This window comes from Diadema antillarum, unplaced genomic scaffold (assembly GCF_040938485.1).
Source record: "Diadema antillarum isolate AM-2024a unplaced genomic scaffold, OU_Dant_1.0 seq00000286_RagTag, whole genome shotgun sequence".
NCBI lineage: Eukaryota > Metazoa > Echinodermata > Echinoidea > Diadematoida > Diadematidae > Diadema > Diadema antillarum.
The window spans coordinates 109,092-240,000 of record NW_027271314.1 but is presented as its reverse complement, the minus strand read 5'-3'; the positions used below and the strand labels follow the sequence as shown (position 1 = coordinate 240,000).

Sequence of the window (130,909 nt, the reverse complement as noted above, 5' to 3'; positions counted from 1 at the left end):
TCTAATAACACACTCATAAAGCTTTCTAATGACTTCCTAACGATGAGGATGGGAGGCAAACTGAAATCTTTATATAAAATCTCAGAGTGAAGTTTTCCAAGTGCCATAGTGTATATACACTGCCTACCATCTCTGGTTTACTAAAGTCAATGTTGATGAGTTTGTATTTAGGTGAATTGAGGTTGGTCTTGAAGGTGAAGACGGTGCCCTCGTTGGTGATGTATTCATACTCCGCATCAAAGTTATCGATCAACTTGACCCACGGTAGAACGCCTGCAGAGGAAACAAACATTAATCGTCTTAAAAGTCCCAATTCACAAAATACCACACTTATGAAATGAATGGCACATAAGCAGATGTTAAGTGGCTAATAGGAGCTCATAACTTTTATACAAACTTTGCAAAGTATTATGTACTTGTACCATAGACCAAAGTATTGACTATTCTTGTTCTTATATCTAAAAGGAATGCATACCACATAAGAATAACCATGATACTGCCCAATCTCTACTTTCAAGAAACACTGAAAACTATTGTCCTCCACTGGGTTGTAATGAACTTGTCCATAGCTTGTACCTGCTATGCTATGTTTCCAAGGCTGCCCCCCAAGGAAAAAAGCAGTAACTGACATTTTTATGAATTTGTACTTTTTTTGGAAAAATGAATAGTTTACCCAATGCTCTTAAATGTGAATAAGTCAGTTTTGAAACTTAAAAAATGAAATTGACCAAAAATGCAATTTTTCACTTTTGCAAAAAGCAGTAACTGCATCCAGTTGATTCAAATTTTCAAGTTTCCCCACGGAAGAAAGCAGTAACCAACAAAACCTACGGAAGAAAGCATTAACTAACAATTTAGTCTAATAATTCAGACTCTGTAGTCCTGCCTGTACATTTTTTCCTATTACTTTATTTTTCAAATTCTATCAATTTTCTAAAACAACATAAACAGCAGTTTCTTCATTAATTTAGGGGAGTAGATATAAAAAGATTGTTTCACCAGTAACTTGACTCTGCCCGCAATTAATCATTACGACAAGTTGTAGAAAAAAGTTTCTTTCTGGAGACTAGCAAAGCTACATACTGAGCGCACTCAGAGTGCAGAATACGCGTACTGCATGCGCGCATAAATTTTGCAGCATGCCTACAACATGTCACACTGCAGTACTAACTGCAGAATTCATCACATCACAGTCTAGACTAGTCATCACTTGCACAGTACAGTACAGTCTGAGTGACAGTGCCAACCGAATGCAGTCACACAGTGACTGAAAATTTTCTGCAGTCCAGGCATGCCTGCAAATCTATCATGAATTGCAGAGGAACCAGAAAATCAAGGTGAGCTGAAAATATGAGTAGAAATTTTGAATGGAGATGAGCACTAGATCTAGTATTAATACACTAGAGGTCTAGTCTAGATCATCTAACGATATAGGTCTACCGCGTACCAGACCATTCACTTCACAATTACCTTAGAAATTTTCTACTGTTGTGTTACACAAAATGCCATTTATTCCTAAATAGAGTAGAAGTGACAAGACCGAGTCTAGGTCTAACGTTAGGTCCTAGATCTCATAAATCTAGACTAACCAGAAAGCAGAACTTTATAAGCTGGTGGTGGTAACAATTCTCCTCACTATGGTCATGTGGCGTGTGCAGTTACTGCTTTTTTCCATGGGGAAAACAGCAGACTCCTGGCCATCTGTAGACCGAGTGCAGTAACTGCTTTTTTCCGTGGGGAAACTACCCAGAATCAAGGGTGAGTCACCGCAGTAACTACATTTTCCTAAATAACATTAAAAAAATAACGGAAACACAATTTTTTTCCTAGGTTTTGTTAGACAACTAGGTATGGTGCATAATCATACCACAAAATTATTTTCGAATGTTTCTGTGTTCTTAAAGAATCTGCAAAAAACACAAAATCGCATTTATCTCAGCTCAGCAGATATGCAGTTACTGCTTTCTTCCGGGGGGGGGGGGGGGGGGGGGGGGGGGGGGGGGGGGGGGGGGAGGGGGAGGGGGGGGGCAGAAGGCTGGCAACGCATCATGATAAACTCCTCCCTTACAAAATCAGCACATGCACTGCAGATTTCACTGTAAAACCAGAAATATTTGCGGCATGAAATATTCCTGATTTGGAGCTAACAGCTTTTTAAGCAGCATGAAATTTGTGCAAATTTCCACTGGCATCTAATAACAAGTGAAAGACAAGACCTTTTGCACACATTTTGAATTCATGAATCTTGGCTCCCTGTAAAATTCAACAAAAATTTCTGGTTTTACTGTACTTTTGCTCCTTTTATCATCTTGTATCACAACAGTGACTAAACAACAGCACAATGTCTTAAAGGGTGTGTACAGTTCTGGTCGAGGTGAGGATTTGGCTTTTAACGTTTTGCGAGATATTCAGAAACCACTCTATGAGATGTCAAAGAGCATGCAATTCTAAGGGGTATCAAAAGTTCATTTGATGAAAATCGGTTTTGAAGTGGCTGAGATATCCCAAAACAGGTGAAACAAACAGATCATAATAAAGTTGTGGCCTGTAGTCTTTTATTATTATCAATTTTTTGGATATCTCAGCCATTTGAAAACCAATTTTCATCAAATAAACGTTGAATCCTTCTTAATATTACATGCTCTTTCATCACCTCATATTTCATGAGAGGTTTCTCATTATCTCACTTAGGAATGTAAAAAACATGAATCCCCACCTCAACCAGTACTGTACAGCCCCTTTAAACCTCAGCCAGAATTGCATAAAAACAAAGTGATAACCACTGTCCCATTCATTTACCATTGATGCCATTCTCCAGTGTCTCTATGTCACAGTAGTACAGTCTGTTGACCGGATCACATCCCTCAGATATCGTTAGGAGGATGTATCGGCCATCGTCACTCACCTCAGCTCCACTGTGCGGAGGAGATCCAATTACATTATTGGTAAATATGCACAGAAGATCAGTGACATCAACAAAGGAAATATAGATAGAATATTATTGTTGAAGCTAGTGATAAATTTCTGTGAGGCAAGTAAGACTGTAAGCAGGTTTTACTACAGGTATCTTAAAGGCATAATTTACCATTTGCAGATGAAACAATAACCCAGCATTAGTGCTTTAAAATAGTTCTAAAATGTGAGTTAGGGATAGAAACCACTGTAAATATTTGAATCGGTAAACTTGATGTTACGTATTGTTAAATATGCCAAATGTGAACAATACTTAAAATAATAAAATTGTTTCCAGACTAAACCATCTACAGTTATGGTGTATTGAGAAAAATACAGACATCTCCTTATATATTAGGCTTTATCGCGAAAAGTTTTATATGATAGGATGTTTTATGGTACAACAGACCTACACATATGCATTAAATGTCATATCTTGATTTTTTTTAAAATCACTGTTCCCAAAACAGGACCTATACGAAAGGATAGGGGTAGAGAGCACAGGTTTAAAAGCCTAGTCTCAGGCAACCTCTTTATGGAAATTGAAACATTTTAATGTAAAATTCATAGCATGTTTCCATTGGGTCCAGCAGAGGTAAATTGTGAGAGGTTTATAGAAGATTTAATTTGAGTGTGAAATCACTTTCTTTATTGTTCACTGTGTGAACGTGTCCTGATGACAGAGAAGTCTGGATAAGAGATGCCCTGGTAATCAAGGTCGGACTGTATTCTGTAAAAAAAGATTTTCGCAGCATGACATTTTTACGAATGGGAGCCGATGGCCTTATTCGCAGCATGAAATTTTCGCGAGTTGCCTCTAACATTCAATGCATAGAGAGTGGACAAGATCTTTAGCATGCATTTTAATTTCCCAAAGCTCGGCTTTCGTGAAATTCGCGAAATTAAAATGCAGGCGAACATTTCTCGTTTTACAGTAATATGCCAGAGCAAACAGTTTCTATAAGATGACAAACTCCAGAGGGCGCCCTGACTCACATGATCCACTTGGGGTTGTCGGGGAACTCGGCACACATGACGTCCTCTGACTGATCAGTGCCCAGTACATGGTAGTAAAGCTTCTGGTTCATGTTGGCCGATGTCTCTGTCCCATCCGCCTTTGAGTCAGAATCTGGGAAACGCTGTGAGGACAGATAATTTTACTCCCAAATTAGATCAGAGTCAGAAACTACCAGCAGCGAGCATTTGGGAACTATGCAAAACTATTTATGAATATGATCACAATTACTAATCTGTTTCAATCATGGAAGTAGCACAAATATTATCATTTAACCAATAGAGAGATTATACTTGGGATTAGGAGTACAATTATCATCGCCATTGTTTATATCATTAGAAGTGTCAGTCTTAGTATTACTACTTGTTGTACTACAGCAATGAAACCTGTTGATGAGAGAGCAAAAAATAAAATAAAATGATTTTCATGAGCAGGAGGTCTTCACAGACAGGGTCATTAACATGTTGTACGCTCTGAAGGAAACAGATTTAGTGATCTTAATGGACACATGGTCTTTATCTACAGACAGATAGTCACTGAAGCAGGTTTGACAGTAGAAGTAGTGGTAAAAGAAACATCATCATTGTTAGGGAGTATCATACTCATCACAATCATCATTCAGATGTTATGAATCACTGGCACCAGGTAAAAAAAAACTGATGAAGGGGAGAAAAAATGCACAGCTGACAGGAGATAGATAGATAGATAGATAGATAGATAGATAGATAGACAGACAGATAGATAGATAGATGAATATTATAGACATAGATAAATAGATAGATAGACAGACAGATAGATAGATAGATGAATATTATAGACATAGATAAATATACATAGATAGACAGACAGACAGATAGATGAACAGATAGACAGACAGATAGAATAGATAGATAGATAGATAGATAGATAGATAGAAAGATAGGTAGATAGGTAGATAGGTAGATAGATAGATATATATAGATAGTATAGATAAATAAATAGATAAATAGATAGATAAATAGATAGATAGACAGATAGATAGATGAATAGATAAACAGATAGATAGAATAGATAGATAGATAGACAGATACATACATACATACATACATACATACATACATACAAACATACATACATACATACATACATACATACATACAACATAGTGAGATAGATAGATAGATAGATAGATATCGAGAGAGATGCCGTCATGCACCACTGGGGATGGAGTGAAGGGCAAACGACACAGGAAGTGTGGAAGCTTGGTAGTCTGTGTGCTTGCTTACACTGTAGAAGAAGCCCTTGTTGTCATGAGTCCAGCCGATGCCACTAAACTTGACCCTCTCCAAGGTGTCTGGCAGCTCTTTGGCGCCCTCTACAGTCATGGCCTGGTCAGGAGCAAAGAAACAAGAACAGGGATGTCAATAGTGTCAAACACAGGGACATTTCAGTGAGATGATAGCTCATTGAAATGTCCCTGTGTTTGACACTATTGACATAAACCTCAATAAGTGACTGTCATTCCCAAAATCATTGAGGCATTCCACATCCTTATGTAGAAATATGTAGCTGTCTTTTTAGGAAGTCTTCTTCAGAATGTTGGAGGCTTGGCAGATCTGCAAGTATTATTCACAAGTCTTTATATTCTGCATTCCCCAAAAGTTCTACAAAGAAAAACCAGAGTCACTCCCAAAGATTCTTCTTTTCTTTAACATTACGTTAAAGATGACTGACAGTTATTTTTGAAGTTAAAAAGCAAAGAACCTACCAAAGGTAATTGTATTACTCAGATGGTCGATACAGATCACAGAAATTGCATTGTTTCACCGCTTTTTGACACTTTCCTTACACTGGACATATACTTTGCCTTCTAAATGTTGTCTCTGTTAAGTCTTAACTTAGTACAGGCCGATACTAAATTTCACTTTTAATATTTTGGCTGCAAATTATGTCCCTAATGACTACTACCTTCCAGTGATAGGATACTGGCCCAAATCTATCACATATTTTATTTTGTTTCTCAAATTCTTTCCAGTCTTTTTAGTACAAATTAGATAACTAAAACATAACAGTCTGTGAGGACTCTAAAATGTATGCTTTTGTGTCACCATTATGAACAGTATAATACTCAAATAAGCCCTGTTTAAGAAAGTATATGATTACATTTACAACATGACAGTGGCTTGATCATGGCCATCCGCTGTTGAGTCATTTTCACAGAAAATGCAGTTATTCATGGTTGAAGTTGCAGTAAGCTTTTTAACTCCTAGCACACTTTGAGTGCTGACTGGCACACAAAACCCCACAGCAATGCATGGTACCCAGGACTGACCTTGATGGTGACCCAGTCAGAGCCACTCTTGCTGAGGCCGTAGGCAAAGAACTGACCGTCCTCGGAGAAGGCCCGGCCCCGCAGAGCTACCGTACCATCGTCGGACAGCTTGTTTGGGTCAAGAAACACCTGGGCCTCCGAGTCTAACGTGTCCTGCACGTACATGACACTGGCAGGGAATTAAATGCAGTAATGAAATCAGAATCATAAGCACCATTCCAGCAAATTATCTGTAGGTATCCAGTGATAAGTGGGTAAAACAATCAATCTTCGAGCACAGTACATTTTTGATGCCAGATTTAACCGGCATGGAAAATGTCAGTTTATGATATCCTTTTTTTTTTTGCTTAATCATTTCAATCTTAATCTCTTCATAAGCAAAAATATTAATTTGCAAAATCAACATATTTTCTTTGCCTCTCATTGTCACCTAGAGAATGACATTTCATTCAGTAAATTGTTTAAATATACATAGTAACAGCTTCATAGCTACTACTTCCAGTGCTTGAAAATTTTTTTTTTCTTCTATTCTGTCTTTCATGTTTGTTTTCAGACATTGTGAATATCAAAAACGTTGGCTGATGATAAGAAGATCACAGAACAGACCCTAACAGACTAATGCAATACCTTAATCTATTAGATTATCTGATGCAGGTTTGTGTCTGGGAAGGAAAAGCTCTGAACAAAACAACCAGCAAAACCCATCCAGCAATTCATGCTTATGACACCACACTGTAATCAATCATCATGCTCATTATACTATTACAGAAAACAGCAAGAAACCTCTTAGTCCATTGATAGTTATCAAATATCATCTTATAATGCAAATCTGTCCTTTCTGGCAACAATACCTTTGGTTCTGCAGCCCTGTATTGTAGAAGTAGAAGTAGCGGGATCCTCGCTTGAAAGGGCAGCCATACTTTGGAAAGTCCCACAGCTCTTTGAGTCTGTGAACAAGTCATGTATCGATGAACAGAAATAAAGAAATGAAGTGTGAAGAATATTTTTTCAGACACATATATACACATTGTGCCCAACAGTGTCATCTCCTGGTTATCTATATCAAACTGTGGGAAAAAAGAAGAAGAAGAAAAGACTAACAAGGACTATCATGTACTATGTCAAATGGGGCCTTTTACAAACAAGCATGGTGTGCTTTAATTGGTCTACACAGTCTTATACTGTTCAACTGTCACTTTTTTGTATACATTTCTATGTTATGTGGCAATAAAAAGTGAAATCTTTCAAACTACAGTAAGCACTGTAGATTTAGACTGTAATTGTTCCGATTGGTTGCAAAGGAGAAAATTGTTCTTTGCAGGAGTCCCGACTGCCTGGTTTGTGATTACCTGTCATGGAATGGTTGCCTTATGTTCAGCTCCTCTAAGTACGGCATGGTTATCTTATTCTGAGCCTCGACGAAGGCCTTAGTCTCCTCGCTGTCTGGATCCTCCAGCCATACATAGGGGTCAGCGACCTGCATGATGTTCAGGAAAAACAAGCTGCCTGAAAATACTCGTCTGCTCAAATCATCTCTGCAAAGCATATCTTTTGTGTTGTGGTATTTTTACACAAGCAATGAAAATGCCATTAATAAAGCAAGCTGCCAATAATTCTACCATTTATTAAATGCCGTCCAAAATTTGACCGCCAGCTACAGTACATGTACGTAGACCCCCTACATGTACGTACATATGATATCACAAGGCCTACAGCTTTTGTGCGTGGTCAAATTTTGGCATGGGAGGTCAAACTTTGGGGCAGGATTTTTACTTATACATACTACACACTGTGTCTTGCACATATACTACTACTAGATCTTCTAGGCTAGAGACTGGCGTGTACTATTACGTTAGTTTGGTTAGAGTTTCTAGACTGAAGTGAAGGTTCTCAATTCTAATTTCTATTCAACAATACAACAATACAACATCTCACACAACCACAACAACTCGTCAACTGTCACAAAATATTCATCGTTTTCCTGTAATGGAAGCAGCTCTTTTGGCATTCGTACAAACAATCATGTCTGTTCACACTTTGACCTATGTTGGTATCATCAACTTAGGAAGGTGATGCAAGTTTGTAGGCCTATAAACATTATACACGATAAGTAAGAAAGTAGCAGTTTACTGTTTAGGCTGCCAGCTGAAGGTAAGGTTTTCTTTCTTTACACAGGCGTGCACGTGTGGGACTATCACAAGAGCAAAAGCGCATTCGGTTATCATTACAGAGCCAACAAATGACTCAAGGAAATTAACACGAAATCACATACCTTTTGACCATGATAATCATCGACTGCAGTTTCGTCTTTGCGGAATGTTTGGTACTTGAACATGTTTAGTTTTCGGTGCCTTACAGTACCTTGCAGTAGTTTTAAGCTGAATTTATTCAGAGTGAGTCAACAGAACTCAGGGCAATTCTAGTACAGACACAGGCCACGCACAGCTAGTCACGCCACTGATCTCTATAAGAAGTATCTGGATGTCTCATTGGACCGCCAGGGCTGTTCACGCTGACGTGTACGAATGAAGCCGCTATACCACCATGTAACCACACAAATTCTATGGGGACGTGCACGCCTTTTCCAGCAAAGCGAGACTGTCACCTACATCACGAGTTGCGTACGCACGAATCTAAGATGGTGTTATAAGGGCTTCAAAGTGATTGACCAATAAGATATCTAGGATTCTTTCTATAGATATCAGTGAGTCACGCGTGTGTGTCGTGTGGCTCGAGCTAGCTACAGTGTAGCTCAGGTGAGCTGGAGCTTCCGTTCGTGGGGCAGTTTTCCGGCATAAAATAAGATACTGTACCGTAGCGTAGGACACTGGTCTTGTACCGGAGACAGTTTAGCAAGTGCATAGGGAGGATCTTAGCAAGTTGATAGGGCCTACATCTTTCCAAGAAATTAACAGAAGATAAAATAGCATTGCGAAGACCTCTTCAACATGTTCGTTTCGTTTTTTGTAGACATATAGCCATGCATAGATCATTATTGTGACTACATGAATCATGTACAGTACTGCCAAAGCTTGATTATTGGTAGGTCTAAATATCAGTCTATCTGCAGGGAACGGTCAGCTTATTGTAACAAAGAAAATATACATTATGCGTTTGATCATTATTGCACCTTTATTGCTGGCGTGGAACAGCTTCAGCAGTTCATGATTTTGCTAGATATAGGGTCCTACTTCTCAGTGTATCGGCCTTGTATGATCGGCACTATGCATTACTCCGAATACTATGGTGTATCAAGATGACATTTAAAAAAAGTATGCAGATAACATTTTATATAGGTCGGTTGATATACTGAAACAAACAATATTTGACAAAAAGAGCACTCCTTAGCTCCCTAAAGAGTGAAAAGTCATTGTGATAACATAAATGACATTATCCAAGTAAAAACTTAACCAAAATATGGGCATCCTTTGAAATGTAAACAAATCTGTAAGATTCCGTGACACCTATTCAATAGACGTGCTCAACATTTTGAAACTGTTGTTTTTATTTCTTCGAGAATGTATTGAACTATTTAAATTTTTCTATTGCAGTACAAAAAACAAAGAAACATATAATCACATTCTTCACGAAAACAACCATTCAGTTTATAAAGTTACGACATATTTTTTTCTTGTGTTTTATTGTACGTTCTTGTGAGGTGCAGAATAAGAACTAATTAAAAACCTTTGGAGCAACGCCGCTACAAGGGCACTACTGCTGTACTACATATTGCCAGGTTAGATTCTAAAGTTGTAGGAATATATTTCCCGGGAAGCGTTTTTTTAAAGACGGCACAGATTGGGGCATGGCGCGTGTTAAACCTATGGGAAAAACGTTGGGTTAGGGTTTTTGGTTATGGTTATGGTTAGGGTTAGGGTTAGGGTTGGGGTTAGGGTTAGGGTTAGGGTTAGGGTTTGATGGTTAGGGTTAGGATTAGGATTAGGGTTAGGTTTAGGGATAGGGTCCCCGATAGATTTTTAGTTTCCCCAATCTGTGCCGTCTAAAAAAAACACGCTCCCGGGAAAGGGGGGGGGGGGCACGGGGGCGTTTTTTTTTTTAAGACGGCACAGATTAAGGCATGGCGCGTGTTAAACCTATGGGAAAAACGTTGGGTTAGGGTTTTTGGTTATGGTTAGGGTTAGGGTTAGGGTCAGGGTTGGGGTTAGGGTTAGGGTTAGGGTTAGGGTTAGGGTTAGGGTTTGATGGTTAGGGTTAGGATTAGGATTAGGGTTAGGTTTAGGGATAGGGTCCCCGATAGATTTTTAGTTTCCCCAATCTGTGCCGTCTAAAAAAAACACGCGCACGGGGGGGGGGGGGGCGGCACGTATAACAATAAAAGTCTATAAGATATATCTTTGAAATGAAGTGGGTGTAAACTTGAATAAATTCCATTCAATAAAGGAACATTGAATTTATTGAATAACCATTAAGTAAACACTCTATATATATTCCTTAGATTGAAAGAGATTGTAGTCAGGGACCAATCCAAAAGTTGGATTGAAGTTTTCAATCTAAAAGAGTTAGAATTCAATCTTATTCGATTGAAACTTTCATCCAATTTTGGATTGGTCCCTGACTACAATCTATTAGACTAACTTTCAATCTACAGAATTTAGAGAGAACACTTTATCTTGTATCGTATCTATCATGAATATTATTGTCATGTATAAATAGTTTGCCTGTTTGTTTTCGAGACCCATCACTTTATCTTTTGGTTTTAAGTGTATGAAGTTATTTGAGTCGTATTTGACCAAATGATCACCTGTTAGAGATATAACTATCGGCATGCCCATGACACTCGAAGTACCATCGGTATGGTCATGTTCTCTGTAATACCCCACGCATACACACACTTTTCAGGTTTCATGTGACAGCGGTAGCTGTTGTTACGGGCAACCTCAATTACTCCCCTGTGCAAAATTTAATATGTGACGATAATGCCTGATAGAAAGCACAAATTAACACGGGCATGTGATCTCAAAATTAATTGAGCTAAGGAAAGTGGTTAATGAGCCAAGCCAGAATACATAGAAGCTGTAATAAGCCGGTAGTGGGCTAATAGGTCAAGAGAGCTCTTTACACTGTGTGTGTGAGCGGGGTTGGGTAGCATGCAAGCAGCTATTGAAGTTCCGCCCGGATTGATTATCACAACTTGTCAATGGGCGCGCAGTTGCTATGGCGCTACCGCTGCTATTGTTTACGTCGCACACACGCGCACTGGACCTATTCAGCACAGCAATGCTAAATCACACGCATCGCATGGTAGGGTAATCTCACTGGAACTTTGCCCCTGTTAAACAGTGTCGCAACGCAACTTTACCCCTACCAACAACTGCAACAGGTGCACAAACCCACTCTATCTTGCAGTTTAGAAGCACGATTTGGAGGTGTGGACAAATAATTGCATCGTGTCAGACGGAAATATCATAAACATGTCAGATCAAGAAAAAGAAGAAGTAAGTAGTTCTTATTCTTTGTCTCTACGCACTTTCTTTTTTTCTTTGTGAAGTTTCAGAGTGTTCGTATGTGGAATAGACTGTCCGCAGTTCTTGTGCTGTGTAGCTTTCTGTTGTAACTTGTATAGGCCCAAAACCACTATTTCGGCACAATTGGACAATCGCAAAACGCGAAAATTAAAGTTTTTAGAATAGGTTTCATTTTTATACCAATCTATGACACAAATATTCAAGTTTGTAGTTGAAAAATATGAACACACAATCTTGCTTTATTTTTGTGGTGTGATAATTTCTTTCATAGGGCGTAGATTTCATCATGTAACATACGTTACCAATGTCATTCTATTTCAAATGCTTTAAGATTGGTGACTACAGTCTATGACTGAGATAATTATGCGTCAGATGTGAAGTATACCATCGGCTGCCATGTTTGTAAATGCTGCCTGCAGATGGGAAGGATGGCAAATGACCTGTATGCTATACTGAACACAGCATGTCCTATTGTGTTAAATCTTATTTCATGTAATGTTCATTTGTTTTCTCGATAATTTGATGTCAGACTTTCTTCAGAAAATATTTTCAACATTTATCAGTCCCAAATTGCCAGCCACTTCTTGAGTATCATCGATGAAACATGTGAATCTATGTGCGCAAAAATATATTCGTCAGATTCCACGTAACGTATGTTTCACGTCAATGTAACGTAAGTTACAAAGATAATACTACTACATGTGCAACTGATTTTGGTACTTTTTCTTTTTGGTTTTGGTATATATTCTTACATTAATTTCTCGTCAACTCTAAGTGAACGTATATTATAACAAGATGTCGCAATATCATGGTGATACAATTCTCAAAAAATTACAATTGAAATAGTTGTAAAACTGCAAGACTTTATAACATGTCCGCGTATAAACTCTGGGGTAGAACATTAATCCGTTACTGTTGATATTTTGAAGACAATTGGCTTCATACTTATGAATTTATGGCATTAAAATGATAAGAGTTGGGAACATGCTTTCACGTGCTTTCACGGACGAAAATATTGTCATGATGTGCGTGTAATATAAAACGAGTGGTGGGTAACGTAGGTTTCATTTCAATTTTATCATAATGGAAGTTTTCGTATGCTTGACGTCTTGTAACGTGTTATCTTAATATTGATGTCTTGTAACTTGTTATCTTCAGCTGTCACTTCATGCTGTTGAAAGATATGTTTCGAATCCATAACTTTACAGACTCCATAACTTTGCTGTCGCAACAGTTATTCTATGTAGGAACAGTTTGAAAATAGCAGTTTCAATACAATAGTATTCACAAAATTTTAACACTTGTACAATGAAACAAGAAACGGCAGAAACGAGATGGTTACTCTATTAAAGTGCTTCATAATGAACAATAACGCCGTATTGCTTGTATTTGAAATTTCTGAACTCGGTAAACAAGAGATATGGACAGAAGGAACCAAGAAATGTTCTTTGTTAATTAAATAAATGACCACTTATACTAAGTTGACTATGGCAAATGAGGTCGATGAAATAACGTCAAATTACATAGTTGCATTAGCACAATACTGGGTAGGATGAATGAAATTGTCATTAGTGAAATGATGTACTCGATTGTCCTTGTTATGTATGCATAAGACAGTATAATCCACAACGATAACAAGAATAACAAGTCTTGCATTAATAATTCTTGCCGTATCTGGAAATTGTCTCCTGCATGGAAAAATGTTTTTGAATCTTTCAAAAGAAAAGTGAAAGGACAAGTTGCTATACGTGCACAACAAAGGTACTGATAATGATTACAGGCAGGCCCGTAAGTAGGATTTTCATGGGGTGGGGGATGTGGTCAGAGTTAGAAAAAGTCGACTACTTCCAGTTTTAATCACCTGACAGGGAGAAAAATAAAAGCTCCCGTGCCATTTTTTCTTTTGTTTAATTTCTTTTACCGGGTTTCATCGACTGGCAAGCAAGAAAAAAAAAGAAAGAAAAGAAAATTGAAGAAATATAAAGAAAGGCTTCAGCTTAATTCTGTGCTGCCAGTACAAGCCAAATTTCATGTTTTTTTATTTGTTTATTTCAAACTGGGGAGGAGGATTCTGCGATTCATTTTTTCTTTTTATTTCCTTTTGTTTATATTTTGACTGCTGGCAAAGGGGCGGGGGACCTCGAACCCCCTCCCCTATAGTTACCCTGGTAGGGTAAATAAAAAAAAAAGATGCGTGACTTTGCTTCTTTTTTTTTGTCAACTACGCGACGGGTACATATTTTTTTTTCTTGAATCTTTGCTTAGAGATATGATTTTTCGCCAATCTGATTGCAGCTTATACGTTCCCTGTGGGGTTTTAATCTTAGCACTGCTCTTCCCCATTGCAACTGCATTAACTTCAACGAGAAGGAAGAACAAAAAAAAATGTTGATGTCTTAAACATATATCTTACTGAAACATACATCACTATAATTATTATTAGCATTATTATTATCATGTAGGCCTGATCTATGATGGTATACTCAGTAATAGTTAAAATTACATTTCTTTAATGCACATGTATTTTTGTTACCTTTTCTTCATTCAAAGTGTGTTTTTCTTAACTTTGAGATCATCAACGATATAACGACACAAATTTGAGTTAATTTTCTCCGTTAAAAATAGTCAGGTTGTAGTAAGTCACCATATTGATTTATGATAACCGAAGATAAATATAATTGAAAAGACTTATTTCCCTATGGAATTCCTTCAACTATAGTTCTAGAACAATTAAATGTTATTTTTATCCACGCACATTCTCTAAAATATCCTTTTTCAATGACATGAATTGATGAAACTTACGTTACCAAAACTAGAAACTTACGTTACTATATTAATGCAGGGACCTGATCCAATAGTTTTGAAGTAGAGATCTGCGTATTCCCTAAGTTTATTAGCTATTCATTGAATTTTCTTAAAACAATGTTAAATTCATTGTTTATACCTGGAATATGACATCATTAAAGCCAAGTTGAACATCAACGCCCATCAAACGATTTTTTTTTCAAAGATACTATGATTATGTCCCCTTTTACTGCATCCTCCTAACAAACAAGAACACACAGCTGTAAATAAATTTGATATGTTTTGACGGAGAAACTCATCAACATCATAACTGCAGCAATTAAATTGTCTCAAATTAAATGGGCTTTTCTGTGGATTGTCTGTTATCAACATGACAACATCTTGAAACTTACGTTACCAAAATTTGAAACATACGTTACGTAATAAATTGAGTGATTTATTTCAAAAGAATAAACCTGTACAGCAAAGCAATAACTTGATTTTTACGGTGGAATCTACTGACTTAATAAAGACACAATAAACAGAAGTAAAGCATGATTCTATGAAAAACAACAACACATTTCCAACAATCAAATACTTGCTCATTTTTTCAACACATCATGTAAAGGTATTTTGCGCGCTGCCAATGCTCAAGATGCCATTGAAAGAAGTTGCTGAGCTATCCCATGACCTCAAATCGATGGCACAGATTCGAGAAATGTACATTTAGGTGGTAATTAATGGTGTAATTAAGCTTTCTGTCATTTGGTGGTAACGTAAGTTACATCACGTATGTTACACTTGTGGATTAAATCGTATAAGTTAGCAACATAATAATGAATCTTTTGCCACCCATGGGTATGACGACAATCTACTCCATTAGTCTCAACTCTGGAACAATCATTCAGAGCCATGCACCTTCATACTTTTTACAAAGATGGTAACGTATGTTACTTCTCTTAAATCTACCTTTTTAAAATCTATATTTGCGAGATTAGCAGTCGCATGTCTTTTGAAGCTGAGTGATGAAATATCTTTTAACATAAACTTACACCCCTTTTGGTCAGAAAAACAATACAATTGTGTAGTACTCACTGTAATAGCATAACCAAGTTGGCAGTACAAAGATGGTAACGTATGTTTCAGCGGATCTGGCGACACATTTCCATCAGTTATTTTGTTGATAAAGAATAGTTTAGTTTAAAAAGTTGTGTTAGGTTTTCATAGAACCTTAAGCCACTTTTCTGAAACCGTGAGTAAGCTTCCTCTTTATGCTCATATTTTCCCACAAAGTTGAGAAAACATTAAAAATCATCGTTGGCGACATGCACTTTTAAGCCTGTTGGCCGAACTTAACCCTCCACCAATGGCTTAGTGGTATAATTTCGCCTTCGAAATAATTTCAGTTTTTGTTTATATGTCCCTTGGCATCACATAAAATCACAGGGGCATTTTGAAAGAGCTTTTTATCTCTCCTAGGTGAGTAGGAACATAAGCGACACGATTTTTGACCAATTGCGCCGAAATAGTGGTTTTGGGCCTATAGTGTATATGTTATGAATGAGTTATCCTGCTCACCAAGTAAACAGAAATATGTGGATGAATTGATGCTTGATTGCAATGATTACTTATCTAATAAAGAAGCTCAAAAGTACATGTACAATTTAATGTATGCCATGTTCTTCTTAACATACAATTGTACATGTATACTGTGTATGTACTATTGTGTAAAATGTCTTGCATGCACCATCACTCATAAAATTAGTGGCCTCACACATGTCCCAAAGTTCAAATACACAATCAACCAGCTCGTCAAATTGATACTTTGCTGGACAAAAAAATAAAAATAAAAAGAATTTTAAAAAATGGTATGGGTTTCACAAGTATTTCTAAAATGACACATGTGTAATTGCTTTACAAATACTGGCATGTACGTGTATACAGCTGTAGGAATACATTGAATATTTTGGATTGAATGCCATTTTCCATACAGTGTGCACGTTTACAATTTGTGCTACATGTACCACACTTCTTTCATTATGAATACAACCTATCATTATTAACTTGCACTTTTGTGTATAGTACAATGTATTGCACATTCTGGTCCCAATTGCATGTTACATACAGTGTACCAGTATAATGTTAACATCACTGAGCATGTTCTGTATTTAGTGATAGGTCTATGTTTAAACAGAAAATGGGTTCAGGCTGAGATACAGTGTACTATGCACTTGTTGAACCCTTAATGCCCAATTGAGGTACTATAGTTTAAAGAGCATGCATCCATTACATACGGAAAGTACACATTTTGAAGCATTACTATTTATAGCGAAGAACCAAGATCATGAAAAAGGTACATTGTAAATTTTGTATCAAAGGCCAATAATAAGAAGGAAAAAAAGTGTGACAATCAATCACAACCTTGTACACTTCAATTCCTAGCATGACATTAAACAAGTGAAGAGCAACCATTACTCCTATTTATATGACAGCTGATCGTACAGTATACTACAGTATTAGTGCCATAATTTCTTCTTCTTTTTCCCCCAAAAAATACTCTTGTATTATAGTTGTACAAATGTACAGTAGGCATCTACATGATGTATATATAGTACATCGTATATCTTGTTTAGTTACATTCCAGCCATTCTAATGCATATCAACCAAGTTAAAAACAGAAGAACTAATTACTTTAAAGGCATAATTTACCATTTACAGATGAAACAAAAACTCAGCATAGTGCTTCAAAATAGTTCTAGAATGTGAGTTTGGGATAGAAACAGCCAGTGTAAACAATTGAACCAGTATAATCAATGTTAAGTATCGTTAGATATACAAAATGTGAACAATAGTTCTAATAAAAATGTTTCCAGCTTAGGCAACAGTTAGGGATTAATAAAAATAGTGATATCTCCATATATTTTAGGCTTTATTGCAAAATTTTATGTTTTGTGATACAACTGACCTACAAATGTTACTGTTGTAATAATGCATCAAAAGTGATATCTTGAACGTTCTTTTAAATCACTGCTCTCAAAGGTAGACAGGGCCTTTAACTGGTAGAATGCATTGCCATAATTGACAAACCATAAAGGGTCCTTTAAGTACGGTATGGGTGAACATTTCTTTGGCAGTACAATCACTCAAGTAACAAAGTGAGAGGTAATGAGCTCGTACAAACTGTTGTCCGCACAGGTGTGAGAGAAGAGTACACTCGGTCATCATGATCTATTATTAAGTAAGCATTTATAATGGGGGCTTGACTATTGTACTTCTGGTATACTCTTTCCAATTGGTTAATTTGCCTATCTACCGACTTCCAGCTGTATCAGCAATTAAAGCTACACGTTGTACATATCTAGACTATGTGTGATCACTCACAAAGGTATGGATTCCCAGGTTAGATATCATCTCTGACACCTGCCCTTTATGAGCGATTAGCAAGATTAACCTCACCTATAGCCGGCGACACACTGTTAGAAATTTGACAATGCTCAACACAGGAAATATTCTGTTGTGGTTTACTGAATGAAAAGCCGACAAGCAATGTTTTGAATATTATACATGTATGTAGGTCTCATAGATTGATTTCAAATGCAAATGAGTCTTTTCAATGCTGGGTATGTATATTTGAACCCACTCACTGCTGTTTTCGCAATATATATGCATCTTTTAATGCATGATATATCCGAAGCGTACGTACATTTTGTACTGAGCAGTCCCAGACCATAATAATGATGCTTTTGTATTGCCACTTGTATGTTTAGAGAAGGTTTATCAGGGGCGGATCCAGGAATTCCGTAAAGAGGGGGAGCGTTTACAAAATTAAAGGGGGGGGGGGGCACACACCCCTCCCCCATTTTTTCTTTTTATTTCTTTTGTTCCAACAAAAAATAAAGGGGGCCTGGTGTGGTCCTCCCTGGATCTGCCACTGCTTATAAATTTTGATTGAATGAGTCACTGTTCATCTTTCCCCACCACTCTCTTCGTCTGCTGTATCCACTGTCTGTCTGTCTGTCTGTCAATCTCATTATATATTTAATGTACATTTTGTAAAGTCTCATTAATTAGCTTTCTTCTGTGGTATTTGACATTTCATGTTTCATTAACCGTCACACTGTATAGGCCATGACCGTGTTTTTAGTACTTAACAAAGTGCTCTCAACTGTAGCGTGCAGTTACCATAACAACAGCAAGACAACAATTGATCAGCTGTGTAGTCTCAGTGAATGCAACATGTATTCATGCACTAAATTAATGCAGAATGTACAATTGTATGATAAAGAATACGACTCTCCACCTGCCCCCCTCTCTCCCTCTCCGCTTGCCCTCCCTCTCCACCCCTCCCCCTCCCCCTCCCCCTCTCTCTGTCTATCTCTGTGTACACTCCTGTACACGGTTGAGTTACCACTATCCTATAAAAAGAAATGTTCAAGTGGGCCAACTGTTTGAAATGAACTCTTTCTATAAAGTACAACTGTATCTTGATACTGTATTGGTACACGTATGTGCGATTGTACAGTCAGTCAGTGTATGTATTTTTCTGACATTATGATTTCAGGTTTCACAAGAACAGCAAGCAGAGGAACAGCCTCCAGCGGAGAAAGAGAAGAAAGATGAGGGGGCAAAAGGTGAATAAATTCTTCATTTAATCACAATGAAACTTGCTCGGTTTTGACGCCACTCTAATAATTTGATAATTTTGGTATGAAATTTCAAAAATTAGATGGAACTGATACAAGTCATTAAATTTGCTCAAAATCGGAAACAAAAGCAAAGATTTGTTGTTTTTTGCAAAAAGATGTTTTTCAATCATCTAGAATGTATTACCAGTCCATGCATCAGTTATGGATGTCAAGATTTTACAGGCTTTGATAGTTCTTCAACTTAGGTAGACAGTGGTATAAGACCAGAATAGAACTCAAATACTGGCAATGAATGGTGGATATCATAATAGACAAAATACAGCATAGAAACACAGATGTGTGGTTTCTTAAGACTTGACAGATTAAAAATGTTTAGCCTTTGACTAACATTTCCATTTGTTTCTGTTTGATCTTAGAATCAGATGAAGCCAGCCCAAGAGACAAGAGGAATAAGGCTTTCATTGCGGCAGAGTTCAACCGTCTCCGTGACAGCCTGGATGTAGAAAAGACAAGGATCAAGCATCCCGAATAGTGAGTCCCTTTAATTCTAATTGCGAGGGTCTAACTCAACAGGTCCTGTGACTTGTTTATCTCTACGCAGGAAAAAAAAAGAACCAGTGCATCTAAAAAAATGAAGAAGAAAAAAGATCCATTATCCATACTGATTTGACACCGCAGCAGATCCAGGAATTCCTAAAGGGCTGAGTGCAAAGCAGTTTATGTTTCTGGTGCCACTAAGCAAAAAAAAGAAAAGAAAAAAAGACCTGAACCGGTATTTTATCATACCACTTCTGGGGTTAATCACCTAACAAGAAAAAAAAAAAGGCTTAAGTGCAATACAATTGGCTGTCCAGAATGGTTTCTTTAAAAAAAACAGAATGCAAAATTATAGGGCCGCATGCTCCCCTTTATTCTATGTCTTTTTATTTCTTTTGTTCAAAAACAAATCTAAAGGGGGGGGGGCACGTATCCGGTGTGCCCCCTCCTGGATCCGCCACTGTTTGACATCTAGTGAGTTGCTTTTGTGTTCAAAGTAAAAGGCTGCCCATCAATCATGTGATTATCTGGTTATGACATTTGACTCTGCTTCTGATTTCTGATACTGAAACAAGTCAGGTGTGGTCATATTCAATGTCAGTGTGATATTTCTCATAATGAAAGATAATCATAGGATATTAGTTACCCTTGAGCGTCACATTAAAATATATTGCCCTGCCGTGGTCCATATTGCAGGAGTTGAGAATGAGTGCAGGAGATTGTCCTAACAAAGGCAATAGAATTCCCGAGTCACCTAATGATAGCCTGCCCATACTAGGTTGATCCTTTTTCTCTTTTTTTTTTTGCTCGATGAATATACTATATTTATTGATATTCTTCTGAGTCTTTAGATTATAGTCCAGAATGCAAACTTTCACAGATGTCCAACATTTTAAGTTTTAAATTTTGTTTTACAGCAAGGAATACACCCCCTTCATCTGGACCAGCTTAGAGCCCTACTACAACACGTACACCGTCAGCTTTCTACTGGATTATGTGAGTAATCTATCAATTCATGAACTGAAACCTTCAAAGGATTTATATCCAAAGACCCAATGCAAGAGCTCATTCAATATGATTATTGACTCCACAGTAGTAGTAACAAACAATATTGGCATGTCAACATAGCAGGAGCATATAACATGTAGTTTTTGGGGGGAGCTTTAGGGGATGTCTTCTTACGTCAGTGGCAGTATAGTTAGAATGAATATACAGCTTTGATTATGTCAATGCTTTGATCTCACTTAATTTTTAAATAATGAAGTTATTCAATAATAATCTTAATAGTTTTAATAATCAAATTAAATTAATTATTAAAAGTATATCAACAGCTTTGAACAGACCTGAAACCACAGAAAATGTTTTTGATTGATATCAAATTAAAAAAAAAAAATGATGCATCACCAGTTTGACTGTACACTCACAATTTGAAGCAAAGTTTTGAGATAGATTATGCTGCCTGCCTGTGTACTTTAGTGCAGTTTGGGCTGGATATCTAATCCATTTGAACTGAAGACTACAAGTGTACCTCAGACCCTCTGTACCAGTATTTTGTCCCTGGGGCGACAAGACCTTGAATCTACAAAATGTCAAATGTTCAGGAGAGCCAAAAAACATGGTGGTCAAAGCACTATACTGAATGGGACAGCCATTCCTTTGACGTGCCATGGTGGCTTCATTTTTGGGGTAACACAGCTAGGATTTGGACAGGACATCACTTAATCGATTATTTGACCATAAATGCAGAACAGTCATTTTCACCAAAATTGCAGATACAAGGTCTTGTCACCCCAGCAACGATTTGCAGTTTCCAGTCTAGCAGTGTGTGGTTGAATTTGGATCACATCAATTTTTATTTTGCTATTATTATTTTTTTTTACTGTTGTTGGGGGTCTGCTAATTGAAATGAGGAAAAGCAATAAATCATCAAAATTATATCACATATCTGAAGGATACAGTTTGTAAGTGCAACACGTCCAATTTTTTTTTGCCTGTTTTCAGCCTGAACATGTTCGCCATGGCTACATCACTAGGAAGACAGCAATTGGTATCGTCGATCCAGAGATATCCCACAATATGGACGAGTGAGTATGATATATAGATACCCTTGCCCATTCTTGAAATCGTTGACACACATGTCTGTGATGGCATACAGAAACCAAAGTGGTACATAGAGTAGAACTTTGGAATAATTTCTTTGTGCATGTTGCATTTGGCTGTTAAAAGTAGCCAGTCACCCAACCCACAATGCTCACCACCACATGCACACAATATAGATGAGGGAAAAATAAAACACTCACTCAAGAAATGTTGTTTACTTTTAACATAGCAACTGTTTACCTTTCTGCTGATTCAGATTCATATTTCATTTGTCTAATCTCTTGAAAACTTATGGACCTTGCCCATGTGTAATGATTTTTACAAAATAGATCTACAATGTTCGAATAACCTAGCTCATTTCAAACTTTTGCACATGAAAGCCATTTTGAAAACTGTATATTTGTTCTCTACGTACCTATTATACAGTCAACTGTGCAGAAGTCTATCTTGATGTGTCTGAGGAAAACAAAGGGAATATATTTCGACTTTTTTGTGAGAGGAATAGCACATGTGATGCTATGAATGTGAATTGTGACTTTTTATTTTCATCGATTTAGCTAGTTATTCAACATAACATGTGCACCATCAATGTATGCGGAGTTGACTGTAGGCCAACTTCTGGTTTGCTAGTCAGTGACATGCAAGCTTTTGCATGTACTTGCTAGGCTTGAGTCACCAGTTGTCATTGATTTCCTTCTCAGGGCTATGCTGCGTTTTTAAAATGGGGGTGGGGGGGGGGTGGGGCAGCTAGTTTATATTTCTTGCACCACTTCCGGATTTTATCAACTGACTAGAGAAAACAGAAAAAAATGCTTAACTGTTGTTTTCTGGTGCCACTACTGGGGGTTAATCAAATAAAAAGCAAAAAAAAAGTTCATCGCACTTTAATCAGCTGACAAGCAGAAAAAATAGAAGAAGCTAAACCGCATTTTTATGGTGCCACTTCCCCGGGTAAAAAAAAAAAAAATTGGGGGGCCCCAAGTGGTAAGACCCTACGTATTCCTAGATATTAGGGGGGAAAAGTGTGGGGGGGGGGCCTGAGCTTGGCCCCGGTTGCTCCAGCCCTGCCCATGATGCTGTAATACATCACAGACACAACTCAGTGCCATCTCCCTATATTGTTCATCAGTAAAATGGGATGGATCATTTGTCATCATACCATTATCTCCATAATAGATGATACTAAATTATGTCCTCTCTGTTGCCATTCTACAGGTCCCTGGATGCAGTACCAGTTTCCACACCCAGGTCTCCCAGGGAGGAACATGCTGTGTAAGTTCCTTGATATACATGGCGGATTGTATGTACAAGTTGATAGGCAGGACTGGTGCATGATGCTTGATAATGATGTCGACAATGATGATGCCAGTGATGAAGATGGTGATGATGATGGTTATGGTGATAATGATGATGGCAATGATTGTGATGATGATGATGATGTTGGATTGTACACAAGTTGATGAGCAGGACTGTTGCTTGGTGTATAATGATAATTATGATAATGATAATGATAATGATGATGATCATGGTGATGATCATGGTGATGATTGTGGTAATGGTTTTGGTGGCACTGTTATTGATAAGGACAAAGATGATAATAAGTATTTATATCTATTGTACCTTAGCTGGGTGCTCAAAGTGCCGTGCCACACAGTTCATATAGTCAAAGTGCAAAAACAAGCCAACATTGAAGAAATGCGTAACATGAAATTAAAACAATTGAAAACAAAGAGGTAGAGCAAAAATATAACCGTTTCACAATTATGATTTCAGATTTGATTTGGAAAAACAAATCAAAGATGGACAACTATGTATGTATGTATGTAGTCAATTCCAAAGATATAATCTGGAATGTCCAATATGCCATACAGCAGCTAGATAACATTACATTTCTGCACTGTCACAGAGAACTAATGCATGACCCCAAATAAATGAATCAAAATATGATATTGTATATATGTTTATGGATGTCTGTGTTCTGATTCTGCTTATAGTCCCAAGATAGTCCGTGGGGAGAAGGCCCGGGAAGCCAAGGGGAGCACCAGGCTGCCCAAGTGGCCAGTAGTCAAGTTCAACCGACCCCAGATGGCGAAGGAAAGGCAGCTGAACTGGGGGGATGTCCCCAAACTCAGGTAAGCCAACTGGGGCCACCATAGAGACAGTCTTGAAAATGTTGATGAGTGGTACTTTCTGTAGAATTTCATTCCCAATAATTTTCAACTATTGAGTCACAATTTGGAACATGGTATTACTTCCTTCAGATCAATTGTAACCCTGAAAGCCAAAGTATTGTTGTAGAGCCAGAAAATGGTTGTCAAGGAATAACAGATTATAGGCACAAAAAGGGAGTATAGGCCTGTCTGATTCAAATTGATAAAATGCTATCCTGTGGAATTCAAAGAAATGTTTGAAATGGACCAGTATATCAATGATTTCATGTATAAAAAGTATTAAAGCCCATGTTTGAATTGTGTTTCTTTAATACTGTGAAGCTTTTTTGTGGGTGTTCAGTTTATTTTATTCATTCATCAGCTGTTACTAAGTAAAAATACAAAACAGTACAAATGTATTTAGTCAGGAACTTTTAAAGTGGAATGAAACAAGAAAAGCATTATTTTCAGGTGATTATCAGATTGATTATGGACAGCCTGATAATCGACAGGTTTTCATAGTGCCAAAATTTTACAGATCTCTTGAAAAGTTTTTACATTGTAGGTCCAGCAACAAAGAGCCATGAAAGAAGAGATTTTGAAGATCTTGATTGGTATTTGACACTTTTGGCCACCATAGGGAGGATCTGCATACAAAATACAGCAGCAATTCCCAGGACAGGCAGAAGTACGACGCCAACCGCACCAAGCACGACTGGTACCGGATGGACCTCGCTCAGCTGAAAGACATCAACGAAGTCAGCCGCGCCCATATGAAGATCACTTGCCACGCCTACCTTGGCACCTCATCAGGCTCCAAGAAAGCCATCTCATCTCTAGCTAAGGTCTTAGAATGACGGACATTCCCTAGCCCAATCAAATATAATGAGAACTGTTCATACCTGTATATTTGACGATTTCCCATCGGTTTCATCCTGTACATAGCAAATGGCAACTTTATATATCGCTTGTTTGTGTAACTATGTTTAAATCTCAATATGAATTCTGTGCTGTGCTCAGAGACAAGTTTTTGGGATGTCTGGCAGTTGCTGATTTTGCCTGAAGAGTGATGTTGCAGCTGATGGGACTACCCTTAATGAGGGTAACTTTGCGTTGCTATGGGATACAGGAGTGGGTGTGGCAGGGGGCATTGAGAGTGACTTTTGTAGCGTTGCTTTGTCACAGATCCGTCCTGGGGTTTCTACTCTCTCTGCCTCCTCCCATGTAATAGGGAGCTTTAGATTTGCGGTGCGGACGTTTGAGACGACACTTGAGCTGGACGTTCTCCTCTTCCCTGAGTCGTATTGAAAAGCAGCTTTAGATTACGCTGAGATGCAACCTACAAAAAATAAAATGGCGCCCCCATGTGATTGGTGCATCAAGTAGCTCTCTACATCGTGAATTGAGCAGATGTAAAAATAGCCAAGAATGCATAGTGAAAACTGAGATGACACAAGCTATCAATAGATCAACTTTGATATGATACTGCGCATGCTCAGAACATGTTTTTTCTCGCTGAACGTCCCCGTCGCAAAAAATCAAAAGCTCCCAAATAGCAAAGCTTCCTATAGATATTGAGAGAGCCATTGTTTTTTGTGCTTGTGTATGTCCCAAAATAAGTGATTGTACACACATCATACCCGATCCACTTTATTTCTCACTCATGCTCTTTTTTTCACCCATTGAGGACGAGTCCCGAATATACTCGGGCAAGCGTCTATGGGAAATGTGTGTTGTAGCAAAATCAAACCGTCCTCAACGGGTAAAGTACAAGGCAAAAATAATGCAAGGATAAAGTAAAAGGAACCCTGAAGATCTTAAAATGATCAGTGGCATCACTCCAGTAGAGTATCAGGCATCCTTTTGACTAATGGTGGAAGGTACCACAAGGAACCGATCCTTGTTGGATTTGTCTTAGAAACCATGTGTGTGATGAGACTTCTGAAACCCACCTTGGATGTAATGTATATCATAAATGTTTGTCAGTTTACAATCCGTTTGTCTGTCCACCCATTTGATGGCGATGTCAGTTGTCTAGGTAACTAAATAAATATTAGATAGACTTTGCAATATAGTATCAGATATGATATGAAGCAGAAATAGTGACAGACATGTTTTTGAAATATGACATGCAAGTTTCTGAAAGGGTAAAGGTGAGACTGTACCATTATAAGGAAGTCAAATTAAAGAATACATAGGAGTTGATATAGTCTGCATACTTATGGACATGGGTTTGTGCCTTTTTTGACCGTAACAGAATCAGATTACTCAAATCTGGTAGTGTATATGCAGAGAAAAAAAAAACATTCACAAATGTCCACACTTTCATAGTATTGTCAACCAGTATTAGATATGTCAAGTTGAAATCAAGAGTAATGTATAACCAGAAGTCATGCAAAATAATTCGGTCTATCAGCCAATCTTCAGAGACATTTTGCAAGTATTGATAGTGATGAAGTCACGGTTTATCTTGCATACAAGAACTGGCTTAAAAAAAAACACAGTAAGCTGTAGAAAGGTACTTACTTTTGAAGATATGCTCTGCATAGCTTACATATCTGTCCTCTTTTATCAGGACAGGCTTGTGTTCGACAATAGCAATAATTGGTCTATGCAGGGTCTACCACCAACAGGAAACATATGCAAAAGTATGAGATCCAATATTTGTCATTTCATATCCCCGAAAGCCGGAGAAATTGAATAGCAGATTATATTTCTATTACTCTTTTCATTTTGTCTTTATGTGTATATCAAAATAAGTGTGGTATGTAATGTTTGCTACTAGTATCAGAAGAGTGACTGTTTGACTTAAGGTGCTTCCCATGTGGTACTGTTTTTGTTATACAAAATTGACATATTTTTGTGGTGTAGTTTGTGTGTACCATATTCCCAGAAAGAGTAGTTAGATACACAGATATTTGCACACAATTACAAATATTAATGGAGTCACTATAATTTTCGAGCTGCAGTTACCATTAATACAAACTTTACAATTGCATCTGAGAATTTTAGTCCAGGATTCTTTTCACAACAGTACATACATATAGATATGATACTTCATGTATACTGTACACAGTAAAAATAAGTTTGTTAATCAAGCTTGTTTTATGTCACTTTTTGCACTTATACAAATTATTAAGTTCCACAGGCTATGTAACTGAACTTTATGAATGAATCAAAAACATAGTGGTATGAAGTGAATTGTGGAGCAAAAAGTTTCATGCAGTTGTTAACATGGCAGAATATTGTAGCTTGACTACAATAATGCTATGTGTTTTCTTTTCCTTTCAAACCTTCCATTATAAGCGTTTGGTGCTTGGTCATAACGTCATACCGTGCTGAATTTCTTTGACTTCCAAAGCAATTATGTTAATACTCGAGCAATATAAAATATCTCAATGCAAAAGGATAAAATATTTACATTGTCAGTCAAAATTAAAAACAAGAAGAAAATGTCAGCACATGCAGTCTTGTGTTGATGCCTTCATGGTTCTGAGTTGATGAACTATAAATTGGATTATTGACCTGTACGGAGTATGATATATCCACTTGAAAGTTACAATGTGAAAACTGATATGTTCTTAGTGGTTTAAAGGTATGATTCTGCATTTAAGTTATTTGGGCATCACTTGTCAAAGGTGATTTGATGTAATTTTCATAATGAATTTCTAGTCATATGAAGGATTGAATACATGACTTCATTTGGTTTATTTCTTTTAAAAAAATGTTTCGTACCTGAAATTAATCCTCAAATTGATATTCTTATTGCATTGCTTCTTTCAAATTCTCTATCATATCAATTTCTCTTGCATTTGGCTCTTTCTAGTTTTTACTAGTTTATTATTACATGATCAACATTGTTTTTAGATAGTGAGTCACATTGTTAGGATTCCTGAATATCAAGTATCAAGGGGATGCGACTATGATGACTATTTATCTTTTGAGTTTGAATTGTATTCCAAAAGTGCATTGGAATCAAATTTTGATACATAGATTGGAGTGATATATGTCTGAGTTGTGCTAATTTTTTACATCAGTACATCATTTCTAAGATTTGATCAGAGTTGGCAACAGGTTGTGGAAAATGGTGGACGTTATAAACATTGATGACAACTTCTGTGAAAAATGATTTTATCACATCCATTATCTTGGTGTTACTGTTACACATAATATACAAATAATGTATCAAGTTAAACACGGACGCAGGTCACAATTCGTACATTTCACTTCTTACTACAATACATAAAGTACTAAGTCTGCAGCTACTCTTTGTTGCAATCACACAAACTTGGGCACCAGCATCCAGTTTTATGTCAGGAAAGTTTTGTGGTGTGTTTTGGGGTTTAACCACCCCAGATTGGAATGCATCAGATCAAGCATTACAACTGGTGGACAGACGTTGTTTGTTTATTATCATGTTTTTGTGCTATGATGTTATACCAAGTTTAAAATCAAATAATTTATGGTTCAGAAGCAGAAAAGCATTTGCCCATGGAATTTTGTACAGTTATTAATGCCTTTCTGGTTTTGAACTTTTTGAAATAAATATTGCCTATATACATTTACTGTATTATGTGTACTATCCCATGTGTATTTACATTGCCCTTGATTGGTCTGTGGCTTGTATCATTTATAAATATGTATACTGTTTTTGAGTGTTAGAAGCTGGATGGAATGGTAAAGCTTCTGACGTAGCACTTGAGAAACATGCAGAAAAGATAAGTCTGCAGAGACTCACATATGTTTACTTTTTTTTTCTTTTAATTTGCATCAAATAGCATAGGCATGGGTAGGGTTTAGATGGAAAAACAAAACAAAAGCATGTCACAATGGAATATTTGACAATTCCACACTAACAATTTTTTAACACGTGTAATATCACACAGTTGAAAAAACCAAGCTCAACACACTCATATTCATGTTGATAGTTTTTAGCCTGCCAGGTCGAAGTATTTAGTGTGTGAAATCAATTTTTCTTTGTAGTTCGCATGGTACAATGAACTTTTCACAGAACAATCATCAATTATGTACTGTAAGACAAAAGACATCACTGCAAATTTACCTTGGCTCGGGAAGGAGAGAAGGAGAGATATTTTGAGGAATAAAGGAAAAGAGAAAAAAAGAAAGAAAAAGAAAGAAACATAGTATATGATTTGTAGATAGAAAGTGAGAGATATGATATTATTGTGATATATAATAATAGAGAGAGAGAGAGTGAGAGGGGAAAGAGAGATGAAGCATGAAAGAGGAAGCAGAGTAATACTACCGTCTCATCTATCTTTCTATATACATGTATCTATCTATCTATCTATCAATCGATCTATCTATCTATCTATCTATCTATCTATCTATCTATCTATCATCTATCTACCTACCTACCTATCTATCCATCTATCTATCTATCTATCTATCTATCTATCTTTCTTTCTTTCTTTCTTTCTTTCTATCCATGTAATTATATGCATATATCTAGATAGATAGATAAATAGGGCCTGGATAGGTAGATAGTATATAGATACATATCAAGAGGAAAAAACACTTTTATGGAGAGAAGAGTTTTAACTGGAGCATGCACTGTATTCTAGTGATTTAATCAGGGAGAAGTCCCATCTCCCTGGTTTAATGAAAGTGAAAATTTCAAACAGAACGCTGTGCTAGAACGAGAGAATGTGAGGATGGAGGGCTGGAGAGAGACAGAAAGAGAGAGAGAAATGGAAAAAGAAGAGAATAGAAATGAGCATATTATGCTATATCAGTCCTCCAACTCTTTTCTCCTCCAGGACTTTCTCCAAAAGAATATCGATTGAATGATAGTGATGACTAAACAAGGCCCGAATAAATCAATTTCGAGCGGACCCCATCCCATTAAATTGTTGACCCCAAATACCATTCAATGCAAATAACTTAAGCTCAGCCAGATAATGTTTGTCTTTTCGTGGAGTGATTTTTAATTTCCTGCACAGTGAGAGATATATTACGTATATCATTATTATCTCACTTTATTCACCTGCGAATATTACGCCGGGCAGCTAATAAACAACATGTCGTCGCTGATAATGTCCGCCCCCATAAATGTGCCCGCCACCGTTCGTCCATTCCGAGTGTCGACGCACCAACAGCTTCGATTATCGACCGTGCACTGCTGTCGCAGCCACAGCTTTCCGTCCGCCTGGCACTTGGGGATGTACCCGCAGCGATCGGGGTCGAGTCCTTCTCGAGTACACGACTGGTTGAAGTTTTCCCGTAAAGCTTCGCAAGAAATTGCCTCTTCCACGGAGGAATCCAATGTGGAATCTGTTGAGGATTTAGAGGGCAATATCATGTTCAAAATCAACTAACAAACGGAAATCTTAAGAAAGAAAGTTAAATCTGACAAATATAATCCACTATTGACTGAAATTTCAACCGAAAATTCGACTCCGGGAAGTCATAAAATTTTGTTTAATAAGAGATATCGGTAGCAATTATAATATAAATGGATGGGCTGATCAAAGAATGAAGTAATCAACTTACTTTCTGCACAATAATGTCATTAAAATCTTGTATCTTTTTTAACAACACCACATTATGCTCTATTTCCCCACAAGCTGCATCACGACAAAGATTTGAAACGAATGAATTTGTTGTTGTTGTTGTTGTTGTTGTTGTCGTTGCTCACATTTATTTCATATCAACAAAGGAAACATAGAAAAAAATTGTGTGTTAGTCAATAGCAAGTTTTCGATTAATTTTGCTATGATTACGCGCCTCCTGGATTGGATGACGGTCGAGCTCGACTGAGAACATCTCTATGGCGCATGCGCAGAACAACTTTTTTTCCCTCTTGGAGGCGCATCGTAAATCGAAAGTTCGCACAATGTGAGACTTTCGAGGAGGCTGAGATTTGCAGCGAATGAAACAACTTCTGTCTCTTGAGGTCATTGCCTCATCTAATTTGCATATGAAGCTGAATCTTCCTTCTTTTACTTCTCCTTCTCCTCCTCCTCCTCCTTCTTCTGTTAGTGATGAAAGTTTGTTTTGTCAGTCTATCTCTTACCTTCGCAGTCTCGTTCGTCTGCAGCCGTCGAGCAGTCTAGCTCCCCGTCACACCGCCAGGCGCCCGGGATACACTGAGACGGCTCGGTGGGAGAGCCGCACCAGATTTCATCGGCGAGGCATGTGTGCACTGGAAAATGGAGAAAAAGCAAGATGTCAGGACAAAGCATGCGCAGTAAAACGGAATCCATAAAACTGTGATGAAGTCTGAATGAAACTTTCGTAGCCAATTTGAATTACCAATCTGAAGAACATTCGTCAGACATTAATATCTCCGGTCTCGCGTTGGATCATAATAATAACGGCCGCTTCCTTTTCAAATATACTCATATCCAAGTGATGAAAGTTAGTACGGTGAGCGTAAATAAACTATTTTCAAAAGAGGTAATCATATGCAATATATGCCTAATGTATTCGAAATAGGTGGAAAATAAAACGAAATGAAACAATACTGAAAGTATCATCTTACTGGTTTCTGTAGAAGACGAGCCGATGGGCACTTCTTGAGCGTTGTGAACTGATATGAAACAATCATGGGCACATTCTTGTCAGGTTTTAATCATCAAATTTGCAGTCGATTCACAATGATTTACTCATATAATTATGTGCCGTGCAATTCTGATAAATTTCTACCATCTTTGTCAAAATTTTGTGAGAACTCGAGGTTCTGCATGACGCTGCCACTCCGAGAAGAGCGCCCTCTAACGTTTGAATAAGTAGACTGCAGTCACTGATTGTAGAGATCGGCGATTACAATAAGTCAATCATTATAATTATTATTCATTTATTTATTCGACCATATAATTGCGGAGTATAGAGAGAAGGTATTCTAGTATAAAAGTCAAGAGAATAATGAGCGCTGCATCTATCTCAGTTGACCTATAGAGAATCAGAACTCTCGGTCAGTTGTAACGCTAACCCCTTCAAAGTATCTTTATTCAATAGAACGATGTCAGACACACACAATCAATGTCATTTTAGAACCTTGGACAAAGCAAGAGAGTTATAAATATTCAACAGTTTGCCATCCGAACGAAGGCATTTTACACTACCATAATACAGTCATAATTTCTTATACAATTTAGTTAAATCATGATGTCACGAACTCTCAGCTCACAGATCAGTTTGTGCACACTACGGGTTGTTAATAAAAAAAAAAAATCACGTTTTTAATGAATTAACAACTATGAACATTTCCCCACTAAAAAAATATAATTGCTACAAGATTATGGGAACGCAGCATTAATTTGACGCAAAGGATAATTTTTTTTTGTGATTATTTTCTATTTTATGTGATAAACAATAGTTAAGTGAGATGTATGTAGGTCACTAAGAGAATTGTGTTTCTATGACATCATCATCTTATCTAAATTCGCATATGTGCGCTTACTACTGCTGTCACTTTTGTTAGAAACTTTGAAATTCAATAACTTTCTTTTGGTTCCTTTTGCAGATTTGTATAAAATCTTATCTTTTCACTAAATCTATCTTGACCATCGTGTGGAACTAAGCTGAAATGATAAAAGAAGAAATGCCCTTCGCTCTCAAACAGAAGGCTAATGAATAAGATTTCGTTCCTGTGAACACTCTGAAATCAGTGTTCTTTCTCACATCTTAACATATAACTTTATGAGGCCATCCCTCCCTACCTGCATGGTAAGTAGCCAAGAAAACAAGTAAGCCGCACATAGCAACAAGGAGAATGACTAGGATGACGACAACGTAGCATCGGTTGAGTCGATTCCCCTTTTTGCATACAGCGACGTCATCATCGTCCTCGTCCTCGTCCTCGTCCTCGGTTTCTTGGCTGTCGACGACCTGGCTTGTGTCGTCATCCTCCCCAGCACCCTGCCGTGCCTTGAGCGATGCGCGCCGCACGTTGTACGACGACCGATTCGAGTTTACCCAATGCATCCAAGACCCCCTGTGTTCAGTCGTCGGTAACTCCACCAATTCGACGCCGAGGCGCTGGGATGAGTCGCTGGCAAACCTCTGCAGGGGCATGTTCTCTGCTTCCTAGTTTCATATCAAACAAGAAATCGAATTTCAGGATCGAGTGGCGTGTTTCAGCTCTCTTTTACGTGACGTCAGTAATAGTCTGCCCATCAATCTCAGTGTATCCCAACAATGGTCAAACACAAAGGCAAGATAATAACAATTATGTCTTCTTGGTTTTTAACGCAGCATCATCATGCATGCATTACTATAAAAGCAATACAGAAGTTACTGTAAGTGAATGTGTTAGCGAGTATATGGCCCTGTTGGTTAGGCGGTAGGAAAATGAAAAAAGAAAGAAAGAAAGGGAACCCGTATAGTTATATCCGGATATCTATAGCATCTGCAGTTCTCATGATCATTACCAATCCACGTGTGACAGATTGACGGTGGTATACCACATCTGGAGTCGCTCCACTGTCCCTTCAGTTAGCAATTATTAACAGGTGACATTAAAAAGGGTCAAATCTGCCTTTTGAAATTTGTCATGCAATAGCAATAAGACCAGATAGAAGGACTGCGTAGCAGACAACAAACCTTATTATTCGGAGAAGCTTCAGCGAGGGTCGAGTTAGCCGGAGCATCTCCCACGTCGATCCGTAACTCGCCCGGTGGCTTGTCCTGCTCGAGCCGCTGCGATGCTCGCTGGACGTCATACGACGACCTCTGCCGTGGGCTGAAAAGTTGCTTCCATGAGGTCCGGTGTTTCGATGTCGGGTCTTCGTGCATCCCGACGTGGAGTTTACCAGGTTCGGGAACAGAGCCCTGCAAAATGCAGAATATTATTGATATCTATTTTAAAGCTAAAATTAATACAGACAGTTGTGCACCATGGACGAAAGTAGCAGTATACAAAACGAGGAGCATTATTATACAGGTATGCCTTTACCTGAAAAATTGAACGGAAACTCTGTATCTACATGTTTGTTAGTGACATTCATTGATAAAGTCTTTTTATTTAACAATTTTTCAGAATTCCTATACCATTTATACTGTATATTTTGCAATGTATGAATTCAGTAACAAAATTTGACTGAAATTTCAAGATATGCGAGGGCAAAAAGAGATCAAAATGAAACACACACACACACACACACACACACACACACCCGGTACACGTATGTACGAACTCATCGCGGCCGGATGGGTCATTTTTACACTGCTCTTATATTTGAGTGACTAAAATAAGTAGAGCTAAAGGTTAAATCTTATGAATTACAACAATAAAAATGTCATAATCATTGATGTGGAAACTCTTGCCCGAGCCAAGTCTTTTCAAACGAATTTGTCTCAACTTCTGGAAATTATCATTTTTTGTAATAACTTCGTCTATAGAATCTTTGGTTGGAAAATTAAGCGTCCTCAACCACCGACTAATAGGTTCGTTACACCCAAGAATAGAGTCAAACCCGGAACCCACCCGCTACCTTAACTTGTCACTCCGAACAGAGGACTGTGTGTCAAAAGTCTGTCTTTAGTCATCAATCAAACTATATGCTTGAATCGTGACTCCGTATAGTCATAATCTACGAGTTCCTATAATATTTGCTCATGTCTGAAGTGCATTTGAGAGAGCTATTTGCTCATAATCTCGTCGACAAACCAAGAGAGGGTAAAATACACATTACTTTTGATGCTACGAAATACCGGCAGCACACAAACATGAGAAGTTCAAGGACCACGCCTTGCCATTCACTATGAATCGGTATTATGGGACTTTTTATATATCACTTTGAATCAACGCGAACATACCTTATGGGAAGTTGTCTTCAGCTCTGTGGAATCCGAGTCCATACTGTTCCAAACCGTCCTATAAACTTCACGCGGTAACAAAGCGGTCGTTTTCTCCTGTCACAAGGAACTGTCGTTCGTATGATACCTCACCATTTGTTGTTGCTATGATTCACTGCCTTATTTATTGAAGTTAAATGGTCAAGCGTTCTTGCAAACCCACGTATAAACTGAACAGCAAGAGGTGTGATATGCAGTGGCGTATCTGGGGGGGGGGGGGGGGGCAAGGGGGGCACGTGCCCCGGGCGCCACTCCTTGGGGGCGCAAAAAACGAAAAAAAAAGAAGAAGAAAAAGAAAAAAAACGAAGAAGAAGAAAAAAGAAAAAAGAAAAGAAGAAGAAGAAGAAGAAGAAGAAAAAAAAACTCGCCCGGAAAAGGGGGGGGGGGGAAGGGAGAATAGTGGGGGGGGGGGGGCAGAAAACTAAATCAAACAAGATAAAAACAAATCATGATGATGACGCGGAAAAAATGACAATGTTTATTGTGTTCACACAAGAATTCCATGTTCTGTCAGCTGAAATACAAAAATTTTCGGCTCGCTCGCTGCGTTCGCTCGCCAAAATTTATATAAATAAAGAAGGTAAGAATAAAACGTGATGATGACGCGGGCAAAATGACAATGTCTATTGTGTTCACACATGTCATTTTATATTTAGCAAGCAAAATGTTTCACGGAGCAGCGGCTGCAATTTCTTTCGTTCTGAAGCGATCGCCAAATGGATCAAAAGAATGCGCCAACGGTTTCGAACATATGAGGGAGAGGGGAGGGGGCGCAAACAAAATCAAGCAAGATCAGAACAAAACGTAATGATGACGAGAAAATATGCAAATTTAGAGTATTTTTTTCAAATCCACAGTTTCTTGGTATAAATCGTTATCTATAAGGCCGTCACTATTATGTTGATTAGGATTGTAAGATTAAATAAGTAAAAAATGACAAGAATTCCATGTTTTGTAAGCTGAAATACAAAAAATTTCGGCTCGCTCGCTGCGCTCGCTCGCCAAAATTTATCAAAAAAAAGAAAAGAAAAGAAGAAGATGTGACGATGACGCGCACAAAATGACAATGTCTATTGTGTTCACACATGTCATTTTATATTAAGCAGGAAAATATTACACGGAGCAGCGGCTGCAATTTCATTCGTTCTGAAGCGATCGCCGATTGGATCAAGAGAGGACGCCAACAGTTTCGAACATAATGGGGGGGGGGGGGCGCAAAAAAAACAAATCAAAAAAGATAAGAACAAAACGTAATGATGACGCGGAAATATGCAAATTTCGGCTCACTCGCCTCGTACTAATTTAGAGTACTAGTATTATAAGTCCTCAGTTTGTTAGTATAAATCGTTATCCATAAGGTCGTCACTATATCTTGATTAGAATTGTAAGATTTAATAAGCAAAAATGACAAGAATTCTATGTTTTGTAACCTGAAATACAAAAATTTTTGGCTCGCTCGCTGCGCTCGCTCGCCAAAATTTATCCAAAAAGAAAAAAAAGAGATAAGAACAAAACGTGATGATGACGTGGAAATATACAAATTTCGGCTAACTCGCGCGTACTAATTTAGAGTACTTTTGAAATTCCTCATGCATTTTGTTGGTATAAATCGTTATCTATAAAGCCGTCACTATAATCTTGATTGCAATTGTAAGATTTGATTAGCAAAAAATGACAAGAATTCCATGTTTTGTATAAGCTGAAATACCAAAATTTTCGGCTCGCTCGCTGCACTCGCTCGCCAAAATTTATCAAAATTCATTACATTTAAATCACCCTCACAAGACCCCTTTAAAGTGCTTGAAAAAGCATATCATGTGGACTTTGTTTAAAGTCCCTACCGGGATGGGGTTGGGGTTGAACACTTTTTCAGAAATTAGGGGCGCAATTTTCGCGCTTGCCCCGGGCGCCGTTTTCCCTAGATACGCCACTGGTGATATGCCTTTAAGTATATTTCAAAGAAGCGCAACACTTCCCACATCCTGTTCTATCCTCCCCTCTCTTTCTTTCCATACTTGTGGCATTTCCCCCCTCTTTCCGCATTGTATATTTTGACACTTTTATAGAAAAGCAGGATGGAACAATAACAGTCTAGTGTCCTGTCGAGAGGCTGCGTATTGTTAACATCCAGATATAGCCTCGCTTCAATATGTCCTTTTATATCTTTGCTGTATAAAAAAAAATAATAATGATAAACCCAATAGCATTCTAATCATATTTTATTCCATCCAGCTGACGTAGACACTCGTTTCAATATCTTCTAAAAAATCATTCTCTTTTGAAGCCCTCAATATGATAACTAAAGCGATCAACATAGTCTGAGGCTGTTGAAATTCGACTCTGAAGCCGACAGCCTACTGGGAATAAGGCTAAGATACTTAAGTAGTTGTGACGAGATCAGAATTGATGAACCCTACCTTTTTTCGAGGAATCTCCAAGCTCTACGCCCTGTCAAAATGTATGCGTGTATAGAATTTTTGTAGAGAAACCATCAAAACAGAATTGACAGACGGCGAACAGACGATAGCGTTTTACGTGGGAAGAGGAGACACTATGTTTGCAAGTTGCACTCGACGTGATTACACTGTAACCAAGGCACTACGGAACAAACAAAATGAACAATATACCACCCTATACAACATACTCGAGCTTTGAATGTACAGATCAACAATTCTCTCGTCATTGTGCGAGTGTCGGCAATGAAATTGACCTGAAACGCTTGATCTGCAATCGATGATGCACATAGTAAGCAGTACGCTGCATTCGTTTTATCTTCAAAATATAGGTTTAATTTGCCACATGTTTGTGCATATCATTTCATCCCTTAGCCTTCAGGGGAAATTCAAAAGTTTCGACCAAGTGTCCTTTCTAACCTTATGAGAAAAATAATCAAACTGGACTAATGCCTGTAATGTGTCTCTTCACAGAAAGTATTTGTAATAAGAAATATTTAAGACCTGAAGACTGTTTCGGAGTCTAGACTTGCCCCCAGATTGGAAACAACAAACAGGCATTTTCAATAGACATCGATGCATTATACAAACACAGAGAAGCGATGATAAAGAGAGCATCGAATAACGTATGTGATGGACAAAATGAAGGTATGATTATGACATCTGTTTCTTTTTATATTAATATCTTTGTTCTTCTTTGGCCATCATTTCACATAGTTTGTTTTTTCATGTGATGACTGCAGATTTATTCATCACATTCATTCTGTAACCAGGACAAGAGCTTTCTCTCCAAACCAACTCCTTCCAATTTAACGGTATAGCGGTGTATCAACTACACTGCAAAAAGTCCGGTGTTAAATAGTGAACACCGAGCTGGTGTTAAATTTTCGATGCTCATTTATGGTGTTAAATTAACACCTTCGGGTGTCATTTCCAAATTTTAAACTGTTTTGAAGAACTGTTTTTTTGAAGAGTTTCTTAGTAACTGCACTTCTTGTTGATTTTTAATTTAAACAAGACGATCAAGAATTTTACATTAAAATACTAGATTTTTGAAAAAATGTGAAAATAAATTTACACCAAAGTAACACCAGCTGGTGTGGTCTCTTATTGAAGCTGGACGGGTGTTAAACCATTGATATTAACACCAACAAATATCAAATCAACACCATGTGGTCTCATTTTTTGAATTAACACCAGTACAGTGTCAAAATAACACCAGGTACAGTGTCAAATTAACACCACGAAGTGTCAGGTGAACACTTTTCAACACCATCACAGTGCATTTTTAACACCTGTGGGTGTGGTCCTTTATTGAAGTTTGATCGGTGTTAGATTTAACACCAGTGGTGTTAAATCTAACACCGATGTTTTTACAGTGTACTAACATCTAAGAGGGTAATAGCGATAAAACCCCAAGACGTGAGTTATAGCAGTGACAAACAATTCACTCCTTGTTCCATTCTCAAAGGGAGATATCATGTCCAGGATGATGTTACAAAGCACGTTGAGTTTCGCGACGCGATGAAAAGGCGGTATATAGAAAATATCTATTGCTGCTATATTCTTTGGACTGGGAAGCCGGACCAATCAATCTCTTGACCATCTGCATGTCGAATTTCAGTTTAATTCCTTCCTTCCTTCGCAAAATCCACTCTTCCTGGTAACTTCCCGCTTTTTTACAGCCAACATGAGTGATCGGTTAACGAATATAAGTTGTTTGTCTGAAAACATGTAGATTTACTGAACAAAGTCCGCACAGTTGAGAACTTCATTGTCTTCAATGATATCGACGCCGGTGAAACTGCCGATGACCGTAAGTCCGCTGTCTGGCTCCACGCACCAGCACGTCAGAAGATCCAGCGTGCACTGAAGCCTCGTCCACAGGACTCCGTCGGGCTGGCAAGTGGGGACGTAGTCGCATCCGTCACACGATTGGTTGAAAGTTCGTTGCCAGGCAACGCAAGGGAGCGATGTATCTGGCGTAGCAGAACCTGTTGAGAAATTAGTATGATCTTGAGATCGTTTTCAGTTTTTGGTTGTCACAACAATAACAAGTTACCTGCGTTGAGTCCAACTTACTACTAGTATTTGCTTGATCAGTGACGCTTGCGAGGCTACATTTACGTTTTCTAGTAAACCTATGCGATATAAGAGCAGAGCATAAGATTATAAACCTTATACCAACACAGTTTACATATCCAATGAACATGTCGCATAGTCATGACATGGTGTTGACATGCATAATTCCCTTAAAAGAAAAAAAAAACAATTTTCTTTTCTATGAAATAATACTCATGTATAGGGAAGAACAAAAACATCTTTTGATGAAAGTCACGATTATGTGTATGGATTTGTGAAGCAAATTGACTTATTACAGAGACAATTTTAACCGATTTCTCAATGGTGTTGAAACCCCAACACTTACCGCCACAATCTGCCTCGTCTGCAGCAGTGGAGCAGTCCGTCTCTCCGTCACACCGCCATTCTCCCGGCACGCACTCGGCGAGATCTTCGGGGGATGCACACCAAAACTCGCCCGGCTGACACTCGTGATTGACCAGCCCGCCCTCTGTTCAGCAGAGGAAAGATTTTGAAAGGGACTATGCGGTGTAAATGTATGTTGACTTGCATCGATCCTTAATACCCTGTTCATCACTTATGGGGCAAAAAAAAAAAACAACAACAACAACAACAACCAACAACAACAACAACAACAACAAAAACAACAACAACAAAATATGCGCTACATATTTTATATCATTTTTTATGAATTTTCTTCAGATTACTTGGATATGCCCACAAAAAAATCCAAGCCAAGATTTTGTCAAATTTTGTCAATAACATCATCTGTCAATCATTGATGAAGTTCTATAACGTGATTGAGAAAAGAGAACAATTCGAACGCCCCTTCCCTAGGCTGAGAAAAACGTGCATGTTTCGCTGCAATGTCTTTTGTTAATCGTATATCAGTAACGTGGAAACACAGACATTCTCTAATGTAAGATTAATTACGAATGTACCGAAATTCAATTTCAGAATTCAATAAATGTTCAAATCAATACGTCTCAAAGTAGCTATGATGCTAATCTAAGAAGAATTTTCTGAAACCAGAACGTAGAGAATACGGGTCTTCAGAAAGACATATTCTCACTTATTACGAAAAATTTAAGAACGCTTTCAGATCTACGCTGACATAGATTATTTTTCTTTTAATGCTTGGCGAAAAGCACTGGTTTACCTGTTGTGCCAAAGGTTGTTATAGGTGCTGTGGATAATGACGATGTTACGGACGGTGGCGATGTTGTCGATGGTGACTGTGTTGTTTTACTAACTGGGGTCGGTTCGCTTGTCGATGTCGAAACTAGGTCGCTTCCTTCAGAGATCACGTTACATCATTGTCGGGGAAAAGTCAAATCAAATGTAATGATAGTATGTAATTGGTGTAATGTATTGTATTGTATTACTCAATAACGCGTAATACAAGGTAATCTAATTGCAAAACTATTCTTATCGGCATAAGCTCAAATTTCTGCAGTCTGTTGCAGACAATCAGAGACACAAAAATGACATTGATGATTTGCGCTGTAATTACACTGGTCTAATTGATGTATCAGTCAGCTGATACTTGCTTTATTTTCTTATCTTTGCTGATAAACATGATAAATGGTCATTGCTGTGATATCATTGCTCGCAAACCTATAAGGTATAGTCGTGAAATATGATTTCAACCGTTTACGACTTAGCAGAATGCCAATGCTTCCCGCTATATCGTTCCGATTATGCACTTGCAGTGATCATTGTCCTTATCATGTTGTACACTGGAATGAAGGCTATACAGCTGCAACAAAGAACGGAAGCCTCCAGATTATCCTCACATAGAAAAAAAAAAAAGGAAATGACAGGGTCAAATCTTTCTATGCTAAATTAATCTAACAGATGTATGTAATATCTTACTAGGCATATTTTGATACAGTATTGGTCTTTTCAGTTCACAGTCTTTTCAATTATAGCTTGTTTCACTATATTAGTTGTTTCGCATAACGAATAATCTAAACCTAATCTATGCTGTCGAAACCAAATAGTTCGTAAGCAAGCACTTCTAGCCGTTCGTTCTCTGCACCGTAACACTCACTCGACAACAAGGACACGAGGAAGAAGCCGCCCGTGCCGAGAAAGGCGACGATCATGAAAACGATCACGATGATCATGCAGCATCGAAGGCAGCGCCCGTCATCACCCGCCGCCGTCGTTTTAACGTCGATCTTCTTCGCGTCGTCGTCTGCGATGTCGCTGGCGAGTATTTCCATGTGCAAGTCGTCCTCCTGTCGCTCCTTCAGCGACGACCTGCGCACGTTGTACGAGGACCTTCTTCGTTTGGACCCCGGTTTCAGGTTGCTCAGTTTTCGACCGGCGCCGTGCCACGATGAGGAGCCACTCTCCACTTTGATCACGACTTCGCTGGGGTTGCTGGTGTACCGTCGCAAGGGGCTGTGCGTTACTTGCACCTGCTTTGACAGGGTTGAGTGATCGCAGAGAGGAAAATATAGTGTGTGAAAGAAAGCGAGAGACATAGGACACTAGAAAACGGGAATTCATTTCTACCGAGAGATTCAGGCTCTTTAAGGCGATTTGGCATTCGCTATATACATAAATGTGAAATAATTCTAAGATGAGTTAATGAAGAGAAAAATTACGAGATCTGTGGAAATGAAAAGTGTAATTATTTCAGGGAATAAACAAAATTGTGTATGAATGGTTAACAAATCAGAATAATAAGTAGAAGCATGTGGAAAATAGTTAATGGTATACTTGCATGTGCTGCACATATTTTTAAAATGCTTATTCTTGTTAGTGTTTTTCAAATAGCCCTACATGTCATTCAAGATATCTTTGAGGTTCAAAACCACAGACCATATCTCTTTTTGTTTTTCTCTTTCATGCTTTGCTAGCAATTACGGAAGTTGTAATGTTTCACTATGACTGCGGTAACAGCCAATTGAAGTGCAGGATTTAGAGCGGTTGCCATGGTAATTACAATCCTAGTGGGTCTTAATCAAACGATTTGCTAAGTGTCTTTGATAAACGTTTATCCAGATAGGCATGATAGGATACAAGCCAAAGAGAATGAAAAATGCAATAAAGACTTATCTTTTATTCATTTGTTTATTATTATTATTATTGTTATTATTATTATTATTATTATTATTATTATTATTATAATTATTATTATTATTATCATTATCATTATTATAATTTAGAAAATCCACCCCTTAAATATTCTCAACAAGCAAAAGATGATAAAGGGTCGTATCATACCATGTCGTCATGCTCTTGCTCTCGATGTTGGTTCTTGCCGTTAAACGTAGAGTCCACCGTTGTATCTTGCTCCATATTGATACAGAGGAAAGTCGCCTCGATCCTTACCAAATACACGTAACACACCAGCACGCTTTTCAGTGACTTGTGTGGCTTAAATTAGGACTTTCACTGACTATAAACGACGTAATATCGAAGTCTGATTTTGTACTTTCCTCGAATCCAAAGATCTTTCCGCCTTCCACATCCGACAGGGAATTTAGGGATTAAAACTATAAACTAAATTCATTGGTCTAGTACATGTCACTTCCTGTCGAATGAACGTCGAACCTTTCGTCAGCAAGAGCTTTTGCTAAACACTGATTTCGTAGATTCCGAATGAGGCATGAAACAGTTGAATCCCAGCATCATGACGCAAAGAACCCCTCCTATATCCGATCTATAAAGTGATCATTTGTCGACTTCTGTGAGCTGCGATCCACAGGAATATGACAAGAATTGTTGGAAAAATCTTTTGCCAAACTTGTCATAATCTGGTCTCCACTACATGCCACATCGCAGGCGATGACTGATGTCATTGGACCTTGCTCGAAGCCTTTCATCTACTGTTGATGACGGAATAATACCACCAAACTTGCCAAGGCAAACAAAGCGTATGTAGGCACAAAAGGCTGGTCTTTCTTTCATTCTTTTCTCATTTTCTTTGAATATTCTCATAATTCTCTCAATATTGACACCGTTTCGCGGCAATATTTGCACAGAACGGATTGATATTTAAGGAGCGATGAATCCAGGGAGCTCGGTGTGGATAGAGCATGGGGCGAAAAAAAAAGAAGAAAACTGAATACTGATGAGGGTTTAAAGTAATCTCGTGTCATAATCATAATCATAATCATAATCATAATCATAATCATAATCATAATCATAATCATAATCATAATCATAATCTTACACAAGGTTCAGTCCCACACCCAGACATAAAAAGAAGCTGCAGAGATATCACGCCTCCATTCCCTCACAATTTTCAGTCATTCTTGGTATCTTTAACATTAACTGGAACTTCCATCGGTATCTCAAGCAAATTCCTCCACTGTGCATGTCTTGTGTAGCGTTTTGACTTTGATGAATGATGAAAGATGACTCATAACATTCGTGTATCTCGGCAGCCAAAAAAAAGAAAGAAAAGAAATAAGAATAAAGAAAAAAAGAACAACATCGCGCGCAAACTTATACATACGTTTCCTGATGCAAATACATTAATTCAAAATGCCAGTGAGAGTGAGAGAATCAGAGCAAATGAGTAAATACCTCAGCTGTTTTAAGCTGTTTAGTCTGTCTGTCTTTCTTTCCTTTGAAAATTGAAGTTCAGAACACAATAGGCATTTTGTGAGGAAAGGCATAATTTCTGATAATAATGATAATAATAATAATAACAATAATAATAATGATAACAATAATAATAATAATAATAATAATAATAGTAATAATAATAACAATAATGATAATAATAATAATAATAATAATAATAGTAATAATAATAATAATATTATTAATAATAATAATAATAATAATAATAATAATAATAATAATAATAATAATAATAATAATGATAATAATAATAATGATAACAATAAAACTTTTCAGTCATCTGTACTTTCCCGTTATTCAGTCACAATTATTTCATTGGGTCGCATCAAGAATGGAGACTTTAGAAATGTTACCACATCAGTGGTTTCAAATTGCCAAGGTGACTGGGAATGCATGGTGTGTACACAAACATTTTCTAAAGGCTGTCTCTTCCATGGAGAGTACTGGCAAAATATCAGTGCACTTCCTTTATAGATGGACACCTACATGAGAAATCACCTTTTAAGGTGGGTTACATACATGTGTATCTCAAAGCCCTAAACATGATGCACTCATATATCACTAATTCAAATCAGTTACATTTAGGACAACTTCACTCAGAAATAAACAAAAGGTAAGACAAAGTTCATTTCATGTTTCAAAACCTTTTTATCTTTTATTAGATTGAAAAGTTCAGACCAAAGCACACATTTAACAATCAAATTGCATGTTTGGTGCAGTATGGTATCTATAAAAAAGAATGTGATATTCACAAGCACATAAACACTGAATATTGTCACATTGTGGTCTATAAGTACTATCATATGAAGATGTTATGGTACCCTTCAGTGAAAAAAAAAAATACCCCAAAACAACCTACAAATGTGTATCCAAGTACACAAAAGTCGAGCATTTAATACCATAGAGGTATAAGCACTTTTCAGAGTACTTCTACAGGATGAATAGGAAAAGAGACTTATGCTGTTTCTGTAAGTACAAGAAGATGTAAGTTTTTTTCTGCTCCAATTGGGGAAAGTTTACATGACTGAACACAAGGTGATGATGTAAAGTATGTATAAACCCTAGGCCAAGAATGCAGCCAATACTGAATAGGCAGTCTCTTTGTCTAAAGAGCAATTCTATGTTTTGCATGATTGCTGAATGCAAACTAGCCTGCAAAGAGAAAAAAAAAACAACCAAAAAACCCCCCCAAAACCCCAAACAATATTCATCATCTAGACATGTTGTCATGAAACTATGCAGAGAATAATGTTGAAAACACTGACATAATAATGTGAGCAAAATTGATTTTAATCCAATAATAAAAATTTTTATTTTTCATTTTAAAGGGATGGTACAGTATTGGTGGAGATGAAAATTGGGCTTTAGCTTTTTTGCGGGATACCACGAAAACACTTATGAAATAGTACAGAGCATACCATTTTAAGAGGAATTCAAAGTTTATTTGATAAAAATCGGGTTTGGAATAGCTGAAACATCCAAAAACAAAGTAAAACAAAACGATTGTGATAAAATGTGGGTCCCACACTTTATCAGGATTGCTATGTTTTGGATATCTCGGCCATTTCAAAACCAATTTTCATCAAATAAACATTGAATCCCTCTTGGAATTGCATGCTCTTTCATATTTCATTAGAGGTTTCTCACTATGTCACCAAAAAATGATAAAAACCTGAAGTTAAGTCTCAACCAGAACTGTATGATCCCTTTAAAAGGAAGTTGATTTGCAATCATTTTCTAATTGCAATGAGTTGCTTCTTATTCTCATTTGAGTTGTCTTTTGAACCGATTCATTGCTGGAATAGAGTGTGGTATATGAATACTATTATGAATTACAATTTCTACGAGCAGCAGGTCTGTATGATCATAAATTTCTGATGTGTAATTGTGGTTCCATAATCCCCATTAAGCATTATTGCAAATGTTCACTGCGATCTGCACACATCTTTGACATCTTTCTGAGGTATAAAGATTCATGAAATACTATTTTCCCCCACATTTCCTCACCAATGTTATGAGCAACTATAGATAGTGCCTGCAGTGTGTGTGTGAGTGTGTAACTGATTGTGTTTTACTTTTTTCTGAGGACCTACCCCTACAAGCATCTGCTTCCTTGTACGTTCCCCTGCACATACTCATCCAATATGAATGTAACATACTTTAGACTGACTTGACATTTTTTTGTCATGTTACAAATACAATACTGTATAATTAGTGTGGACATTTAATAAATGATATGAAATGAAATAAAATTGTGTAAGAACAAATTACTACAAGCAGGTGACTTTTAAGAGTACAGAAAGTGTTCTGAAATTGTAGTCAACAATGACACAATGGGGGTGTTAACTACCATCATTATTGGAGAGAGGTCTTCATGTTCCTTTGCAGAATTCTTGGTGCATATCAAGACTACCAAGTCATCAAAAATATTATTACAATGAAATATAAAAGGGATTAATCAAATGAAAAGATGATTCGATATGCATTCTTGTTTAAGCATTCAACCGTTAACACAGCCTGTCGTATACCTCCTCAGCATATTTCCACCCCATCTTCATTGTACAGTTACAATACCACTGATGTTTTATAACATTATTGCCCTGTATTAGCATTCACATTGGAAATACTGTGGATGCCTAGTGCCAGTTCATTATATTCCACAGGTGAAGCATACACTGAAATAAACAAACATTACATACACAAATGAACATAAACTGACTACTGTACAGTACAGTACAATGGCTGAATAATACAAATCTACAGAAAAATAACATAACACTTGATAATTTGGTATATTCATCGAGTAAAGGCCAATAATGAAAAATACAAGGAAACATAATACAGTGCTCACTGAGCTGGTTGTGTACAGACTCAGCCAGCTTTATGTGGGCTAAATAAAAAAATACAGAAGAAATTAACATAGCAGTGACAAAGTTGAATCTACTCACAAACATAATCATAATACTACGTACACTACATGAGTAAATAGCATGAAAGGGGGCAGTTACCTTAAATTCCCTGAAAGATTTATAAGTACATCAGGTACAGATTGGAGTTTGCTTTTGTTCCTTTTCTAATTCTGTCTTTCTCTTCATACTATATCCCTCATTTAGAGAACTAGGAAATAACACTGAAACAAATGGCAGAGTATTGTCTTATGTTTAGAAATACTACAATCTCTCCCCCAAGAAAACAAGCAAACATGTATTTCACAAAGAATGACATAGAGTTGATTTATGTTGACTGTTGCCATGGCAAAATTTTGAAATAATCCTGAGTAAAAAAAGCCCACAAACAAACAAACAAATCATATCCACTGATATGCAGTAACACAATGACATGAAAAAATGACAAGTATTAAGACACTATAACATATTACATTAAACATATTATACAAAAGCACAGTGACTTCAAATACAGCTTTGATAAGACAACTGACATGTAATAACTTTCCAGTCTAATTGCACTGTGTTTCCTTGGTGGGCCTAAGAGTAGGTGGATTTTTCTTTGTCTCTTTCTTCTTGTCCTTTCCATAATGAATGATAACAACAAATTAATACAATTTGTGAAGTCATCAAGCAAAACTTATAAACGATTGATCATCCTTGCTTCAAATCTAAGCGAAGCAAATTGAGATACGAGAGAGATAGTAATGGTAAAAAGTGATAATGACTATCTTACCAAAAAAAAAGGACCTCTGCATATACTTAGAGTGTCAAAAAAGTTGAACAACCTATGATTACCCCACTGAAACCTAAACTTGGTCTCATGTTAAATTCTATATCAGGTATAAGGTAACCCATCCTGTATGGCTAGATTTTTCTTTTTTTAATGGAGGTAAACGTAACTAAGCGGTGTCAAACATGAAAGAACACATACATTACAGTAGCTATGAATACAAATATTATACTTCCTCCCAAGCAACTTCTAAGTAGCACTGTTTTTTAATAGCACACTGCAGCGAATATAATATCTAATAAATACTGACAAAACAAAATATAGTTATATGAGAGGTAATGTATTTTTTTTTCCAATTCCAGTATGAGGTCCTGTTTACACTTAATGAAAAATCTGGGTAAATATAATGGCCCAAATTCACAAAAGTGGATTTACATTTAGACTATGGTTTAAATTTGAAATTGGTCTATTAAGCGTGAAATAGGTATACCTTTGACATGCGTGTATCGATGCACTTTGGTACTGGACATCTATTGGTGTATGCAGTCTGTCAATTGTATTTACGCAGAAGAAATTTTCATAAACCATGGTCTAAATCTTTAACCATGTTTGTGAATTCAGGTCATTTAGTGCATTTCTGCATTTTGTATCAGCAGGATATGTATGCTTTTACTGCCCCTACACTCATCGCTGAGCATTAGACATGGATATGAGGGGAAAATATCGCAAATTAAAGAGAATAAGCACACAGTTGTCATTAGAGTAATCATGGCCTCTTATAGAAATAGACACATATTCATTTGCAATGAAAAGTGGACAATATGCTATGATATGTACGGAGTGAAAGACAAACCATGTACCAAAACACTGGCAACACTTGAGTCTTGGTATTTCTGTGACCTTTTTACATTGTATGTCAGAAGCACAGCTGAATTCATGTGTCAAATTCAAAACTACATGAGCTGTTTAAGTATATTGCATCGATTCTCCTCAATCTACACAGCACACTGAAGAAATCCACTTTGGTTCCATCACGTGAATTTGATGATGTGGGACCATTGATAATCGTAGGCTTCTATCAGAGGTGTGTCACAAATCCACACAAATATCATCTCTATTCTCATTATTATAAAGCTAGAACAAGAATTTAAAAAAGAGAGAAAAGAAACAGAAATATTTATTCAAATTTTTAGATAACATGGACTATCATTAGTCAGCTCCTTAAAAAAACAACAGACAAAAACAAAAACAAAAATGGGTTTGGAAGTTCGATGAAAGAGGACGCGAATACTAGTTACGTTACGATATATATATTCGACAAAAGATTCAGTTTCATTTTGTTTACTTCCAGGTACCCCTTGCATATCTCAGGTTGTCATGGTAAAAACATGGCTAAACTGTACACAAGTGATGACACAGTGTGTGTTTTATCAGCTAACTTTCTTTACTCGATGTGAGTGGAATATACACATATGTACAGCATTCACAACAATGTCATGATATATACAATCCATCCTCATTTATTGAGATGTCTTTCTTTCTTTCTCGTCAACCAGCTGGGGATAAAAAAAAAATCAATCAGTTTGGAGAGCCTTGCTCGACTCAACAGTTTAAAGAACAGTCGCTTATATGTGAATTTGCGAGTTACATACAAATGTCAAAACTGCAAACATTTGTCAATTTTATTAAGGCAGATACAGCATTGATATGCACTAGTCTAGGTTACACGTACAGTCAAACCTGTCTTAGTGACCACATGTCTATAGTGGTCACCTGCCATATATGGCCACTAAAAACAATTCCCTCCCAGAGAAAAAGCACATTACAGAACCAGTCTATAGCGGCCATCTGTCTATAACGGCCACTTTTTTCATCTCCCTTTTGTGGCCGCTATAGACAGGTTTGACTGTACAATAAAAGTGGTTTCTTCCTCTTACGCTTATACAGAGTCTGGTAAATACTTTTTGGAGTTCACTTGAGTACATAATCATTAGCATCTGGGATGAAATCTTGCAAAGAATATTTACATTCATGAATTACGATGACAATCTTGCAAAATCATACAAAGCCACAACAGGCTTAATAGAAAACCACTGACGTATGGTAATAAAACTTGTATCAAACCACCCACGTTTAGCAGCTCTCCCTCGTAGAAGAATCAATGCCACAGTTCTTCATGAAAAAAATTGTCACAGAAGATTAACTAAAGGTAATAGTTCTTGACATTTCTGGTTATTGTTGTTGTATAGCACAGAAGAGAATGCTGAAAATCTTGGATAGCACACCGACCTTTGTGAGAATACCAGTAATATATCAAAAAAATCATATTATGGTTAATCACGCTTTTGCACTTTCCTTGTCAAAATCAGTATCATACAATGACCAATGGTAAAGACAAATGAAGTACTTATGGACTGTGTTGAGAGAAATGTTCATTACACCCACTTCTTTAGGCACAAAAGAATAATAACTCCGATGATATCACAAGATGTACCTTGTACACTGACAACACTTTAACTAAAATGCACATACCGGCATTGTGACTGCATGAACATATCTGTGCCAATATTCACTACTCTTCTGCTAGCAACAAACATAACACAGAGTTTGTAATGCAAGCAATCTTTTTTTTTTTTCTATTTGTCTTGGTCTTTACATAGTTTTACAGCTTCTGTTTGTGGGGCTAAATATTCCTGATATTAAACCAAAAGAAGTTTTTTCCTTCAGTGCTAATATGAGTTAAGTTATTTGCTGATTCAATGTCACATACATGTACCTGAAGATAAAGTAACCTGTCTCAGGGATGAAAAGTTTCACATGAAAATGAACCTAGAAGGTCACATAAAACTGAAAAGTAGGGCAGTATTTCTTTCTCAACTGCCAATTAAGCTTTTATCAATGTTTACGCCTTCTTTTCCTCAATATGTTGTAGACGATTGTGTATTATGTATACTTTCCTTTGACTGGTTTCAGACCTTGGGGAAGGGGGGGGGGGTACCTTCCAGCTGACTTAAAAACCTACCAACAAACGTTCTAAATAGATTGCTGTAGGCTACGTAGACTGAAAAAAAGTTAAACGATGTAAAATCCACATCCTGATTATGTTATCCCTTCACTGAAGTGATCATCAACACACATAGCACACATATTCAAGTTCCCATGAGTTTAGTCTTGATTCAAGTCAAATATTGTTTGCGAGAACTTCAACCCTTGAATTTAGTCCAGGTTCAAGTCACAGTTTCTTTGCGAGAACTTCAACCCATGAGTATAGTCTGAGTTCAAGTCACAGTTTGTTTGCGAGAACTTCAACCCATGAGTTTAGTCTGGGTTCAAGTCACAGTTTGTTTGCGAGAACTTCAACCCATGAGTTTAGTCTGGGTTCAAGTCACAGTTTGTTTGCGAGAACTTCAACCCATGAGTTTAGTCTGGGTTCAAGTCACAGTTTGTTTGCGAGAACTTCAACTGGACAAAGTAGCAAAATGTGCCAGCAGTCCACCTCTGCCATTTAATCCTTGGCATGATGTTTTGGTGCCTATAAAGTGCAGACTAACAGTTTCAGGGTATGATGTGCCATACAAACTCAAACATGCATTTCATTAACCCGAGTGCATCTTGTCAGAAAGTGGACCCATTAACTGGTGCAGAAACAACACTCTCCCAACAGATGACATTGTGCTAATTCCTACACAGCTTTAAATACTAGATGTCTGTCCCGTTTCACTTGCAGCATGCTGTGTTGTGCGCTAAATCCAAAGCAGCAGTAATACGATTCTGGCTACATGATGACATATTTGGTGATTATAATGATGAAAAATATTATCCCCACCACCACCACTGTCCTTATCAATATGATAATAATATTCATGGTAGTAAAGTTTATAATACTGTTTTCACTTTTCTCTTTTTCTACTCCTTCAAGTCATTAGTTTAATATTAATCCCATAAGCTTAACTGATGTGTTACACCATATTACCCTCCCATGAACAACCTGGCAAAAAAGAATACTAAATAGGAAATACACAATCTAACTTCTTAGAACAAGGCAAATTTTGTTGTGGTTTTCATGGGACATCATAAGATTATGTGAGCAAAGAACGACTATTCACACTTCCTATAGAAATCTAGGAGGTGCTACCAAGGTGACAACAATATCCCGAACATAGCCTAACGAAAATATTCTCTTCCGGTTAAAAATGCGACACATGCATGGCTGTTTCCACTGCTAATCAGATAAAACACACCACACAAACCCTGGAATAGTATGCAGTGTATCCCTTAATACTGCAAAGCTTTTGAGAACAGCTTTGGCAAATCCTTATCTTATTTTACCAAACAAAGTCAACAGAATTGGACTGGCATGTGAGGTTAATTGATTTAAAGAAATGAAGAAACACAGAGAAAATGAGGAGGTAGGGGTAATCTATACAAGAAAATTCCTTCACAATATAATACTTGTAAGTTACAGGTGAACCTAAATGCACACATTGTTAACAAGAAAGCCTTCTATACGACCTTGTGAAGCGTGAAATCCTCTTGTCTTTAGGTGAGTTGTCCTTAGGTGATGGCAGAAACAGACTTCAAGCCATCCATCATATGAGTGCAGCTGCAGTAAGATGTACCTATCTAATCCCTTGATATTCTCTGCGAGTTTCTCTCTCAACAATTCTGTGCAAGCCTCTATTCTCGGCAACATGTTGTAGTCTTGTGAATTTGTAACAGAGTATAAAAACTTTATCCAAGTCTCTCCAAAACACAAGAATCCAGCCAGTAATGTGAGCTGTCCACGGAGAGCTTTCGATGACTGACGACCGCCGAAAATCTGACACGCACACCAGAGGGGGGGTGCTGGATCGGAGGCTACACCGTCAACGCCCGCCGGTGTCACGAGTCGCATGGCAGCTGGGTCGTGCTGCGGAGAAAGATAGGGTCGAGGGTCGCCAGTTTGCTGGCGAGGAAGGCATGGGTGCAGTGGAGGAGTTTTCGCAGGTTGGGACACTCCAGCTCCTAACAGGGTTACAGGGAGAGAAAAGAGAGTGACACAGGAAGTAAATGAGACAAGTTAGGGTCAACAACTGCATCAGAAATCATAACTTACTGTAAACGCCAACTCTGTGTGCGTGCATGGAAGTTTAGAGTCTTTCTCAGAATAGCTTGCATCAAAACATATCTCAAGTTCAGCAAGTCATGATGTACATGTATCTCTTGTATTAGGATTGCAGATCGAGTGCAAAGGATTTCATCAATATTCCTTCCTAATAGCTCTTGACCATAATCACTTAATCTATTATCATCATCATCATCATTCTCATCATGATTATCATCATCTTCAATATCATGATTATCCTCATTGTTATCATGATATCATCATTATTTTTATGATTATCATCATTATCATCATATCATCAAGAATAATAATGATGATGACGATGATAAGTCATTTCTGCTACTATCATCATCATCACCATTACTTGTGTAATCCATACTGTAGTCACTACTTTCTTCCCACATACCTGAGTCTCAAGTTGTCCCGTCGTGGCATTGGTGAACTGCAGCTTGGCCTTGGCATTGCCGTCGTCTGAGGAGTTCTTGAGTTGTGAGAAACGATACCTCCACAGCATGGCCTTGGAACATCAAAAGAAAATAGATTTAGATCAAGGCACACTGTAATGGCAGTCTTCTTCTTCAAACAGTACAATGTGCCTGGTCGATACAGTTTGAAGACTGTTGTTAGTCATCGGGAGGGGGGGGGGGGGGAGAACCACGCAGGGCTAGCATCATTCACCCATTTCTTGGTTTGGGTACCATGGTATATGGGGTGGACCACCTAACTGGGATAGCACCCTGCTCCTTGCAAGGGAGTGAAGTGGGATCTTATACATATGTGAGCTGTGATTCTCTTACACACAGGACCTCCATCTTGTGTCCTATCTAAGGAACAGAGTGCCTTTGCCTCTTACAAGAGGGGACGGTATGATTAAGTGTACATGCAACATTGCTCAGCATGACTCACTAGGAATGGAACCTGAGCCTTTTCATTGCATGGCAGATGCGCCACCGACTGAGAGACATCAAAAGACACTTTTTCAAACTGTAATGTATCTCTACTGTGCATCAGAAACAACTTAACCTGTTTGAGAAGACAATATATTATTATTATTATTACTATTATTTATAGTGCGCTTTTCCCACAAGGCCCAAAGCGCTTACAATCAATTCAAAACATGTACGACAGTATGTGTAATTGGATAAATGTTACAGTTACGAACTAGTTACTACTAAAAAGATGTGTTTTCCAGGCTTTTTTGAAAACACTGACTGATGGAGACTGTCTAACGGTAAGCGGTAAATTGTTCCAGTGCTTTGAAGCAGACACAGTGAATGTCCTATCACCGGCTAAGGTGCGAGTGACAGAGTATGTGAGACGAAGCGGATCACTAGATGACCTCAAATTTCTAGTAGCTATCTAAACTGCAAAATTAAACAATGAATGAACAAAAAGAGAACAATATGAAAAAAGCTATGATCTCTGGCAAGTAACAACTGTGGTCTTAAGATACCATAGGCCTACACCTCCCAGTGGTGATGTGTAAAGCAAAGACAAATAAATGCTTGAAGCTTCACTCACCTTATTGTGTGCATCAAAGAGAGTGAATCCCGTTGCCAGGTCAAGGGTCAAACCAACGACTCTCTTCCTCCATGTGCAGCCATATGTTTTAGTCTGTAATAGAAATTGATAAATGTACATCTATGAACAATGAATGTAAGTGAGGAGTAGATCAACTACAACGAAAAGAAAAGAAAAACAACAGAAGTGACAAAAAGAAAACAAAAACAGAAACTAGAAATGTCGCTATGGCGACTGGTATGCCTCCGCCATAATGCATGATTCTCCTAATAGGTCTAGATAGTATACAATGTATGTGGACAATGTGTGATTACATTTTCACAAAATTGGCAAAATATTAAAATGACAAGTTTGTCACAAATGTGTTGAATGTTCACCTTCCATGACCTAGGTTTAATTGGATGAATAGGAGAGCATGTATTTGGGATTTAAGGACTTTAACTTGACTTTGACCCATTCATATGTTTATGCATTGAGTAATTTTCAAGGTATGGAGAGAAAGTGCAATTTCTGTATTGAATAGTAAATTGTTACCATTTTCATCTGGACTTTGACCCCAAAATTCATAAGATAATCACTGTTAGGCAGAACATGCATAAATATGTAATACGTTTCAAGATAACTTGAGCCACTTCCGAGATATGGAGAAAAAAATTAGTTCGGCACTTTCACTTGATCTTTGACTTTTTGACCTTTGAGGCAAAAAGAAAAGAAAAGAAAATTTTTTCAGAGAATCTCTATTAGGTTATACATGTATACACCAAGTGTAAAAAAAATAATCCTGCTGGCATTGCATAAACATGAGGGAAATAGTAATATTTTGAAGTGTTGCCCTTGACCTTTGACCCCTGACCTTTGACCCCATGAACCCTAAATTCTCTAGATAATCACTGCCAGTCATGTATATATGTATATATACTATGTTCCATGAAAATACCTTGAACAATTTCCAAGGTTCAGAGAAAAAAGGTGAAGTTTTAATATTTTTACTTGACCTTTTGACCTTTGACCTTTGACCTCATGACCCAAACTTTCACCAGAAAATTTGATTGGGTAATACATGTATACACTAATTTTCAAGAAAATATCTTCAGACATTGCATAGATATGGTGGAAATAGTAAAATTTTGTGTATTTGACCTTGACCTTTTGACCTTTGACCTTGAGCATGTGCACCCAAAAGTTGATAGGCACAACTTCACCCCCTAATACACTTATATGCCAAGTTTCATTAGGATACCTCAAAAGGTTTTGATAGTTACCCTGTCCACAAAATTCATTACGGACGGACGGAAGGACGGACGGACGGACGGACGGAAGGACGGACGGACGGAAGGACGGACGGACGGAAGGACGGACGGACGGACAACCCGAAAACATAATGCCTCCGGCACCACTTCGTGGCGGAGGCATAAAAAAGGAAGAACTTAGCAAAAACTGCACCCTTATAAAATAAAAGAATAAATGAAAGCAAAAATCATTCCAGCAGAAACTTAACACATAAAAATGACACAAATATGTCGTAAAGGTACAGTACAGTAAAAATACTAACTATTTCAAGCGGATTTCCCTAACTCGATTTGATAAATACAAATAGTGCATCAACAACAATGGGACTTGTGACCCATTTGCCACTGATTTTTAACAATCTGTGACGGTTCCAAGGGAGAATCCTAATGTTGACTTACACCGAGTTTTGTGACAGCCGTGTGTGTGGCACGGAGCACGGCACTCTGCCAGACGTTGAGCTCGCTGCGGTTCTCCACGCTGAGATAGTGGCAGTCATCCGCACCGGACTGGAGGAGGAAGCAGTGGGCGCGGTCGTCTTGGAGCTCAGCATCCTAGTATTAAAGAGATAACATTCATTTATCATCGATCTTTCGATCGCGACGAAAATTGACACACACATTGCCAGTGACAAAATCTCAATGACTGTAAAGTTATGCAACTGATTGACACATTGCCCTACATGTACATTGAGGTAAAAACCGCTTGACGGAAGAATTTCATGAATTTGAACCGTAACGTTGTTTTTTCAAAATGTTATCATTTACGCTAAATTATGCTAATTTATGCATAATGTATGTGTGACATCAGACTATTTCCTATAGACCACTAAATAAAGCTCCAAACAAGCAATTTTTTGTGTAAATATTCTTTCAAGTGATATTGTTGCAAGCATGAAAATATGTATTAATTGATTTTAACCAATAAAACCAAAAGTAATCATGCCTTTATGAAATTTGACTGTATGCACATTGTTGGAAACACATGTCACTGAGCTGAACTCAACTCAACTGATACAAGATAAACAAGAGAGCACTATGGTACCTTTCTGAGGTCGTTGCCAAAACACATGGGAGAAAAACAGAATTTTCTCTCTTTTGAGAGTTATATTTCCAAATGTTTGAATAAAGTTGGTGATTAACACAGGTCATCATTCTGTTGCGTCCGTGAATGTTGCAGTTCGTCCTGTTTTGCCAAATTCTGTTCAGTCATCTGGAATTTGCATCTGTTTCTTTTACAGTTGTTCTAGAATTACTAATTGGTGGCCAAGATTTAGATGTATTCTTCTAAATGCATTTGTATCATCTTAAAAGACTTCCCAGTTTTCGAGCGCCCTGATGTAGGAATTTGGCTGCGGAAATTGCTTGCACAACGTGGCTTTAGTTTCACTGTTGACGTGTCTGATAATTGAATTTCTCGCGTAACATGATCTCAATGCTGGCGTTACATGTCCAACTGCTTTCAGTTTATCTCACCTTGAATATTCTTGATACCACTTCATAGAGCTTATAGCTTCTTTCGCAGCGAGACCAGTCTCTTGTATTTACCTGTTAGTGAGAGGCATAGATGTGATTTGAAAGTCTAAGCAATTCAACAGTCTAAATTCTGAAGAGCCCTTGAATACTGTATTTCAGCATTGTTTCTCCAAAGTCCTTCGTAAACAAGAAGTTTTGTAGACTTTGGAATTCCTGTATATTTGAAAGGTTACAAGGTACATTATAGTGTTTGAGTTATTTGAAATTCAACTAAATTACTGTAAAATTGAAAACTTTTGTGGCATGAAAATTTTTGCAAATTATCAACACACCAAAGTAACAATTACAAGTAGTACTGTACATGTCACACATTTCATTAGGATAGTTTGCAAATGTAGACTTGCATGACATTTTGGCTGGCGATCAAGCTGGCCATGGAGCACCAAAGCAATCATACAAATTTTAAGGTACTGTGTTCCAAGGGCAGCCTCTTCAGTGTTAGCACCTGATCTACCAGAAGGCCCTGCCTTTATTATTACCCTAGCAATGCCTGGTACCCATTTAAACACCTGGGTTGAGAGGGACATCATGAGTGTAAGTCCCATCTTGTCCAAGGATGTAAGCACTTGATGGGATTCAAACTTTGGGACCTCCATTAGAAAATCAAGACATAAGTATCATCCCTTCCCAAAAAGCAAAATTAGCATCTTCCCTATTATGGATATGATTCAAATATCATATCATATATGTTACAGGACAGCAGTATCTTTGTACATGTGCATATTGTTAATTTTTTGCCAATGTCCATCAACTTGCAAAATTAGTGGAAATACATCCATCTGGAAGTAATGTATTTGGTGTGTACAATCACACCTGCCATATGGATTGTAGACAAAAGACTTGTAATACTGTATATGCCATAGCGAGTCTAATCATTTCTGGACTTACCATCATTGCGAGTGGTTAAATTTGTGATAGTGCAGTAGCGCATTATCACACACTTTGTTCATGTACTATGATGTTAGCATCAGATTTAACATTTACGTATAATCTTAAATTCGCAATTGGCACCAAACTCGCAAAATTCGTGAGAATAATAACCTGTAAAATATTATAGTGTATACAGTAATCATCAATCCAGAGAAAGCAAGAGAACTCACAGGAGGAGAATCAAATATGATGATATCGGCTCCTCTTATTGCTAGGAATTTAGGCTTCCACACGTTGTGATGCGAGTTGCTGGCTAACCTCTCCTCCACCCAGCCAAAGTGCATGATCTACAATGGGTTGGACCAAAGGGAAATAAAAAAGATTGCATACACAGGTTTAGTCTGAACGTATCTTTGATTTCACTGCTGGAGGGATAAATGTAATAAATCAAGCATCAAACTTATTCTCTTGGTTCATGTAGCATGTCTGGACTTGCCGATTCTGTTCACTAATATCTTTTTGTGGTCATGCAACAATTTTGGAATTTGTAGTCTGTCCTAGCGGATCTGTGTGTAGTGGGTGGAGAGTCCATCTCAGAGAGCTACTGGCTGTGGACACGTCTCCACATTGTTGGTTTACATAACATAAACAACCAACTACAGGCACCTACTTCTCCAGCATAATCAACATGGTTTCATGTCAACTTCATCAATGGCATGTTGGCCAACGCATGCACATTAAAGGCGGAGTCACACATCCCAAGATATGAAGAGTTTGTTCGCAAAAGCCGATAAGTCCATTTTTGAAGATTTTGAAGTACTGTCTCTGTCAGAAAGTACAAAATGATACCTTTTAAATGATATGTTGGTCACTACATATAAAGGTACATTTTTGAAGTTATGGTCAAAAGAAGCAAAAATTTTCTTATTATTCTCTTTATTTTTCTTGACCTTTAATCGCAAATATCTCCATTTGGCAAATATGGACTTATCGGTTTTTGCGAACAAACTCTTCATATGAACTGCCATAAAAATTATTTGTCTTTCCCTTTAAAAAGGTGGAATTGTTTTGGTCCCACCTTTTCTTCCACTTTGTTTTACTTTGTTTTTGGATATCTCAGCCACTTCAAAACCGAATTTCATCAAATACGCTTTCAATTCCTTTTTAAATTGTATGCTCTTTAATGCTTCCCATATCAGTGGTTTCTAATTTTCTCACAAAAAGTTAAAATCTGAATCCCCCATCAGCCAATATTAGGTTGTATACCATCCCTTTTTTAACCAGTTCCCTACTGAATTGTGAAATTCCCATAGACTTAATACACGGGCCACTAGGTTCCCGTATGGAATGGGTTAAGTGATGTGCATTCAGCAGAGATGGAGACACTTATCCCAGAAAGAAATTGAGATTTGAGTGAAATTAAGTCTTGGAAGATCAAAATACACAACAATATCATAGACTCTCTTGCTAATTGTTTCATTTCATTTCATTCCCAGTGCAATATGCATGATTTTGTTCATTAAAACTTCTTTACTTGATTTCCACCTACCTGGTCAGCAGGAGATAACAGGTCATTAGACAGCTTCATCTGCAACACAAAAGAAATAAAAATCAAGAGGAACTCTAAACTGTAGTATAGACGTTGATAATTTATACAACATCTCTATGGACTATGTTCATGGGAAAGCAAATAAAAAAGAAGGAAAAAAGAAGAAGTAATATGGTGAATTATCTTGTGCAGTACAAAAGATTTATGAGCAGCTTTGATGCTGTGTTCCCATAAACAAAGTGTTCTCTATAATCTCTTATCACTCACACGCAATTATACATTCAAATAACTGTTGTAGTTTTACTACTTCAGTCAACTCTGTTCTCAATTTTACTTTGCCTGCATTAGTTGCTATCAGGTCAGGAATGTAAGAATCAGGTAAGCTTTAACTGTGATAAATTACTATACCTTGTTAAAAGTATGTAAAACCTTCATACACAAAGTATTGACCAAAGTAGTCTTTAAAATACCAACAAGAGGTTTCAAGCATAAATATGCCCTTCCTCAAAGTCTACAAAGGGGCTCTTTGACTAATGAGGGGAAAGTAGGGATAGTTGAGTTCATGAGTGTTTAATTCTTTGTGTGAAGGACCAAAATATCACTAAAATAAAGTTTGGGGTGTTTGTTGTATAGTGTCTAAAAGTGATGATGTCAAAGTCTTTTGTTTGTACTTGGGTTGGAACCAGGTGTGCACATAAACACTCAAGCCAGGTGAGGTTGGTTAGAACCAGTTTCCATGGCAATAAATGGCTATGACATCACACTTTTGTACTCTATAGGGTTTACAGGTTGTATGAAGGGATGGGGATGAATGAGCCATAGTGTGGGTGTCATACTGCTTACCGACTGAGCATTGAGCGTCGCCACACCCGAGTTGATGACTTTAAGCCAGTCCATCAGCTCGGTGGAACTCTGACAGAGAAGGCTGCCGGAGGACACCCCATCCACTCCTATCACCTCAAAGGTGTTCGGCCTGCAGGGTAGATTTACAGTGTCAGAAGATATCTTTACATATGGTAAGTTTGAAATGCTTATGACATATTGCTGCTGGGGTGACAAAAACCTCGTATTTCCAAAAATGTCAAATGTTCAGGAAAGCAAAAAAACATGGCAGCCAAAGCACTATAACAAATGGGATCACCTTTTCCTTTGACATGCTGTGTTGGCTTCATTTTGGGGATAAGACAGCTAGGATTTGGACAGAATGTCACTTAACTGATTATATGATAATTGATCAAAAAAGTGATTTTCACATAAATTTGAGATACAAAGATCTTGTCACCTCACTGATGGATGATGATAACAGCAATAATAATAATAATAATAACAATGATAATAATGATGATAATAATAATAACTAGAAATGTCGCTACAGCGACTGGTTATACCCCCGCCAAACAACATTTCATAAGCTTTGGTCAAAACAACATTTCATAAGCTTTGGTCAAAACAACATTTCATAAGCTTTGGTCAAAAAACTGAGGAAGTAGTTAAATCCGCAAGATCTTTCCTTGATCTTCTGCCATTAATATGTCGTTACCATGGCAACGTACTTTCGGGTACTGTCGAAAAATGCGTCTTGCACATCTACAACCAAAAGGCACACATCTGTACCAAGTTTCATGGAAATTGGGCAAAAACTGAGGAAGTACTTTGCAACACAAAATTTTCCATCATTTTGGCTCATAATATGTGAGCTGTTACCATGCCAACATACTTTTTGTCACTGTCAAGAAATGTGTCATGCTGACCTATATCCTAAGACAAACATTCAATATGAATTCCATGAGAATTGGAAGAACACTGATGAAGCAGTTTTGCCATGAAGCATTTTGCCCTATATTTTACTAATAACATGCCGTTACCATGGCAACGCACTTTTTGCCACTGCGGAAAGATGTGTCTTGCACATTAACATATTCAGATGAACATCTGTACCTAATCTCATAAAAATTGATCAAAAACTGTGGGAGGAGTTCGCGACGCAAGATTTGTACCCATTTTTGCCCATAATATGCCGTTACCATGGCAACGTACTTTTGGGTACTGTCAAAAAATACGTCTTGCACATCTACAACCCAAGGCACACATCTGTGCCAAGTTTTATGGGAATCGGTTGAAAACTGAGGAAGTAGTTCGCGACGCAAGATTTGCAACGGACCAACCGCCCGACCGACCGCCCGACCGACCGCCCGACCGTCCGCTGATTCCTATATACCCCCTTCAAACTTCGTTTGGCGGGGTATAATAATAATAATAATAATAATAATAATAATAATAATAATAATAATAATAATAATAATATAATAAAAATGATAATAATAATAATAATAATAAAATAATAATAATAGCAATAATAACAATAATGATAATAATAATAATAATAATAATAATAATGATACTAATAAAAATATAAATAGAAATTACAGAAAAAGTTGTACAAGCAGTTAGCGGTAGACATAGCAATGATTCCACGACAATACTATCACTACTCCTGCAACTATCATACATGGCAATTACAATTCTAATGCATGATGTTCCAACTGATAAGTCACAGGCTGGTAAAGGCAGAGATTCATATACATTATATATTACAGCAACGCATTTGGGCACAGTATTTCATAACTGAATACACGCTTTCCCTGTCATCAACACTTAAATGCACAAATTGATCCTGTTGAGGATTATCATATCATGAATTATCAAAACTTTGGTCCAGCAACTAGGCAAGCCAATCTTTCAGGCGGTAAACATTAAAACCTTCACTGGAAAAATGAGTATACTATTGCAATAGGTCCTAGATATATGAGCTTTATGACTTGTATGCATGCAAGCACACACACACACATACAAACCCATACAAACACAACTAGAACCCTTGAGGAGAGAAGTAATATTTATGTTATTGTTTCAAAGCCACCATAGTCTACATATTCTCATGATCTGGTATACATCCCTTCCAGTATAGCTAGAGTGCAAACAAACAGCTGTACAGCATAACTTTACGCCAAGCTGGAGTGTGCGTTGGCGTGAATGCTGTGGATGCAGTGTATGAATCAAGATGACACAGAATAGGCGTTCAAAGTCCTTGATCTGCCATTCCTTTATGTAAATTATCAATAACATTTCTTGTGGCTATCAGAAGTGTTAAGATGTACCATATCTGACAGTTTCATGGAATTTCAAAACCAATTATGAAGAAAAGTAGATAATTTTGTCTCAAAAATTCGGTGATCATGCACTGATCGTGGGTTTGCACGTTTTCACTCCAGCTGCCGCTAAATACTTGGATGTGCGACCGTAAGAACATAATAGATCGACTCACCTGATTTTGTCGGTCCCACTTGCATACCTGCTGACCCGGGCCATGAGTAGTGGTATGGAGAGCATGTCCACCCATCTGGTCTGGGTCTTAGGCTGGGGTGAGGGTGACTGGGCTGGGCTGTGGACGGTCGCTGTCGTGGAGGAAGCATTTCTTGTCTGCATGGAAACAGCAACAAGGAGAAGACATTCAAAATCTGAAAGAAGCATGAATTCATGCACACTGCAAAATTTCATTCACACCACTACTAGTACCATGCCTGACATTGACACATATTTCCTCCAGATTTGATTTGTGCGTGGTGTGCTGTTTATTCACTTCTTTTTTTTCCAACAGAAACCTGTCATCCTCTCTGCTGGTATCTTCCTTTGCTTGTATGAATATGTTTATAATGCAGACATCACCTTACATTCTTCAACATCTGCAGAGAAAACCACTGTCTCAATGGAATTTACGAGAACCTTGTTGTCAGTCATATCTTGTGTAAGGGCAAATATATGATACTACAAAATTGAACCACGTCAACGTCACATTCGACAAAAAGTCACAAGATCTTTACACACATAAACATACCTTGAAGACTGAAGAAGATGGACAGATAAGGTAGACAAACAGGTAGATATAAGGAGATATACCATGCATGGACAGGAAGTTATGTAGATACATGTAGAGAAGAACAGACAGATATAAGCACATGTAGATGGACATATAGAGAGATAGATAACAGATACACAAACAGATCAATACATGCATATATGCATGAATACATAAAGGTATAAAAAGATAAATAGATGGACAAAGATACATACATAATACTCTGGATAGCTAGAATGTATAGTTAGATAGAGAGTTAGATAGAAAGATGGATGGAGGGGTAGATAGATGGATGGATAGATAGATAAATAGATAGAGCAGATGGACAGACAGATAGATGGATGGATGGATGGGTACATAGAAAGATACAATACGTAGATGGAAAGATAGATATATAGAGCGATAGATGGACAGATAGATAGATAGATAGATATATGGATGGATAGATAGATAGATAGATAGATGGATGGATGGATAGATAGATAGATAGATAGATAGATAGATAGATAGATAGACGTACACAAATAGATACAGTTTCAACACAGTGAGAGACTAAAAGAGAGAAAGAGTGAGAGATAGGAGAGAAAGAGTGAGAGATATGTTAAACATACCTGCCAAGTGTCTCCACCATTGGTCAGACTGTTTTCTGTGGGTGCTGTGTTGTTGTTGTCTGGTGTTCTTCCCCTGTCTGCTAGTTTAGCTGGAGTGCAATAAGACACAGAGTCACATCATGAAGAATCTACCTTCATCCATGTTGCCATGGTTTCGAGAATTCCGGTAGCTTTACAATCATACCATCTGTTGGTAGCCTCACACTGATTTTTACAAACTCTCATGCTTCAATCAAAAGTAGCAAAAGACATCCTATGGCACATCATCAACAAGATGATATATTCAACCGTATATATTTTTTTCACTTTTTTTTTGGGGGGGGGGGGTGTGGGGGGTTGAAATGAAGTGACTCCTTACATCATACAATTTTTACCTCCACTTATTTCTCTTTGGGTTTACTGCTTTTACATTTATACACACTAGAGTGGAATGCATTCTGAGACTATGATGTGCTTCACTGTTGATTCTGCTTTGGTTAACAAGAAAAATTTGAATTCTATCTTCTGCAAAGGTGAGAGGTCTTTTATCTTCTTCAGTTTCATATTACAAAAGGACAATCTAAATTACCACTTCATCTCACCAAATCCAGCTAGCCTGTCTGGTGTTTGCAGGAGAAAAAAACAACAAACTACTGAGGCCTTTTAAAGCTTGTGTGTCCCTTTTACAATCCTGAAAACAGGATTCCTTTCACAGGGTGGTATATTGTAGAGGTAGGTAATTCAGACCTTAAGTCAGAATGATAAAGAACAAAACTTCTTTATAATGAAGGGTAACAATATAATAAATTTCTGGTGAACTTCTTTGGACCCTGAAAAAATTCTGTTGTTCTCAGTGTGAATTCTCGAGTGACATGGGATTAGTTTTTTCGTTTCTTCTCTTAACCCGTTGAAGACGGTTTGATTTTGCTACAACACACATTTCCCATGCATACTTACCCGAGTATACTCGGGACTCGTCCTCAACGGGTTAAAAACTCTGAGGTGTATTACCGTAAAATTTCATACACAATGTTGGGAGACATAATTCTTCAACCATGCAAAATTTCTTGATGTTTGCACAGGGGACATACAATCTTTAAATACCAAAGGTAGTCTGCACTCCTCAAACAAGTCCGATGAGGACAAATCTCTGTGGGTGAGAGAGAAGGAGTACTGTCACCAGGTATATATACCCACCTGCTTGTTTGAGGTAGGGCGTGGCTGCCCGGAAGTGTCTCACGGTAAGCTCAACCTCGTTGCCGGCATTCTTGAGAGCTATTACCTGGGGCGAGGGAAACAAAAAAAGCATCCTCTTCAGTCAAAGCAAAGGTTTTTGCACCTGTGAGAAGCAAGATTAGAATCTCTACTTGAGATGCAGTCCTTCATAATACACTAACTTTTCATTATCAACCATATCTTCTGGAAAAGAATAAAAGTGCATGGTTGGAAATATGCACAGACATTAGCTATTTGACGCATGAGGTCTAGACAAATTGAGCAGCACATGACAATGTTGCTTGATTTGTTTTCATGATTTCATTATTATTTTGATTACAGAGGATGCCCAACGATTAAATCTTTGAAGATTTCTGTGGCGGTAGAATGTTGAGTGGTAGAAGGCAATTATTCTTTCTTGGGTATGTATGTGGCCCTTAAAAGGCCCTACCCACTCCCGACGTCTTGGCAAACATGTTCTGACCATTTTCAAATTTGGCAAGAACATGCTTGCCGAAATGTTGGGAGCGGGTAGGCCCTTTTCAGGGCCACATACATACCCGAGAAAGAATATGTGGTGCACAGTTAAACCTTCTACCACTCAGGATGCCCAATCTCAATCTCAATTAGTAATCATCAAAACTGTTAAAAAAAAAGATTGCTTTAATACACTTTAGTATACGAAACTAATTTATTTTAGATAAGTACCATACATATTATACCTCACTTGGTGTCTACATACACTATAGAGAGATCATGAATATGTCCAGGGTTTATAATCATCTTCACATAAAGAAATCATCACAACCCTAATTATATTTTTTTTTTTTGAAGCGGTGTAAAATTTTCTCTTGCAAATGACAAGATAATAAAGTTTTATCCTGGTATTTCTTTCTCTACCCATGCATACATTATTACACCTCTCTACTTATATGCTGCAAGCACTTGTGCACCATGTTTCAAACTATCACCAACATACTAATCATACTTACTGCTTCATCATGAGTTGCTCTTTCGATGGACATTCCATTGACCTTTGAATACAATAGAATACAATTCTGAGTAAGATCACGAAGAAAACAACATAACCATTACCCCACAAAACTGCAGCAAACTCGCTGCTTAAACATGAATATCTCTCTAAAGATATATATATATATACACTGGATACTTTCATATATTTGAGTAACCAAGAGTATATTACAGAATTAACCCCACATACAACTCAAGATGAGATCAAACTAATAAGATAACCTTTGGCTGTATTTGTTGCTCCTTTGAAAGCCCTTTAACCTTTCAGCATATTATCATGGAGGTTCCTTGTAATATCAATGTCTGATGTACCCAGTGAAGGGGACACTAAATTTCACCACACTGTGCATGGGTCTAGACAATCTAATCATGTATCTATGGCGATTACAAGTAAATTGCAGAGCACCAGATGCAGAGATGATATGATCCAATCAAAGACACACACAAAAAACCCAACAACAAGAACAACAACAAGAACAAGAACAAGAACAACAACAACAACAACAACAACAACAACAGCAGCAGCAGCAGCAGCAACAACAGCAGCAGCAACAACAACAACAACAGCAGCAGCAACAACACATATACACATATACATACATACACATTTTCTCATTACATCACAAGCAGAATCACACATGCACACACATGCAGTGACTGCTATGGGCAGTTCAATGATTTTTACAAGGGGCAACCGCTGGGGGTTTGGGGGCTAAAGGGTTACATGTCAAACTATTTTGCATCCTTTGATGCCTATACGCATCACACAAGGATGTGCCTCTCTTCAATCAACCTGAGCAGCTTCAGAAATAATTGAATTTCTCTTCATTTTCTCTGTATTTTTAAAACATCATCCCATCTCCATCTGATCTATTTCACAACGTGTACATTATGCTGCACCAGGTTTTCAATGAATAACTACACCTCTATTAACACTAATTGATGTCTTTAAGAAATTAAAATACTCAATACAACAAATAAGTAATATTTTCTGCATTTTAACCTTGTTGTAATCTGTTGCTACCAACAAAATTACATCTTCCCTACCAGGGCCCCGTTTTATCAAAAGATATAATCGATTATAAATTTCCTTACCACACAGGCTGCCATAGACTTATAATAAAACCAGCTGTATAATAAACTATAACTCTTCATAAAACACGGCCCAGGTACTTTAATGAACAATGTGCCCCTCATAAAACATTGCTATGAATTTGCATTGTATGTAGTCATAGCAACCACTGATTAAAATGACAGCAATGGAGTACTGTGGTTTACAGAGGGACAGTCCCTTTTAAACCCATTTTACTGCATCAGAGTCTATCCACACAATGGCATTGCACTGCACCTAGTCATAACAGCCTCCTTTGCATAACGTTGACTCGCCACAACAAAAGGATCCTAAATTTGATGGTAGCTGAGCCGAGAAAATTGAGTTTGAAGTGAGATCATCAAAATTAGTCAAAACGATAGGATTTCTGTTTTTGGCATAATTTTGTAGTCTAATGTATCGTCTATCATCTGCCAAAATTTCGAAGCCAAGTGATCAAAGGAAAGGCAAGAAATTAGTGTTTTTCTGGGCCATGATTTTCTGACTTTCAATGGAACAGAAACATGTCTGAAGATATGGATTTAGCATCGCAGCTAGACTCCACCCCTAGCAATGATCTTATTGGTCAGTGCGTGGCATCCTGGTTACTGATTGGTCATGTGCAGACCGCTAGCTCTAAGCTTGAATGAACATTGTGGAGGTTGCTAGGAGCATACCTTCTATTCTCAAGAGGTGAAAACCGTCTTGCCTCCCCTTGATCATGATAGCGTTGGAAGGAAAACTTTGAAGGAAGTTTTCTCGAAACGCTGATTTCTTTAACCACTCGACATGCCCTACTAAAATCATTGATATCTCCGCAACCGAGTATTTTACGATTCGTGTTATATATGAAATTAAAGTGGAAGGGTAAGGGAATAATATCATGTCATTTTCAGAAAATTGTCCTTCCCTGACTTTTGGATCCTTTTGTTATAGCGGGTCACATATTTAAAGTCAACTGTGCAGCAGAGAGTGAATGAACGAGAGAAGAAGAGGAAAAAGATAGAGATGGAGAGAGAAAGATAGAGATGGAGAGAGAAAGATAGAGAGAGAGAGAGAAAGAGAGAGAAAGTGGGGGAAGAAATATGATATCCAGGGTCATCTCTAAAACTACACAGATGTAAAATAACTTTGCAAGCAATAGCCTGAAATGCTGAAACTACAGCTAAAAGCAGGGGATTCCATTGTACCTGTGTAATAATGGTTTACAAAGGGACTATCCCATACATGCTGAACACATTCATCACCTAACTGCACCTGCAGTGACCTCTCCTATTCATCCAGTATTCCCAGGGCTAAAGAGGTGATTTAGAATCTCTCTAAATCTCATAATTGGGGGGGGGGGGGGTTTAGATTTCCCACTCAAATCTAATCCCTTCCTGCACAATGAATTGGAGTCGATGACAATGCCGCTTCATAAGCGTGAAGTCAATCGCTGACAGTTTAACTACAAGACTTTTATCTGCTGATTGATTAATGTACATTAAATCTCTCCCCCCCTCCCATTTCTCTCTCTTTCACATACACTCTTCTCTCTTTAAGAACCACTGCCTTAAAGCCTAAAACCTTTAATAAAGTTGGAAGTAATGCAAGAAATTACCATTATACTTTTTCCTTCACCTCCAATCTACCTTCCAAAACATACCGCACCAACAACTTTTTGTATATAAATTTCAGCACACATTTCTTTTGCACACACACAATCCTTCATACTGACAAAAAGAAAAGAAAAGAAAAGAAAAGAAAACGAAAAGTGTGAGATAAGGTCCAAGAACGCTGAAAAACTGAATTGCAGCTTGATACACCAAGCTGGTTAAAATCCACAATTGATGCCACCTCACTGCACACTGTAATAAGTCCTCCTTATCAGTCTTCAGAGTTTCTTGGTCTTGCTGGCCTTGCAATGGCCTTTCAATCAGAGGGTTTGGGGTTCATATCTTGCCATGGCACTTGCATCCTTGCTGGCAAAACACTTAATATCCACAGTGCTCCTCTAGGCGCAGTTACATGAATTGCTACATGGTGGAAAGACCAATTCTATCAAGATTAAAGCTGGGATACATACAGCATAAGGTGAGTCCAAAGGAGCAGCACCCCTCAATACTTTGAGCTTGGGCACATCAAATGTTCAGTTCACAATGTCAGAAAATATTCTCTTTTACTTTCTATCATTAGGGTTCAGTATGAGAATTTGTTTATCATAATGCAACAGAATTTGGTGACATTTGCAAGTTTCATGCTGATTGTATGAGAGCAGGAAACCTTGGAAAAGTAACTTGAATTGCAATTTTTACTCCAGTGACTGGTGTAATGATGCATTGTTAAGTGTTTTAAGAGCACCATAACATTTTGGAAAGATGCACTGTAACACCCTACCACCTTATGCTACATTTACACCGTGTTCCTGATGCCTACGGCAGCCCCGTTTGCCCAACGTGTACAGTGTAGCATGCCGTGGGTAGATGGGACATTCTCCTGTTTTTTCCCCCTTCATATTCATTGTTCATGTTCGTTCCAGTCCTTGCTCAGGTGAACATATAGCTTTCAGACGCTGTTCTCACGGCGTCTGGTCAGGCTAGACTACACACCATTTTTTGTTGCACCCCACCACTATGAACTGCCTCCAAGTTTTGTCACAGCATATTACGTGCTGTCACATTTTGTTGCGTTGACCCCATTTTACTATGGCTTAAAGGTTTCTCATTAGCACCAGAACTGCCGTGGCAAATTATTTGACTGAATAAAGATATGACACCGAATCTATGGTAATCACGGCCTGTCACATTTGCCATCCTGTCCCACCACATTGTCTCACATCCATCCAGTTTTGTTCACTGTGGCCTGAAACGTGACAGCCGTGACTGCAGAGAACATGGTGTAAACGCAGCTTGATTCATATCGTCCCCTCCATATGTGACCCTGCACCACAAAACACCCCAAAAATCGCCAGACATGAAATTTTAATTAAGAGCATATTCTGAAAGAGCAGACTTTAAGCTTTAAAATGATGTATTACTCAAATCAAATGGACTCTCCTAACCTATCTAAATAGTGGAAAGAAAGCACACACTCAGGAAAAGTGTGAACAGAGAAAAGAGGTTCTGAAGTACAGTGTCTATTCAAGCGTTTAATCTTTACCAAGCCATGATGGTTGTGCGTTGAATGGGAGAAAAATAGGATATAAACCACCGGAGTAACAACAATGAAGGGATTTTTAGATTAAACTGAAATTAAGCATGCCTTATTAACCCATTCTGTTCTTAATTCATGCCAACTTTCAAAGTAGTAGCATCATCATTTCAAAAGCTATAGGAGTTGAAAGTGAAAAGTGTGTACAAGGTTTTCAAGAAATGAAAAGGGGACTCTAAGGAAACACTTAATCACACGATTCTGCCAAAAAATGTTCCAAGATAAACTGCTAACAAACACACTTTCCTGCCCATTCTATGATCCTAAATTTTAGCATAATGTAGAAGAAGACTTGCTCTTTCAGAAAATATGAAAAAGTCAAGATAGGCTCGGTCGACCCATTTCACCTATTTTCAGTCCTCACACAAAATCAGTGTGTGCGACTTTTTGCTCGTTTTGTGATGCACGGTCACATATACAACCACTAGAGTCTTGCAGGTCTAAGAACAATAAACAGCAGGACCACTAGTAATTGGTGGTTACGGAAGTTGACACTCTTCATCCATTGATCAAATAGAAAAAAAAAAAGACCAACTAAAGAGGAAGGCATATAACAGCTAGCACTTCACATCTGCCATCAGGCAAATAACTTCTATTAGCCACAGTTCACTTGCACATGAAGTTCAAACTAAACATGTAAAAATGCATGCCGAGTGCTATCATTCACTCATCTTTGCACAGCATTGCATGCCACAGCTGTATAAACACATCTTCATATGCATACATGCACCCACACACCTACAAACACACACATACACACATACATACAAGGTTATACCATGAAGGGCTTCGCACTTTTTACCTTCATTAGGAGATAACACACACATACCTTCAGAATGGCATCGCCTACATACAGTTCCCCGGTCTGATCAGCTGCGGAGTATGTAACAGGAGTTGAAGTTGAAGGTGGGGTGGGGAAAAGGGGGGAGTGATGGTGGCATTAGGGTGGGGTGGTTGGGGTCATGTGGGTGGGGTCATGTGACATGGGGATGGAGGATGACATGGACAAAGACAAGCAGATGAGTAGACAGACAATCAGAGAGAGAAAAAAATAGAATCTAAAATTAGTACATGAGACTATCAAACATTACATTATTTCAGGTTTGGTAGGTCAATGTTCATAGAATATTTTTGCGAGAGCCTGAAAATATTCACATCACATGATCATATGTGGTCAATATGACAACAACTAATATCTAAATGATTTTAAATGGAAGGTGAAATCCAAGTATGTATACTTGATATCTTAGCCAGAAATTTAGAGATGAATAAAGAGAGAAAATTTGAGGCCATTGACATTCTCAACAGTTTCACTGCTATTTTCAACTTTCAAGCCTGCATTTCTAATTTCATATCAAAGGTAGATTGTTAACTCTTTCAAAACCTACTTGTTGCATACAAATTCGTAAGGAGATTGCACTTGATCGCAGACAAAAACTGTGCTAAAATTATCTGTTGGCTTGAAAGGAAAGATATGAAAATATATCATGAATCCCTGCATGGTATTCATTATTGTTTATTCTAACATTTCTAATGTACATTCATGTAACATTGATCATCGTTTCTCCCTGCTGAAACCTGTAATGTAAAACCAGAAATTTTTGCACACATGAAACTTTCATATTTTTTGCAAGGAGCAAAGATTTGCGAACATGATAGAATGCATGCAAAAGTGTTTGCCTGTTGCATATAATGTCAGGGGTGAATAACAAAAGTTTCACGTCACAAAAAATTGCAGTTGGCTACAATTTGCAAAAGTTTGATGCCGCGAATGTTTCTGGTTTTACAGCATTTGGACTGTATTTGGACGGCATACCTACTTCTGACAGTGCAGAAACAGTAAACCAAATCAACTTTCCCACACCAAACCAAAAGTGCCATTGGCTTTATTCAGTAATGCATGCCTTTAAAGTTGACTTCAAGTGGAAAAGATACATAATGACTTTCTATTTAAGCATTCATTTTTTATTCTTGGGAAGTAGTGCCCTTTTAGCCCTCACTACAGCGCTGGTTTTCAAAGGGGCCCTACAATGAATGCTATGAATGTTCACCACATGCCAAAAAATCTCAAGCAAGGAGAAGCTTATTCATCCTTCTAATCTCAGCAAATTTTTGGAAACAGCTACATGAACATTCCCTTCAGTTAGCACAACATTAACCCACTCTGCATGGGAATCATTCGTGCTATGGTGTTCAACCTATGGGGAGTGAATATAACTTGGGAGTCAACAGGTAAAGAACAGATGATCAAACATACCTGCTTGGTCCTTGAATATTCTTGAAACTAAGATGGGGATGTTGTGTTCTGCTCCTCCCTGTATATAAACCAAGCAGAATACAAACATGGCTGCTACACATCTTGTTATTGAGACTGCAACTGGTTTAAAATGCGAGCACCTCCCTAAAAGGATGTGAATTTGGTTATTAAAACAGGCCACACTTTTATGACAGATTTGTGAACTTCATTCAATACACAGATGACTTACCAGGCAGTTTCTGATCTCCTTACCTCTAATTGGCTGAGTCGCTTCATTGGGACAATACTCACAGCTTGTCAGGGTTGAGCAGAGGGGACTTTACATGACTACTGTAAAAATGGATATATTTTCGCATGAGTAATTTTTGCGGGTTTTTTTTTTGCCGGGCAAGATGACTTTCGTGTGTTGTTAACTCCGCGGAATCAAGATATTGACTACCCGGAACATACGACAAGCAAAACCATTTGCATGCTTTTATTTTCATGATAGTTTCTGGTTGCACGAAATGCACAAAAATTTCCACTTTTACAGTATCCTGAGGTGGTGTACAGTGGGGAAACCATTTTGTTCTTTATTGTCTGAACATTTTCAGGGTAAGAGCGCTCACCTCTTGGAGCGATTAAAGGTCTAATCATAAACCAAACCAGATTCGTCATTAAAGACAAGCTCTATTTTTTTTTAAAGGGCCTATTCACCCTCAATCTTACTCAGGATGGGCAATGGATTCCTGATGATGATCAGAACACACAAAAGAAAACCTTTTGCTTTGAGTCTCAATTGACACAGAAAACCCGATAGTATTGTACACACTGTCTACAAAGTCCCTGGCACAGAAAGGGATATTTGAAGAGTACTTTTTAAAGGGGTACTGCTCATTAAGAGAAGAGAGAATGGTATGTGGTTAATCCCTTGGCTACCAGACATTGGTAGGTTCCATGAAGAGTCTGTGAGTATCTGTTCATCTTGCAGTGAATGAGTTACACAGTAATTACAAAGAACTCGACTCATTCTGCCTAGTACAATGTATCTTTAAAGTAACATTAAAGAATGATCTTCTTTGTTTGTAATACGTATTGGGGAATACTACATGTGATTACTATTACTAAACGCAATGATGGAATTCAAACTTCTCTCTTGCCAATATGACTCCATGCAACTCAATTTGTTGAGCAATTCTTTTTGGAATAAGTCATCACGTTAGCTGTTCAATTCACCCATCCATATTGCAGGATTACGGGTGGTATGTGGTCAAGCACAATTCGGGATCAAAGCAACCACGCTAAGTATGCGGCATATCTCATTAACTGGAATCCACCACATCTAATAGGGACAAGCGCACTGGGACAACCATCCTGGACTAGGAGACTAAATTTCCATCAGCGCAACCAATCTCCCTTTGATACTCCTTAATCTCAGTCAACAAACATCCATCACTCCCAGACAGCTCTTCATCCTCCTTCCCCGTTTGAGGCTGTCTCATGTGCTCGGCCCAAGACAGACACACAGCGAGCAAAGGACCCTTTCACATGGAAAATATGATTCTCATGACTGAAAGACACGATGAAAAATCACTGCAATCAATGGTGTGAACCTAATGCAAACATTTCAAGTAACAACAATCCTCTGCACTAAAATCTGCCAGAACACTTTTTCCTTGGGCAAAATAAAGACTGGAGACACATATAGGCCATGTAAAGAATTTTGTGCATGATTATTGCATCATATGAGGTGGTCATAAACATCTGCTCACTGAAGATGGTTATTCATTATTACCATACTTTGCTCTGCAGTGTTCATCCAGTCTCACTGATTCTTGAATACATGGCCGGTGGAACCGGGGAGGGGGGCTCGGGCCCCCCACTTTTTGTGCACCATACAAAAGAATACATAAGCTGTCATCACTTTGGGCCCCCCACTATTTTAACCCGGAAGTACGTAAGTTTCACTAAAAAGAAATAGGTAGAGATCTTGAGGTGTGAGCATGGTAAGATTATGTTTTTGCACTGAAGACTCCCCCCCCCCCCCCCTTTTTTTTTTTTTGCTTGTCAGCTGAAGAAACCTGGAAGTGGAAGGAGAAAGACGAGCTGAAGACCTTTTTTTTTTGCTTGTCAGCTGAAGAAACCCGGAAGTGGAAGGGGAGAGATGAGCTGAAGACATTTTTTTTCTTCTTTTTTTTTTTGGCTTGTTAGCTCATGAAACCCGGAAGTGCCCCCCCCCCCCCCCCCCCCACACACACACACACACACACACTTTTGAAAATGCTCCGCTGGCCCTGGAATATACTGAGTGTCACCAGTATAAAGGGGTAAAAACAAAGTTCATATAAAAAAAGAATGTATATGTACTATAATGTGGATCCCCCTCGCCCCCCCCGCCCTGTTCCTACCTCACAGGAGATGGGTGCCTTACGAGAAATCGATATGCAGAGCTCATTTCACTTGTCAACCAAGCTGTGTTATGGGGTGCACCCTCCTAACGGCTACGCCAGACAGGAAAAGTAGCTCCCACTACAAAGCTAATAGGTTGCTAGGCAACGCATCTTTCGGAAGCAACCACCTCCACATTTTCACCATCTCCTCACACTTGGGCAAACCAACACACCAGTCACTCTTAGAGTACAGTATGACACACTGTACTTCAAACATTTCAGACGCTGATTTCAATCCCAATAGCTCCTAGACAACGCAAACAAGAAAGACGATTCTGACCAATCTACTTGTCACATTTTGAGATCCTTGGCAACTTTGAATGAGCTTTTTTCAATATGATACTAAACCACAGAAAATGCTCTGATATTGCCATACACAATATCTTTCTTCACATTATCTTTTCAATCATTCAGTTCATTTCATTCTTTCAATGTTACAGAAGTATTGTTGCCCTTTATCTTCTCTCGTTAGTCTGTGCTCTTAAAATAGTCAGTCTTTGTTTGGTAAATGTCTTCCCTGATGTCAAGGGACAAAGCATACTGTGAAAATTCAAATAAATGATGTACAGATGTACATAAGTGAGAACCGCAAGAATTATTACTAAATAATGGTATTTTAGAAAAATGTGTGAACCAAACTTGACATCACATCTCCCTCTTCAGAGCTGTCATGGGGAGACAAATTCTGTGTCATCTGTCTGTGCATTATTTGTTGTATGAAACAGAAGTGTAAAAATGTCTATGGTCATGCACATGCAGGAATGAATCCTACCCTTTAGTGTAAAATGTGCACAGTTACTATCGAGGCCAAACATTGATATGCTACATATGACTGGTCACTAAGAAAATACCAGTCCATCGTTAAGTAGAAACTTGCGCTTGCGAGACTTGGCTGACCGCATGATTAGAATCCCAGAGACCATCGTATAATTGGACAGGGTGCTGGTTCGGTGCCCTCACCCGGCTTACCTTGATACTGAGTCCCAGTCCACCGACTTTCTGCCTCCTTACTGTCACTGTTCGCTCCTGTGGGGATGATGAAGAGTAAATCACATCGGTCAGAGTTCTATGGTCAGTCTACGGTCAAGAAGTTCTTATAGTTGTGATTGTCTTGTCTCATTACAAGAACAAGTCAGCTACAATGTATGAATTCTTTTCTCTTTTTTTTTTTTGGGGGGGGGGGGGGGCTGGGATGGAGAGGGGTGGGAGATGCATTCAATGTCCTTTAAAAATAATCACGTAAAATGCAAACCAAGGGGCCAATGCAGTCCCCTGCAAAGGACCAGGAACAGAGGATCTAGGTACTATTCCCTAAGGACATACATGTAACTGCTGCTTCTAGGGGACTTGAACCAGAGGCCCTACAACTGAGAGTCTTCCATGATGTCCTCACAATATCACTAAAAACAGGTGCAGTCTAAAGAGTCCTCGATCACTTGAAAAAAAAACCCACATACCTATTTATTTTCAATTGACCAAATATTTACTATGTACATAGATGCATTGAAGAACAGACTCTTTATTCGTTGTTAAATCAAAAGAAATAAAAAAAAGAGAAGAAACCCAGAAGTAGCACCAGAAATATTGTTTGCGCCCCCCCCCCCCCCTTTACAGAATTCCTGGATCCGCCCCTGCAACCACATAGATATGCACACACCCATACCTACAGCTGTACATATTTAGAGACATATTGGTAGTATTAAAGGGTAGTGATTCATACTCACTGCTTTGATATAAAAGTTATGACTATTCATATCTGGCTACATGTAACAAAGACTGAACTGCCTCCAAGCCATTCAGAACTGCATTTTGAATCACACTATTGATTGCATCTGATTCTATTTATATCCACTGGTATTTGTTAGATATATTCAGCAATGACTACTGCAAAAAGATTTGTTTTTTTCCCATCAGAGTTTTGTTGCATGCAATCAATGTAAAATGAGCTAGTCACTGTCGTGGCTTCAGGAATTGCTATACATTCAGTGCCACCAGTGATCACAGGCAACCATTCATGCTGTAATATCACAATCATAAAAGATCTAAAAAAAACCCTCACGGAAGAAAATGAGACAGTTTTCTGTTACCGAGAAAACACACACACATAAATCATAACATGGGGAGAAAACTTACCCTTGCCGAGTCCACTTCTGCTCCGTTACCCTGCCCAAGGAAAACAAACACAAAGGTTTTGAATCATTCACCTGAGGTAGACAGTTTGTGATAGACTGGACATGGGTCAAAATCACTGCTATTATCCTAGGGGTGGACATCGAAGTGACCATTGGTATGACTTGCAATCCAGAACGAGATAAGATGGGACAGACATGGTGTCAAACTGACAAACTGGGACAACAGGAATTCCATTTTTTAAACCATCAAGTACAGAAGTGGGAGAAGAGACATTAAAGGTATTATATACCATTTGCAGATGAAACAAAAATCCAGCTTTAGTGTCCCAAAATCGTTCTAAACTGTGAGTTAGGGATAGAAACAATGAATGTAAAAATTTGAATCAGTACGATTGATGTTAATATTGTTAAATTTGCAAAAGGTGAACAATAGTTATAATTAAAATGCTTCTCGACTAAACTGTCTACAGTATGGTTTAGTGAGAAAAATAGTGATATCTCCTTAAATATTTGGCTTTATTGCTAAATTTGTACATGGTAGGATGTTTTGTGATGCAACTGACCTACACATATGCACCAAATGTGATATCTTGAACATTTTTAAAATCACTGTTCCGAATGGTAAACTGTACCTTTAATCTTTAAAGATGCACATATTTAATCTTAGCAAGCCACAGGAATTACACCCAAATAGGATCTGTGTATATTGTGTTGTGGATAATTGTGACTTTGGCATGTTAAGAGTTAAGGTCATGAGGTGCGCGTGTATGTGTGTATGTATGGGGGGGGGGGGGGGGAGGTACATTTTAGGACTCTTGTTTAAGACAAAAACAGCCTTTGAAGTCTTTGGTGCCTATCATTGTGACAAGTATGTAAGCATATCTATTTTCATTGGTATTGTCATTTGCAGAAGGAGACAAATTGAAGAAAATTCACACTTCAACCTTCACCCCTCTGCTTAACCCGCTGAGGATGAGTCCCGAGTATACTCGGGCAGGTGTCTATGGGAAATGCGTGTTGTAGCAAAATCAGTCCATCCTCAACGGGTTAATATTCTCTTGCAAACAGTATTATATCATGTATTGCATTTGTACTCTCATCACCACAACACATCATCTTGAACCTATTTAGGATAGGTGATGCATTCCTTTTAGGCTGACATTCCTAAACCTCATGGAACAAATTAAAGGGATTGTATAGTATTGGTGGAGATGAGAATTGGGCTTTTCACTTTTTGTGAGATACCAAGAAACCACTTATGAAATACTAGTAGTACAGAGCATACCATTTTAAGAGGAATTCAAAGTTCATTAGATGAAAATCGGTTTTGGAATCACTGAGACATCCAAAAACGAAGTAAAACAAAGTGATCCTAATAAAAGGTGGGTCCAGCTTTTTATCAGGAATGCTCTTTCTTTGGATATCTCAGCCATTTTAAAACCAATTTTCATAAACTAAACCTTGGATCCCTCTTGGAATTACATGTTCTTTCATATTTCATGAGAGGTTTCTCATTATCTCACCAAAAATAACAGAAACCCGAAGTTAGGTCTCAACCAAAACTATACGCTCCCTTTAAAACAGAAGAGCTTTGTTTGGTTTTCTTTCTTGGATAATGAACATAAAAAGAACAAAATCTTGACTGTATCCTGGCAACTAGTGACAATGTGCAAAATCATAATTGTGTCAGAACCTCAAAGGTACAGCTGACTGTCAAAAAGTTTCTGCATGGCTTACATGCAACTTTCACATACTGCAGGGCCGGATGATTGGGAAAGCCAGCCTGAATTCATGTAGAGGAGTTATTAAAAAAAAAAAACCCTGTTTGAGACACTAATTATCTAAAAAAAAAAAATCCCTGCTTTATGCCTTAAACTTCAAATTTGCACTTAAATCAAGGGAAATTGATCAAAATTATTGTAATTTTCAGACCCACTGCAAAAAAACAACTCATCCAACCCCCTTCATTGCCTGTCATTATATAACATTTTAAAGGCTTTAGCTTTGTAGTGATATTGCACTATGTATTATTCACCGACACCATTATAGACTCTAATAACTTGAATCACTTTTCGTCTTAATGTTTTATATTGCACATTCCTCTCAGGGGAGGTAACATTTTGATTACAAAATTATCACCCCTTCATCGGAGTTAATGGACTGAAATCAGCTCCATTACTCTCAGCTGTTACTGCATCTAATTGCATCTCTGATCAAATTTACATCCATGCACTTTTTTTTATCTCTCTCTTTCTTTTAAACCTTCTATTATAAGAGCACAGTTTTCTGGTTGGAAACGACTGAAAGGTTCATAAAAAAGAGAAAGTGCCTGTAAGTATCGAATAAGAACTTAATAATGGGGGAAGATCGCGGAGGATCTCTTATGGTTTGATGCGAGCCATAAATCAGGATGCTTTTCCGCGGCTCAAGGAGAGGCGATGCGGGGACTCGGGGAGAAAGAAACCAGCTGCGAGATGCCATCATCTGGCGGAAAAATGTGATTATGGTCCTATGAGGGGGGAGATTGCATCGTCTCCAGTCACCGGCTAAATTGGCTGTAATAGGTTGGAAGATTGCCGGCAATCACGGGTAAATCCATCGACGGTGTGGGGAATGACTTAACTTCGCACCTACACACAAAGCGGGACACAAGGAATGCTTCACGCGCACTGCTCGCGAAAGAAAAAAAATCGCATGACCACATAAATCTGCCATTACCCTCAATTATGTTGATTTCATATGGTCCATTTTTCAGCTATAAAAACTGTGAACAATGTATGAAATTTTGATTATCAGATACTTGATCACTGATACTAATACTCAGATACAAAGGAGAGAAAAAAAATGCCATTTTGTGAAGGTGTTCAAAGTTGCTAGACATCAACATGTTTACTGTGTGGAAAATGGTGGATGGGGAAATGCAATTCTGAAGTGCTTGTTTGTTTGAGAACATTATACTTCACCTTCTTCAGTTTGGGGGCATTGTTAATGGTTGAATTTCACTCTCTAGTGAAAATCACCTCTCTGTTATAACATGAGTCTCCCACGATAGGCGTCGGGAAGCATGGGGGGTCATAGGAATGGTTGCCTTGATTTCTTCCTGCTCCCATTTTGCAAGCAGCAACAAATCGGACCTGCACAATATAAACCTACTTAGAAATCTCCACGGCAACCATATCCATGTTTTTTTTCTTTTGTTTTGTTTCCACCCCACTATTGTGAGTAGTACATCTCAACCAAGAACCAAGAGGACTTACAGGGATCGTACAGTTTTGGTTGAGACTTAACTTCAGGTTTTAATCATGTTTTGGTGAGAAAGTGAGAAACCTCTAATGAAATATGAAAGAGCATGTAATTCCAAGAGGGATTCAATGTTTATTTGATGAAAATTGGTTTTGAAATGACCAAGATATCCAAAACAGAGCGATCCTGATAAAGTGTGGGACCCACATTTTATTACGGTTGTTTGTTTTACTTTGTTTTTGGATGTTTCAGCTATTCCAAACCTGATTTTTATCAAACAAACTTTGAATTCCTCTTAAAATGGTATGCTCTGTACTATTTCATGTTTTTTTCTTGGTATCTCGCAAAAAAAAATCAAAGCCCAATTTTCATCTCCACCAATACTGTACCATCCCTTTAAGGTGCCTTTTGTTTTTGTTCTTTCTGTAACGAGATTCATCCCGGCGTAAAGGAGCCTCGTTGAGTTTGTTTACTCCCAGACAGAAACGACTCTCAAGCGATCATCACCATCCAGACAAAACTGAAGAATGCCATTTGCCAATGACCACAATTTCTGCTGCTATTCGGACATGCTTTTGAGCTGATGTGAGGTTTTTTTTTAAACTAAATTGAGAATTTATTGGTTAGCCTCACTTATGCCATAATTCTTGACTAGAAAGCGAAAGACCATCTAAAAGGCAATTTCTAAATTCAAAAACAAAAAAAAATCTCCATTGCGTATCATTGCAAGGAAGATGCTGCTATGCTTCATTTCAAAACATATATTTGAGGACAGTGAATCAAAGTAATAGGTATAACTATAAGTATCAAATCTTCCAATTAAGTTTGTAGTCACTATGAGAGATTACATCAAATGCATTGATCAATTTGTCTCAGGGAAACTTGTCAGAATATCACTTATTCATCTAGGAAATAATTAGTCAGATTTCTCCTCACACAATCACATGGCATTTGGGTAAAAATCTATAAAAATATGTCAGGCTTTTCTGCTCCTTAATGCCATCTGCAGATGGAGCTGTGTGTTAGGATGACTTGCATCTACCTAGCTTTACTACCACTACACACTGCGATGACCAGCGTTATGCTTTTCCAAGCGAGGGCAGCATTCGGTTGAAGGCTGCAAGCGCAGGGACAAGTAGGTAGTTTTAATTGGCCTCCGCCATTAGCCGCATTCCTCTCAATTAGAAGCAGTCCGGGTATGCGATACCACAGCCCGAGGAGCAGGGGAACCTAGTCTTCGGTTTCAGGACACCACCATCTTGTAATTACGGCTGATGAAGATTGAAGGCTGCTTCCACTTTATTTTTTCCCCCATCCCATCCCCATCCCTCCCTCCAACCCCAATGTCACTGACATTTCATCTGTACACAGCTATTGCTATCAGAACAGCGTGCGTTAAATCTTGAGGTCAAACATTCTTTGCTTTGATGACAAAATTGCACCTCAATGTCTGCTTTCGTTTATACATTCCATTGCATCTTGACCACAAGAAGATTTCATTTCCCACTCTATCGGTAATTGAGCTTTCCTAATTCTGATAGAATGTCAATTACATATTTTGAAGAGCTGGATTTTGTTGAATAACTACAGTAGAACATAAGTTTGGTAAAGGTGAATTTCATAAACAAGAGCGTCTTCCATATTGGTTAACTTCCTTGTGGCATCAATTCAAAAATTTGTATGTATATGAGATTCAGTTTCCTGCTTCATTTTATGTGACTTAAGTTTAGAAATAAACATGGAGAGTCTTTGTCAGTTTAAATTTCCTAAGCACTACACAAACCTTAAAATCCACGTAATTAGCTCCATCCTCTAATGGGGGTACTAACTGCTGACGGAGATTAAACTGGACTGAGGTAATCTATGGAAGCGTGTCAACAATCTCTTCCATGTGGAACGTGGTCTAGTTTGCAATGTCTCAATGTTTTCAGCAGCAAACGACCTGCATGTAGGAACATGAGGGGAATTCCCCCTGCCCCTCCCCCTGCTCCTCCCCCTGCCCCTCCCCCTCTCCCCCATCCCTGCAGGAATGCAGTGAATGACCTACATGTTTGCATACACCACATTACCTAAAGGCAAGCGTTTACCACACTATTTGAAGCTCTCTTTGTTTCTAGCTGTGTATAATGAACTACAATTGTATCAATTCCTCTCAAGAGCTGTCTACAGTATCTCGATCTGACAAATTGAAACACACTAAACACTGGAAACCGGAATTAACTGAGAGCAAATTGTTCTGGGAATTAATTGGTGCACTTGCTAATAATGTCTTTGGTCTGAATCTACATCCCTTCTTCCCAAAAGCACCTTCAAAAGACACTGCTCACTTTGTGGTGGCTTGATTACAGAACCAAATTTAAGAACTTGGCCAAATGAATGGATGAAATGACATAAACCATACAAGAGCTCAGAAATGCATGCATTCTAAAAGATACCAGCATGTATGAACAAATATTGCAATCCAAATTAAAAGTTTCTGAATTGCTCTACTAATATTACTTTTGTCAACAGGGAAATATTTAGTACAGTGGCAAGTCTATTCACTGGCAAATCTATCCACTGAGACACTGTTAACATCTCAAAGCATGAAACGTTCTCGACCACTTCATTTCTAGACAACACCAGAGACATGTGTGACAGGAGGGACCACGCAGCCCAGATTTTTCACACTGCAAACACTGATAAACCAATGGATGCATTTCACTTTTGAAACTCACATTTATTGTTGTGCTTCAATGCTTGGTTTAATTCCTCAACATTTCACGAATAACATTTGGGCAGGTGTGAACAGTGGACAGGCATTGTACATCAATATTTAGTTTTAATATCAAGGGCGATCCATCTGATTTACTGAGGTTTGGGCAGACGAAGGCTCGCCCACTATGCACGGCAAGGTTGGTCACATTCGCGGAGCCAGATTTTGATGCTGCCAAGTTGCGTGCCGAGATGGAAATGCGCACGTAAATGGGTCATAGTTTGCAAACAAGAGATATCATCTTTGGCAGTTGATTGCGGGCCTCTCATTCACTGGGACTGTGACGTATCCACCAATGACATGGGACCATCCATCTTCATGAAGTGGAATCTTAACCCATTGAGGACGAGTCTGGAGTATTCTCAGGCAGGGGTCTATGGGAAATGTGTGTTGTAGCAAAATCAGCCCGTCCTCAATGGGTCAAAGGGAGATGGACGCAGGATTTAAGAGGGTGCTCCAGCATAGACCCATGCTTTAATGAGCATCTCCAGTGTTCTGAATGTTCCAATGAAACTGAATTGTATGGTCGCAAATGGTCAATAAAATGTCAATCTAGATGCATGCACTGGACCAGCTATTGTTCTTGGGTGGTTCAGCCTACTAATACATACTGATCCTTCAATTTCAGACAAAATTTGCTTGCTACTACCTCAGCTGTGGAAACTTGCACATAAATATGCAAATGTACTTTGATAGACACTGAACTGGCTTCGCATTGTCTATCTTCATAATAAACATGGTGGCGATCATGATGCCATCCAATAGTGCCCTCTTAGGAAGAGAAGTACCTACAATACCCCCCCCCCTCCTCACCCCCCCCCCCCCCCCCTCCCACCACCCCCTCCCCCCAGACAGTCAGCAGCTGTAAATTAAACAAAATTCCACTGTCCCTATTTAGGACAGCTGACCACGGCCCCTTTTCATAAAAAGTTGATATGGTGGCAACTCTTGCTGGGATGGCAATTGTCATGGTAACGACAAGAATCCAGCTTCCTGATTGGCTGTTGCTAATGGAAATTGCAATTCCAGTGAGAGTTACTATCCTAACATCATTTATGAAATGGGACCAAGGTGTCACTTGGTCTTGAACTGATAGCACGATATGATAGTAATGAAGGAAAAAAGGGTGGAATGATTTCTTCATTTGCAGAAAATTCCCTGCAAATGAAAAAGTATTTTGTATTGAAAGCAGGAAGACAAAATCAACAGATGCCTAAAAGATAGCTAATGAGGACCATTTTAGATACCTGTAATTGATATTCAACCTTCCACAGACACACTTAGGGGAAAAAAAAAACTTTCTCTGTCATACGACCAGCCTAATCAAAGTACTACTCTTCTTCTCTCAAACCAACGGTCACTTTAGCTGGGCGAAATCTTACCTCATGCAGACCAGAGGGGTCAACAGGATTGACCACATATGTCTCCTCCTTCTGTAAGGTCAGTGTCTCGGTGGACAGCTGGACTCGTACTCTCTGGGCGGTCTTGGGACCGTTGCAGATGCTCAAAAATCCCGTCTTCACCTGCGTGACGAAGGACAGACAGAAAAATGATCACAGCTTTTGCCATAACAGCAGTCACTTAACCCATTGAGGACAGAGCGATTTTGCTACAACACACATTTCCAACAGACACTTGCCCGAGTATACTCGGGACTCGTCCTCAGCGGGTTAAAGGGATGGTATAGTATTGATGAGGATGAGGGATAGGCTTTTAACTTTCTGCCAGATACCGAGAAACCACTTATGAAATAATACAGAGCATATTTTTCTAAGGGGAACTCAAAGTTTATTAGATGAGAATCGGTTTTGGAATGGCTGAGACATCCAAACATAAAGTAAAACAAAGCAATCCTAATAAAAGGTGGGTCTCACCTTTTATTGGGATTGCTCTGTTTTGGATATCTCAGCCATTTCAAAACCAATTTTCATCAAATAAATGATGAATCCCTCTTGGAATAACATGCTCTTTCATATTTCAAAAAGGTTTCTCACTATCTCAGCAAAGAAATGTTAGAAACTTGAAGTTAGGTCTCAACCAAAACTTTATGATCCCCTTACTAAGAGAAAGGGGACATTTGAGTACAATGTCTACATACATGTTTGTGAACACAAGTATGCATGTACACATCCCTTGTTTTGAAACAGGTCCCTGAAACAAAAATAGAGCATTTCTCTCATGTGCCCTGTGAACATGAAAGTTGATGAAATCAAACTTCTCAACACAACTTTGATACACTTTGTGTAAATAATTAGCTAGTACTATTAGCACATCACCATCACTATCACCATCATCAACACCACCACCACCATCATCATCATCACCACCATCATTACCATCATCTCCATCTTCACCATCTTCACCATCATCACCATCACCACCACCACCATCATCACCACCACCATCACCGTCTTCATCATCATTATCATCATTATCACCATCACCATCACCATCACCATCACCATCACCATCACCATCATCATCATCACATCACCATCACCATCACCATCACCATCACCATCACCATCACCATCACCATCACCATCACCATCACCATCACCATCACCATCACCATCACCATCACCATCACCATCACCATCACCATCACCATCACCATCATCATCATCATCAGTGAAATACAGGGTGGTGAGTGCATTATTTCATTTTACTGGTGACACAACATTTCCTCCTGTGACAGCTGCTCTGGTCCTACTTTTTCCAAGGACTTAGGGTTAGTGTTACGGTTGTCATAGGGTGTTACGTTAAGTTGCAAGAATTAGGATTAGGGTTGGGTTATGTTTGTGGGTAGACTTTATGTGTGGCTTAGCATGCAGATGGGAGCAATTGCCACAGGAGCAAATGTCATGGAACCTTCATTACTAGAGCTCCACTATCATCAAGAAAACATACAAAAGACAGAAACAAAATCATCGAATGTTCTGATAAATCAGGTTATATTTGTCTGTATCTGAAATATTGCAACACTCTCCAGACCTGGGAATATCTGGGGCAGGCAGTATCCAAGATATGGTGACGAAAGGAAAAAAAATCATTATGATTCATGTGTTCATCTACTCAAATGGTTGCTAAGCACTGACACCTAGTTTCCCCGTGGTAAAAAAGAGAAACTTGTGGGTGAAAAAAAAAGTTTGCCAGCAGAGATTTCTTGGCACAGATACTTCTATCTCGGCCACCAGTAAAGTGGCAACAATAAACACCCATGTGCTGTATATTGTGTCAATTTATCCTCGCCAGAAACCAGGAAGCCAGATTGTTAACACCCATTTGGCACTAGAGCATTGTTTGCCTACTGAGGGAAAAGTCAACAGACGGAGGACCTGGGCGCACAATGCCGAAATAAATGGTGGGCATCTTCACAGCATGCAGCCAGCGAGAACAGGAAAGAGAAATATGCGTTCCTTTTCAAATCAGACCAGCAACAAACAAAATGAAGAACAGAGTAGATCTTGTGTGATCATCTTGAGCCAGATCATAAAGCTGGGTTTCTTTTTTCACGATGTTCTTTTTTTTTTTCAAGCTACTAATATTATGATTATATAAAGTTAAATTTGTGACCAACAGTTATATCAAAACATAGCATACATTCATCTTCAGACACTGCTACTTGACGAAAACAAAGTCATATAAGCCACTAAAGCAATCAAGAATTTGTAAGTTCCCCCCCATCCAAGCAAATGTGGGACCCACAGACCTTGCAAAAAAAAGCAGCACATTGCCACTGACAGATGTCATTAACCCATTGAGGATGGACTGATTTCACTATAACGTGCATTTCCCAGACGTGTGCCCGAGTATTCTCGGGACAGTGCCCGAGTATTCTCGTGCCCGTGTATTCTCAGGACTTGTCTTGAACGAGTTAACTGGTAAACTCAGATCTTACTGAGAAGTCATGCTAGTGTTTATATCATGTCCCATGTTGACAAAGACACTGATCACTTACCACGACCATACTGATGAGATGCTGACAAAGTTAAGAGTTCTCAACTGGCGACAAAATGATAGACCATTTTTACACTGTCCGCTCCCAAAATAACAAACTAACCCACGATTGTGCTGCTGAGTCCACCAGTCGAGCTCCGAAGGATGCAGATGTATCGGTTACAAATGAGCACATTTCCAAGGAAGCATGACACCGTTTCATCTCAGTTACACCTTGTCGAGAAACGTCGTGACAAATGAAAACAGAACGGAAGCCTTACAAGAGTCCCTCCTGACCTTAAGGCTAAGTCAGCGAGGCGGTTTATTTTCTGTGCCGCTGTCGCAACTAATCCCCTAGCTCATGAACTGGTTCTTCCTCTATCATCACACTAGAATGAACCCCTCTGCTGACTCTCCGTGATTTGGTTCCACAGAACACAAATTTGGCCTCATTGATGGAAATTGCCCTACCTTTCTTTTGAATGACAATGCGATAACAACATACGGAATGAATAGCCCCTCAAATTTGTTTTTGTGTCTGTTCATATCTCCGTAGTTCAGTGGTCACAATCCTGGGGTGAGTTTCTTTGATATGGCCTCCACATAATGGTGCTTTTATGGTGCTTAATGATTTTAAGATGCCCCATCAATGGTCACTGACTGACCATCAATGGTCATCAACTGACCAGCATGCAGAAAAATCTACACTCTGTCCTGCAATGTCCGCTTATTTCGCAAATTGCACAATTGCGCTTAAGTCCACCGTTTGCTAATTGCGCCACTTGTAAACTTTTGCATGGCCGTCCAACTCTTGAAACTCCGCACAGCAACTCTGTATCATTGTGATCGTACATTCCTTATCTTTTAAGTGATGTGCTGGGCTCACTATTTGTGCTATCACTACAAATACCCCCAAAGTAGCCATCCTCACACTGCAAATGCCTATTTTCTCTCTGAGAACACACAAACACATACATTATCTTTCCAGTGAGACAGGACTTCATGAATAATGCCAGGCTATAAGAAAAAAAAAGAGCATTCTGTGAATGAATGAATGGATGGATGGATGGATGGATGGATTAATGGATTAATGAATGGATGGATGGATGAATGAATGAATGAATGAATGAATGAATGAATGAATGAATGAAATGAGATGTATACAGGCTTCTGCCTCTGTGCCCAATAGCTCTTTTCTACTTTTGGTCCACTTTTGTACCTCCCCACTCACCCCTTTCATTCGCCTCCTCTTGACTGTGTACACTAGAATTGTCATACGGTGAGCCCTGCACCCCTCTTAAGTACCCCCCTTCCTTTCAAACAAATCCTCTTCGTAAGGACTGACCAATAGATGGAAGAAGAAATGTTTACTTTGGACACTTTGGACTAATCTTTTTGCTTGTTTGTCTCAATACATGCTACATTCTTTAACGCTTTTTCTCATTATGACAATTTCCCAGCCAAAAATACCAAAACAATGTTCAGTAGGCCCTTCAGTTTTCAAAGATGCTTTCAATAGCACTGGTACCAGTATTATCATATCTGCAGAAAGGGTAATTGTATTCCAGTACGAATGTTGGCAGACTTTAGTAGCGTATTACATCCGCACTGGCAAAAGTATAAAAACTATCACCACGTCAGAATGATCACAAGGCCGTAAAGTGAAGATTGAATCTGCACTGAAATAGCAAAGAGTTAAATTTTGGATCTCAGATCTTGCCCTCATTGAGGATTCTGTGAATAAGGACTGTGTATTGCTGACATTATGCACGTTCACACAAAATCAGAGTTCCCAGCATTTCAAGAAAACAAAATTCCCAAATTTTCCCCTGATTTTTCCCTGATGAAGTATCAAATTTCCATTGATAACTATTTCAACTCATTTCCAGTTTCACATCCAATTTTCATCCAGTTTCATCCAATGGATGTTGCTTTGATAATGATATGCAACAAAATATAACAGAGTCTTCGATACTGTCTAATTTCGATTTTTGGGCCCATCAGAATTCCCTGACTTTTCCCTGACTTGAGGCATCTTTATCAAATTCCCTGACGGGAAAAAAAAGCTAAATAATTTTCCCTGATTTCACTGATGGGCTGGGAACCCTGAAAATGGAAATTTAAATTCAGATCACTCTTCATATCAAACAGATAGGACACATCAAAGAACAAGAGATTACTGAATGTCCATTGCATTCACATAGACCTGAAGCATCAAAGAATTGTGATTCTTCTTAAAAAATGCACTCCTCGCTGAAATTTGAATCTCAATAAGAATTTCTGAAGCATTATCTTTTTTTGTCCATACACAGAAAAGTCAATGTTCTCATTGCAATCAAAAAATTGATTTTTTTTTTTTAATGTCACTTTTTCCTCAGTGAGTGACTGGGCCTATTGTTTTCCTGTGTATAGTTTTGGTTGAGACCTAACTTCAGGTTTCTAATATTTTTTTGTTTTTTGTTTTGGTGAGATAATGAAAAACCTCCAATAAGATATGAAAGAGCATGTAATTCCAAGAGGGATTCAGTGTCTTTATGATGAAAATCGGTTTTAAAATGGCTGAGATATATCCAAAACAGAACATTACCAAGAAGTTGTGGGACCCACCTTTTATCAGGATCGCTTTGTTTTACTTTGTTTTTGGATGTCTCAGCGATTCCAGAACCAATATTCATCTAATAAACTCTTAATTCCTCTTAAAATGGTATGCCCTGTACTATTTCATAATTGGTTTCTTGGTATCTCGCAAAAATTAAAAACCCAATCCTCATCTCCACCAACACTATACAATCCCTTTAAACTTCAACTCCGTGATAAGGTACATGTATCTCCACTTTATTCAGCACTAGCCTATGACAAGACAGGATGCAAAAAAAAAAAGAATCACCTCCCAATTACCATCCTCATAGACAGCAGTTTGTCTGGCATGTAAAGCTTCTTTCCATTTATTTGCCCCACACTTTAATTCTTTCTCCATCTTCTGCAAACTGCTTGCTTGTCTTCACACAAAAGACCTGACAATTCACAGATTCTGCCCCATCATTTGTGTTGGAAAGTCATGCATGGGTTTTCATTATCCTTTGTTTTTCCTGTATTATTCTGAAATTCAAGCTCTTTATTCATACCTTTCACTCTCTCATGCAGTTTGAGTTTGTTTGCTGCATGTGGTAAGTGATATAAAACCCCTTTCTCCTGCCCCCATACATATCTACTATCCTTTTGTGTGAAGTGTTTTCTCAATTTGTACATCCTTCCTTCCTTTCTTTCCTTCTTTCTCTCTTTCTATTGTGCTAATTTCCCCTGTGTTAAAAAGCATGGCACTGTTCACACTAGGAATCACTAAACAAATCCTAATTTGAAAGCCTCTAAGCTGCCGAGCATCGTTTGACAAGAGTTGCAGTAAACCAATACCCCTTTCAGTAACTCATGCATTTTTGGCCAGCTCCTGGCCCGAGCTAAATTGGCCTGCGCCAAGCGGCAAAAATTGCGTTCAGTAACTACAACAGAGCAGTGCTACGTTTACGATGACCCACTCACGAACTCGGCCACGTCACAGGTAATTGTGACCTTTGACCATGCAAGGAATTTTGGCCCAAGCCTGGTGCTGCTACTGTTCATAAACTCTTCGATCAGCTCCAGGCCCAAGCCTGGCCTGTGCCTGGTGCTAGGCTGCAGCAGTGCTAAAATAGTCCGCGCCTGGCGTGAGCTACTTTGGCCCGACCCATTCATTAACTCAAAATTTATGACTTAGCTCAGGCCTGGCGGGAGGGTTACTGAAAGGGGTACAAGTTTGGTTGGCGAGCATTCAACAGTGGGATTCACACTGATGCATACTAGCAAGATGCAATTTGCATGATGATCAAATCTTGAGATTTTTGCCCGTGTGAACATACAAATCCCACTAAATAGCACGACAAGCATCTGGATCCAATCCAAAGAAATCTTACAATTATTTCTGGATCCTCACAATAATTTCAGAAATACAGGTAGCTCAATAATTCATACTCCAGCCTGTGTGGGAAGGCTGGAGTGAAAAATCTCACAATTCAATTCAGTGCATGAGCACAACGGCAAGGGTCACTATTTTGGTAGATTTCATGCATGTCCAGTTTGGTCTACAAATAATCGCAATTGGCAATTATCGGGATATTTCTGCCCATCTAAACTGGCAGAAACTGGCAGAGTCTCTCAGCTCATTAGCATAATTACATAACCATTCAACTGCAGTAACAAAAAAAAAAATCAATTTCTATAAGCTTACTTGACTGGTATACCTTTTCTGATCTTTTGCTTCCTTCAGCCGACTGACACTGTGCTTTGTTCAAACTTTAAAAAAATTCATTTCTCTCTTCTTTTTTTTCATTACAAAAAGAAATTACAAAATACGAAAGTCTCTCTGAACTGCTGACTTTCTAACCTGATGACATAAAACATCTTGGCATAAATATTTTCAGAGTGTTATTCCAGAGAAACTATGAATACTGGATGTATATATTTGGATGTGTCTCAGGAGTACTAGGGAATAAAGCAGAAAGTGTATTCAAAGTAAGAGCATCTCTCTACCTGTATGCACAACTTGTTTATCTGAACTTCCTGCTTCTGCAAACGTCATATTACGAAATGATTTACGATCTTTTCATGGAGGCCGAAAATACTATGGGAGAAAGTAGCCATATGGGCTTTTTTTCCTCCTTCTTTCTGGTTTTGCTGCCTGCTATTAATCTCTATAGGCCTAATTTAATCAATGCCGAAAATATATGAATGCACAAAAATGACTCACATCAACCAAACGCAGAAATTGGATAAATGAATCGGTATAAGGGGGATGGCATTGGGGAGCAGTGGTAGCGCGGTGAGGTTGACGTCAACCACGGAAGATGCCTACCACTTCTACTCCTCCGCCAGATGACTCTCCCAGTCAAAATGGCAAAGAGGATGGAAAAAAGGAGAGGCTTATAGAGCTAGAGAACCAGAAATCCATCACAGCATTCTCTCTCTCTTCTCCTCCAAGCTTTTCGACTTAATAACATGACGTAAGTTACATTCACCAGCGCGCCACGCACTTCTGGCATTGTTGGGGGTGCGGTGCTTTTCAGCCAGCCCCGAATGTATGGCTTTTTTTTATATTTCACTTTCCGTCTTCCCTTTTCCTTTCTTTTCGTCTCCTCTCTTTGGTCTTTGTTGGTGGATGAGAAGGAGTTATGGTCAACACGATTCAGGTGGCATTCTCTTTTGTGGTGAGAAAAGCTGCGTTACTAAAATTACCCTACCTGTGCTTGAAATTGAACTTATCTTTAGCAGTATTATTGATAGATGCAGAGCAGTTCACAGTGAAGGTATTTCAGCAAGACAGCCAAGGCACTGCAGTCATTCAAAAAAATCTGTCACCATATTAATCTCTAGGGTGCAGTCTGGTTTGGACACACTGTCAACACATCAAAATAATTGTAAAGTTCCGTGTCTCCAAAAATAGCAAGTGACAGCAAAATGGTATACAGATTTTTTATTTTTTTATCATGGAATCTCACATACTGACAACAAGTGAAATTTGCCATGCTTATATGACTGCAGGGCAAAATGCATCTATTTTGAATGCATGAAGAGTCTTTCAGCTGACTTCAAGTATTATGCAAGTGTTATATCATTACTACAAATCAACTGTCCAGGTAAGGGATGAGAGAGTATGAAGAAGAATTTTCACTTCAACACTGTGAACACATTGAGAACATACTGTAAACACACTGTGAACACAATGTGAATAAACTATGAACACACAGCAAACACACTGCGAACACAATGTGAACAAACTATGAAGACACTGCGAATACACTGTGAACACACTGTGAAGACACTGTGAACACACTGCGAACAAACTGCAAACACACTGCAAACACACTGTGAACACACTATGAACAAAATGCGAACACACTGCAAACACACTGTGAACACAGTGTGAGACACTGTGTTCTTTTAGGCAGGGATACTTCTCAGCACTAGCACGAGGCAGCATGTGCATATGTGTAAGTATATACATTTTTTTGCAATCAATCTCACTCAATCCCCCCCCCAAGAAAACATTTGTAGCTGGCATGGGGGGAGGGGGGAGGGGGGAGGGGGAGGGGGGGAGGGGGGGCAGAGGGAGGGAGAGCAACAAAGAAAGAAAGAAAAGGAAAGAGGGCAAGAGGGGAAAAGACAGACATCATTCATATATACTACAATCTTCATTTTCATTATAATTATTACAGGATTGTCATGTGTAGCATTTTCATTATTATTATTATTTGTATTAGTATCAATCCTATCAATTATCAATCATTATTATCAATATTATCATTATTATCATTATTATTATCATCATTATTATTATCATCATCATCATAATTAACATCATTTTTACTATTCATCTATTTATTATCATTATTGCTATTATCATTATTTTCATTTATCATCAAGATTACTCTCATCATTGTTAGTTCTTACGATCATTTTAATATCGCTGTAAATGTACTACCACCATCATCATCATTGTCACTGTTATTACATCATTCTTGATATAGGTCAACTCACAACCTGGTTACTCTCCCCTAGGACTACATAGGGAGGGCATTGAGGCGATCTTCTGTCATTGAACAGTCGTGAGAGAAAATGTCATACATGTACTCACAAAAATGAGGAGAAACGAGTTTGGCTACAGACATGTTACGAAATTACATCGAAGCAGAAAGCGAGCTCCCAGACACATGTCTCAACGACTACAAGTGGCACGCCTTAAACCATTCCCAGGTGAGACATACAACTGTGTTTAGTTGAGACATTAGGGAAGATGGTGAAATGGCACGTTTTGGCAGCGCACATACCCACGACAAACAGAGGCAGAGCGTAAAAAAAAAAGAAGGCAAAAGAGACCGCTAGAGAGATCTGGGGAAAAAAGGTTGCCATTGCATACATGTACTGAATTACGAGTTTGCATCCTTTTGAAATGTAATTGCTCCACTTTCTTGAAATATATCTGCAGTTGTCACGGCAACGTGTCATTGTTGCAGCCCACTTTTAAACACTGCCATTCAGAATCAATTTCTCCGGAGAGGACGCGCTGCGCTGAGTAACTGGAGCTGTAGTCTACTCCCACCAGACCCTACCTGTTTGCAACATAAGGTGATGAGATCTCATTTAATGCAGAATTTACACGCAACCTTTGAAAAACCTTTCTTTTGGAAGAAAACCAACAACAATAAAGTCAGAGATTATTAGGCAGCGAAGCGTAGATATGGGGCTTGAGTTTTCTTCAATTTGTCTCCCTCTGTACAAATGAAATTTGTAAGATTGCTACTGGCAGTAGATGACAGCTTTGATTCCCGCTGGTTCCCTATTTCCAACATGTTTGTTTAAAATGTAGATCAGCGATCTTACAAATTTCATATGTACAGAGGGAGACAAATTGAAGAAAACTCATACCATACAATAAAGTCATCTGCACATCATAATTGCCCTGAAAGTAATCTTGTCAAATTTCAGTTGTCTCTTTTTTTTTCATTTAATTTCTCATTTGCTTAGATGATTCTATGTGCAACTGGTTGTTAAATATCTGTAGTAATTACTTCTACAATTTCTTTAATGCCAAACGAATGCCCATTGAATTAAAAAATTTGAAGATACCTTCACATCCATGTTTGCATTCTTTGTGTTCGTTAGTCTTTCGTAGGGGTTAGCAGAGATATGCTCGAGATTTTGGACATGTTCAAAATAAAAGAAATCACCTCCAGCTTATCTTTGTGAATCCCTATAAACAGCTAATGAGTACAAAGAACGTCAAAAGTGTTTAAGAACTATTCTCTTATCAGAAATGGATGCGAACATATTTTCATATTGAAGAATTTGTCAGGCATTTGTTGGGTATTCGCTCTATAGTGTGACAGGGCCTTAAGCACTACACACTGCTAGAAACTTTGTGCAAAATGTCTTTATGGCTATGTAATTATGCATCACAAGTCAAACTATGCGAAAAAAGGGTGCTTCTGGAAAATGAAATTAACACAGCAGTGTCATATATCACATTAAATTTGCATTCATGACCGCAACTTCAGACATTTTTTGGAGAGCAGGCTATTGAGTGAATGCCATTTTATATTATTCTGAAGTCAGCAAGCTCAGGATTCATGCTTCTTACTCTGTGCAGCCACATACTCTTGGGTCATTTAATTTTTATAGAACCTTCAAACTGCATGAGATGTAATGAAATTGAATAGCTTTCATAAATAGGAATCTATATTTCACGCTTTCAGAGGGAAGGCCACTAAAAAAGATGTGCTACCTAAGCATTGTGCTGCTACAGTATGAATGCAGCACCTGCACTGCTCACTATGAGAAGTAGTAACTGCTCATCAAAATTAAACCATATTCTCATTATGAGAAGCAAACTCCTCATCAAACTTCCACCAAGTTCCTACTGAATTTTGCCATGACATTTTTTTTCCCCTGTCAAAACGGAAGGCTTCCTTAATTTTTTTCAGCATCCAAAATTTCGATGATTTTCTTCCAATCCCTTGGAGGCTGTCTGTAAAAAAAAAAGCATAGCCTGTGCCTCAACAATAAAAGATGATTTCTCATTTGGCTGCCAAGTAACTTTATCTTTGACTGCAAACATCCAAACCTCCAGATGCAATCAAATTTTCATACTCTGTGAAGAAAAACCTGAGCGATGCACATTTTTCAATTTTGCAAACAGCACTGACACTGTTCAAGCAAGGCAGCGAGTCCCTTTTTCCCCCCATGTCTATTTTTTCTTTCCTTCCAACACAGTTTTGCAGACTAAAACTCAGTGATATTTTCAATGTGGCCGCCATTAAAGGAAAGAAATCTAATTAACTTGTCAACTATCATGAGCATTTGCTTGAGAACTTTCCAATGACAACAAAAGCTGAAAACATATAATTTACCTCTGAAATAGCAATGTATACCATTACTCAAACCTGGTTAAATATGATTCTCTAATATCCCCATCCATTTGAGTACAATAGAGGGAGGGCACAGTGACTCCATTACAACACAGCACCAAAAAACTAGAAATGTCGCTATGGCGACTGATATGCCTCTGCCATAATGCATAATTCTCCTATTAGGTCTATTACATCTTGACAATGTGTGATGACAGTTTCACATAATTGGCAAAACATCAAAATGACAGGTTTGTCACAAATGTGTTGAATATTCACTTTCCTTAAATGAGGCTTACTTGGATGAATTGGGTACATAATACACATATATATTCAGTTTCAAGAAAATCCTGCATGTATTGCATAAATATGAGGGAATAAGTGACATTTTGAGGAGTTGACCTTGACCTTTGACCCCTGACCTTTGACCCATGACCCCAAATTCCCTACATAATCACTGCCAGTCAGTACATGCATGCGTACTAAGTCCCATGAAGATACCTGGAACCATTTGCGAGATATGGAGAAAAAAGTGATATTTTAACATTTTCACTTGACCTTTGACCTTTGACCTCATGACCCAACTCTCTCTGGAGAATCTTTATTTAGTAGTACACGTATACACTTAAGTTTCAAGAAAATACCTTCAGGCATTGCATAGATATGGGGGAATTTATAGTGAAAGTTTGAGCATTTGACCTTGACCCTTTGACCTTTAACCTTGAGCATGTGCACCCGTAGTTGATAGGCACAACTTCGTCCACTCGTACATATGCATGCCAAGTTTCATTGGGATACCTGAAACAGTTTTTTATTTATGCTGTCCACAAAATTGATTACGGACGGAAGGAAGGACGGACGGACGGAAGAACGGACGGACAGACGGACGGACAACCCCCCAAAATAATGCCTCCGGCGACACTTCGTGGCGGAGGCATAAAAATAATGTTCCCAAATGTATTTACATAAATCAACAGAACAAGAGAGAAAATGTATGAAATATCACAAATGATGCACTGAGATAATGATTCATGTGGTACCGGGTATTTTTATTTTCTGACAGTGCAGGCACGATGAGTGTTCAAAATCTAGATGATTGGGTTATAAATATTCAAAAAGTGACGAAACATAATATAATCACAACCAATAGAATACCAATATAAAAAATATATAATATTTCTGTCTAACAAGAAAATGGAATATTGCATGATAAAAATGTGAAAATGGCACCATCAAGAGTGGCATAACAAAAGGCATCACCAACAGCATGAAACAACATATCACAACCAGCAGCAACAAAGTTGTAACATCACTAACAACAGGTACAACATTAACTTAACACAATAAGCAGCATCAAAGAAAACATTTCCATGCCATTAACAAACACAAAAAAGTTGCCAGCAAGACCAGTCATATCAAAGCTTCCCTAGAGAAGTGGAACACACGCATGTCAGCAGATCATCACCAGCAACAGACACCAGCTCTTACCTATTACAACTACATCAACAACATAGCATCAACAATCACTAGGACATGTAGCAAGAAAAAAAAATCACAGGGCGGCAGCAATAGATAACAAAACAGAATCATCTTCCAACAAAGAATGTAATGCAAAAGACACAATAAAGAGATACACAATACGACATGGTAACAACAGCAATATCGACCACCACACCCATGACAACACCAACAATAAGAACAAGGTCAACTACTGGTGCACTCTCACTGAGAAACAGGGACAATCAGTACAAACTTGACAAACACTAGGACACAAGTAATTACTCAAAGACACTTTCTAGTCATATTGGCAACAACTCACACAACATCACAAGCATTTCCACATCCCTCAACTCACACAACATCACAAACACTTTTCCACACCCCTCAGCTCACACAACATCACAAACACTTTCCCACACCCCTCAACTCACACAACATCACAAACACTTTTCCACACACCTCAACTCACACAACATCACAAACACTTTTCCACACCCCTCAACTCACACAACATCACAACATCACAAGCACCTCTCCACACCCTTTGGCCACCACACCCTGATCCTCACCCCATGTGCCAGCCACAGCGGCTGCCTCGGCTCCTGTCGTACCACGGGCAAGTTGCGGCTGAGTCGCAGCACGTAGGGCTCAAGCCCCACCGACAAGATCAGGTTGTCGAACCACAGCGTCATCGGCCGCAAGCTGCCGCAGCGCACTGCGTCCCTCTCGCGGAATATCTTGTGGAGGCGGTGCTTGGTGCGGATCCAGCGAAGCGCGCCGATTCTCATGCTGCCCCGAGTGCACGGCCTGTGGGTTGTGAGCGTTGCAATCACGAGAAATACATCTTGGTGGCAGCAGGCAGGTCCATTGTCAGTATGGTAGACACGCTTGCATACAACTTCAAGAAACACTCTCGCTTTCTCGTTGTGTCATTCCGCTTGTAGAGACAATCATTTAATCAGATACCTCAATTCATCTCACGCTGGTATTGTCACATCATCGTCATCCCAGGTAGGGTAAATATTCCTGCGATGTGATCGCCACAGATGTCAGCAGTTGATCCTATCCACTGCACAGCAACAACACAACATTTACATGTGATTCAATTTCTGAAACAAACCGCTTAATGAAGCTGCCATTGCACTAATGCTTGCAAATCTCATGCCTATCAACATCAGTATACCTCCACTGTTGACAAATACAGTATTGCAAGTTACAAGAACATTTGCACTCCATCGGAAGTAACAAATGCATAATTTGGAGGCATCACCTGCCCTCTACTTTGAAATGACCATCAGGCAGATATGTAAATGAGACGACACGCAAACAACGGTCACTCAAGCTGAGGCACGAGACGAGAGCACTTGAATGACGGACAACTGTCGACAAAAAGAGCTGCGTAATTCGGGGGGGGGGGGGGGAGATTTGACCCAATGCCTGAAGACGGAATGGGATCCAAGGGATGAATGGGAAGAGAGCCGCAAAAAGGGACATAAAAGGGACAAGACCGGCGGGGAACAACGGAGCAGAGCTGACCGAGAGAAGCGACGTCGAAGGCAAAATCGCTCAAACTGATCTTCTCTGGGCATCCACATTCTCTCCCTGGTGGCAAGGACGGCCGTAATGTAAACTGCAATACAGAGACTTTGCGTGAAGCAGTTTCATCTGGTAAAACAGCAACAACAACAACAACAAAAACAAAGAACCAAAAGATATCCATTTCTGACGTGGCACACTCCCACACCACTCACGTTTGGGTTTCTACCTACTCTCTTTCTGCAGACTACAGTCAGGCAGTTGTGGATCACAGTAGATGCAATACTGTACAATGTCAAACTAAAAGGTTTGCTCTCCTACCAGACATTCATTAATAAGATAAATTTATCCCTCAGGCCTCTCATTTGCTACACCTATTGATAAAACTGCCCGTGTCTCACAATTTCACAGATGTTTATTTTTGAGATGTTCTTTAAAAGTCTACTACATACTGTGTTTTCCCTTCCTCAGACAACTTCTACATATCACTGTAATTCAATTTACTCTCCGGCTATCTCTCCAAACTTCATGCGCGCAAAAAGGAGACATTAAGCCCTGGATATAGGCTGCACTTAACGTCTGCACAGCATACGGCACAAATGTTTTTTTCCACACTGGATGCATGCAGCATCCAGCAGGACATATTTATGAAAACTAATAAACGAGTGGTAACATTTTCCGCCCTGATTTTTCCTGCAGTCACGGAGCGAGGTCCTCTTGCTTCTGTTAGGGGGGACTAAAAATAGCCTGTGCTACGAGTCAAGTTTGACCTCACTATGGATTGCTGGGGCACTTGAACTCGAGGGAGAGAATCGATTGCCTCCAGTGAGCCATGTTTGACCTCCAGGACGGAAGGAGAAACAAGAAAACAAGACAACTAATTTTCGTGCCCATATCAAAAATATCACATTCAGAAATTGCCACTTGCAGAGAGGCCGTGGTAGTATCGTGGTAGGTCTTGCGTTTCACGAGAGACTATCGTGAGTTCACTCTGTAGAGTGGTGTCCCACTTTTTACTGTGCTATGACACAGATTTTCAGACAGTGTGAATTACATGGATCAGATTTAATCTCATCAAAATTGTATCACCTTGATGAGAGCAGCTAACACCACCACCCCCCCCCAAAAAAGGGATTAGAAATCATGACAGATTTGTAAGGAAAGGTACAGTATCACACTTCGTATATTGAGTGCTTTTAGACAACACATACTAAGTATAAAGTTAATAATGTATGTGACTATGTAGATATCCTACTTTCATGCAAAATAGATTGTTTGGCTATAATCATCCTATCCTAATTTATTTTATCATGATACATCATATAACATTAGCTTGTAAAATGTATCATATTGCCCTGTGGCATAGTATGTAATATCCTCTGTATTCTACAGACTTTCAATTTATTAAGTGGATTCTGAATCTTAGTGATTTTCATTGCATTTAGTACGTGGCAAGCCACTCAGCCCTCGGTTTCCTCAAGGAGGTTTAAGAGTTGGAGTTCCAACTGGCTGTAATTATTCAAACAGTTGTCAGATTTCTATTGATGTACAAAAGAATTCCACAGGTGCATTTGTGCCTTTGATGATCAATGTTTGACGCCGCCGTCTTGTTGAGCAATCTGAAGATATCATTTTGAACGTTTTCATAATGTTGGCCATATTTTGCTTATTTCTTTATTAAAAGAAATGAAATTTCACTTAATGATAAAGCATTTTAAACAAAAGCCAATCCCGTCCAGAAATTTGTGGAAAAGTGTAGATCAGAGCTGTATCATGTGAAAATGTTTAAAACTGTACCATCCTGGAAAGCTGGTTTTATCACTTTTCCATTTAATTTCCACAAATAAAACTAATATGGAATAATCTTCAAGTACAATTCTTCATTGATAGATATGTCAGATTAGTGCCCGGGTATGCCCAATCGAGTAATTTTTATCTTTATTTTAGCATTTTTTGCCCAATTTCTATTTGCGCATCCTCATGTCTGTACAACCTACCTTTTATAAGACAGGGTAGCATAAAGTAATTACCATCACAAAAAAATATCTTCCTTAGAAAGTGGCTGGTGATTATGCAATGAGACACGAGTCTATTGTCTTCCTATCTGCGTGGCAGATCCTGTTTGGCACATGCTTCAAATATTTTTGAGCAGCGGCATTGAACATCTAGCAATGGAAATAAGACGGTTGTGACTCTATTCTCTTGAACCTCCTTGGTTTCCTCTAACAATTCTGATAAACAGTGAAAAGCTAAATAGACATCTACAGGAGCTTTGTACTTTGACAAGTTATTTCTATTCCCCAATCCAAAAGCAAAAAAGGACTGGTTCATGTGAAGTACACAGAGGACAATGCTGTAGCTAAAAATGAAAATATTGAGGTGTCTGTTGTGACTACAAGTATATGCTTGGCAATGTATGAGTAACCTTATTACTTTGTAACAAACTCATGTCCACTGATTAAACATGCGTCATGCAAGAGAAGAATTATGTCCCATAGTCAATCTGGGAAAACAACAACAACCACATTTGTCAGAGAAGAAAATGAAAGAGTGAGATTCCAATGTATGACTAAGAATCCTAGCAGCCTTTAATCATGGCTGCGATAGTGATACTAAAAACAACAACGAAGCAATGCCAAGTGTTAAAAACAACATTCTGATAACCCAATTAAATCCCATTAGGTAAGATGAAGCATGTGCCGCACACCGACTCACAGTAGGTGTAAGGTGGATTCTAAATTGTAACAATGTTGAGATGAGATGAGAGATTTGAGCGTTGGCCCGGTCGAGGGGTGGATGCGGGGGAGAGGAGAGAAAAAAGTAATATCCACGACGCCTCTGGGCGCAGATGCCGATACACTAGACAAGAACAACTCTGCAAATGATGCCCCGGCGAAAAAAATGATTGATTAAAACAGATAATCCCAACACCAGTGAGAGGCCACTCAGGTTGGATTAAAGGGACATTTCCAAGGTTGACTGAAAAAAAGAGGAGAGCAAATAACGTAGGACTTGATATTTGACATCAAAAACACACACATGGGGGAAATCTGCCTCTTCTGGTCACACCTCACCATCTGCAGGCCTACACTTCAATGATTATTCCTTTATCAAATTTCCTACACTGTGAAGTGTCCGAAGATCTTTTGCATATTGATACTCTGAAATCAAACACTTTGAGGCATTCACTTTGAATCATGATGACGAAAACAAGAAAATGAAATTGTATTCTCACTTATGTATTCAGGAACATTTTTGATTCACGGACTAGAAGACTACCACTAACCCTGATCTTTTTCTCAGCAGCTTTCAGGGCATCACTGTATGGAATGTGGAGAAGAGAGCTTCCTTAAACCTCTCTCTTTTGACCTATCCAGTGCTGAATTCTGAAATACCCCCAGACTTAATACACAGGCCACCAGGTTCCAGAAGGGAACAGGTTAAAACGCTAAAATATGCAAACTACTAAACAACCCATTTTAACCCCTTTTATCCTCAGAGGTTTCTTGCAATGTCATCTTCAACTCAGTGACGGATACCACAAGATATCAAACTGTTATTTAAGATGAATGTGCTTAGTAGGCTGATACTGGAATTATATGTACACCTGAGCACAAGAACACAGTTAACATATATTTGTATACTCATACTGACACATCCATATGCACACCAAACACACAATTAAAGGACAAGTTCACCTTAATATACATGTGGATTGAGAGAATGCAGCAACAATAGTACAACACATTATAGTTTTATTAAATTTGAGCAAAATCGGACAATCCATTCAAAAGTTATTAATTTTTGAAGTTTCATTGCCGCCACTGCTGGATGAGAAGACTACTACAGCTTATAAAGTCACATGCACGGAATGATAAAGAAAATATAAAGAAAATTCAGCATATTTTCACTTTTCTCATATAATGAAAAGAGTACTTGGCTTGAATTTTTCAGTAGGTATGGAGAATAATATTACCCATAACATAAATGTCAGCCACAAGTTGAGGGAATGTGTACTTTTTTTCAAAAAATGAAATTTTGCGAAATTTTCCTTCTGTTTTCCTTTCATTCTACACATGTGACATCACAAATTGTAGTAGTCTTCTCATCCAGCAGAAACTTTAGAATTTCCTTCTTTTGAACAAATTGTCCTATTTTCCTTGAATTTTCACTGATGTGTTCTGCTAATATTGCTCTACCTTGACTCAATCCACACGTACATTAAGGTAAACTTGTCCTTTAAAGGGTGGTTCTGTGCAGGTGCATAGATTTTCAAGATGAGTGGGTGTAGCGGGCTGGTTGTGGTGCCACCCAGCTATTAACCCATTGAGGACGGGCTGATTTTGCTACAACATGCATTTCCCATAGAAACCAGCCGGAGTATACTCGAGACCCGTCCTCAACAGGTTAAAGGAAGTTTTATACCCTGTCAGTTATCTCTTTTTCTGCTCTTTTTGTAGTGTGACAACCTTCGAAGTTAATGCTATTTCACTTTGTGGATGAACAATCCTTTGAGGAGTTAATTAGTATGACTTCATATCTACAGCTGACGGCAGAATGGGTTTCCCACTGCTAGGATAACTGCTTTACTCTGCATATCACACGGACAATGGATTACATTACGTTCTTTAGATTCTTGTCGTACTTTCAGATGGACAAATCTTTGTTTGGTTAGAATCATCAGGCAACATTATTTGATACGTAGTCAATATTTCAAAAGATGTTTCTCATTATCTCAAAAAAGTTGGAAGCATGAAGCCCCATCTCAACCAAAACTATACCATCCACATTAAAACACCTCCATTGCATATTGAAAATTCACAATGACAGGGACAATGATGATGGTACCCCTTCTACATTGACTACTACCACCAAAAGACATCATCATCAGCAGTAACACTACAACAAACAGGGATGATGATAATAACAATGATTATATCATCACCATTATCATCTCAATAATCTCAATAACAGCAAATTTATTCACGGTAGTTATGCTGACAATATTCGTTGCACTGATGGGTGATATTCTAAAATCTAAAACCAAATCTTGTCTTATTCCCACTGTTATCTTCTGGTGTGGGTTCTTTTCTGAGATGACCTTTTCACTAGATCATCAATAAAGCTTCCACCTTGTGTAACCATGACTGCATTTAGCACATTTACAACTTTAAGTTCATTCCACTGATAAGCTTGTGATTATGATTTCTGACAATTACTCACTACAAAACATCAAAAGAAGAAACAAAGAAAAAAAAAACCCATCCATATAACCAGATGTACGTACACAATAGTGCAGTTGAACCCATGACCTTCATACCTCTTGAAAGATGATGGCAACAGAAAGAGAGAGAGGGAAAAAAAATGAGTGAGAGAAATTCATCAAGCCAGCTTAAGTGGTAATCCGGCCAAGTTCATGCGAATTTCATTTCAATTGTGGAGATGGACTTGGAGGGAGCAATTAATTATCCCCGTGCTTTTATGAATGCATTAAACCAAAATGAAAACTGAATAATATATATTCACACTGATTGAACTCGCAAATAAAAACAACAACTCCAAGCCACAAAGATACAATCACAATCAGACTCCATGTACGTTGCTAAGCAACAATATTAAAATACAACAATGTTCCTTTGTTCTTGAAATGATTGATATTAGACCATGCAGTGACTACAGGAAAAACTTCAGAACCACATTTTGCCTCTTTTATGTTGCAAGCTTGCAATGTGCTAGCGGTCAGATAGTGACGAGCTTGCGCCAAGAATGACAGGGAGCTTGCAGCAAGCTGGTAATAAGCTTGTAGCGAGCTTGCAATTACATCAGTTTTCCCGCACCCTGAGTGGCTAAAACAAAAAATTATCAACTGTACATTTTTTGAACCAAACCACCTTGCTACATGCTAGCTGCAAGCTTGCTGATCAGTCACCACTCATAATTTTCAATAACATCAGTGGAATTGCTACCTTCAAGCTTGCAATTAGATCGGTTTTCCTGCACCCTGATTGGCTGAGAAAAAAAATATACTAATTTACATATTTGGAACCAAACCAACTTGCAGCAAGCTAGCTGCAAGCTTGTTGATCACTCACTGATTTTTAATAACATTGGTGGAATTGCTACACTCATTTGCTCACTGCCTCTGTTGCAATTTGTTCTTTTTCACATACTACTGATATGCACATCCTATATATTTCTACAGCTTCACAATTTCATCTCATTTTACTTATATTGAACAATATTCTTTTGATATACAGTCCACTTTGAAAAATTTTTAAAAAGGCATACTTTATGGAAGAGATGAAATCCAATCATAATGGGAAAGCACATCACAAACACACAGAAGAAAAAATCACAGGAAAAATAATGTGATTTCTGGAGTAGTTCCACAAATAGCAGAGAAAGAGCTTGTGCTCCTAGTTTCTTCTGTGATGGCATGCCAACATGCTTTAGGCAAAGGGGAAAGAACTCCATTGCACACAACTAATCATCAATCATACACATGTCTTGACATGTGGAAAAGGCATCGGCCCAGTCAACTCAAAGGGCACACGCAGTGCAGGCTAAACACTGCGTGCCACCGGAGGCGTGAATGTGAGGGTAAGCACGGCGGGGCAAATGGCATTAACGCCCTGGGTGCTCAACCGTACAGACTGAAACTCAACCTGCGTGGACTCCAGGAGTATGGGAAGGGGGGGGGGGGGGGGGAATGGGGAGGAGGAAGAGGGGTGTAGGGAGGTCTGGAGGGGGGGGGGGGCAGGGAAGAGTGGAGGGGATGGAGTGAGGGGTAGGGTATCTACTTGAAGAGAGACAAAGGAAAGGTTGGGAGAGAGAGAAGAGGGAAAAGAAAAGAAAGGAAAAGAAGAAACAGTGAACAGAGAACGGGAATAGTGACATTGAATGGCAGTTGTGGGGGGGGGGTGTTACTTGTGGGAATGACAGTTATACACAAGGAAACAAAAGCAACTTATAGAAATCAGGCTGGTAAGATACAGGATCAACAAGTCTTTTTCCTTATTATTGGAGTGGCAATTAATATTTGCAGGGTATGGACGACTGAAAAACTGGGCACAAACTCCATTAAGAGATAGCAAGCTCTAATATCTAATGCAGAAAGTAAATCCTTGAAGAACCAACCATTCAACATTATACACCTCTCTACAAGTCTAAAGGAATTTACACTGTTCATATATGTGTGAAAATGAACTAAAAATGCATAGACATGCTGCAATTCAACATCCTTGTGAAAAAAAAAAAGATAGTAGAGGGAGGAGATATACAGGAACCGCTTCAGAGGAAAGGTAATATTTCAAATGATCCTTCATTTCTTCTGATTCAATATGTTTCGCCAGACAGATGGTTGCATAGATTTCTTTTGATATTCTCTTTTCGTTTGTCTTTTTCAGGGATTTTCGTTTTTGTCTTGTGGGGCATTGTTTCTGAGCGGGGCTGATATTGATCTACGACGATCTGCCTCAATGTCATCAGAGTGATTAGTTTCTGGAAATAGCAACTCGTGCGACGCACCGTGAAAAATCATGAGAATTGCAGCACATGTGGCTTGCCTTCAAATTCATGATATTTGTTATCAGATTTGTATTGCATGGTGGCATTATTTCTCATTTCATTTCCCTGTCTAGACAAATAAACCATCAAAAGTGCATTCTCCAAACGTTCTCCTCCCCTCATCTGATACAAAATGTTTCTCATCTGACAAAATACTGTAATAACAACTATACCACATCATCAATACCCAAGATACAGTAATATATTCTAATGCTCCCCTAAAGGTTTGCATATATTATAAAATATTTCTAAGTGAACATGATACATTTTGTGCATATCTAGCTATCCATCTAGCTTTATATCCATATGTATATGCACATACATATACTGCATGTCTCTGATCTGAATACTGTGACATAGAGCTTTACCATTATCATCAACACTCAAGGTAAATATATTCAGATGTTCCCTAAAAGGCTTGCATATTATGGTATATTCTAAAATATCTCTCAAAGAACTTAATACATGGATACCTGTGCATATCTAGCTATCCATCTATCTATCCATATGTGTAATACATAGTCATACAGATATGTACACATTTTTTCATAGCATGTTATCAAATCAATGAATTCCCCTCTGCTCTACAGTCAAAATGGTAAAATTGTCGGAGAGGCAATTTTACTACCAATATACCACACATCGCTTTTGCCCTTGGCTCTCTTGTGGCAGACAGCACAATCCTACTATTCTGGAGTCACACGTTCAGAGCTTCCTACTCAGCTATGGGTTGCCACGGCAACAAAGCGCTAACCATCGATAGTTTTCAACTGCCAGTGTTTCTGATCAATCCTACATATTGCATTACATAGAGGCCATTATGCTGTACTGCAGGAGATAGGCTTGAAAAAAAAAACAGAGAAAAACTGGTGTTCAGTTTATACTCGAGGCAATACAACCACAGAGTTTAAACTCAACAATGAAGAGTGTCTACTGGGAAAAAAAGCAAGAAAAGAGCTGAAACCCTACACCATTTCCCCCTTACACTCTGAAAACTATAAATACATTTATAGGTAATGATTGATCAGGTAAATGAAAAAGGGTAGTGATTGATAATGCAAATGGAATGAAGGAATATGAGTAAATGCCCACAATAGTTTGAAGCATTTTTTTTTCTTGAAAAATATCTTTTTTCTGATATTTGAAGAGATGATGAGCTGTGACATTGTTGTGTGTGTCTTTTTTTTTTCTTAACATTCATTTATTTCTTTGAATGCAAGGTACTGTGATTATGAAGGTCTCCTTTTTAGCCAGTTGGACAGATATGTAAAGAGATGGTAAGAAGGCCTATTAAACTGTTATTCTTTTACATCTACATTGTACAGTATGTATGTGCAGCGAAGTCACGTTATCTCACAATACTGGAGGAACATTTAGATTGCTTATTACTGCTTTTAAGCATCATTCTTCTTCTTCTTCTTCTTCTTCTTCTTCTTCTTATTATTATTATTATTATCATTATTATCAATATTAATATAATGATAACTATTATTATCATCATCATTATCAATACTAATGTAATTATAATTATTATTATCATCATCATTATTACTGTTGTTTTTGCTGTTGTTATCATCATCATCACTAACAATAGTATTATTATCATTACTATCTTTATCAATATTGTTCTTAGGTTTTGCCGCTCTCACAGTAAGTTTGTACCACCGAATAACAAGCACTGAATGAGGGCAGGAATTAGTCAAGCGCATCAGGCATAGAAGTTAATAGCTTGTTATAAATACGTATATATACCCTCTCCCTCCATAAAATGAACAGAAGAACCTGTGTCTGAGTGAGAACAATATGCAAACTTGGCACACAACTGAACAATTCAAGTGTGTGAGTGATGAATGTACATCTCTTTTGCCCTGCACACGCCCACATCACATACGCCCATGGAATACGACATTTTACTGATGACAAGTGCAACGATAATGAAAAGAGGAGATCGTGACCGAGGTATAATATTCCACAGGTCTTCTAGGCAGAAGAACTCAAGGAGACATCTCATGCGTTTCTCCATTAACCCTTTGTATGCTTTGAGAGTTGAATAGCACAGATAAACCTATATAGTGTGTCTCTAAAAAAAGTAAACCCAACTTCAACAGCAAATTTTCAGAAAACTATAAAATATTTGCACATTATTTTTTCATGGTTAGATAGTCCAATAAGTCCTCTATCCAATGATACCATGTAGTTTATGTAACTCTCATGCATGACTGAGCATGATTCAACTTAGTGAATGGGTGTGATATCATCACTGTGGCAAGTTATTTCTTGCTATTGTCAGGCATTCAGGGCATATTTGAAGTTAAATTTTTGTCACATGTTAGGCCTATGATTACATAACAACTTCAGCAAAGGTTGTTCCTGACACAGGCACACTTCACATACTTTCCAAACATGGTACAGTTGACAATTGAGCAGAGAGTATTCCTGGTGACTCGATACCAGGAAACAAGAAGTTTCGTGGAAGTTCAAGAGGCTTTTCGGGTGCAGTTCCCCGACAGGCAGCCTCCAACAAAACGAGCCATCTGGTACAATGTGAGAAAGTACGCTGATCACGGAACTTGCCACAGTGATGATTTCACACCCATTCACTAAGTTGAATCATGCTCAGTCATGCATGAGAGTTACCTAACCTACGTGGTATCATTGGACAGAAGACTTATTGGACTATCTAACCATCAAAAAAATAATGTGTAAATATTTTATAGTTTTCTGAAATTTGGACGTTGAAGTTGGGTTTACTTTTTTTAGAGACACACTGTAGTGTTGTTCACACTGTCCAAAGTCCCTGGCATGGAACTGGTTAAGAAAGGCATGCACCACCCATCTGAAAGACATAATTTTATTCAAATAACACAACGACAGTTGCTACCACAGAGCAAAGATGCTCCTGCAAAGCAACTTGAATGAGCCTTCTGCCCAAGACGACAGCGGGCAAAAAGTCATCCCTGCTACCGTAGCGGAAGTAACGTGCTACATGAACTCGTGTTCACAATAGTTTGCACGAATGAAATCCAAGGCTATGACGGGAAATATTGTCAACGCTTTTAATGCTGGCTTCTTCTCCTTTTCATAAAAAAAAAAATGAGGAAAATATTCATGGGCAATAGGACTTTAAAGGCTTTGCTATCCTTTAATCATCAAATTTCATACACGCAATAATGGCATTTGCATACATTTCATGGTCCACATATACATTTATATACTTTATAATGCAAATGTGAAAATTTCAGGAGCATTATGATGTTGTAGCTATCTTACACTTCATGTTCATACTTCATCTTTTGTACTTACTCCAGATTTGTTTGTTTGTTTGTATGGTTTTGTTTTTTGGGGGGGTTCAATACTTTTCTGTCTAATATTATGAATTTTATGATTTTAAGACTAAATGGTACTTTGCAATCAAACACGTTTGCTTTAATGTAGGCATATTTTGTCACATTCCTTACGTACTCCAACAACGTACTCCAACGATACTGTTTCGCTGACCAGTTTGTCCATCATGTTCAGTAGGAGTATTCCACTCCATCCATATGTTATTTTGAAGTATCTTCATTTGAGAAATATGAAATCATATGAAAAGAGAAATATGAAATCATATGAAAAAAAAAATGAAGTGATGTCAGGATGAGTGGTTCCCACAATAACTTATGGTTATTGGGCAAAACAAATGTAAATTTGAATTTGATGAATTCTATACTGTCGGCAGCAATAACTCTTCAATGATTCTTGGAGAGTGCTCCTTCACGCTTGTGTCGTCCTTGGTGATAACTTCTTTTTTGTTTTTAGCCAGAACCACGTCAGACCCTGCCTCTTGCCTCCCTGAGAGACAAGAGTACTTGGGAGATTTGTTTGGTCCATTATGGCAGCTAGAATGGCACTCACAAAGAGGCTACTGATGACATAACAAGAACCAAAGCCGCTCAGCTCGAGGCCCCGATTCGTTACTGCCACTCGTATACTTCCCTTTGCGCAACTCCAATACTGGGCACGGTAGATTTACCTTCCATCAATATCGCAGACAAACACACGCACAATACGCTGAATTGGGGCACCTCTTTCGCAGCGCATTTAGCAGATGAAATTGATACGGTTGCAGAGGGCAAGAGAAATAACCCATGTCCACGTGGAAAAAGCAATTTTGCAAACCCAAATATTCGCTGGAGCCTCAAGAGCTGGTGAGCAATATTTTTTCTTAGCATCCACATGGATTCTGTCTATTTACCAAAACAAACAGTCCATATTTGGGGGACACACTTGGCAATTCAGCAACTGTGTGTTTTTATGTGTGCAAAAAAAAAATAAAAATGGGGGGGGGGAAAGAGTGGAGGAGTGGGGTGTGTTACATTTAGAGTAATGAATATGGCTTTAGAATGTCTTGACTCATGACAATCTTGGCAATTTGTCTACCACAGCTTAAACCACTGTTATACTACAGCTTTCCATTAGGCATTTTTACATAGAATTATTACAAACCTGAGAGGAGATTATCAAAAAGAAGAAGGGAAGAAGAAGGAGAGAAGAAAAAAAAAGTCACAAAGAAATGAAGAAGGAAATAAAAAAGTAGAAGGATAAGAATACAATTTTGTCTATTTTGCACTAAACTTGCATGATTTCATCTCACATATTGATAGGTTCACATCTGCATTAGATGAGGACATGGTCATTTCATATTACAAACACATTATAGCCAGTGTATACTCACCTTGAGCAGCAAACATAAATCCAGATAAATTTTGGTATTCTGATGAAACTTTGTTAGAGGAGATTGTTTGAATTTGAATTATGATATTTCCTGTAAGAATGATACCCCCCCCCAAAAAAAAAAAACCAAACAAAAAAACACGGCTGAAACAAGTGACAATACTCAGCGTGTGCCATACAAAGAGGCTTGGTATTAAATGCAGTTTGTGATCAACCATACAGAATAACAACAATTATAACTTCCACACAAATAACAAACAAACAAACAAATACTGTCTCATTTAAGCCCCACCCCCTTTCCAAAACAAAGATATCTAAAAGGCTCTGCAACACACATCTCTTTATTGAATTTTCTACAGAGCACTTAATAAGCTTATTAGAAACAAGGACTCCTGGTTTCAGTGGTGGCCCAGTGGTACTACTACCCTACTTATTGAATTGATCGACCAATAAATGCTCACCATCACACCCCACCCCACCACTACCCCCTCCCCCATCCTTTATTCTATGACTACTCACCAACATAGAGCTTTTTAACATCTAGGCAAGAACACCAGTGCATACAATATTGTGGGCTTGAATGTACAATGTAGCAACAGGTGTCTATAGAGGGGTCACTGCGAAATACGTAGACCTGGTTCTTCTGACTGTATGCATGCATGCTTTTGTTTGATTTCATTTTTAGTTGTTCCTAGTTATAGTCTACTCCTATATTGCTTCTTGTTTTTCTTATTGTATATGTGTAAAGTGATGTGTGACTTCTCAATGGCCTTCAATCCAAGGCCATATCGATGGCATTTGGCTAATGGAATCAGGCAAGTGTATATTTAATGACTCGCGACAATAACGGCAACAACACGCACGCCGCTAGACGCAGAATCATCCATTAGACATCCTACGACCCTGACAAACTCCGTAAAGTGAATTGGCCGCGCTTGATTGCAAGAGCGGAATATCCAATTAACAAAGCGTTGGTTGGTATTAAACATGCTTCATGTCGTACAGACAATATGTCGGCATCAGGTTCTGCAATGTACATGTAGGTGGTGTATGCGGTCATGTAATATCAAAGTGCTGCAGTGCTTTGCATGTTTCTGACAAATCAATATGGCAGGTAAGTTCTCTGTTTCTTCACGTCAGCCAAATCATTGATGTTGGCCTGCAGAAAGTGAAATGCTTACAAAGTCAATACTACCACCCCCCCCTCAACACATAGGCTCATTCTAGTCTTTTCATCAATTCTAGACCAACATCTTCGCATTCCTTAAACTAGCAGCCACACCCTTAACAAGCAAACTATGAAAGGAGATGAACAGATAAGACTTTTTATCGCACAGATGATTTGGCAATCTAACTCAACTGTCAGTGCACACAAGACTAGTATACTGAATCCTCACGCATCTGTCTATAAAGAAGCATACACAGAAAATATGGAGTACTGTAAACACCATATATTTAGCAAGTCTAACTATTTGCAAATCGGGACTTCACAACAATTTCACGAAGGATTAAATTAATTTGCAATTGTGGAGCCCAGCACTGAATGGAGAAATGCATGCATGCATGCATATCACTTTCATGTTGAGCTCAGCATCAATATTTTCGCATGCTTTTCAATTCGCGAATAGCACTCGTCTTGCAAAATTTCCGAAAATAAAACATTGCAAAATACATTTTTGTATTGAGTGTATACAGTATACTGAATCCTCAAGCAACTGTCCACGAAAAGGCATATAACAGAAGAGATGGAGTATAAAAATTCCAAGATGGAGGAAGTAATGAAATGCCAGAGCCCCGTTTCATCAAAAGATACAATCGATTATAAATTTCCTTACCACACAGAGGCAGCCATAGACTTACCATAGAAATCAACTTTATAATCAATCATATCTCTTCATAAAACAGGACCCAGGACTCGCTAATTGCATGATGAGAAGCCCTGCATTGTCGGCATTCAGAACACAAGTCGATCTTGCGGAAATCTGAACACAATGGCCCGTCCATTTTACATATGTGTCGAGTGTTTATGCCACCCAACTCTCGTCTGGAAGTCTTGTGCAACCAAAGTGACACAGATGGTACATTATCTGAAATCAACACCTTCCAAGACAAATCTGGCGTGTTTGAGGATTTGAAATTACCCACCCGAGTGCAAATATTGGCCGTTCACTTTGCATTCGAAGAGGTATATAGATCGTAAGATGTGCGTGAGGCTGGTAGCTCTCTACAAACATGCCCCCATCCTCCCCCCCCCCCTCAAAAAAAGAAAGAAAAAGAAATGGATAAGATTTTAATGTGCACAAGACCAAGACAATGACAGAGTTGGAATATAGCTGCACCTGTCAGGCAGGCAGCTGCTCCAAGCAGAAACAGTTTAACCATTAATGTGCCCATTGAGGATTCAGACAGAACCTAAGGGTTATTCCTCTGGTGCAGACTTTATTTGGATGGTCCTTGGGATAAATGATTAGCAGTTGACACAGGCAAGAGACTTAAAGGGGCATTCCAGACGATTTTCATAATTTCACATCATGTAGTACATTAATCGAAAACCCCATGTATAGATTTGTAGAATTTATTGTGGTTCTTGAGCAGAGAAATAATACTTTGAAAAACCTTAAACAAATTACACTGAACAAGGATGATGACATAGGAGGTTCACATATTTCAGAAATGTAGCAGTGTAATTCCATTACAATACCGCTTGCTTGCGAGTTCACCTGTGTATAATCTATGTATGCCTTCTTCTTTTGTGCTGCTTCCTTGAGCCCCAACTCATGCATTCTTATGGTGACTCTGCCATGTCATCATCCTTGTCCATTGCAATTTGTTCTAAATTTTGAAAATATTCATATTCTTCATTCCAATTATCATAAATTCTGAAACTCAGTCCTCAGTATTACTAATTTATAGTTGTTCAAATGTAAAAATCTGAAAATCATCCAGAGGTCTCCTTTAACCCATTTAGGACAGTTTGATTTTGCTACAACACGCATTTCCCATAGACGTTTGCCCGAGTATACTCGGGACCCGTCCTCAACGGGTTAATAACAGGGCTTAAATACCTAAATGCCTCACAGTGCATATACCTTAATCTGTGCTACTTTAGTGTATGAGCATCAGCACAAAATGCCCTCTATTCTTCCACTTACCAGTACAAGTACCGGTATATCTATTTTTGCGGAGTGGGTGTGTTGTAGGTGATGGTGGATCTGTGAATACACCATTGTAGGAGTGTATGTATAGAATGACTGATGCCAATACAGTGAGCATGCATGCATGGTGAATATCAGGTCAACAGGCTTGGAGAAATCATGCAATCAGTCGGAAACGTCATCTCTTACTAACCATGATTTGGTTCCTGACAGACACTAATTTGATAAGTCACTTCTTTCGCTATTATGACGAATATGTTTTCCTTTTGAACTCCTCCCTGAACTTTGCAAGGTTACCAGATCATTGTTATCTCAAATACTGCATCAATGAGTACACATTCATTCATTCATTCATTCATTCATTCATTCATTCATTCATTCATTCATTCATTCATTCATTCATTTACTAACTCACTCATTCATTTATTCATTCACTATAAACACATTCATTCATTCACTCACTCATTCATTTGTTCATTCACTCACTTGTTCATTTGTTAACTTATAAATTCATTCATTCATTCATTCTTTCACTCTTTCATTCACTCATTCATGCTCACATTATCTGCTAGTGAGTGCCAGTCAAGTGGGCTGAAATACTGTGATGAGTTGGTATCATTCATTAAAAAAAAAAGTCTTCAGCACAACTTTCTTCTGCTACTTCCAGGTTTCTTCAGCTGACAAGCAACAAAAAACAAACAAAAACAAACAAAAAGAAAAACACACCAAAAACACACCAAAAACACCAAAAAAAAAAGAAGCCCTACCTACACTTCTTCCACCACTTTAAGAAGAAAAGCTTAACCGCATTTTTTTTTTCTGGTGCCACTTCCGGGTTAAAGAAACTAGGAGGCCCCAAGTGGTTAGACCCTACAATGTACACGTATGTATTCCTATGAATTACCCAAAAAGAGTGTGTGTGTGTGTGGGGGGGGGGGGGGGGAGTGAGCTCCCAGCTCCCTGGTTGTGCCGGCCCTGAACATTGCTACAAACAGCTGAATCCATGAAGCTTTGAACCCAAGCCTCTTGATGGTGCCTCAGACACCCTATCATCTGAGCCAAGTCACCGGTCATGGCAAAAATTCTATGAATGTCCAATACATTGGCAATATCAAGCATTTCAATAAGCGATACAGAAGATACCTTGAATACTCAAATAATAAAGCCAAAGAAATTCAAGAAAAGTTTGTCTTTCCCTCTTCTAAGCAGGACTGGAATCAAGATGTAGTTCAAAGTTGCACTTCATAAGAAAGCTAGAGTAGGTCACAAGTGCGCGGTGATATAGCATTTTGAGTTTGGTGCTTCCTCGGGTGGTGATTCTTAATTGTTATTTTCTTGGTCGCCACCATCCATCGTTTAGTGCTTGCCGGAGGGAAGGAGCTTTGTTCCATAATGCATAGACTTCCAGGGTTATTGATGCTTAATGACCTAAAAAGGTGAATTTGCCGGCATGTATCGTAAACTCTAAGCATACCTCTGATATAAGAGGTTGTTCCTGAAAATCTGAAAGCTTCCCTAGGGCTTCTTCCTCTATGTAGGCAAGACTAATGCATGCAAACCAAATTGGAATTTCAATCAAGAACTGCACGCAAACAAGTCAGTGCCAAGTAATAAAATATATTTTGCTGGAACGGGTTATCACCTTACTCGGTCCTCGGGGGGAAAATATCAATAAATTTCCATAAATTTTGATACATGTACATAAGAAAAAATGACCTATACGGGCACGAAATATAAATGAACCACATTTTGAGTCACATTGCAAAAAGTTGCCCATCCACCAATACCCCCAAAACAAAGCTGCAGACGAAAAACACCGCTGACTGATCTCCGCAATAGTCAGCAATAGCGTTCAGAGTCGCAATGCCGGCCGGTTTAGGAACATACAAATGAAGACAGGTCACACGCACACGCAAAAGTAAATGCATGGAGCTTGTTATTCCCCTCAGGTAAACAAAACCCAGCAAAAGAATCTGCTCCGTTTGCAAAGTTCATCCCATCTGCCGGTACGTGCCGCAACGTGACAACCCCAACCGAGCGAAATTTACGACCGCCAGGGCCTGGGCCCACAGCAAATCTGTCCCTTAGTGGGGTGGATGGGGGGGGGGGGGGGGGGAAGGGGGCAGCAATGGAAAAGAATTGATCCTAGTTTGCCCAGTGTTTACTAACACAAAGGGGGCGGGAGGACAACGCTACGTCTCCCTCCCAGGATTGATGACCCGCCGTCAGGCTCTGCGAATAGAGACGGATATCGGTCGTTCCTTGCCTGACAAATGAGTATCCACCCCTGGCTACAGGTATAAACACGGATGCATTAACAAAGGTTACGTAGCGGAGCACGACTCAACAACAGACAGACCGACAGACAGATGCGACAAGGCAAGGCATTCAATTCAAATCCACCCTCCATCTCGCTCCGGCCTCGTCTTTTTGATCCCACTCATCCTCATTCTCATCTCTGACAACTCTCATGTCGGGGGATCCAAGCTAACAAAAGCTTGTCTAATACTGAAAGATACTAGCACAAGGTCAGAGAGCAGTTGACGAATTTTATTCAATATTGCTTTAAAACGAGTGGAGTTCTCTCTTCCATCTTTTTCTGTCTTTTCCCTATGTATCAGGGAATGGAAAAAGGGGGTGGAGATGGGTACAAATAATAACATCACTTTCTACAACTTGGCATCTTCAACCTTAAGCTTTAACATATTTCTCATTTCAGTTGTCAAATGTTTTGGAGAAAATCAGATTTGAAGTTTCAATGTAGTCAATCACGCAGATATTTAGGCAGTTTTACAATATACCTCAGTGCACCCAAAATAAGTAAATTCAAGCAACACAGTAACATACCCTTCAACAATGACAGAAAAACCTAGATTTGAATAACAGGGAATTAAGACACTGAAACTTTCAGCACGACTGTGTAACTGAATATTTAGCATGGCAATTTTTCTTTTTACCAAATCACTTTGTAGATTTCTATCCTTATAGCCTGTTACTTTACCAGGGTAATGTCCATGAGCACCACATTGGTTTTTCCATATTTTGAATTTCTGCTTTACTCAATTCATTCTTTCTTGACATAGAGACTCCTACATCACAATTTTCGACTTATGAACTTTCATAGTAAAGCAAATTTTTTTTTTTTTGCAGTTAAGTTATACCATAAAACGCAAGTTTAACTTCAAAAAAAAAAAATTCAATGAAGCATGCTCTTGGTACCACTTTGCACATTTTTCATTTGATTACGAACAATTACGACCCAATTTTGTGATCTACCTTAATAAGATACAATATGCTTCTTCGAAGCCTAAATTCCTCTTGAATCCATAATTCCTGCATTCTCATATCTCAGAGATTTGATAAACCTCTGTCAAATTTGAAAGGAAACATCTCACCCCTCTATGTCTTTTACATCTAACACCCCCACATGCACAATGGTGCTGGCTTATTATTTGGTTGTTTTTATCCTTGCTTCAAGACCTCTACATTTTTGCAGGACCCTCTTACTCTCTCTCTCTCTCTCTCTCTCTGTCACACACATACACATAAACATGGCCACACACACAAATACACAAGCACACACATATTGCCATATCCACACTCACACTCATAACTACACACTGAATGCACTTTCTCCCCCCCCCCCCCACACACACTCACACATTACAGTCACATACTACACACACTCTATCCCATTCTCTACCTTTTGCTCACACTGTTATATATTCTCTCTAATGTGGAATATTCATGATTCTAATGACCAGTCAGCTGTGTAAATATCTTGTTAATGTCTTCCCATGGAATCTACTACGTGCCATGCCCCTTCCTGCTCTGAACTGACATGACACAGCACAATTTGTGATGTAAATTCCCTCTGATCACAGGAGCCGGAAACTGCCAAAAAGTGACTTCAAATGCACAAGTCACATCGGTCAGTTCAGCAATGCACAATTGCACCCTAACAGCCAATACCCTTTTGCCCATGCTAAGAGGGGGAGGTGTAGAAGTCACTCTGAATGGAGTTTCTCCTGACTCTAACATCAAAGATGTAAAAATCTATAAAAAGCACTATCCTTTTGACTGCTTACATTATACATGAATGCGAATATCAAATGCAATGTGCCATGGACAATTATTTGGTGGAAAGACTGTGAAAAAAAAGTGCATACTTGAAAACAAAACTGCCAACAGAAGAAATACTTCCGCATTTTGTGACACAATGATCACCTTTCGTAAGAGTAGATACCATCTTTTATTAAGAAGATCACATTAGGCATATTTACTCATTTCTACAGTTGTAATGAAGCTTTATTTTGTTTCAAGAGATAAAATTTCATGGGTTTCATGTATAGGGCCTACAAGGGCTATTACTATTAGGTTTGAAGTGTGACCTTGCCATGCATATTACAAGATTTCTGTCAAATGAAATAGAGGGAGACAAATTGAAGAAACTCACACCTGAAGATTTCTGTTGTTTTCTTCTCTTATTCTGATCATTCCTATCTCTGCAAAGAATATATTATTGTCAAAGTTGTGGGGATTGCAGGGGAAGTAGCTTTCAGAGCTTTTTCCCCCAAGTCTCCGTCAGTGATTGATGGAGTGCAGATTTCTGACCTCCATTAGCAACTAAAGATTACCAATCACCTCCTCTACCTCATATAATGCTTCTTTAAATCTCAGGGAAGAATTATCAATTTGTGTAGTTTTTCATTATACCTGTTTTGTGACCTAATGGGGGGGGGGGGGATGGTGGGAGAATGATAAGTTTGCATAATATCATGTTGTTACAGCAAACCTCCCTTCCTCATTAACATTACCATGCAAACTTTCAAACAACATATACACACACAGACACACACACAAAATATTCAAAGGAGTTGTGACACAGCAAAAGAAGAAAGAGAATTGGAAGAAAAAGACCCAAGTATTTGAACCCAAAGTGAAAGAGTTATACCCAAAACATGAATGTCTATTACACTTGCATTACAGAGAACTTTTAATGTATTGCTTCCTTTTTTTTATAAGCCATTTCTTACTCTGGATGTTCATCTTTAGGACTTGATATCTGATATAAACCATATCGTAATTGATCAACATGGCCATTGCCTTTGTTTGTGGAAGAAAGTAACACAAGCCATGTATCTCCAATCGCACATAGAGAACACGGTATCACCTTTAGAAGGTAAAAAGGATGTTTGCTCTAGCAACCAACTCCACCGCCAGAAACCGAACTAGCCGTGTGCGACACACATCCCACGCAATTACCCTTTTAAGGATCAAATTTCTTCTCAACTTCTCAATCCTATCGCATTTCTTGTATGTATACATTTCCACCCTCAAGTCACATACACCCATATATGCACCCATATGCACTTAGGCACACAGAGTACAGACACAGTGGAACAGTGTATACACAGACACACAGACACACACACACACACACACACACACACACACATGATACACATGAATACACCATGCACATATAACATGTAGTAACCACTAGTTGGTTTCAAGTGTCAGGTGACCTGGTAATGGGCTGGTTACTCTGCATCACATGATCTCTAAGGGATAGGGAGGTACAGACTATAATATACTTCTGAGGGGAAAATGAGATTTCCCTAATGAACTGAGATTTCCCTAATGAACTGAAATCACTCCTCAACAGACACAGAAACTATCTCATTTCACCGAGATCAATACTCATAACCACCACTGAAAAAAAAAAATGTATGTATTGGAGTGGACACACTTCTTGAATAATCTGTACTTTTGAGAACATCGAGAGATAAGATTGACAGAAATACAGGGGGTAGTTTCTATTCACTGCAAAGAGTATGTAACCTCCATTCAGACTTCAAAATGAATTTGTGTCTTCAAGTGGCAGATTATTCCACACCTCTGCAAAGACTCCTTGCCCCTGTCTGCCCTCTCCCTCTTCTAACCCTCCGTTCCGAGCCGAGCCGGAGTTAATAATTTACGGTGACCCCTTCCAAGATTTTCGACCATTGAGAACATGATGGTGCATGTTACTCGAGTGTGCAGAGCTTGTTTGCCCTTGTAACGCCACACTCCGCTGCTCTAACACGCCACTCTCAAAGACAATATTTGGCGAGCAAATCTCCCCCGCTTTCTTGAACCCCCTTTTCTCTTGTATTTCCTTCTTTATAGTTACCCCGTGCGGGAGCTACGCACACACACGTGAACAACAGGAGTTTAAAGCGGCAAGCCGTGGAGGATGTATTTGCCAGTCTTTGATATGTTAGTCCAAGGAAAAGGTGAGGGATGCAAGCTTTTGAGCAGGAGAGCAGAGACGGATAGTTGTAATCAGACGGAAAAAAAACGAAGAGGTTTGGCTCCAAACGGATCCCATTTCAGGCCTGAAAATCTTTTGCTTGCACTCCAATCCCAACCAATGCAGGCAGCAGAACTTGCAGGCTTGATGATCAACACATTGATAAATAGCAACAGATCACCATGCACAATAGCTTTTAGAGGAGATTTCAGCAGCACAATGCAAGAAACTTTTTGTTCCTCATTTCAGATTGAGAAAATTCTACGCCATGAATACAGAAAGTATGTAGAGTATGAGGTCTCCACTATTGAAGAATCTTATAGTGTATGTTGCAAGGCAATAAAACTAAAACGACCAACAAAGGAGAAAAGCAATGTTCCTAATTTCACCTTGTAAATGGGAACAGAATATGGATGTGGTTTACATCACTATGTAAAATGATTGATATATTATCTTTGTGTATTGATATTATTCTATACTTCCAGTGTAAATTGCTTCTACGTTAAATGTTTGGGAATAGTTTCTTTAAAGCACTTTAAAAAAACCTGTGATGATGATGATTAAAATAATCACCATTATGATTGTTAATCATTATCATTGCTGTAATTATTATCTTTACTTTTTTTGCATCGACACCTGCAATATTATTGATGACAGTGACAATGTTTTCTTTCCAAACATGCAGTGATTCTCAAGATACCTTTCAATATCTTACATGTTGACTTACCCCTTTAAAAAGTGTGGAGAGGGAATCTAATCAAGCTCCTCAAAGCAGCAAGCATGAATGAAGCAATTACGCGAGGTACCACAAAAGTACAAGTCAGATTGCAGCTGGAAATGAGTACTGGTTGAAGTAAGCAACACATTTTGAGAGCTGGTGGGTTTTGATGGTTATGGGGGGATGTGGAGTTTTACCCCTTTCCCTTTAGAAGTGTTCTCAAAGAATGCCCTTATGCAACGGCGAATGATTGTGGCAGTTTAGGACTAAATCTTAAGGCTTACGTACCACAATAATCCACCAGTTCCGAGCAAAAGGGAATTTCTTCCCCACTCACTTACTCAAGTGAGAAATTTCATTTAATTTGGCATGCATTGAGAAAAAATTGTAATGCATTTATACAGATATGCAAAGTATGGGGAATGAAATCAAGTGGATGATATTCACATTTTCCCACACTGCATCACACACACACACACACACACACACACACACATAAATGCACAACATGGGCATTTGCAGGCAGTTCAGTTAATTTTGAGAGGGATGACCACAGGTAGTTGAACAGGAATTAGAGGTTTTACACCTTTATGGTTCTCAGCAGGCAAGTGATGCGTTATGTTACTATAGGCAGATATCTAAGGCTGATATGAAACAAGTAGAATATCAATTTTCTTTTTACACACATACTTGCTGTCTTCCTGACACAAATCAATGAGTTTGTTCAAAGAAAGGATCTCCAACCTGAAGTCCAGTCCATTCATTATCGTGAAGGAGTCTGCGGCCAAGAAAGTGTCACCACTCTGATATCCATTCATTCTAAAGATGAATTCACTGCTCACATCTGAAGTCTATTCATTTTCATGAATAAACTCATTTGAGAAAAGGGTCACCACTCTGATATCTGGTTACTTTCATAAATCAGTTCACCATGAGAAGGGGTCACCACTCCCGCATCTAAACTGCTGAGTATCTTTACACATAACACACTACCGAACAAAATAAAAATAGAACATATTATATTACGTCCTTGTAACTTGATGGCTGTCCAAAACTCTAATTTCACCCACAAGTCCACAGCATCAGCTCTTACACTTTCCCTTGTTTCTTTTTCTACTCACCAAACGAATGACCCATGGGGTAACTTAATAAAAAGTTTAACAACAAATTTGATGGCACAAATACAAAAATGAGGGCAAAATACTTCATTTCTTTTTCCTGAATCATGGAAAATTCCATTTCAAAACCTTTCTAACTTTCTTCTCAGCAGAGTGACATGGGCAAAAGAAATAAAATAAAATAGCTCAACTTTCACCTTAAAAAGATCCCTTGGAATCATTTCTGCAATATGCAATTACCTGGACCTAGATCAAGAAATAATTTTCTCTCTTCCTCTCTCTTTCCTGGGCATCCATTCTCCCTTAAAAAAAATAGAAAAATCTCATGGTCACTTAACGAGAACCCGTGGCCATTTTAGCCAGCTCTGTGGTCTTGCATTGTTTGAAAATTCAATTAGAGAGTGGTGCACAACAGCCATCTCTGATTTAATTCCTATTCTGTTCCCCAACACTCACCCCCTGTTCAGACGCAAGGCAGTTTATACCAAAACTCGATAAAGAAACGACGTATAAAGAATCATACAGCCAACACACCGTTCAGACGCTAATCTCGACCGCTCTGGAAAATGTCGTATGGATGTGCAGTTTCTCACTGCGTATGCTGTTACGGTCATGAGTGATAAGTATGGGGTCACCTTTCGTGTGCGCTCCCATTAAGCCCCGCCTAGTTATGCTGTTCTACGGTCGCAATATGTTCAGACGCATAATGGACCTGATGGAATGCCGATTCATTATCAAGTTCTAGTTCAGAACGATGCTCTGACTGTCGTTTTGCTATACGTCATTTCGTTAGTCAGCATAGACATATAAATTCATCATATACAGCTATACTGTTTTCGTAAAGCTATACTGTTCTAGTATAAATTTTTTGCGTCTGAACACCCTGTCACTCACATTGGGGGAGAGGGAGCACAAGCCAAAGAAAGCCACAATCAAATTTGGAGTCTATTTTCTTTCGCCTCTGTCAAGTCGTCGTGTAGGAATGAAGACAGAAGTGCATGGGTAAGAAGAAATGTTGTTGACACCTTTGGACACTCTCGCTGCTATCAATCACGCAGGTTTCGTATTTCAGAGAAAACTTTGGGGAGATGGTATTTACGGTTTGATACACATGCTTGCCTATACAACAGTGATTCTTTTTCTCCCTTTCCTGAAAGGAGGGAAACTTCCTTTGAGATTTAGCGTTCACTCTAATCTCTGAGCTATATGTCAAAACTTATCAACAGACAAGGACCAACACCACTTCTTTAAAAAATAAGGCAAAGGTGGGCGACAATTTTATTTCATGACTGAACTACATTGCCACTAACAGTACATGGCCATTTCAAAATTTCATGAGAAGAAAAAAATAAGATCACATTAGGATAGGGATATCATTTTTATCTCAAAATCATTGATATGGTGGTCATTTCCCAGCCTTTTCCATCACTTTCAGGACTGAAGAATTTTAAAGGTCCTGTTTACCTATGGGAGCAGTAATTTAAAAAATGTTCAAGATATCCCTTTTGATGCATATGTGTAGGTCAGTTTATCACAAAACATCCTACCATATATTTTTTTGTTGTTGCAATAAAGCATTAAAAAAAGGAGATATCACTATTTTTCTTATTAAACCATAACTGTTGACGGTTAAGTATGGAAACATTTTTATTACAACAATTGTTCACATTTTGTATATCTAACAATACTTAACACTAATTATACTGGTTCAAATTTGTACATTGGTTGTTTCTATCCCTAACTCGCATACATAGAACTATTTTGAAGCACTTATGCTGGGTTTTTGTATCATCTGCAAATGGTAAATTATGCCTCTAAAGAGTGACATATTCCATCAAATACTAGGTACAGGTCAGTGTGATATTTACAGACCAGAATTCCTCTTCAATTTCTAATGCAGCAAAGACACAGCTTGGAATTCCAGGATAACCTTTGAAAAAAAAAGGAGGAAAAAAACAGCTTGCAAACATCTATGAATCGGACTGAGAGAGAGAGAGAGGAATTTGTCTTTGCGGCTCACAGCGCAAGTCGGCATGGCTCTTGTGGTCAAGGGAGCAACGCTCCGCCGCACCATTACGCCACTCGTGCGTGATAGTGCAATGACATTCGGCAACCTCCCCCCACCACCTAACTCCTGTTTGCTCCCGATTCTAATCCGCTGGCTTCAACGATTCGGCACACGAGGCTAAATGATCTGAACGGGAGCCGGCTACTCCAACGACAGCACACTTCAAAACTTCCTCACACATTTCCAAGGACGGACGAGGGGGGAAACAGACCTTTTCTGCATCCCCCCCCCCCCCCCCCAATCGTCAAAGATGTATCGGCTTGAAAGGAAACAGCCAAACTTGAGCTCATGGTTACTGGTTTCTATGAACTTCAAAAGCTGCTACACAATGTTCATCTATTCAAAATAAAATTCGTTTCTGACCCTATGAATAAATACCTGGCTTTGTGTATGCTATTAATTGCAGTCTTCACAAGAACACATTCTCTTCAATACATTTCCTCTATAAAGACCAATTCAATTCTATTCTTATGTGAAGTTTTACTACTCCAGCTATTTTCTTTTTCTCTTCAATATATGCTATTGTATGAATACAAGCAAGGGGTAAAAAAAAAAAAAAACCTGGACAGCATTTCATGAAAGTTGTCAGCCACTGACAGCTGTTTTAAGCTGCTGGAATCCTTGCATCTGATTGGCTAGGAGCAAAAATGTCAGTGAAATTCACTGACAAGACACTTGATAAAATCCCTCCCCCCCCCCTCCCCATATGAAAATTTAAAGAAGAAAACATATTTAATCAATTTGGAAACGAATCAGTTCTTTCATAGTTTCTTGGCTGTGACCAATGTGAAATGCTACATCTGGGAATTCAACAATCTCCCTTTAAAGTTTAGAACCGGTATATTTCAGTACAACCACCACCTCTTGAGCATTGGGCTGGCTCTGAAGGGGGTTTACACAGACAATAGCCAATGGAAATACACCACTTGACAGCGCGGTCTGATGGGGCTCTCAAAAGGCAGCGATGTGTAATTAGATACAATGCACATAGTTATTAGGGACGTTGCACTGTAAGGGAAAGCATTGTTCGAAATTCCTGTGTGTTCCCCTTTTGACATTATCTCGAATGAGGGTTCATTATAAGACCAGTCTGTCCAGTCAGACCTCATACTTCCCTTTTGTTTTTCCTCTATGCATGCATAAAGTCTTCTGCAGAAACAATAAGTAACCAAATTAAAGGAGAGCAATTGACCATAGCCATTAGACAGTCACCTCAAACATTGTATGGAAAAGAAAATGGTAGGGGGCAATTATCCAAATATCTCAGAAAAGAATTATGATTAAATCTCGCAGACAAGAACGGAATATAGAGCAGGTCTTGTAGACAAAGACTATAAATGGTCCCTGTATTAGCACACTGGCATTGCCTATATACAGTAGCTCTTTAAGACTCACTACTGAAACAAAGGCTTCAATTTTGCTACATACAAGAAATATTTTCTTTATAACATATCCAACCACATCTGAGAGCTATCCCATAAAAGGGTATTAGAAGTAAATCATACAACATTTTGCAAAGTCATAAATACAGAACTTATATGTGTTTGCAAATGGATGGGAAATATTCTCCTACGTATTATTAGCAACTCTATGCATGAAATAAGACAAGAAACATGAATCTACATCGTTTCATTTTTTTCTTCAATTTAGCACATCTGTCTTCAAGAATACAGAAAAGTACTTCAACAAGGACATTCACCTACATGAATGCAGGATTACCGTGGCAATAACAAATCTTAAAGCAAGAATAAAGAGATAATGATCCTTTTCCCCACTTGTACTGTTTAAATGCACAGGAGCTACAATGCTCTAACCTTCCCTACCCCCACCCCCATAAAAAGATAAACATCACTCTTCTGTTGCATTGGTTAATTATGTTGCAGAAATTCGTAAGTCCAAATATGCCCACTTTTGGCTGCTGTACAGGATGAACAGTACCACAAGCTACATCTTGCATTTCACATCATACAGTTTAAATACTTTAACCCGTTGAGGACAAGTCCTGAGTATACTCGGGCAGGTGTCTATAGGAAATGCGTGTTGTAGCAAAATCAGCCCATCCTCAATGGGTTAATAATGACTACAACTTTCAAGAAAAAAACCTATGTCCCCAAAGAAAAGATTTAAAAGAGATCTATGTTAAAATGTGACACTAGCAATAGATACAAGGAACAGTCAGCGGGGCATCGCTGATTTCATGTCTTCTCAGAAACGCCATGTTTGTAACGACTCCTGCGATACTCCCCAAGTAACGCCAGCTAGCTAGAATTATCTGCTGCGGGACGCAAAGGAAGAGAAGTTGCTGCGGGGAAAACGATTAGTTTCAGCTGGACTAGCCACCTGTAGCTCATTGGGATCACTGTCCGATGAGGTATTGTACCTGACAGGGGGCTACATCATGCCCACCCCTTTCATACTCGACTCTACAGTATGTCCCCCTAAACAAATTACAATCGGATTTTTGCCTTGATAACTTCCAATATGATTAAACTGAGTGAATGCTATTTCACGATCTACAAATATAATATTTAACCTCTATTTTGCAGAAACCCCATTCAATTTGGTTAAGTGGTCACAGAGAAATGTGAATCGTTGTGAAGCACGTCGTGGATGTGATTCTTCCAAGTTTAGCACTTGGATGCTCCTGGAACTGCACATTAATGTGTGAACACAATGGGCAAAACTCGGAGGGAAGGGATTCCTGAAATACTCTACAAAAATCCTCATTTCTCTTTGACCACTGAAGCAAATCGGATGGGGTTTTCTGCAAGACCTGGGTAATAAGTTATAGTTTCATATCCAGAAATTGTATTTGGATTAATTCATTATTTTTAACATTATCATTGCGGAGGGGTCCCGTTGTAATTTTTTTTTTGACATACGGTAGAGCCATCAACTCCCTGCCATCATCTCCCTGGGTAATTCTGCTGCAGCTGCTGCTGCGCCATCTTTTCATTCTGAAATGGATTCCTCCAAAATTTCACTACAAAATACCTGATATTGGATGTAGATTACTGCACCTGGTAGAAGGAACTACTAGGTAAATTCATCGAATCTGCACAAAATCGGGAAGAAATCAACAAAAAATTGCCAATTTCAGAGAGGATTAGGAACTTCAGTCTCCTCAGGTGTGCTGCCATTTTACAAGCCAAAATGAATGTGGCAAATTGGAAAGCTATTGAAAATTCTGCAACCCAAGCAAACAACTATTATATATGGAATAGAAATAGCTCAAATGAAATGTTGTGTTTAAATTTGTATCTTTAGAAACATAGACAGTGAATAAAATAAAGCAACAGAATGTGACAACACAAAACGGCACCAAACCACAGAAAGTAAGTTTCTAGAATGCGATAGGCTACAGACCATAAAAGACTGTTAGCTCTACATTGAGTGGACTCAATAGATGCTCCAGAATTTAGTCAAGCATGAAAACTCATTTCCCAGCAGACAAAAACAAACAAACAAACAAACACACTAGACTTTAAATTTGCAATAACTGACAAATTAGGTGATCTGTTTCATTTGTAATCTGGATCAATAGACCACGTAATTTCTGACATGTTTATTAGAGCACATATATATTTCAACTTGGCATCTTGCGGACGAAATGCTTCAGGTTCTGCTCATGCATGAAATGAGTATTGCACAAAATCTCCGTAAATTGAAGCCCGAGTTTCAAATTCCACCACATTCTTAGAAATGATTGCAACATCCAACAAGACTATAATAGACCCAATAGTTGACATCTACCACTCATCAGCTTTCAAAACAAGTAAAAAAAAAGTTCTTGAGCTCAGCCTGGTGTTTTATCTATAACTGGCAGGTCTGAACAGGGCACAAGATGGCGGGAGATTGTCAGCTTTTCTAGGCATCAAATTGGCTACCGATTGATTGGTCACCGGTGCTGTTGCAAGCTCCAATGAAACATGACCACAAAATGGCATGGCAAGAGGAATCATTTGAGACAGTGGTGTGGGGGGGGGGGGGGGGAGAGGAGAGGGGTGGTGGGTGAAGGGGGAGGACAATTTCCACACTTAGCAGCAGTCTTATGTTGCATTTACACCATGTTCCCGGCAGCCACAGCAGTCATGCTTCAGGCCACCATTGACAAAACGGGATGGACTTGAGACAACACGGTGAGACGGGATAGTCAAATTTAACAGGCTGTGATTGCTGTGGATGCCGTGTCCGATTTTTAAACTGTCAAAAAAATTGCCACGGCAGTCCCGGTGCTACTGATAAACCTTGTATGCCGTAATAAAATGGGGTGAACCCAACAAAACATGACAGCACATAATGGGCTGTAACAAAATTTGGAGGTGGTCCATAGCAGGACACAACATAAAATATTGATAGTCTAGCCTGACCAGACACTGTGAGAACAGCGTCTGACAGCTATATGTTCAGCAGGGCGAGGACTGGAATAAAAAAGACTAGAATACATAGAGGAGAATACAGGAGAATGTCTCATCTATCCAGGGGCCATTACGTTTTGGACAAATGGGGCTGTGGTGGCTGCTGGGAACATGGTGTTAATGTAGCATAACTTTTCATTCCATACTGGATGGCAGAGAAGGGGTTTCAGTAAGGAAGTTTTGCCTGTAAGATGTCCCCTAACTCTCACTGTGCCTCACTCGCCAATTGGCAAGAGCTCTTGAGTGCTTTCTTTGCTGACTGGAACGAATATGTTCTGGAAATTTATCGTCAGTGGACACAGATTTCCTATTCCACCTGATCCTCATTATATCACCATGGCTGCCTTGTTGGAGAAGGGCACATTGCTACACACAGGGAAAGATTATCATCAAACTTTTCTTATGATTTGGTTAGAGCAACTCAGAGCTTCGAAAATTTACTGTTGATTTGTAGCTGTTTTCATTCAACAAAAAGAGATCAAAACAACCCTATGACAGGAAGTCTTCTGTTGCTTATATCACATCTTTGGTAGATGTTGAAGTATAACCTATTTCTATCTACATACATACACATATCTAAATGAAAGACAACAACTCTCTTATAAGCTGAAAATTGAGCATTCCATAGTGCTATTACATTACCTGAAAAGGGCAGCATACAATATGATGGAACTGAACCATTATCAGTGCATGAAGGCTCTGGCTAAGGCCATGGCTAACTGTCCATAACATGCAATAAGCTGATATCAAGTGTTTGAAGGCCCAGAAAGTTACGCACATCAAGCAAAGAAAAGTATAAGTATCTGTGACATCGCACAGCAACCCCTCCCCCCCCCTTGGTGTATATACAAATGCTAGCGGGAATCAGGGAGAGCCCCGAAGTCGGTGAGCGACATTCGAATCACAAAACTAATTCAGGGAGTGTTGACGATCTCGGAGAGAGCGCGATGAACAGAATCAGTCGTGCACTGTCGGGCATGATGCCGGGAAATCGATGGAGTAAGCACATGGCCTGATCGGGCGGGGGCAGAAGGCACAAGGTTCGTTACTTTCTGGATCTCGTGCAATCCCTTTCTCTGGCCTTACAACAAGGCGAGAACAACGCCATTCCTTTCCCTTCAGCAAAGAGGCAAAAAAAAAAAATGTGGAAAAGGCAAGCTGACTCCGTCATTGACTGAGTTACGCACAACACAGATGCCTCGCCATCCAGCTACACTCGATATGTTTAAGAAGCATGTAACACAACTCCATGTCTGGTTACAGGCATACCTAGATTAAAGGGAACACTTGTTTGTTGACTTAAAGGAACCAATGTTAGCAAGGTGAAGATTGAATGTTTTCTTAAATAGTCAAGTGCATATGCGACCGTGCATCACAAAACCAACAAAAGTTGCACACACTGTGCAATGGGTCAATGTAGTCAATCTTATGTTATTCATATTTTCTGAGAGACCAATTCTTTTTCTACATCATTCTGAATTTTGGAACCATAAAAAAATAGGATATTGTAATTCCAGCAGCTTTTCTAAAACATGCTTTAGTGAGATAGTGTAACTAGGTATGTCTTAGAGGCCCTCTTTATTTCTTAAAAACCTTTTACATGCTCTTCCCCTTTA

The 130,909-nt window shown here is 38.6% G+C and overlaps 5 protein-coding genes and 1 long non-coding RNA gene across 7 annotated transcripts in view; 1 reads left to right on the top strand and 5 right to left on the bottom strand.

Annotated features, from left to right (window-relative positions):
* The window catches only part of LOC139730012 (prolyl endopeptidase-like), a 17,006-nt gene extending 8,316 nt beyond the window's left edge, over nucleotides 1-8,690 (bottom strand). The window contains exons 1-8 of the mRNA XM_071640933.1: nucleotides 8,551-8,690; nucleotides 7,628-7,755; nucleotides 7,130-7,225; nucleotides 6,279-6,447; nucleotides 5,233-5,334; nucleotides 3,949-4,091; nucleotides 2,800-2,915; nucleotides 128-273 (exon numbers count right to left, since the gene is read on the bottom strand). Of these exons, the coding sequence (XP_071497034.1) occupies nucleotides 128-273; nucleotides 2,800-2,915; nucleotides 3,949-4,091; nucleotides 5,233-5,334; nucleotides 6,279-6,447; nucleotides 7,130-7,225; nucleotides 7,628-7,755; nucleotides 8,551-8,613 (963 nt within the window). The 5' untranslated portion in view covers nucleotides 8,614-8,690. The remainder of the gene's footprint in view (nucleotides 1-127; nucleotides 274-2,799; nucleotides 2,916-3,948; nucleotides 4,092-5,232; nucleotides 5,335-6,278; nucleotides 6,448-7,129; nucleotides 7,226-7,627; nucleotides 7,756-8,550) is intronic.
* Nucleotides 8,691-11,608: 2,918 nt separating this feature from the next.
* LOC139730024 (uncharacterized) lies at nucleotides 11,609-25,619 on the top strand. The gene is made up of 8 exons (XM_071640941.1): nucleotides 11,609-11,734; nucleotides 19,110-19,179; nucleotides 19,611-19,725; nucleotides 20,649-20,727; nucleotides 21,733-21,815; nucleotides 23,047-23,103; nucleotides 23,826-23,963; nucleotides 24,622-25,619. Exons 1-8 carry the CDS (start codon nucleotides 11,711-11,713, stop codon nucleotides 24,836-24,838), a joined length of 783 nt encoding a protein of 260 aa, XP_071497042.1. The 5' UTR covers nucleotides 11,609-11,710; the 3' UTR covers nucleotides 24,839-25,619.
* Nucleotides 25,620-29,416: 3,797 nt separating this feature from the next.
* Nucleotides 29,417-34,968, bottom strand: LOC139730010 (uncharacterized). The gene is made up of 6 exons (XM_071640932.1): nucleotides 34,764-34,968; nucleotides 33,549-33,776; nucleotides 32,666-33,032; nucleotides 31,486-31,533; nucleotides 31,018-31,146; nucleotides 29,417-30,275 (listed from the first exon to the last, which is right to left on the bottom strand). Exons 1-6 carry the CDS (start codon nucleotides 34,803-34,805, stop codon nucleotides 29,998-30,000), a joined length of 1,092 nt encoding a protein of 363 aa, XP_071497033.1. The 5' UTR covers nucleotides 34,806-34,968; the 3' UTR covers nucleotides 29,417-29,997.
* Nucleotides 34,969-36,478: 1,510 nt separating this feature from the next.
* On the bottom strand, nucleotides 36,479-40,605 carry LOC139730009 (uncharacterized). Its single transcript, XR_011710897.1, has 3 exons — nucleotides 40,497-40,605; nucleotides 39,684-39,827; nucleotides 36,479-39,249 (listed from the first exon to the last, which is right to left on the bottom strand). It is a non-coding gene; the product is annotated as an uncharacterized lncRNA (long non-coding RNA).
* A 694-nt stretch (nucleotides 40,606-41,299) lies between these two features.
* LOC139730008 (uncharacterized) lies at nucleotides 41,300-43,129 on the bottom strand. Of its 2 annotated transcripts, none has more exons than XM_071640930.1 (2): nucleotides 42,575-43,129; nucleotides 41,300-41,766 (listed from the first exon to the last, which is right to left on the bottom strand). In XM_071640930.1, exons 1-2 carry the CDS (start codon nucleotides 42,647-42,649, stop codon nucleotides 41,314-41,316), a joined length of 528 nt encoding a protein of 175 aa, XP_071497031.1. In that variant the 5' UTR covers nucleotides 42,650-43,129; the 3' UTR covers nucleotides 41,300-41,313. The 2 variants fall into 2 exon arrangements, with proteins under 2 accessions (XP_071497031.1, XP_071497032.1); XM_071640931.1 differs by having other exon boundaries at nucleotides 41,300-41,763.
* Nucleotides 43,130-51,226: 8,097 nt separating this feature from the next.
* Nucleotides 51,227-91,002, bottom strand: LOC139730023 (gamma-2-syntrophin-like). Its single transcript, XM_071640940.1, has 18 exons — nucleotides 90,811-91,002; nucleotides 84,717-84,857; nucleotides 77,338-77,367; nucleotides 76,174-76,230; nucleotides 72,776-72,833; nucleotides 71,348-71,391; nucleotides 66,200-66,241; nucleotides 65,190-65,274; nucleotides 64,014-64,102; nucleotides 62,812-62,966; nucleotides 60,330-60,459; nucleotides 59,487-59,525; nucleotides 58,168-58,284; nucleotides 57,008-57,079; nucleotides 55,934-56,086; nucleotides 54,246-54,338; nucleotides 53,131-53,241; nucleotides 51,227-52,624 (listed from the first exon to the last, which is right to left on the bottom strand). The coding sequence occupies exons 1-18, from the start codon at nucleotides 91,000-91,002 to the stop codon at nucleotides 52,502-52,504; spliced, it is 1,731 nt and encodes a 576-aa protein (XP_071497041.1). The 3' UTR covers nucleotides 51,227-52,501.
* Between the last annotated feature and the right edge of the window lie 39,907 nt (nucleotides 91,003-130,909).

What these genes read in the sequence shown, in the direction of transcription:
- LOC139730024 (XM_071640941.1), top strand. Translation starts at nt 11,711, where the DNA reads ATGTCAGATCAAGAAAAAGAAGAA. An exon ending in GAAAGATGAGGGGGCAAAAG is followed by an intron (nt 19,180 to 19,610) that starts GTGAATAAATTC and finishes GTTTGATCTTAG; the next exon opens with AATCAGATGAAGCCAGCCCA. An exon ending in GGGGATGTCCCCAAACTCAG is followed by an intron (nt 23,964 to 24,621) that starts GTAAGCCAACTG and finishes TGGCCACCATAG; the next exon opens with GGAGGATCTGCATACAAAAT.
- LOC139730010 (XM_071640932.1), bottom strand. Translation starts at nt 34,805, where the DNA reads ATGGACTCGGATTCCACAGAGCTGAAGACAACTTCCCATAAG. An exon ending in CTTGGCTACTTACCATGCAG is followed by an intron (nt 31,534 to 32,665) that starts GTAGGGAGGGAT and finishes GTTTCATATCAG; the next exon opens with TTCACAACGCTCAAGAAGTG. An exon ending in AGACGAACGAGACTGCGAAG is followed by an intron (nt 30,276 to 31,017) that starts GTAAGAGATAGA and finishes AATCCTCAACAG; the next exon opens with ATTCCACATTGGATTCCTCC.
- LOC139730008 (XM_071640930.1), bottom strand. Translation starts at nt 42,649, where the DNA reads ATGGAGCAAGATACAACGGTGGACTCTACGTTTAACGGCAAGAACCAA. An exon ending in AGCAAGAGCATGACGACATG is followed by an intron (nt 41,767 to 42,574) that starts GTATGATACGAC and finishes ACCCTGTCAAAG; the next exon opens with CAGGTGCAAGTAACGCACAG.
- LOC139730023 (XM_071640940.1), bottom strand. Translation starts at nt 91,002, where the DNA reads ATGAATGGGTCGGGCCAAAGTAGCTCACGCCAGGCGCGGACTATTTTA. An exon ending in ACCCCTCTGGTCTGCATGAG is followed by an intron (nt 77,368 to 84,716) that starts GTAAGATTTCGC and finishes TTCCTTGGGCAG; the next exon opens with GGTAACGGAGCAGAAGTGGA. An exon ending in TGTTATCTCCTGCTGACCAG is followed by an intron (nt 58,285 to 59,486) that starts GTAGGTGGAAAT and finishes AACCCATTGTAG; the next exon opens with ATCATGCACTTTGGCTGGGT.